Source organism: Sebastes fasciatus, chromosome 5, assembly GCF_043250625.1.
Source record: "Sebastes fasciatus isolate fSebFas1 chromosome 5, fSebFas1.pri, whole genome shotgun sequence".
NCBI lineage: Eukaryota > Metazoa > Chordata > Actinopteri > Perciformes > Sebastidae > Sebastes > Sebastes fasciatus.
In genome coordinates, this window is record NC_133799.1 from 11,297,702 (window position 1) to 11,419,597 (window position 121,896).

At 39.6% G+C, this 121,896-nt stretch overlaps 8 protein-coding genes across 18 annotated transcripts in view; 4 read left to right on the forward strand and 4 right to left on the reverse strand.

Annotated features, from left to right (window-relative positions):
* LOC141767589 (fibronectin type III domain-containing protein 7-like) overlaps nt 1-10,299 on the reverse strand; it is a 10,788-nt gene extending 489 nt beyond the window's left edge. The window contains exons 1-11 of the mRNA XM_074635058.1: nt 10,042-10,299; nt 8,227-8,487; nt 6,273-6,536; nt 4,947-5,201; nt 4,572-4,829; nt 3,683-3,937; nt 2,576-2,830; nt 1,799-2,059; nt 931-960; nt 746-783; nt 1-315 (exon numbers count right to left, since the gene is read on the reverse strand). The exon at nt 1-315 is cut by the window's left edge and continues 489 nt beyond it. Of these exons, the coding sequence (XP_074491159.1) occupies nt 752-783; nt 931-960; nt 1,799-2,059; nt 2,576-2,830; nt 3,683-3,937; nt 4,572-4,829; nt 4,947-5,201; nt 6,273-6,536; nt 8,227-8,487; nt 10,042-10,294 (2,124 nt within the window). The 5' untranslated portion in view covers nt 10,295-10,299 and the 3' untranslated portion in view covers nt 1-315; nt 746-751. The remainder of the gene's footprint in view (nt 316-745; nt 784-930; nt 961-1,798; nt 2,060-2,575; nt 2,831-3,682; nt 3,938-4,571; nt 4,830-4,946; nt 5,202-6,272; nt 6,537-8,226; nt 8,488-10,041) is intronic.
* A 3,936-nt stretch (nt 10,300-14,235) lies between these two features.
* stxbp3 (syntaxin binding protein 3) lies at nt 14,236-27,695 on the forward strand. Its single transcript, XM_074635061.1, has 19 exons — nt 14,236-14,344; nt 18,069-18,118; nt 18,280-18,361; nt 18,484-18,560; nt 18,666-18,738; nt 18,869-18,969; nt 19,371-19,516; nt 20,574-20,667; nt 20,986-21,110; nt 21,194-21,292; nt 21,379-21,436; nt 21,520-21,585; nt 21,878-21,958; nt 22,332-22,467; nt 22,898-23,004; nt 23,230-23,328; nt 25,544-25,629; nt 26,226-26,374; nt 26,743-27,695. Exons 1-19 carry the CDS (start codon nt 14,254-14,256, stop codon nt 26,844-26,846), a joined length of 1,824 nt encoding a protein of 607 aa, XP_074491162.1. The 5' UTR covers nt 14,236-14,253; the 3' UTR covers nt 26,847-27,695.
* A 4,388-nt stretch (nt 27,696-32,083) lies between these two features.
* Nucleotides 32,084-42,198, forward strand: ankmy1 (ankyrin repeat and MYND domain containing 1). 2 transcript variants are annotated; one of them, XM_074635060.1, is made up of 20 exons: nt 32,084-32,509; nt 33,537-33,683; nt 33,775-33,969; nt 35,339-35,383; nt 35,480-35,718; nt 35,807-36,023; nt 36,197-36,358; nt 36,486-36,559; nt 36,677-37,157; nt 37,245-37,429; nt 37,524-37,695; nt 37,920-38,060; nt 38,159-38,266; nt 39,217-39,324; nt 39,418-39,540; nt 40,191-40,292; nt 40,599-40,764; nt 40,860-40,893; nt 41,054-41,205; nt 41,927-42,198. In XM_074635060.1, the coding sequence occupies exons 1-20, from the start codon at nt 32,279-32,281 to the stop codon at nt 42,097-42,099; spliced, it is 3,255 nt and encodes a 1,084-aa protein (XP_074491161.1). In that variant the 5' UTR covers nt 32,084-32,278; the 3' UTR covers nt 42,100-42,198. The 2 variants fall into 2 exon arrangements, with proteins under 2 accessions (XP_074491161.1, XP_074491160.1); XM_074635059.1 differs by having other exon boundaries at nt 32,085-32,509; nt 37,242-37,429.
* A 4,551-nt stretch (nt 42,199-46,749) lies between these two features.
* LOC141767595 (SUN domain-containing protein 1-like) lies at nt 46,750-50,704 on the reverse strand. Its single transcript, XM_074635069.1, has 9 exons — nt 50,568-50,704; nt 49,715-49,808; nt 49,352-49,512; nt 49,184-49,236; nt 48,893-49,019; nt 48,661-48,788; nt 48,351-48,521; nt 48,150-48,239; nt 46,750-47,959 (listed from the first exon to the last, which is right to left on the reverse strand). The coding sequence occupies exons 2-9, from the start codon at nt 49,804-49,806 to the stop codon at nt 47,852-47,854; spliced, it is 930 nt and encodes a 309-aa protein (XP_074491170.1). The 5' UTR covers nt 49,807-49,808; nt 50,568-50,704; the 3' UTR covers nt 46,750-47,851.
* A 5,361-nt stretch (nt 50,705-56,065) lies between these two features.
* Nucleotides 56,066-73,583, forward strand: LOC141767593 (E3 ubiquitin-protein ligase RNF14-like). Of its 6 annotated transcripts, none has more exons than XM_074635063.1 (9): nt 56,066-56,084; nt 64,003-64,120; nt 64,289-64,487; nt 65,680-65,810; nt 65,964-66,743; nt 68,121-68,199; nt 68,493-68,696; nt 69,052-69,224; nt 69,359-71,378. In XM_074635063.1, the coding sequence occupies exons 3-9, from the start codon at nt 64,334-64,336 to the stop codon at nt 69,488-69,490; spliced, it is 1,653 nt and encodes a 550-aa protein (XP_074491164.1). In that variant the 5' UTR covers nt 56,066-56,084; nt 64,003-64,120; nt 64,289-64,333; the 3' UTR covers nt 69,491-71,378. The 6 variants fall into 6 exon arrangements, 4 of the variants coding, with proteins under 4 accessions (XP_074491164.1, XP_074491166.1, XP_074491165.1 ...); XM_074635065.1 differs by having other exon boundaries at nt 56,067-56,084; nt 64,292-64,487; XM_074635064.1 differs by lacking the exon at nt 56,066-56,084 and adding an exon at nt 63,146-63,164.
* LOC141767594 (SUN domain-containing protein 1-like) lies at nt 59,050-62,353 on the reverse strand. 3 transcript variants are annotated; one of them, XR_012593892.1, is made up of 11 exons: nt 62,240-62,353; nt 61,743-61,767; nt 61,434-61,517; nt 61,095-61,255; nt 60,862-60,959; nt 60,601-60,727; nt 60,358-60,485; nt 60,048-60,218; nt 59,846-59,935; nt 59,208-59,661; nt 59,050-59,161 (listed from the first exon to the last, which is right to left on the reverse strand). XR_012593892.1 is itself a non-coding variant. In XM_074635067.1 (10 exons), exons 2-10 carry the CDS (start codon nt 61,757-61,759, stop codon nt 59,554-59,556), a joined length of 984 nt encoding a protein of 327 aa, XP_074491168.1. In that variant the 5' UTR covers nt 61,760-61,767; nt 62,240-62,353; the 3' UTR covers nt 59,050-59,553. The 3 variants fall into 3 exon arrangements, 2 of the variants coding, with proteins under 2 accessions (XP_074491168.1, XP_074491169.1); XM_074635067.1 differs by having other exon boundaries at nt 59,050-59,661; XM_074635068.1 differs by having other exon boundaries at nt 59,050-59,661; nt 61,743-61,764; nt 62,240-62,275.
* A 2,108-nt stretch (nt 73,584-75,691) lies between the features above and the next one.
* Nucleotides 75,692-93,795, reverse strand: zmat3 (zinc finger, matrin-type 3). 2 transcript variants are annotated; one of them, XM_074635072.1, is made up of 6 exons: nt 93,562-93,795; nt 87,102-87,844; nt 86,877-87,017; nt 85,463-85,629; nt 85,108-85,154; nt 75,692-82,549 (listed from the first exon to the last, which is right to left on the reverse strand). In XM_074635072.1, the coding sequence occupies exons 1-6, from the start codon at nt 93,683-93,685 to the stop codon at nt 82,341-82,343; spliced, it is 1,431 nt and encodes a 476-aa protein (XP_074491173.1). In that variant the 5' UTR covers nt 93,686-93,795; the 3' UTR covers nt 75,692-82,340. The 2 variants fall into 2 exon arrangements, with proteins under 2 accessions (XP_074491173.1, XP_074491172.1); XM_074635071.1 differs by having other exon boundaries at nt 75,693-82,549; nt 85,051-85,154; nt 93,562-93,788.
* Nucleotides 93,796-97,533: 3,738 nt separating this feature from the next.
* On the forward strand, nt 97,534-121,404 carry pik3ca (phosphatidylinositol-4,5-bisphosphate 3-kinase, catalytic subunit alpha). 2 transcript variants are annotated; one of them, XM_074635073.1, is made up of 26 exons: nt 97,534-97,942; nt 99,992-100,067; nt 104,484-104,590; nt 104,892-105,060; nt 105,455-105,581; nt 106,177-106,386; nt 106,743-106,837; nt 106,931-107,086; nt 107,727-107,972; nt 108,544-108,629; nt 109,178-109,283; nt 111,352-111,504; nt 111,873-112,007; nt 115,188-115,312; nt 115,725-115,806; nt 116,193-116,357; nt 117,419-117,522; nt 117,652-117,823; nt 118,050-118,156; nt 118,238-118,359; nt 118,958-119,036; nt 119,166-119,336; nt 119,542-119,659; nt 120,159-120,310; nt 120,862-121,024; nt 121,174-121,404. In XM_074635073.1, the coding sequence occupies exons 3-26, from the start codon at nt 104,535-104,537 to the stop codon at nt 121,279-121,281; spliced, it is 3,207 nt and encodes a 1,068-aa protein (XP_074491174.1). In that variant the 5' UTR covers nt 97,534-97,942; nt 99,992-100,067; nt 104,484-104,534; the 3' UTR covers nt 121,282-121,404. The 2 variants fall into 2 exon arrangements, with proteins under 2 accessions (XP_074491174.1, XP_074491175.1); XM_074635074.1 differs by having other exon boundaries at nt 97,805-97,942; nt 99,996-100,067.
* Nucleotides 121,405-121,896: the final 492 nt, after the last annotated feature.

A 121,896-nucleotide genomic window follows, 5' to 3' on the forward strand; every position in this document is an offset into this window, starting at 1 on the left:
CAAAATGCACTCTTGTTGTTCGCTTGTTTTTGTCATATTTAAGTGCTTGATCATGAGTGTTGAGGGCACAGTGATGGTTTTTGGCCGTGATTCATTCGTTCTTCATACATGAACGTCATTCAAAGGCATTTAAAGGTTTACAACACTTGTTTCTCATTATTCATCATGCCATCACCTATGTATCATGGCCAACAGACAAGCATTTTTATTTGTGGTTAACACTTCTATTTATCTATGAGCATGGTTTTATTCCAGTGGGGCAGGAGTGAAGCAGGAGGAAGAGGAGGAGGAAGAAGATGGAGGTGTTTGTTGCATCTGTGGAGAAGAGATTCAGTCACATTCAGTTTGCAGGAATTCAATAGTTATTGTAGGAGATTTACTGAAAGTTGACATTTTCTAACAGCAAAGCCACAAGTCAGTGTTTGATGCAATCAGTTTAATCATTATACCTGAACATACAATATGTAATGACTATAATTATCATGTCTTAAGAAATGAATGCATATTGGAGTTTTTAGTGTGTCTTTTCACATGTTATGTCTTAATATCTGTTTTTTCATAAATGGTATATCTGTATATTGTCAAGTATGAATAATAAATAAAACCATGACTTCAAGGAGGGAAGTGGAGTCTCACTGGCTTCACAAAACTGTATACTTTCTGTGTTCAGTCAACCACATTTGCTGCTATATCCGGCTTCCACAGATGTAATACATTACTGTATAATTATTGTATATTTACTTACCGTATGCTAGTCCACACTTCTCTTCCCTCTGTAAACCACTGCAGAAGAACAGTTTGAAGTGACATTAGAAAAATCATACATTTAAAATGTTTTGCTCTTCTCTAGTACTCTAAATTGTTTGGCTGGTGTCAGTGATTTTTACTTCAAACAGCGTTCTGAATATTAATGCCAATTAACTTACTCACCTGTACCAACGTTGCTGCCTGAACAAGTCACTGAGGGAGCAGAGACAAACAACAAAAAGGGTCAAATTCACATAAAATGCTGCGATCCATATTATTCATAGTGTTTCAGCTGCATTGCCTTTTTTCATCCTGTAGCTGCTGATCATCTAAAATGTTTGTCTTTACTGCTGTTGTGTTATGTTCCAATATCAAATAAAGCTTATACAATTCCTTTATAGCAGTATATAAAATGACTGAAACTACCAACTGTGTGTAATGGTACCTTCAAATGAAACTCGTGAACTCGTGTTTACAACATGGGAAGTCGTGTACACGATATGCGTGGCGTTCAAGTGGTTAAGTCGTGAGAACACCGCTGCTAAGCAAAGGCAATATTAACGTTACTGTCGGCATCTAGAAGCCACAGAGGCGAACACTTTGACAAGCTGGCAAGTGGGTAACATAAGGCAGTAAATATAAAGGCATAATGACAGAGGAGAAAGATGAGTTCTTTGGGAATATCAACATTTTCCTCAGACCTATTATAAAATGACCAAGATAAACAATATACAACTCAAATTACAATATATTAACTTATTATGCACCGAAAAGTGAACTTCCATGGCCTCCGCCATTTCTCACAACGTCTACAAACACGTGATAACTCGTGAACTCTGAGTTTTCAAAAACGTTCCACTTACGAGGTCGTGAATACCACAAGAGGGGGGCGTTCATATGGACCCAACTCGTAAACACGGTAAACACGACCCCATTTGAAGGCACCATTAATACTATACATTTGCATCACAAACCATCATCAGTTGACACTTTAAAACAGTATAATCAAATCTTTTCCATCACCAGACTGGGAGATCCCACACTGTCCTACCTGAGTACAGCCTCTGGGGGCAGAATAGGACTTTGCCGATCTCTGGTGTGAGCGGAGCCACCACTACATTATAGACGTCCCCACACTGGACGTTGGCCACGTCACAGCTGCTCTCCCCGGGAACGGCAGTGCAGGTGTAGTTGTTGCTGCTGCCCACCATTTCTGTGACGTAGCTGTGGTCGCTCCCAGCGCTGCGCCAGTACACCCGCAGAGAGTTACCGGCCATCCTGTAGAGCCTGACGCCTGACGGACAGCAGGCACCTGCGAGAGAGAGAGAGACAGTGATGAAGTCATGTGTCTGATGTGGATGTATCATCTAAAAGTTCACCGGATGTTGGTGGATATTTAATGTGTGATAGTTAATTAAAAAAACAGAGAGGCCATTTCAAAGAGAGCTGGAAAAAGAAACAGTAACATGATTGTCTGTGTATTCTCAGCCAATTAGACTGTTAATAGGCGTTATTGGTCGCTATAAGCACCATAGATGTGGGTCAATAGGTGGCTACTACACCAACTAGTAGGTTTTATCATCTATTCACATGGTAGATCAACGAAAGAAGGTATAAAAGAACACAACAGCGATGTCTAGCGACTGTAGTAGTTACGCCAGGAGCAGATGTAGAAGTCAGGATGTTACAGTCTCACTTATATGGGAAGCTCTTAAGTCTCTAACATCTACATGATTGCTTCCATATTGTAAGAAGCTTACTGGATAGTTGCATGAATAAATATTACATAACTGTTTTAATATTAATGGTAGAGAACTTCATCACTCACTGGACGAAAAGCCCCGATAGGTGCAGTTGGAGCTGCGCCCGCTGTGGCTGAACGCCTCCATGGTGACGGTGTAGTTGGTCCCACAGGTGATGCATCCCATGAGGCAGTGGGAGTCCTGGGTGTGGCAGCGGGCGTGACCACGCGTTGACGTCAGAGACGTGATGAACGAATACGCTCCTTTGGCGTGAGACCATGAGACATTGGTCATTGCCTGTGTCACCTGATCCACTGTTAGATTCATCGGGCAACAGGGTTCTGGAAAGGAAGAGGATATCTGTGGATGTTAGGGGTGGAACACAAAGCCACTATCTGCATCTGTTTATGTCACAAAAATATCAGTCTTTGTATTATACAGGGCGTGGACATAGCCTCTACTGGGAAACTGGCTGATCTGCCTCCTTTTCTGCATTATATTGATTTAATTTATACTCCTCATATATATATCTTAGCTGCCAAAATAATATAGTATTTTAACCATGCACCTGCATTAATATATAATAATATAAAATATATAATATATATAGTTCATTTGGAGCTTGATTCATACTTAAAAGTGAGGATATCCGGGTCTCTGTTGCTTCTTTTTCATATCTTTGTCCCCCAACTTTATGGAAGTGCAATACTAAATCACTGCAGCACCCTTTTAATTAATTTACATTAATTATTTGCAATTTACGAATTAATTGAAATGCCAAAAATACATTATAGCCTGTACAGTGAAATCATCATTCTTGAAATCAGTCTTTACGTACTTTTGATACTTATGATACATACTTTTACTTTTTGCTTGTAACAGAGTATTTTACATTTTTGTATTGCTACTTTTACCTAAGTAAGATTTTGAATGGAAGACTTTTACTTTTACCTAACTAAAAGATCTGAATACTTCTTCTACCACTGCCTATTGGAGATTTTGGACCAACAGCACTCTCAGTAGAGTTACACAAACTTATATAATCTATGCCAAGGATCATTGAAGCAGTTCTGGAGGCTCGGGGAGGCCCAGCACATCACTAACATGCTTTTATGTTGGTTTTTCCTTTAACCTGATACCTGGGTGTATGTTTTTTATTGAATGAATCAATCCAAACCTTCGACCACACTCACCTGTTTCCAGAGAGTCAGAGAAGCTGGGTAAACTCGAGCCGATGGGGCTGGCTGCTCTGACGCTGACGTCATAAGTGGAGCCACAGGGAAGGTCAGTGATGTCACAGCTGTTTCCGCTGGTGGTGCAGGAGTGTATGCCGTCATCGCCTGACGCGCTCACAGTGTACGTAGCATGCCTGTTGTTGGCTGTCCAGCTGACGCCGAGGCAGGAGGAGTTTTTCGGATTCAGCATCAGATTCATCGGCCTGCAGGGAGCTGACAGGGACGAAGGAAAGAAGGAATAAAATGTTGACTGAGTATGTTCAGACCTTTGAGGGTCTTACCTCATAGGGGAAAATAATGACTAGTTGGTAACCTTCAGGTCAATTTTGACCATAGACAGTTATTAAAAACTAGTAATTTCTGGTAATTTAAGGAGGAAATACACTCGTTACAAATACCATCGTTTAAATAAACTATAGGCCTATAAAAAGGGCTTTTTTCCCCCCTCATACATGAAATGTGATGTGACAGGTTTTTGCCTCATGCAGGTAGAAAGTATTTTATGAATTGTTCAGTCAGTGTTTTAACTAACCCTTTAAATAAACAAAATATTTTAGCTACTAATCAAGATGAAACATAAAGCAAAAGGTTTTTGTGCTTTTGTATAAAACTACTAACTTATTTGAATATGCTATAAATAAATAAATAAATAAATAAAGTCATACCACAAAAAGTATTTGTATTGTACTCAACAAAGTTCATGTGGAGTTTCAGTCTAATAGGATACAGATTTTACTGTTGTTTCATGTGAAATCTAGGAAATCTAAGAGATTTTTAAGTGAAAAATGTATCTGGATATTTTCTGGATAGATATATAAACATATATGTGTGAACAGAAGTTTTCGACCTGTGTTTTTGGCGTGAGCTTTGCATGCACGGTTGCATCCGCTGATGTCATTGCAGGGCGTCACCACCACGCTGTAGGAACTGTCGCAGCTGAGGTCAGAAAGGGCGCACACCGGCGCCGTGTCGTTACACAGGATGACCTCTGAACTGTCTGCAGCGCGAGTCTCGTACAGCTCTGCCCCCCGCGAGGCCGTCCACATGATCTCCAGAGTGTCGGTGCTCACCGTAGAGACGGACACATTCTCTGGACAACAGGGCACTGAAAGACACAAGTGATACAGAGATACACATGTAATAATCATAACCAGGAAGAGGAAGAAAATGTGTCTCATAGTGACTCAAAATGTTAAAACATGTCCCCTCAGCAGCTACTTACAGGTGGTGTAGTTGAGAACCTGTCCGTCAGGACTGCTGCCAGCCTGGTTGAACGCGAACACAGACATCAGGTACATGTAGCCACACATGCAGTGGTAGGTGCAGTTGCTGCTAGTGGTGTTGCAGATCTCCTCGGTGCCGTCACTTCTCTTGATGAAGGCGCTGTAGCTGTCAGCGTGAGGCACTGTGTCCCATGTCAGAGTGCAGTTTCCTTCTGTCGACTCCACGAGATCCAGAGACTCTGGTGGACAGGGGACTGACAGCATAGGACAGACAGCAGAGAGTTTAGTCACACTCACATCGCTACCTCTGATGTGGTCGTGTAGAGTGTGTTTTCTCCAGTAATATAGTTTAATATAGATTATTATAATAATAGTTTAAATTAGATTATTAAGTGTGATAATAACTCTTGTAGCTTATTGTAGTGTATGTTTAAAGTATCTGTATTATTTCATTGTAGTTATTGTTAGTTTTAATCTATTAAATTGGTGAGAAAAGGAAGATGAGAAGATGAAAAAAACATTCCATTGGTACCAACTATGTCATGCTAGCATGGGGAAGGAGGCTAAATTTTGCTTGGCCATTTTCAAAGGGGTCCGTTGACCTCTGACCTCAAGATATGTGAATGAAAATGGGTTCTATGGGTACACCACGAGTTTCCCCTTTACAGACAAGCCCACTTTATGATAATCACATGCAGTTTGGGGCAAAAACCATGCAGTCTCGTGCATACAGTATAAATGTCACCTATTTTGAAAACGGTGTGTTTGAATATTTCTGCATACTGGGGTCCCGGTGCAGACTTATTACCTTACAGTTATAACACAACCTAAATATCTAGAATTGATCTTAACCAAAACAGTTCACAGACTGGTCAAAACATGAATCCATAGTGCTACTGGTGGTCAAAAGCTCCACAGGGTACCTGTAACTCTTGTGGTGTGGATTAACAGTGGCATAGTTAGTTATCTAGTCATGGTACATGTCGTTTTATTACAGTAGGAAAATATTGTGATATAATTAAATATCTTGTAATTCTTAGAGAAATTATACAGATGAGAATGTTTCTGACTAATGAAATAACAGACAAATCAAAGATCATCATCATATTGATGCATAAATACAGTAAATTATCATTAAATTTGATACTACTTCCATAAATAAGGCCTGCTCATTGCCCATAATGGCCTACTACAACCAGACAGTTACCTTGGTAGAAACAACTTTATTTCATCCCACTGTATATCTGTGTAGTATTGAAGTCAAATCATCAATCAGTATCAATATTAGCCAATATAAGTGTGTAGATCTGATCTCTACTACTCACTGGTGATGAACACCACAGCGTTGGATGGGTAGCTGGGCCCGGCCTCGTTCAGAGCGATGACCATGATATTGTGAACCTCTCCACAGCCCACGGGCGACAGGGTGCAGGAGTAGGATGTGGAGTTACAGGTGAGGTTCTGGTCACTCATCACATGGTACTCGATGGATCCATAAACCTGTTGATCCAGTTTCCAGGACACAGAGAGTCCGGCCACACCGTTCACACTCACCATGGAGACATTGGCTAAATATGGTGTTGGAGGTCCTGTTAACACACAACAAGAGAACATAAAGACACGCCCAATGATGCATCAAGCAGAAGTACACATACAAACAAACACATGAGCAGATACAGACTTACATGTTTGCTACCACTGTGAAGCTAGACACAGTATTGCAGTGATAGTTACTTTCATTTTGATGTTTGTTACTTCATTTTTAGAACTTTTTCTCCACCGCATTTCTGAGGAAAATACTGTGGTCTTAACTCCACTGTATTTATCAGATGGCTGTAGTTACAAGTTACTTTTTCAGATTAAGATTTTATAGACAAGGAGTTGATAAAATATGATATATTTCTTCCCAACAGAGACCCTCTATAGCAGCACTGAAATCATGTTTACATGTAAAACAGCAATGATATAATTCTTTGAATGGGCCCATTATCTAAATTTTGTTTTAATCCTGTGGAGCATTTTATTACTAATATTTGTTTACTTTAATGTTAAGCCCCTGTGTTTCAAAACTAATGTAAGGCAACGTACTGTTATGTTCAGAGGAATGATAATATGGTCTGGTTTGCCATCAGACATTACACATTTAACAAGTAAAACAGTTTATAAAAAGAGTTTAAAGAAATACCCGATGGCACAGAACGCCGGCCCTTCCCCAAATATGACACATTTTACTACATAATATCTGACTATATGATCATTAATGAGGAATATTCTTGGTTTATTTATATTTCAGTAACTGTATACGCTGTTATTAATGGTGCTGCTGTTGTTTTTCAGCTGTTGGGATAATTGTTTTGTTGTTATTGTTGCAGATTTTTTTTTTTTTTGTAGTTTCCTTGTCTCTCTTTTGGTTTCTTTTGTTCAGTTCTTGACTTGTTATTGTCATCAGCAGTTTTTATTGTTGTCGATTTATTGTTTCTTGTAGTTTGTTTGTTTCTCTTTTGCTTTGAATTTAATTACATATTTGTTTTTACATTGTGATGTAGTGTTTTTGTACAGACCCCAGGAAGTGTAGTTTCTTCCTTGGTAGTAACTAATGGGGATTCCGGGTACAAATAAATAACATAAATAAATATGAGTATAATGTATCTATATATATCACTATAGCATAGCATAAGTCGTAGAAAAATTAGAGAGTCCCGGCAAAAACTGGAGCCATTTATGTGTTGCTATCAGCCAATTCATGCTCAATGTCCGGATTTGTATGTTTTCCTACCACCACTAGGGTTCGCCAAAGTTTTTCAATTCAATTTTCAGCTTCTGATGATGAAATGGGGAAAATAAATGAATGCTCCTTTGCAAATATATGATTTCACTTTCAATTGGTGGATTTGATGCTTCATAATATTCACTGAGTTCAAAGTTTAGGTATCTTTCTATTTATGACAGCTAGGCTTGGGACTGTGTGGAGGTTAAATGTTTCTGAGAAGGTGTTTCTGCTGTTCTCTAGGACAGGGAACGATTTGTACAGGTACAGCTAGAACCAAACAAGTCACTTGACACACCTAACGCTATATGTTACAAAAATAGGAGTTCTCTGATACGTGGCTGTGATAGTTTGTGTAAAATTGTAGGCTTAATTATTTGTTTTTTTTATCTCTTCATGTGTAATATTTCTCACATATTATTATAAAGGCACATGGATAGGAGCCAGCATGTGATCTGATGTACACAGCAGTGTATAAAAACACACAGAGAAGTGTGTCGGGTGCTCCTTACTTGTTGTCTGGTTGACGTACAGACTGCCCTCTCCCTTTCGGCCCTCGAGGTCCCAGGCGAAACCCTTGATAGTGTAGAGGGAGCCAGCATCGAGGCCAGTGATGGTCAGATTGGTGTTGGAGGTGTTGTGCTTCATGCTGGTGTTTGAGCCGTACTTGTACAGCGACACGGTGTACTGGACAGCGTAAGCAACAGGGGGCCAGGATACAATGATGCTGTCGTTGCTGGGAGAGGAGGTGGAGAGCTGAGGAGGAGGCAGAACTGTGGAGGAGAAGAGACACGTTTTACATGTATGAGATGATTTAGGGGAACGAGACTGTACTTTAATACTTAAAGATGTTTTTATTTTAACTTTGATTGTTGCTTATTTAGTTGTTAATAATTAATGATATATTATAGAGAAACACTTAAGTTTCACTAAGTTTTCAAGTCTTAGTTAATTATGTTTCAAGTAAGTCATGTCACAGCTGTTAAGTCCAAGTCAAGTCTCAAGATCTGACCCAAGTCTCAAAGAGTTATTTCAGTAGTCACAGATACCACCAGTAATGTCACAATTTGACCTACAGCCATAGTTGCCACAAAACTATGAGTCCCCCAACAGTTCATTAGGCACCATGTATGCAGTGGTGTAGTGGAGGGCATACGCAGGTATACGGGGTATACCCACCTATTTTCCTGGATGTTTACAGTATAACCACTAGGGGTGTAAATCACAAGTTTCATCACAATTCAATATTATATCGATTCGATTGGACGATACAATATTTTCTGATATCACAAAGTCTGCCACGATACAATTTTGATTTGATTCAATTCAGGGGCCTTGGATCAATATGAGACAATATCATATGCCTACTTAACACAAGTTACATTTATATAAACTGACGAAAAGCAACTAAAATATGATTTGACAATTTTATTACTGAGCTCTTCCAGACATTTAAATGAAAAACAATCTATTCTTTTTAATAAAAACTATAAGTATGAATTTCAAAATAAAGGCGCATCTTAAAGACAATGATATGTATCGATATTGTCACTTTGCATCGATGATATTGGATCGTTGATTATTGAATCGACATATCAGTCCACATCGACGCATCGATACATCCCTAATCCAAATCCAAATTTCATCTAGGGCATCAAAAGGGCTAGAGCCAGCCCCGCATCAACGACCACTACACCACTTACTGACCTCACACGTGTGAACTTGTTACCATTTTTGTCAAGTTTTTTGTTTCCAACATGTGACTGAAAAGCCTGTTTTCAGATTTGAACATGTAAGGACTAAACATGAATAAATTGATGTACAGTATATTATAGTTAATTTGAATCTAACATATTAAGTAGCCTGTGAAACAAAATGAAATCAGAGATGAATAATGGCAAACGGTGAACAAAAAATGGTGAAACTGCTTGAAGCATGTTCTGTTGACTCATGTGGATCAGATTCTTCCCCCAGGATGGAGATGACAACCATGTTGAGGTCAACCCATTGTATTTGACATAGAGGGGTCAGGTGCAGTTACCACCGATACAGGAGGGGCCCTGAGGAACGCTGATCCATTTATTGGGTAAGACAATATATGGATTTGCACAAACACTAAAGTAGCTATGGGACAATGAGGCAGATCAAGTTACTTCTGCAGGGCACATTGTTTCTCAATGAATGTGTGACTCATTTCTACACATTAACCAGTCCTTAGGTGTGATTTTTTTACACTGAATATATCTATATGAGTTTTTTTCCCAGCTGTGGAAGTGGAAACGTGTGAATCTGACACACAAATAAAGATAACAAACAAACAACAGTACCTGTCTTTGCAGTCAGAGAAGAAGACGGTTGGCTCCGGCCTCCACTGTTGGCAGCGATGATGCTGAGTGTGTACTCAGTGTACGGTGTGAGGGACTGAATCTCAGCGGGGGAGGAGGACACCGTGTCTTCTCTGAAGAAGCCATTGGAGGTCTGGATTCGTATGATGTATTTAGTCGCCCCGGTCGTCAAGCTGAAATCCGCCATCAAGGTCGTGCTGTCCTTCGGCTTCACCGTCTGGATGGGATCCGTCATCTCAGGGGCTGGAATAGTCACAGTTCAGATCATAGATTTTGGTAGTGAGATGCGATGGATGGCCTCCACCTTCTCAATAGCTGGCTGTGGATTTGGGCTGTCCCAAATACTGTTTTTTGGGCTTCGAAGCTTCAGCCTTTTTTTCATGGGCTATTTGGGGATATAGGCATATACCTTATTATTATAAACCTATATTTTATTTTTACTTCTAATTTAAAAAAAACAAAGCATTCGAATACTGATTTAGAGCTTGATTACCCTGGCCAGGGTCGAAGCTTCGAGCATTCGGGTCAGCCCTACTGTGGGATCTACCCTTTTACTTACAAATTTAAGGGATTAAAGAAGGGGAAACAACATTTTATTTAGTCTCATCTCCCTGGGTATGTTTGAGAAAACCACACACTGAATCTAAAAATTAAAAAAAAAATGCTCTTAATTTTTTTTCCATCACAATTAAGAAGGAATAACAGTGACTCTTTTGTGGTCCTCTGCTCGGTGCATATTGTCAACTGCTCATCATCAAAATAACACTTAGGTGTTTAAATTTACATTGTAATAATAGTTATTATACTGGATTATCTTTTTCAGACTGTTTTCTATGATGACAAGTACTCAGTGTGCCTGACTATGGCAGCATAAAACTGTACAGCAGTCAAACACATGCAACACCAGAAAATGTAATAAAAAAACAGCTTGTTTTTTAAATGGAAAATTTAACAACAATGAAACACTAAATATTACAGGTATGGACACAAGTGTACCTCACCTGTGGATGACTCAACGTTTGCAGAGCTCAGTGATACTTGGAGATCATTGAGAGCTTCAACTGTGAATATATAAATGACGTTTGGGGATAGATAGCTGACAGAGCCCAGTACTGTGTTTGGACCAAACGTGGTGAAGCCAATGGGGCTGCTTGGTGAGCTTTTGGGGGCAACGGTGATCTTGTATGAGCTGGCTTCAGAGAACCTGGTCCATCTGAGAATCGCAGTCTTCGATGATACTGAGAACACAGATACTTGGATATCTGATGAGAGAGATGAGAGAAGTGGAGATCATTATAGCATTTGTTTAGCACCCTGAGACATGGATTCTTTTACACATAAATGTAATATATAATCAAAGTGGATTTATAGTAAAAGAGAACATACTGTACCTTGGGCTGCAGCCTGCAAATTTAGATGAGAAAATATTATTAACAATAGTTTTATGCAGTTATATCAAATTCAAGTTACTACTAACTAGTTTAGGTTACATTGCATTCTGCTCCTCTCTTTTCACAACAACATGTTTGTGCCTGAATTTGAAATAAGCTCTCTATTATAACAAATCCATTACTGTACCTGTGAGCATATGCTCAGCAAGACAGAAATCACCAGCAGCTTCATAGCGCCCATTCTTCACGTCTGTCTCTTAAAACACTCCTCTCACTGTTTCCTCACACTTTACAGCTTCTGTTAGATTTTTTTTTTTACAAATCTGGTGTCTGTGCTGGTTGAAATACCTGCACCTGGTCCCTCCCACTGGAGGCAAATGTCCAATCATAGCGAAGCAGAGAGATGCACCTTGGGGCAGGTGCAGGTTGGGTAGCATGAGGAAGAAGGAAACACCTTTGTAGCTGCATGATATTCTATATTCAAGGAAGTAGTCAAGATACCACAAAATGTGCATTGATAGGGGTCTGATAAAGGAATTGGATTCCCCCAGCTTGAGGCCTCAAATCACTCCCTTTTACATTGAGGTACTTTTTTCTCAATGTCTAAATAGATGAAATATTTGGAATAAAGATATTTAATGTTATGAGGATGTGTGTCAAAATGGAGATACTAAGTCACTAAATATGTTATGAGACACTAAGTCAAATTCAAAACCTCACAATTGTGAAGTATAAAATATTTCATAATTTGGATTTAGTAAATCAGAAGTTGACTTATTATCTCAATATTATGACTAAGACGACTCCGAATTTTGATTTAAGTCAAAATCCTGAATTATGATTATGACATAGTATCTCATACTATTTTTTTTTACTTTTGATGTCATATTTATGACTTACTATGTCAGAATTTTAATTGTCATCTCCTAATTTTGATTTAGAAAGTAAATATTTGGATTGTGTATCTCCTAAGTTTGACTAACTAACTAAGAATATATTAATATTCAATATCTTTTTTTTATCAGATTTCTCTTTCACTTGCAACTTTCACTTTTCTCTGGCTCCCATCTAAATTTTAAACACAAGTGCCAGAACAAGAGTAGAGTAGACAACATTAGTTACTAGTTGCTTTGCAGATTTCAATTAGCCTACAAAATATAAATTAATTAATAAATTATGACAAATTATTATAGATTAAGATACCCAGCAGTGTATAAAGTAATAAAAATCAACTCTTAACCAGCTGACGGAGCCCCGTCACTTCACAAGACACGGGAAACCTCTGTTGGTCTGGAGGAGCTGCACTATTTATTTCTGCACAAACGTCGACTGTACATTCACTAGATATTCTCAGAGCTAAACTAACTCTTCTGCAGTTTGTAGTGTGCGCGCATTTCAGGTGAGGTGGAGTGAGCTGAGTGAAGGCAGGTAGGCAGGCAGAGGGGCAGAGACTCCGGCCCTGGAGACCAAAGCTACGTCTCCACCGCGTTCTCCGACCGCGTTTTCCGACCGCGGCCAATACTGTTTAACAGACGGGCTTCACTAGATATTACTTTGCGGTTTTGGTGCTTCCGTGTAGTTTGTGTTGGAGTCTGAGTCTGAACAGCGTAGCCACACGCAAGCGTGCATGGGACACCGACCCGGTAGAGTTATACCTGTAAAAAAGTTACAAACAGTCCCTTTAAAGCGGGTCGGCACACATGCGCGTTCGCATATGCGCGCTCGCGTGTGGCCGGAGCCTCGTCTCCGCTGCCTGCTCTCCTTCACTCAGACGGCGGGCGCGTCATCGCTGTCTCGCTCCACCTCTAGACGTGAACGCGCGCTCACTACACACTGCAGAAGAGTTAGTTTAGCTCTGAGAATATCTAGTGAATGTACAGTGGACGTTTGTGCAGAAATAAATGCTGCAGCTCCTCCAGACCAACAGAGGTTTCCCGTGTCTTGTAAAGTGACGAGGCTCCACAACGAGTTACGTTATCATCTCGTTACCGACCGGGTGCCGGTGTCTTCGGCTGTCGGCTGCGGTCGGGAGGCGATAACGTAACTCGTTGAGGAGCCCCGCTGCTGAAGCCTGCGCTGAGCAGGAAAAGCCAACACTAGGATCAGCAGTGATTCATGGAGAGACCTTCGTCTGGTCAGCTAACATTACTGCCAAGCAGCTGAAATATAGAGTGATATTGTGGTTTTAGCTGACGTCTGTCGCCTCAGCTCGCTTCACTTCACCTGCAATGCGCGCACACTACAAACTGCAGAAGAGTTAGTTTAGCTCTGAGAATATCTAGTGGACGTTTGTGCAGAAATAAATAGTGCAGCTCCTCCAGACCAACAGAGGTTTCCCGTGTCTCGTGAAGTGACGGGGCTCCGCAGCGAGAAACGTCTCCGACCAAAACTCCGGTTTCTCCCCTGTTCCCTCCGGCCGCGGTCGGGAGGCTGAAGCAGGAAAAGCCAACACTAAGATCAGCATTGATTCATGGAGAGACCTTCGTCTGGTCAGCTAACATTACTGCCAAGCAGGTGAAATATAGAGTGATATTGTGGTTTTAGCCGACGTGTGTCGCCTCACTGTTTTGAGCGATGCTCGTTCATGTCTATGTAGAGCGAGCTTGACGCTGACTTTCGTTGATTTCAAGGCCACAGGTGTCGCTGTTAAGCAGCATTTCTGAATCTTACAAATAGTCCCTTTAATGTTTATAAATGAATAATCTTCAATAAAAAATAAAAAAAAATAAATAAATCTTCCACAAAAAAAACATTAAAAAACTACAACTTTGCTCCGTCGCACCCCTGATGACGTCAGAGAGGGATGACACGGGACCGGAAGAGGCGCAGAGAAATAACAGATGACAAGATGGCAGCAGGCTCAGATCACGGGCTGAAGAGAATAGTCTGGAAAAGTAAGTTCAACCTCAGCTGCAGAGGGTTTAACTGTACATGTGAAGCAGCGCTAGCTTTCATAACGTAAAGGGGCTGATAATGCTGTTATAACAGCTGTTTCTCCTCTCTTTGTGCCTCTGGGAGAGACCGCTTCATTCTGCTGGTGAACCGCAGCGGAAGTTTACTGACACTTTGGTTTAACAGCAGACTACACTTTGGTTTAACACTTTGTTTCGCAGTTGTTTATCATGACGTAACTGACAGGGACTCGTTTATCCCACTTTTTGGAGAGAGTAGGAGTCGCTTTGTGTCGCCTTGTGAGCCCCACCTCATATCATCAGCAGGCTAACTGTAGTTAACACAACAAGTTAATAAGACACAAACCTAAAGTCTGTTTCCCTCCATGTGTTTCCTGCAGTGCTGCCATCCTTGGTTGTGGTTAGGTTACCTTTACATCTCCTGTGTTTCAAGAACTTTAAACATGCATTATCTACCTTTAAACATGCACTATCTACCTTTAAACATGCACTATATACCTTTAAACATGCACTATCTACCTTTAAACATGCACTATCTACCTTTAAACATGCACTATATACCTTTAAACATGCACTATCTACCTTTAAACATGCACTATATACCTTTAAACATGCACTATATGCCTTTAAACATGCACTATATGCCTTTAAACATGCACTATCTACCTTTAAACATGCACTATATACCTTTAAACATGCACTATATACCTTTAAACATGCACTATATGCCTTTAAACATGCACTATCTACCTTTTAACATGCACTATCTACCTTTTAACATGCACTATATACCTTTAAACATGCACTATCTACATTTTAACATGCACTATCTACCTTTTAAACATGCACTATCTACCTTTAAACATGCACTATCTACATTTTAACATGCACTATCTGCAACCCTCTTGGACTCTAACCACTGGCACACTTTACATCCTATATACCACTTTATAGACTGCACATATTACATTTATTTATTGACGGACTGCACACACTATGTTCACCCATTCACTCTGTATCTTTTATATCTCTATTATTGTTTTTATAATTGTTGTAAACCTTTTTACCTCTCCTGTGTTTCACTCTGTTTGCTGATGTTGCTGCTTTGACACCTGGATTTCCCTCATAAAGGTTCATCTTATCTTATCTTATTCTGATGACACTGTCTGGTTTATGAAACATAAAGAGGCAGTTGAAGTGTCTTTGTTGAATTACACCCTATCAAAACTGCTCCAACAAATGAAAATCTGCTCAAAGATTGTTGGTCAACCCCTTGAGAAACTCTATGAATCAGCCTATCATAACAACATCTTAAGGCTGGCTAACAACATCGTCTCTAACCCCAATCATGTTTTGAACAGTGAATATCAACTGTTACCATCGAATCGGAGATACAGGGTTCCACGATTTAATAAGGTTAGACTGAAGCACTCTTTTTTACATCAGTCAATCCTTAAACTAAATATGGAGCCTAATCCCAGATCAAATGTGCGTTAAAGGGCCCTGAATATTGTCTTCTGTGATTGTAATGTTTAAATGTTTGTATCCTTGTTTATTGTCTTTGTCCTTTCTGTGATGTTGCAAACGGAGCTGCTGTTATGCAAAACAAATTTCAGACCTGTCTGACAATAAAGTATAAAGTATAAAGTAAAGTATTAGGTACACCTGACGAAAAACTGATGCAGTCTAATAAAACTACACTGCAATACATCCTACTAATGTTCAGTTTTTGTTCAATTCAATAATTCAACTTTAAGTTATTTTTGGAGACTGATTTGTAACGTTGATGTGTAAAGTTTAATCAACAAACACTGAATATTGTAACCTTCACTACAGAGCTAGGTTAGCCGTTTCCAGCTGTTAGACTTCCCTGCTTTGGTTGTGGTTAGGTTATGGGTCAGACGTTGCAGAGATGACTCACTGTGGTTAAAAGCTTACAAGGAAAATCACAACGTTACACTCCATTGTAGTGTGTACACGTGTAGTTAGCTAAAGCAGATCCAGTCTATCAGCTGGAAACAGCTCACCTAGCTCTGTAGTGAAGGTGACAATATTCAGTTTTTGTTGATTAAACTTTACACACTAACGTTACAAATCAGTCTCCAAAAATAACTTAAAGTTGAATTATTGAATTGAACAAAAACTGAACATTAGCAGGATGTATTGCAGTGTAGTTTTATTAGACTGCATCAGTTCTTCGTCAGGTGTACCTAATAGGGTGTAATTCAACAAAGACACTTCAACTGCCTTGATTTTTACACGTGTCATCAGAATAAGATAAGATAAGATGAACCTTTATTAATCCCCGGAGGGAAATTCAGGTGTCAGTGAAACACAGGAGAGGTATAAAGGTATACAAAATTGATCAAAACAATAATAGAGATATAAAAGATACAGAGTGAATGGGTGAACATAGTGTGTGCAGTTTGTCAATAAATTAATGTAGTATGTACAATAAATAAATGTAATATGTACAGTCTATAAAGTGGTATATAGGATGTATAGTGTAAAGTAAGTGTAAAGTGTGCCAGTGGTTAGAGTCCGAGATGGTTGCAGATAGTGCATGTTTAAAGTTCTTAAAGTCCTCATAGTTCTCATATGGGGGTCAGCCTTGGTTGTGGAGCCTGATGGCTACCAGCATGAAGGACTGACCCAGGCGCTTTGTGTTGTGCCAAGGGGGGATGACTTAGAATGACTTGTTTTGTCAAACTACACACAATCATATCTCTCTAATATTGTTGGCTTATCATGCAAGTCTAATAAATGGTAAATGGATTTGCATTTATACAACGCTTCACACTATATGTCAGCATTCACCCCTTCATACACTGATGGCAGAGGCTGCCATGCAAGGTGCAAACCTGCCCAACAGGATGTAATCTAAATACTCATTCACACACCGGTGGCACAGCCTTCGGGAGGAATTTGGTGTTAAGTATCTTGCTCAAGGACACTTCGACAGACTGGAGGAACCAGGGATCAACCTACCAACCATCCGATTGGTAGACGACCTGCTCTACCTCTGAGCCACTATTATAATAGAATAGCAAGTTTACTTTCATTCATGAAAACTGCTGTGGTCTGATTAATCATCATTTTTCCAGTGATTATTTAGTTGGTTAAATACCAACAATGATGACAAATGCCCATTACAAATTTGAAAGCCCTAAAATGATATGAAACACAACAGCAAACAATTCTATACAAGGCTGGAAGTAGCCTAATGTATGTTTACTTGATCAATGGCTGATGCAACTAATGGATTGTTATGCCTCCGCGCCGGCGACACCATTATGTTTTCAGGTTGTCCGTCTGGTCCATTCTTGTGAACATGATATCAGAAACGCCTGGAGGGAATCTCTTGGTCCACTTGGTATCAAGGATGAACTGATTCGATTTTGGTGGTCAAAGGTCAAGGTCACTGTGACCTCACAAAACACCTTTTTGTCCATAACTCAAGAATCCATATGCTAATTATGACCATTTTTCACAAATGTCTAATAGGTTAAAATGATAAAGTGATGACATTTTATACAGACATGGATGTAAACTGCAACTTGACTGGTTGTCGGCGTAGTCATACAACCACAAGGTTGTAATTCTTGCACTAGAACCAAGCTACAGCTCAAACAGTGTAGTCATGAACACAACAGTATGTCTTTTTTTCTGGTTTCATTTCATGAGTCATGTTCTGTGTCTCTTACAGGAATAAAAGACACAATCATTACAGACTGCAGGAAATCTGAAGTATGGAAGGTAGGACAGCCCTCCATGTACTCAATACAGTCCTAAGATTGCACAAACTCCACCAAACGGATCCAACTTATTCCACTTATGCACTGTGACTCAATATAATTCTAATTTCTATCATCATATTTCAATGTGATACATAATCTACTGACTTATTGTCTTCACAGATATTGATTCTGGACCCCTTCACCACCAAGCTCCTCTCATCATGCTGCAAAATGTCCGATCTGATGTCAGAGAAAATAACAAGTAGGTTTCCTTAACAGTGAAACACTCATTTTGTATAATACTAGTAATAGACCAAGCAAACTGCAGTCTGTGTGTGGATGTCTGTAGCTACTCTGTTAAAATAAATATTTGTTTTTCTGTAGTTGTGGAGGACCTGTACAAAAGCAGAGAGCCTGTTCCAGAAATGAAGGCCATCTACTTCATGTCACCAACCGCTAAGGTTTGCCATTATGATCCTGTAACGATCATATTCAAATTCAAGTTTTCATTTCTGCAAAATTAGTTTTCATTCTGGTGATGTGTTATCTTAAATTTCTTTTCATAGTGTGTGGATGCCTTTATTGCTGACTTCAAGCCCAAACCTAAATATAAAGCAGCATATGTTTATTTCACTGACTGTAAGTAACTTGAATCACTACTTTAATCTACTTCAATAACTTTTATCCAACATGATCATAATGTTGTTTTGATGATTTTTTTCTTTGTTAAACAGATAAGATACAAACTAAAAACTTTTTGATCTCACAGACTGTCCCGATGAACTGTTCAACAACATGAAGCTGTACTGCGCAAAGTACATACGAGTCTGTAAGGAAATAAACATGTCCTTCATGCCACAAGAGGCACAAGTGAGTGGTTGCGGAGGGTGTTCTTTTAGGTTCTTTTGTAATGCTCCATTTCCTCTTTTTATCCAGACTGTTTCTTGTTAACTGAGGGGGAAAAAAACTTAGTGTTCAGTGTCATGTCGCCACTGGGAAGAAGGGATTTGCAGCGTTTTGAGTGAATCTAATGGGTGTTGGCTGCTTTAAACTATGAGGTCATGACTTTTCAAACTTTGTATTTTTCCAGTGGCTTAGGAACTGTAACTGGTTGTTCTCTGTATTTTGAAAAAACAAAACAGTTTTCACTTGTTTTGAGATGTTTACAAAGTAAATTAGAGTTCTTATTTAGTTCAGTTAATATTAAGGCATTTAGTTCTGGAGTCAGAAAAATTATTGGAGACTAAACTTGTGTGTTGAATTCTTTTCAGGTGTTCACATGTGATAATCCGGGGGCTTTCCAAAGCATCTACAGTCCCAACAGTCAGGACAAAAAGAAGACACTGGAGACACTCGCAGACCAGCTCGTCACACTCTGTGCCACATTGGACGAGTACCCGGGCATCAGATACAAGAAGTAAGCCAGAGAAGATTTGGTTTCTCAGCCTTCAACACACCTCAGCCCCCAAGCAGAGTGAGACCTTTTATGAGAAAAGCTTGAACCGAGACCTTAGAATACGTTACCTATCTGTGGCAGAAAAGAAGTGAAGCTTAAATACAGTTGCAAACGTCGCCTTGCCGTAGCTTAGCACAACCTAAAAGTTAAGTTGTGAATCCAAATAAGAGCAGTGCACGATTTTATACACAATATACATACAACATATACACATACACTTGTGTAAAAGCAACAGTCAAACCATATAAACCAAAAAAAGGAATACAAAAACAATAAGGCAAACAAAACCACAGTCAAACGGTCACTATATCTCACAGTATTGCATGAGACAGATAATCTGTTCCTCCGCCTCCTCCTAGTGCTCCTAATGGCATTTGCAAGATTTCACAGCGCCGAAGGAAAACAGCCAAGCAAAGCCGAGGAGTCTCTACAGCAGCTGTCAATCACTGCTTGCGAAACTTGTGAACTATGATGAAACGGTCAAACTAGGCAGCGCTGATCAAATAAGAATCAATATTCTGTTGCTGTAATGTCTATTTCTCACCTCAAATGTTGTCAGAAACATCTTGTAGTGTACTGTTTAGCTGTAAGATGAGAAAGTTTGCTAACAGTACACTACAAGAGGTTTCTGAAAACATTTGAGGCTAGAAATAGACATTACAGCAATAGAATATTGATTCTTATTTGATCAGTGCTGCCTAGTTTGACCGTTTGATCGGAGTTTGCAAGCAGTGATTGACAACTGCTGTAGAGACTGCTTGGCTCTGATTGGTTGTTTTTGTTCGGGTGCGGTGGAGTAGGGGGGAACAGAGGAGCATGATTTCTTTTCTAATGCACTACTGTCAGGATGTAGTAACAGTTTTATAAAAATAAATTTTTATCTTATTTGCTCGAAAGTTTCCAACTGCAGCTTTAAAACAGTACGCTGCCTTTAAGTAATGTTGGTATCAGTACCACCTTGGTGTGTATTAACTTGACTGTGATAACTCATGGAAAAAACAATTTCTATCCTAACTAGAGACGGCAACATGGAGAACGCCAAGACCCTTGCAGAGCTGGTGGACAACAAACTGGCTAAACACTACGAGCTGGATGACAGCGGCAAGAAAAAGGTGAGACACCTGCTGAACAAAGAAAGTTGACATAATAAACAGTTTCTTAGCCCAGGGAGTAAATGTGAACCTGAAAATACTGTGTTATTTTCCACTGATGGCTTGTAACCGAAAACAGATTCCCTCCGTTGCCTTAAGCAGATTAGTATAATGTTGCTCTTCACCAGAAATTTGAAATGGGAAAAGCTTGCGGTGGTTGCTCAGTAGCAGCTTAAGCAGTGTCATAGAAAGTGAGGAAAAAGGCCAAATGTCACGGTAAAAAAAAAATGCAGTGTTATATTTCAACTTGTATCTGTGTATTTTCCCCCCTAACACAAGGCAAAGACCCAGGCCCAGCTGCTGATAGTGGAGAGAGGTTTTGACCCCGTCACCCCCATCCTGCATGAGCTGACCTACCAGGCCATGGCTTACGACCTCATTGATGTCGAGAACGACACCTACAAGTACTACAACCATATCGCAGACAAATTAAAAAAATTTTAGACCATATAGCTAAAACCAATGATCTGGTTGTTCTTGTTTCCAGGTACAAGGCTAAAGATGGCTCCGAGAAGCAGGCCTTGCTGAATGAGGACGACATGCTCTGGGTGCAGCTGAGGCACAAGCACATTGCTGAGGTCTCAGAGTAAGTGTGCAAGATCTGAAGAATGGGGATGTCCTGTTTCTGTCTTCCTCACCTCAACTCTAACCCCATTGTTTTTCTCACAACAGACAAATCCGCAAGTTGGTGAAGGAAATGTCTGCTAACAAGAAACAGCCAGATGGGAAGGTACAGTAGTGTGGTCTCTTCTCATGTGCTGAATTTTAATATTTAAAATGCATCTCTTGAGCAAACATTTCATTTTTTTCCAGATCTCAATTAGCAATTTGGCCCAGATGATGAAGAAGATGCCCTCATTCCGTAAACATGTGACTGAGGTATGTGTTCGCAGTATTAGTTAAATAGCTTTAGGAGTGGTGTCTTTAATTATAGAGTTAAGTGATCATTATGGTGTGGTTGGGTGTGGTGCCTCCAACGCCTGCTATCATGTGGGGCTGACGTCATCTTTTTAGCAGCAAAACAGAACAGAAAGACGTAATTTCTGGCCTCTATGATAAATATCTTTGTGTTTCATTAAAGGAAATCATTTTTGAAACTACAGGTACAATATTTGCACATTGCATTGCACGTTCATATTGTTCTTAACTTTTCCCTTTGTCTCAATTTTAGAAAACGATTCATCTGCAGTTGGCCGAGGACTGCATGCAACTTTTCTCAAACAACGTGGAGAAACTCTGCAAAGCTGAACAGGTCTGTCTCCGCCTCCTCCCAGCTGTTTTGGTGCAACAAGGGCCAAACATTTATACCCCTTGGCCTTGCTTGAACAAGTCAGCTGGGTGGGCGTGGTTTAGTGAGGAGGGATTAACCATTTCCAGGTAGAAAGCCTCATGAGCGCAGTCATCTGCCCTTGAGCATGACACTGACTCCCTATGAGCGCCAGAGTACTCTTCTGTAGCTGAATCCTCTGACCACCTCCTAAAGAGAAAGTAGAAGTGTGTTAGTTGTACTGGCCAGTTTCCAATATGTGGAGCTTTATGAATAAATATTTAAAAAGTGCAAACATTCACAATATCCCCAGCCTAGACAAAAGATTTTTTTTTAAAAAAGGTCTGTCTCTGTGTAGGACCTTGCCGTGGGGTCAGACGTGGAGGGGGTGAAGGTGAAAGATCCTATGAGGACCCTGCTGCCTGTCCTGCTTCACCAATACAGCACCTACGACAAGATCAGAGCTGTGCTGCTCTACATCTTCAGCCTCAGCGGTACACCAAACTTGGTCTCCTTTCACTGTCCGTTCATTAGCATTCAGTAAAGTGGTATTTAGCTTTGTAGCTATTCAGTTCCAGGAACCTTTCAGAGTTACCAAGCAACAACGCAATGAGAATCAGTCAGTCAGGATATAAACTGTTTTTCCCGAAATACATTCTCAGGTGACTATTCATCCTAAGATTTCATAGACTATGCATTAGTTGATGCAAGGGATGTCATGGATATCATTTGCCAGTTAAGAGTAATGGATAATTCCCTCAAAAAAGACCATAAAATGTGCGTAAAACCTGATTTTTTTTTCCTTTTTGACCGAGACCCTCACAACAAATAAAGACTAAGATGATGCAGCCCTAATAAACTATAACCAGATTCTCACACTGGTTTGTTTGTTTGTTTGTATGTTTGTTTGGTGTCTGTAAACAGGAACAACTGACGAGAACTTGAGCAAACTCATCCAGCATGTAAAGATCGAGGAAGAGCGAGAGTTCATCCTGAACTGGAAAGAACTGGGGGTCCCTATCATCACATCGGTATGTGCAGAAGAGGAAAAGATTGATTGATTTGATGCTTTTGATTGTAGACGAGTGTACCAATGGGTTAAAACTATCAACAATCATAAATTGCAGCTAGAATTTTCACTGTGGGTTTCTGTTTTTGTGTGTGTGTCATCTTCTTCTTGTCTTGTTCATCTATTCAGTTCTTTCATTCAGTCTCAACTGAATCCTGCTTACTGTTTCTTGTACTTTTGTGTCCAGCCTAGTTTCTTCTCTCGAAAACCAACCAGACGGGATCGTTCCCAGGATCAGACATACAACCTTTCCAGATGGACTCCTGTCATAAAGGATGTGATGGAGGTCAGTGAGAGCAGATTATTACCATATTGTATAATGTATTGTAATGGCAGCTATCATTTCTGCATTATCACATAGCATTTGCACCTTTATTTTATCCAATTTACATAAAGTTCTTACTCTTTCTGGCAGGATTTGCTTTGCTTAAGGCGAGACAGGCAAAAACATAGTTTTTCATGCACCGGTCAATTTTTAGATTTTGGGCTATTTTGCTTGCCTAACATTCTTTCAGTCTAGTGTAAAGAAAACATCCAAAATACACATTTAGATGTTTATCTTACTATACTTTGTCTATTTGCATCTGTAGATTTCTCCTAAATTCACCAAAAGTTTGCATTAGATAATGCCTGATTTGCATATTTAAACATAACGTTTCAGGAAAACGTGTAATACAAAAAATGGTCTTAATGTAAGTAATCAACTGGGGAAGTTTCATAGTGATATACAGTATATATTAGTTACATCTTTTACCCTATTTACCTGGGGTTTCTCCCCTTAACAGGAAGTTTAGCAACTATGGATACCATAATGAATTAAGTAGCATAACTCCACAGAGAAAAGGATTTGGGTGCAGCTAGGAAGCAGTGATTTAAAGTGGGTATAGATAGGATGTAGGATAGGAATGACAAAGAAAAGAAGCTCCAGCATTAACGTCAGTTATCTCTTACAAAGTTCAACACGCCGCTTGATCTAGGTCACTGCGCTCCCCCAGTCCCACTCTAAAAGGCGTTTGTGAGAAAAATGATGAACAGAACTGTGAAAGCACCACAAAAGGAGGTTATCAGATTCAGGTCATCTGATAGGCTGTGTAAGACATTATCTCAGCATCTATAAGGCACAATAATGTACCACTTGTGTGTTGATCCCTGGAGATGATCCCTCTGTTTCAGCAGCATCCCTCTGAACGGAGCCTCAAATGCTTTTACAGTATGTGAAATGCGCTCCATAAAAGAAGTTATTATGGGGAGGTGAGATGTTTTGTGTTAAAACTGAGATTGGATGTCCCTGTCACCTGCTGCCTTGTATACATTTGCACCGTAAAAAGAGACACACGGTTCTTATTAGTCTCTATTCTTGGGGCCATTTGTTGTTGGATAATATGGATAATATAGCCTGTTAAACTCTGCTGTTGAGTCCAGCTCTCAGAAATAAATGGGGAACTGAGAGGCAGAATTACTCCAGTGCCCTGTGGTCATAAAAATTAGGTTATTTCTAAAACCACATTACTGAATCTCAGTTCTGTAATTTCACAGAATTGAAATTCCACATTTTGGTAACAAGTGAAGCCTGTTGAAGAAACTGGCCACAAATAAAGATGAGATTGTCTTTTGAGAAGCAAAATCTTAAGTCTGTGTTGCATTTCTTTTGCAGATGGGGTTTTTATGTACCGTCATTTTAATTGTTAAAAACAGGTCAAATCAGATTAGAAAAATAATCCAGAAAGGCTGATATGTAACCTAATTTGTTATTTTGTGTCTTTTCCTCATCTTTTCACTTCCCTTTCCTGTAATTACCTTAAAAGCCATTTCTGAGCAGTCTTCGCCACCCACGCACCTGGTTTCCTGTAAACTGGTGAACAGTTTCCTCTTACAGCATCAGTTTCCTCTTACAGCAAAAATCTGTATTTTTTCAGTGACATGCTTTAAGTACCAAAAACGATGAGCCTTATAAGTTTAGAACCACAACTCAAATTTAAAGTCTCTGAGACTGAGAGGTGCGTGACAGCTGTGTCTCTATATTAAGCTGCATTTTGACATCCCCCCCCTCATGCATCTTGTAGATAGCAGCAGAAATTGTCATGTAGTGATGTGTTTTTCTTCCATAGTCCAAAGATTACACCTACCTGGGAGTTTAGTTCTTGGTCACAGAGGGGTCTTCTACTTCGAAGTAGTTTCACAGACTGCATGGTGTTACGTCATTAAAGTAAAAAGCCAAATTTTAAACTAAATATTTTAATCGATTGATAGCCCTAACTGTCAAACGATAACTGTTCTGACCTTCTCATAACATTAGTAAGGTGACAACTGAGCTGTTGTCTGTTAATATTGCTTAGAGGTTCTAGATTTATGTGCATATGACTGTTAGTAGGATACCTCACATAAATACAAGCAAAAGTCAATTCTCAAGTCTAAGATATTGTATTGCCCAAAAAGATTTGGTCTCTATTGGACTTAACTTTTACAAATAACAGATAACATTTCAAATCTGTTACTTTCAGGATGCTGTGGAGAACAAACTGGACACCAAAGAGTGGCCGCACCAGTCTGAGTGTCCTGCTGCCTGGAATGGCTCCGGGGCTGTCAGGTACAGTAGGTTTCAATAGTTTCTGGAAATAATTATATATGCTGCTGGAGATGCTTCAATTTGGCTTTTTTTTGGTTGATCTCATTTACCAGCTTAATGTCAAAAGCTCCTGCATCAGACTATGTGATAGCCAACACGTTTGCCTTGTTTCCATGTGTTAGTACACTACTTCAAAATATTTCTATATTTCTTTATACCTTCAGTTACTCAAAAGTGATGTCCCTCAAAGTGGACATGATTTACAAACAGAGGGTCTCAATTTTCTTTTACAGATGCAGACAGTAAGAGGGTGATAAGTTGGCGCCCTCTAGTGATGATTTGTGCTACTACTTTGAGCTCCAGCTGTTAATGTGGTGTGTTTTTAAAGGATTGTGAAGAGTCACTGGCACCGGTTTTACTAACGAGAATGATCTGGGTCTGATTTTGGAATCTAGAGTTAGTTCTGAGTATCTATCCATCGGGTATCCCTCCATGTCTTTCTTGCCAGGATGTTGATTTTGCTGTTTCCTTCCACAATTTGGACACGCAACTCGCGCATTTTTTTCTTTTAAATTTTGTCTCAGTAAATGTCTGTTGTGCCACCCTCTGCTCCACAGTGCCCGTCAGAAGCACAAAGGCAGTAATCAGGACGAACGCCGGTCCGGCTCACGCCTCATTGTTTTTGTTCTCGGAGGCATCAGCCTCTCTGAGATGCGCTGTGCCTACGAGGTCACCCAGGCAGTAAAATCCTGCGAGATCATCATAGGTGAGCATTATTTCAAGATAACACAGTATTTATGTGGGGCTTATAAAGTATTTCCATTTTTCAGCCCTTAAACGTCACTTTAAATTTCTCGTGGAGTTTGTACTCACTGACTATGCAAGGAACATTTCTGTAGTTCTGATTAAATCCAGTTGGTGACCTGTTGAGTTGTGGCCATTCAAATAAACTAAAAGTGGGTTTGATGCAAAATGATAAATCAGTTCCATTGGTCTTTTGGCCTGGAAACAACCACTGAATTGTAAGCTAGCAGTCACTGTCTGTTTCCAGCTGTTTTACACCACCTACTGGAGCCAGTGAAAGGGTCTATGCTCTTATTTGGGACGTAAGAGTTCATTATACTTTGTTTCCAGGGTCTTCTCACATTTTGACCCCGACCGGTCTCCTGAATGACATTAAGGCTCTGAGCAAAGGCCCCATGGAGACTTTTACAATAGAGGAGAGGAGCAACGCCTGAGAGGTCTCGTACTAACACCTCCCCCAACTTCCCCCTGCCACCCCACATCTCATATCACTCGGCACAGTGCACTCAACTCAACTTCTTGAATGGAAGACTGAAGGGAATTTACCTTATACTTATCTTTTTGTTTTAATACTCTTTTCATACCTGGTGCACATTCACAGTAGGCATGAGGGCAAATTCTCTTTTAACTTGGTCAATAACAAAGATTATGAGCTGCTTATGGCATTTATAGTATCCTAATTGTCATTTGATCATAAAGATCAGTTATGTTAGGGCTGCAACTAAAGATTGTTTTCATTGTCGATTATTTTCTTGATTAATCAATTATTTGTTTGGTCTATAAAATGTCAGGAACTGGCAAAACATGTCAATCAGTGTTTCCCAAAGCCCAAGATGACGTCCTCAGATATTCAAATATATTCAGTTTATTGTCATAAGAAGCCGGAATCAGAGATTTGTTTTTCTTAAAAAATTACTCAAACCAATTAAGTTATTATCAAAATAGTTGCAGCTTTAAATCATATTAAAAGTGAATTGACCTCATCCTACTATAAACCTGTAAAAAAATGTCTTATCTGCCTATCTGCGGTTGCGTTGTCCATAAACAAAGTTTCTGTTTTTGTTACATGTTGAAAGACCTCTGAGAAACTCTCAGAGACAGAATGATGGTGGAAAGTAGCGCAAAGCTAATGTATATACTGTATGTAAGCACTGAGTCCCTGCTGTGTCATTCTGACTTTTTCAGTCACACTTTATGTAATTTTTCAGAGTGTTTTTAACTTAGAGTATTTACGTTTTTGTTGAATTGAACAACTGACTAATAAATGGATGAAGTGGTTCAAATCTGGTCTAGTGATTACAGTTAATGTTGGCTTGTTGTGGCTTGAGATGGAGCTAAAATTATGAACTTAAAGGTACCTGAATTAAAAATCTGATTCTAGATATTTTAAGGTCTTATTGATAAAAATGTTATGTAGACGAATAATTGAAAAAAATAATAATACATCAACAGAGCTTTTAGAAAGGTGCTATCGCTCTAACTAAAAAAATTATGATTGTGAATTAATCATTTTTAAAATGTTTACGGTTCCAAAATTGATGTTTTGTTTATCTCTGGAAGATATCTTACAACTGGTTCCCATTTCAAGGTTTCTAACAAGGTGTGACATCTAGTGGTTGAATGTTGAATAGTTGCAGTCAACTATACATACTCAGGCAGGTTGTTGTGATATATATGCTTTCAATATGTGTGCGTAGGGTGTATAATTTGTTTAAAGAATTAAGGTAAAAGCACTTAATCATCATGGTCCATCAAAACAGCAGTAACTTAATATTCCTAACAAGAAAGCCACATGCTCAATAGACAAGTCCACAGGTGCACACATACCTGTTGAATAGACAATAATAGGTGAACTAAAGACATTATGAGGCTTCTGAATGTTAGAGATCAAATCTGCCCTACTTCTACAGGCATTATGCTTTAGTTACACGGCATTTAGATTGTTATCCCTCCATTCATTTTCTATAAATCCATTCTACCATATAGTGTTTGTTCCATTAACTTACAGTACAAAGCCTTCTCACCACTTAAAGATTCAACACCCCTCTCATGTTTTCTCCTTTCAAAAAACACAGGAAATATGTACACCTTTCTGTATTGTGCACAGTCCTGAATGTTTTACTGCAATTTGTGGTGTAACTGAATAGCAACAAAAGAAAGGTGAGGAATGAATGAAGCTAACGTTGCTATCTGGTTCGGTAAGAGTTAAATAAAATGCATGAAGGTGGCTTTGAACTAGTACTATCCTGGATTTAAAGCAGATATGTATGATATACGAATTAGAAATATAGTGGCAGTTAAATCACCAAAAATGTGATGTTTTATGTTATGTTTGTTGTGTATGCGTTCATGGTGGAGCCACAGGAAAGGACAAATACATCTGATTTCCTGTGATTCTTCAAAACGCAAACATGACACTTGTGAGTGTATCGCGTTTGTGGGAAGGAGAGCATATCAGAGCTCATCAGATGTGATTAAACTACAGACACACAGTGAGTTTTAAATCAGAATCACATTAAATTCATCATTGTGTACCCTTGTAGTAATAAAACAATTATTTTATAAGCAAAATTATTTGAATACAGACTTTATTCTGAATCCAGAATTAATTTAGAATGTGTTATGTATAAAATGGTTATTACTCACTGAAGGTTGTGTCTGAGGAGTGTGTTGTTAATTTAGTAAATAAAACTATAAATACATTAAGTCAGAGAGATAATAGTCCTGTTGTTTTAACGCCTGGTTCTGGCTGGTTTTATATTCATATACTATATAGATAAACACACACACCACTGATTATCTGACCTATTTATACATTTTTTGGTTTAGCCTAATTTATCCAAACGACAGTATATTAATAGAATTGTGCGGCTGTGAGTGTGATTATTAATTTGGTAATAAAAATGCAGTTATCCCAAACATTCAGTTGAATTCACTTCAGCTTTTTCTTGGACTTTTCTTTAGACCACTTAATAAAAAATAATTATCTGAGGTGGGACATATTGGAGAATAAATAATAGAATTAGTTTTTCAACACAGCTCTAATAATGCTGTATTAATAAATGTGATGTCAACGGATGTCATTCTCCACCACCTAACTACTGCAGCATACTGTAGGCTGAAACCAGTGTCAGTTACAGGAAAAAGTGTCAGGTGACATGTGAACAAACACACTTTACATGGTGGTCCAGCTTCATTGACCATATATAGAGGAACACTTAAACTTGACAAGGATAACCCTGCTCTACGACAATGACCTACTTTCATTTGTCACGATACTATTTATATTTAATTATCCCACTCTGCTTTCAGTCTGTTGGGAGGTGCTTCCCTTGTTTCTGTCCGGGATCTCAATTGCATATGGTTCATTTGTGTCGTCATTTTAATTTGGCTCAACAAATGTGACTATTTGTTCTCCATTTATTCATAGATTAATAAATACATTTGTAAACAAATTCATTAATGCATGTTTTTGTGGTCGGCCTGGAGCTCGACTCTCTGGTGACGGTGGCAGGGGAAAGAACACTCAACAGACTGCTGGCCATACTGGACAACGACAGCCATCCTCTGCACGCCGTCATCACCAAACATGAGGAGCTCGTTTAGCGGCAGGCTGCTGCTCCCCAAGTGCTCCACAGACAGACTCAGGAAGGAGGACGGCCTGCAGGACAAATAATAATGCATACAGTGCATTTTCATAGACTAAGCTATTGGAGATACCCTGCACTATACTCATTTTTAACGGTCTCTTCTGCACTATATTCACTTTTCCAATAGTCCGGTATCACAGCTGTTACCCTGCACTATATTCAGTTTTAACAGTTTTCTTCATCTCCTTGTATTTTTATATCTGGTATATTTTTTTGTACTTTGTACTTTGCACTACTAACTTTTTTACTGCCTTTTTACTAACATGTTTTGCACTATGGAACTGTGATGCTGGAAACTTGAATTTCCCTCGGGATCAATAAAGTTACTATCTATCTATTAGACCACTTACACACCAAAAAACTGACAATAACCTGATATTTTCAGGTGGAATTTCATTCATTCATTCATTCATTCATTCATTCATGCGTTCATTCTCACTGTGCAATATCATTTTCCACTTGTGCAATTTTGTTTATAGTCTGTTTATTGTCAATACTGTATATACAGCTCCTATACTTCCTTCTATTTAAATGGTTCATATTTTGTTACACTTTGTTTAGCTCTTTTTTTTTTTTTTTTTTACTGTGTTATAGCTGATGCATCTTGTTTTTTGCACTATCCCCTTTGCTGCTGTACACTGCAAATTTCCCCATTGCGGGACTAATAAAGGAATATCTGATCTTATCTTATTAATCAATTAAATGATTTATGCTTTATTACTATTTCCTTGACTCTTGTGGTCTTCCATACAGTCGATGGTGCTTCAATTGTTGCTTTAATTGGCGGACAAGGAGGAGTTAAAGCTTTAGTAATTGTGCTAAAAAAAATAGTATTACTGAGACTAAAAAAGTGTTTTTAGCTTTTTTTCGCTTTGTCTTGTGTCCTTGTTTCTGTCAGGGATCTCAATTGCATATGGTTAATTTGTGTCGTCATTTTAATTTGGCTCAACAAATGTGACTCTATTTGTTGTCCATTTATTCATAGATTAATAAATTGATTTGTAAAAATTTTTTATTAATGCATATTTTTGTTGTACAATTTAATATTAATCAATCTGTGGTGTGAATTTGTGGAATGGGTTAGGTGATGGTTTGAAGCGGAGCACAAATATAAATCAATTTAAGAAGCTATACAAAAAAGATATTTTTGGGAGGTATATGGTTGAGGAAGAGTTGTGATAAGGGTTGCGTTAAGGGTTGGTTTATATCTACTTTTTAACTCCAGATGGATATGTGGGTTGTAAATAAACTTGGAATGCTGTTCATATATTTAATTTGGGATGTAAATAAATCTGGGATAGTTTATATATTATATTATATTACATTATATTATATATTATCATTCTATGATGTATCAGTTAATAGAGGAGAAGTGAGAAAGGGGTAGGAAAATATAAGTTTTACTTCTACCTACTCCTTTTAGGACACTATTACTCTTGTTTTGTTTGTTATTATTTTGTATCTTTTTTTATTTATTTTTATGTTCGAAATAAAGTCATTCATTCATTCATTCATTCAAATGCTTTATGCTTTATTACGATCTCCTTGACTCTTGTGGTCTTCCATACAGTCTATGGTGCTTCAATTGTTGCTTTAATTGGCGGACAAGGAGTTTAAGCTTTTGTAATTGTGCTAAAAAAAATATTTTAATAGTTTATTAGTGTTTTTAACTTTTTTCACTTTGTCTTGCGTCCTTGTTTCTCTCAGGGATCTCAATTGCATATGGTTCATTTGTGTTGTCATTTTAATTTGGCTCAACAAATTTGACTCTATTTGTTGTCCATTTATTCATAGATTAATAAATACATTTGTAAACAAATGTATTAATGCATATTTCTGTTGTACAATTAGCTATAAATCAATTAAATGCTTTATTACTATTTCCTTGACTCTTGTGGTCTTCCATACAGTCTATGGTGCTTCAATTGTTGCTTTAATTGCTTTAATTAACTTTTTTCTCTTTCTCTTGCGTCTGCGCATGCGTGAGCACCTCCTCCACTACCACCCTCAGAGGATTCTGCTGTTGCCGTGACAACCGACGCTCACAGAAAAGTCTGCAGACTCAAATCTGACTTCTTGACTGCTAAAGTTTCCTCCTAAAAGCCTTAAAGTTTACACTCCTGTAACATCAACTCTTACCTGTTGTTGCGCTCAAATGGAATCCGGTGAATTATATTCAAAGAGGTTAATAATAACGTCAAGCACCGCCGGTTAAAATGCTGTCGACCTGCAGAGGTGTTGCTGCAGCCCCGAGAGGGCTCGGAGGAGCTCCGGAGCTAGAGCCGGGGACAGGGCGACAGAGCGGCCGCCTCAGAGGAGCTCAAAGCCGGGAAGGGAGACGAGAAGGGCTCGGTGTTCAGGAGTGGCGCGACTTGTCCAGATATGAGGGAGACTTTGTGAATGGGTTCAAACACGGCAAAGGGAGGTACACCTGGAGAAATGGAGAGGTAATGTGACATTAATATGACAAAAGCTCAGTTCATTTCATTAGCTATCATTTTACAAAAATAGTCAATAATGTCAGGGTTGTTCTGTTCTGTTTGTTCTGTTATGGTATGTTGAGTGTGATTCACACTCAACATACCATAACAAAGCAAGGTCAATAGGGGCATCACATTAAGTAAACATTTCTATTACATGTTATATTATATAATTATTACATTACATTAGTATTGTGTTACATGTGTATTATTGTATTATAGTACATGCAATGGTGAAAGTACTCAGATCTTGTACTTCAGTAAAAGCAGAAATACTACAATGTAGAAATAATCTGTTACAAGTAAGAGTCCTGCATTCAAAATCCTTCTTAATTAAAAGTGCAGTGTACTTAGAGTACCAAACATAAAAGTAGACATTATGCAGAATAATGTACATTATTGGATTATTGTTCATCACTCTGATGTTGCAGCTGGTTAAGGTGGAGCTACCTTTAATGACTTTATATACTTCTGGGTAGTTTAATCTATAATAATACATCATTTATTTGTTGATTATATTTTGTGTTAATAATCTGAATCTGTAAAGTAACTAAAGTTATTAAATCAATGTAGTGGAGTAAAAAGTACAATATTTCCCTCTGAGATGTAGTGGAGTAGAAGTAGAAAGTATCAGAACATGGAAATACTCAAGTAAAGTACCTCAAAATTGTACTTAAGTACAGTACCACCACTGAGTATATGTTATACTGTTGTATTTTTCTAAGCATTCTTTACTACTCCTTTTGGAATAAAATAATTGTTGATTATTTTACCTGCAAAGTAATAACATGTTTTTGATACCTTCACTTTTTTGTATTAAATCATACCGGGATGTTTGCTGAAATTGATTGGATGTGGCACAGCCCTAGCTAGAAAAATTTACACCAGTTGCCACAGATGTGAATGTCCGAAATCTCATTTTTTAAATGTCTCCTGCCAGTTTTTCCTGAAGTTTAAGTCACTATTTTACTTCCCTGTCTGCTCCTTTGTGTAGTTCTATGAGGGCTCTTTCTACAAAGACTACAGGCATGGGGATGGACTGTACAGCTGGCCCACAGGCCACAAGTTCACTGGCAAGTTTTACCTCAACAGAAAGGAAGGATACGGACAACAACTGTTCCCTGATGGATCCACCTTTCAGGTAAAATGGATGGATGATAGGCATTTGGATAGTTTTTTTTTAGTTTATAAATATCAGTAAATAGCATTGAACCTCTCTCCCCTCCTCTCAGGGTTTGTACCACTCTGACCAGAGGTTTGGTCCAGGTGTGGTTACTTATCCAGACGGGCGTCAGGATGTGGGTCTGTGGCTCAGGGAGCGCCTGCTAAGGCTCTGTACGTCTGTAAAAGAGGGCTTTCGCCTGAAGAACTACCCTGAATATGCTGCCTTCATGGACCCAGCTGCCATCACAGATTCCCTGACTCAGGTACATGCTGACCATTGTCTCACCCACACGTGAATAGATATGTCACGCTAAAACGTCTTCATTTTCATACATATATCTGGTTTAAAATGATCTTGTCTTATTGTTTTTAAAACATTGTTTAGATCCCAGCCTCAGCAATGTTTGAACCAGCCTAGAAGATGCGATGCGATGCGATGCGATGCGATGCGATGCGATGCGATGCGATGCGATGCGATGCGATGCGATGCGAAGCGATGCGATGCGATGCGATGCGATGCGATGCGATGCGATGCGATGCGATGCGATGCGATGCGATGCGATGCGATACGATGCAATACGATACGATACACTTCATTGTCCCCTTGGGGAAATTTGTTTTGAACTCAGTGCTGCACACCATCAGCTGCCTCCACAGCAGCATCAATAAATAGAAACAAACAACAATCCACATGTAAACAGAGAAACACAAACAATGTAAACCACAAACAACATATATTGTACATTACTCATATTGCACAAGATGTATATAAAAACAGAATAAATAAAAGATAAAAAATAAGAATACAATGACGCTATTGCACAACCCTCAGCCTCAAGAAACATTATTTTTTTTTTTTTAATTTTGATCAAACTGGGCACAAACTAGATCTTAAAACGGTTAAGTTTGCATTTGTGGTATCTGTATCGTCCGCCAAATGGTAAGAGCTCATACTCAGAGTGGAGAATGTGAGATGTGTCCGACAACACTCTCTGCGCTTGCCTAAGAACATATATTGACTGGATAGTATAACTATAACATAACCTTCATAGCAGCAGGTAAAATAAAAACATGATGCTATGATCCACCTCATATACCCTGAGACTGCGTAAAAAATACAGTCTTTGCTGTAAACAAGAACACAAATTATCAACATGGGCTTTCCAGCTAAACATGGTTATCTAGGTGTACACCAAGATACATGTAGGAGCTAACCAGGTTGATATTTTCCTTATGGAGGACTACTGGAATATGATCCCCCACTGACCTCGGGTCCAGCACCATTTCCTCAGTTTTCTTTACATTTAAAATTAGGTGGTTGGCATCACACCACTGAACAAAATTCTGTACCTCAGTGAAATATGATGAAGGATCTGATATGTAAAACTTCTCTTCTAACCAGATTGTCCCAAACCATCTCTGAATCATTGTATTTGTTGTTGTTGTTGTTGTTGTTGTTGTTTTTAGCTCTACTGATTTATTTCCAAGCCCCTCATGATGGACAACAGTGCATAAGCAAAACATTGTTGTACCAGGAAGTAGAACCTAAATTGTTAGTGACTTTCTTCATGCATAAATACATTTGCAAAACATTCTTAATTGACCTCTCTGCTCCTCTCTTCTCCTTGCCAGCCTCCCACTAATGGTCCACATACAGAAGCCAGGACAGACTCTGAGGTAAAGTACAGCTATAATGCACAAGTATCTACTGTATGTATATGAGCTTTGTGACTTAACTCTAAATAGATCAATTCATCCCCCTATCCTCCTCAGGTGGATACGGACAGAGATCTGCTGTTAGATGAGACATTTATCCTTCCCCCAGGCATAGAGAGTTACTCAACAGATGGTGACCACTTGCCGCTGCCCCCTGGCCGAAGAAGAGTGCTGGATCAACACTTCAATGGCGAGCTGTGGGAGCCAGACGCTTATCCGCACCGAGGCTATGAGCGAGACCCACTCTCCACCCTGCCCTTACAGGCCCGCATGCAGGCTCACATAAACAAACACAGGTCAGACATACATCAAAAAAGTATTGAGTATTAGTACCAAAACATGTGTACTAATATGCGTGTATTTGTCTGTGTGTGTATGTCTCAGACTACAGGCTGAAAATGTAGACTGGGACGTGGCAGCTGTTCTCTCACTGAACGGGGAAAGTTTTGGTCCTAAAGGGCCTTTGGAAGTCAGTTCAGAGTTGTTGATCCAGCATGCCTCCCGAGGGGAACTGCAGGCCGTGTCAGAGATCCTCAAGACCGGATTGGTCCACCCCGATATAGCCGATTCACAGAGAAACACTGCACTGATCGCTGCCACAGTAACACATTATTATTATTTTTTTTGCCCATTGTTTGTTGATTCAGTTATTCAGTCATTTGCTCTTTGATTGTTATCCAATCCAGGTTTTAGATAAAAAAATTCAAATGTTTAGTCTTTGGTTTTAGTCTCATGTTTGTCTCTCTGACTGTTTTATTTTGTTTCTTGTTTCAGGTAAACTGCCATAACGATGTAATCCAGCTGTTATTGGATATGGGTGCAGAAATTGACAAGTTGAACTGTGAAGGCATGTCTGCCCTGGCTGTGTGTCATGTCCTCTACTACCCTTTTCAGTCTCTGCACACCACTTTGGCTGAGACGCCCACCGAAACTCAAGTAAGATTCTACCTAATGTAGCTTTTCTGTTTCCTCTTCACCTCTAAATCTGTAGTTCACATCACATGAATCGGTGTTTTGTACAGACAATTGAATTGAAACAGCTTGCACTGCAATGTGTCATCAGGGTTTGAGGTCTCCATCTGCATCGCAAAACAGTCTCCAGATCAGCCAAGGGGACTTCACTACAGACACACCCAGGTTTAAAAACAGACCTCAGAGCAATAACAGAACCCTTTTACCACCCGTTGACCAGTTATGTCTCTAAACTAAGCTGATGTATTCATTCAAGTTCCCTATTTGTTTTGGTATTTTCAGAACGGAGCACATCTTACATCACAGCAGTTACGTGTCTAATAACAGTGAGCTCATCACTGAGCGCTGGCCTGGCGTGAATGAACGTGAGACCCCTGCAGACACTGAGCACAGCAAGGTTAGAGAGAGAGGAGAAGAAAGGAGCAGCAGGGAGGATGAGAGCAGAGGGGAGGAAAGAGAGATAGAGAGCAGATGTGATGAAACGTGGGAAAATGGAGAAAGTGAGGTAAAAGGGAAGAGAGAATCTACGAACGGAGAGGAAGATGATGAGCTTGGTGAGAGGAGAGAAATGGGGTCAAGACAAGAGGATATGGAGGAAGATTTGGAGAAGAGAGTAAGGGATAATCCTGAAGAGGATATAAAGGAGAGAGGAAGTGAGGACGTGCCTGCTGTGGAGTGTTACATTCAGGTGTTGGATGGTCACATTGCGCTGGGCAGCGTGAAGTGGAGGGAAAGTCGAGCAAAGGCGGCAGGAGGAGTTCAGGTATGAAGCACAGAGATCTCATTCTATAATTGGTTTGATAAGTTGTTTGAACCCACTGTTGTCTACTCAACTCTCTGTCTGCAGCAGGGCAAAGAAGACAAAGAGCTGACCCAAAAACCAGGCTTTGACTCCGCCCGCTCCGTCAGCAGCTATGACATCCAGGTCACAGAGGAAGCGATGCAGCGCTCAGCAGAGGCGCTGAGTCGCACCGGGATCCCTCAGCACTCTGACACACAGGAGACTGTACGCAAAATGGCTGTCATGAAAATTAAGTCAGTTCTGTTTCTCCTCTGTTCTCTCGTTTCTTGTGCTGTTTGTTCTGTTCTGATTACACTGATTATGTGTTGTGTGTGTCCGTCTGACCAGACACCGCGTTCGTTTGAACACCATAAAGCTGTTATTGGAACGGGGAGCCGACCCCAACGCATCCAGGGTCCCCATGCCTGTCCTCTTTTTAGCCATTATGGCAGCGGACACTGAGGCCGTCAGGAGGCTGCTGCTGTGTGGAGCTCGCACTGACATTCCCCTTTCACCCAAGGTAGAAAATTATAATTTTTTACTTATGGAACTTTCTTAGTAACGTCACACAATGCACGTTAGTTGAGCCACAGAGCAAACAAACTCAAACAAACAAAAATCCGTAAACACAGAAAAACAAAAAATAAGAGCCTCTATCTTGCACCCCTCCCTGCTACTCATAAACCTTCATCCATCATATCCATAAACCATCAAATTCCCCTCATCCTCTCGTCCTTTCTGTAGAGGAAAGGTCTGTATCCCCTGCATGTAGCTGCAGCACTGCCAGGTCCAGAAGGCCCCAGAATCACAGAGTTGCTGCTCCACGCTATCACTAACCCAGACGCTCAGGCATGCGACCAGGATGAGATCTATGAACCAGATAAGGTGTGTTTTTGTCCTTTAAGCCAAAATATTTAGTAGTGATTGTTAAGGTTATAGCTGAACTGGTAAGAAAAGAGTTTCAATCTGAGTTTTTTTTACAGATTTCCATGAAGGCCCAGGAACCACTGAAAACCAATGAGAACCCACATCTCAAAGAAGGAGGCCGTACGGCCCTGCACGTGGCCTGCCAGAGAGAGTGTGACTACCTGGTCAGTACATACACGCACCTATACACACCATCACTGATGACACATGATGCTATTGACTGTCAAATCTGTAGCATGTTGCAGACATGATAGCTGATCATGTTGAGTATGTTTACTCAGTGTCCCAGAATGACAAAGGATACATGTTACACACAAGAATACATGAAGAGCTCAAACAATTTGTTGTTTTGAGTATAGTAAGTTTATTTTACTTTGAACTGTATGACTTTCAGTGTTTCTGGAAAAATGCAAAACTTTGAATGGCTGTTACCTCTTGAAAAAGTTAACAACTGCAGGATATTTATTGCAAGACGTAAAATCACAAATAGCACGAGGTTTGCTCACAATAATATTTCACTACCAAAGACCACGCCAATAACAACATGGGTTTAGAATAGTTTATTACATATTGAAGATGGAGGGGAGCAATGATGATTTAGGAGGGATGGATTAACGGTCTGGAAGGAGGATGAAGGGATGAGGGGACGAAGGAATGATGGGAGAGGGATGAAGGGTTGTGGGTAGAGGGATGGAGGTATGAAGGAAAGAGGGGTGATGGATGAAGGGATGAGGAGAGGAATCAGGGTCGTGGAAGAATAGATTGAGGAGAGCAATGTTGGACCGGTGTCAGCTGGAGGCAGTGGGAAGCAGGGAGTCGAGACTCTGAGTGAGGAAGCCGTCTCTTCACGAGCACTGATTTTTACAGAGTCCCTAATGGTTCCTGTATTCAAGCGAGAGAGAAAGAAGGAGAGAGAAAAGATAAAGGGTTTGGGAGGAGGGATGTGAAACCTGAGTCAAGGGGAAGTGAACAGATCCGTTGTGCTTAAATACTTTTGTGCAGAAATGGGATGTGATTGAGGCGTGGTCTTTGTTCCTGAACTTAGTTATAAAACTTCATTATGTTCCATTAAATGGACCAATGTTTATTTTTTCATGTATTTTTTCTTTTCCAGAATGCCAGCAAGGTGGTCGCCCTCCTGCTCTCCCACGGAGCCAGCACAGACCTCCTCTGGAGTGGACACTCACCCCTCTCTCTGGCTATAGCAAGTGGAAATGACCTGGTAGACCACACACACAGACTCACACGTAGACATATACTGTACATGCCTTCAAAACCTCTCTTTGTCCTGAACCTGTTCCTTTTAACTGCCCAGGCAGTGGAGGAGCTGTTGAAGGGAGGTGCAGATCCCAGCATCCCCCTGGGCCGCAGGGTGGGCAGCGCCCTCTGTGCCCTCGCCAACATCAACTACCATTTGGGTGGCAGCAGAATTAAGCTGGTACACACACAAGCACACATTCACAGACAAATACATATGTAGATGAAAATGTTTGACAGATTGATATCCACCCTAAAGGCATACAGTAGAGAGAAATATAATTCCATGAAACCTTCTTTTAGACATGAAACATTAAAATTAGCTCTTACAGGCTTTCAGCACATAGTCAATTTATTTAGCAGCTCACTGTTGGTACTACATTTGTCAGGCATTTATAAATTGCCAAAATGAAGCTGCGTAATAAGTTCACCGGGTTGACAATGTTTATTTTTTTCTCATCTCTGCTCGTTTTTGTACACAGTTGTTTTTGTCTGGATACAGCTGTGCAAAGATGATTTTTCTCTGAGAATGGGGAAACTCCCAGATCCAAAAATCACCCAAAAGCTTTTTTTTTAATATGTTACATACCAAAACAACAGTTAGCTGTGTTCTTGATGGCTTCAAATGAGTTGCATTTAATTTAGCTCAAAAAACATTATTGAAATGGATGTATCCCTCAGTTTTACAGTTTTCGAAATAGTACACACAGAAATATGTTTTTAAGTGGTTTGTACTTGGATCTTTGAGAAAAAAACAATCTCTATGTTGAGGCATTTAAAGGTATATGGTTGAATTGTGTGTATGTGTGTGTGTGTGTGTCTTTGATGTAGTTGGACATGTTAGCTAAGGCTGGTGCCGACATCTTGATGCCAGTTACGGTGGGTGACGTTATGGGAACCGCAGTCGACTATGCACACTACTCCTTCAACCAGGTAACACACAACTACTGTACGCATTTCGGTTGAATTCAGTCAAATACAATAAATCTTATTTTTGTAACCATTATAAGGATTAGGTTTTGAGGAGACCGCGTCAGGGAGTTGTTGATTCAACTCTGCGGTTCTTTTTGAAGCTGTAGTTAGTGGTAAAGTTGTACTGGACTGTATTACATTGACAGGTGTTTCTAATATTTTGTCCCCCTCATAAATGCCTTGCATCTTTTAAAATTAAAATTCAGGAGTTCTTTTCTGCATAATTTCATCTGAAATGCTGTCTGTATGTTATATGTTGCTATCTAGGACTTGCGTATTGCCAAAACTCCCTTCCACGCTCTGAACATGCGGGAGAGGGAAATATTCAAAGCACGGTCCAAGCTGCTGAGAATGATGGAAGATCTGCTAAGACGTGATGTTTGCCAGAGAGAGAGAAAGAGAGAGAGATTAGAGAAAGAACAACACCTCACTAGTCAGTACAATGTAGTTATGTCTTTTTGAAAGTAAAAAAATATGATTTTGAGTATGGCTATAAATCATAGTGTGTGTACTGTATTTATGTAACAGGTACCGACAGCACAGGTGCCATTTCCTCAAACAGGTACATTATACACACACATTCATGCTCATATTGTCCCTTATATTTTTTTAACTTGTACTTTGTCCAACTTAGAATCAAATTTTAGTCCGAGAGTTCAGGGGCAAAATAACAAAACACAAATCTTTCAGGAGCCTGTTTCATACTCTGAATCTTTTCATAGGAAACCAGCGTTTAAGTTCTGCTATCACTGCGGTCGCTCTGTGTCCATGAACCTGACTCCGTGTAAACGCTGCAAAAAGGTCTTCTACTGCTCCAAGACCTGCAAACTGAGAGCATGGGAAAGACACAAGGAAGATTGTATCCGGGTATCAGGTGGGAATCATGGCCTCTCCGTCCAACAGTTACAACCCAGCAAATCAAACAACACCATCCCCCAAACCCTACCGAAGATCAGACTACACATATCACTAAATAAGCTTTTAATAAAACAACATGTAACTTTTGTCATAGGTTGCGTCCGAAATCCCATACTAACATGCTATTTAGTACACTAAACAGTATGTGAGATATTTTAGTATGTCCCAAACCTCAGTATGAAACCAGTAGTACACGAATTGCATACTATTTCCGGTGAAATATTACAGTATGCAACATTGGACACTACGGTGGCATAAATATCCCACAATGCACTGCGGTAGTGACAACGTTCATAATGGACGTTGACGGACAGCTCTGTAACGTCAATAACGCTTCAATTTAACTGTAAGAATAAGATTTCACTTTGTAATATTGTAATATTTTAAATTAATTCAGACTTTGATTCTCGCAAACCGTGGATTTGGTCACGTGAGGTTGGCACGGGTTACCATAGTTACACATCTCCAACCAGCAAGGAGGCTCTCAGGAAGTGACGATGTAAATTACTGCTCAGTGCGTCTGAAAAGATAGTACACTTAGAGAATATGCAGTGCATAGTATGCAATTCCAGACGAAGCCATAGTGTTGTGAATCTGTGATATCTGTAGGATAAAGTCAGGATGATGTACCATATCTGGGAAATACTAATTTGTTTTTCTCTCTTTTGGATGAACAGAGCATGTAGGATCTGCTGATGTCGTCAAGAAGGGTGTTGTGTTTAAATCCCCAAGAGGCCCCAAGCCCTCGAGTGTCAAGTTGAAATCCCACAGAGCGTCCAAGCCCTTGAGAATGGCAGAGAATGTCTTGGAGGGCAAAACCAAAATGACGGGAAACTACAGCTACATCTGATGGATACTACAATTGTACATACTTAATAACAGCGGAAGTACTTTATCTACCTAATACTGTAATGCACTTCTGTTACATAAATTCTTTCTCTGATTCTGAGTCTTGACTTTATATATTTGGCTGAATGGTGATGACAATATGTTGTGCCATAATCATTTATCTTTGTTATATGTAGGTTTGCAATCTGTTATAGTATTAGTGTAACTAGAAAATGTTCGCAAGAAATTTTGACCAGTGTGCCTGGTGCTGGGGGGGGGTCTGAGGCCCATAGTGAGGTTATAAGAAGGGGGATGATAGGACAAGGGCTTTTGGACTTATTTTTCCCTCTGGGGACAGACAGGCTGTATATATTCACTCACTCCTCTCGAAATAAGTGAACTGAACAAAGTGAACAGAGATCCTCTATCGATTTGTTTGATGAGATGAGTCACTCCTGGGGTAAAAAACTGAACTGAACTGAACAAACTGAATATCTATCTTTTGATGCTATGAATTAAGGGTTTATTTTGACCAAAACCAGAGTTTGTGATTGTTGGAACAGTGGAAAGAGAGCTTCGCTCCTCCTATAACTGTAGGCCTATTCGCTGATAAGAGTTACATAATTAAAATGCGTGTGTGTGTTAGTCAGCCTGCTCTGAATGGCTAATGTGAATCAGCTGTCTAGCAGCAATCAAACGTTGCCATGCTATGCACCCTCAATGAAGCAGTTTATAATAGGAGTTAACCAGAGATGTACATGTCATAAAAGTGCTTCTACGACAGAAACCGTGACTCCTATCGCTAAGATTGTTCATGAGACCAGTTAGGAGTCTCTGATGAACAAATGGTGCGACATTTGGGTGTGTAGTTAAAGGGCATTTCATGGTGTTTCTCACTTTTAGGTCTGGCTACGTGTGACAGGAATTAGCTGTTGCTAATTTGCCATTTGGCTGTTTGTAGCAGTGAGAGCTAGCTTATCGCCAACGCTAACCGTTAGCTTAAACATAATCTCAGACCGAGCAAAACTGAAATACAAAAAGCTAATCAAACTCAAACAGACTTAGTAATATTATCGTGTTGGTGGCAAATTATTATTTTTTCAAACAGTGATTGTTAAGAAATAAAAAGTTGTACAAACACCGCCTGTAGTTCAAACATCAAAGTCACTGCACATCCATCCAAATACTGAATGTTGGGAGCTAGTCCCGCTGATCTTAACTGCAATTTATCATGAACACATGGACAATTTCATGCAATCCAGTACAGCAACCCTTTCTTCAAAAACATTAAGATGTAATAGTACAAATAAATCATTGTGTCAAGAAGTTGTTATGAGGAATGAGGCATTATTTATTTATCAAGCCTTCTTTCTGTGAGGTGACAGTGATCACCACTGCACCTCCACCCTGTAGACATTTTGAATTCACTTCAAGTAATTTTTATTTGTAGCCCCATGTATAAAATAAAACCCCATTATTACACGGCTACGGTCTGTTATTTCTTCATAGCAGACCTTTGCTATGGACGCAGTTCTGATGTCGGACTCTGGAGGACCATTTTTGTCTCAAATTAGTGAAGTAGCCGTGTAATAAGCGGGATAATGTAGAGCGAGCGACCGGCTCGCTCTACATTATCCCGTGCACTCTCAATCCAGCTCCAGCTCTCTAAGAAAACGAGGAAAAACTCGGCAAGAAACCTCGGAAAAGGCAATTCAAAGAGAGATCCCCTCTCCACGGACAGCTGGGTGTTTGAAGCATGAACGTAGGCCTATAATCACTATGGCTTGTCGCGGTAGTCCGTTTTACCAGTGTTACACGGTGGTCGGGCACATTACATTACATACCCGCCACCCACACCTGCAGCTGCAGGTTGTCAATAGATAGTCGGACGACCGATGCATCTGCTCCATACAGATTCTCAGCACAGAGTAGCAGGAGTCAGATTTCACACACACGGGACGGGAGAGAGTTGAAAGACCGAGAGATGGCATAGGAAAGCAAACGCGGTTTAAATTTCAGATTTAAACCCAATGCTAAGAGGAGGACGGAGCGGTCGCAGCTGGTGTGCGCGGCGGAGCAGCGCCGGGTCGCCCCAGCGGCTTCGCAGCAAAAGTTCTACCGGAGAGGCTAGTCACTCAGCCACCTGAAGGTAAAGATCATAGTAAGCGGCTACACATAATGACCGTCATCTTTTCCTGTAAAATCTCCGGTGTAATCGGTAACACCCATGTTGTCACAAGAAATTTTCCTCCCCGTCACATCCCTACAAGAGATCGACGCCACCAGCCTCTCGGTCTGATTTCTACTGCTTCAAGAGAGAGTGCAATGGGAGCCACATATGGGGACTACAGCAGCGTTAACCCTGGACGAGGTCCTTCCGTGATCCTGAGGGGTCCTTCCATGGTCTTGCGGGGTCCTTCCGTGGTCTTCAGGGATCCATCCGTGGTCCGAGAGGTCCAATCTGTATCACATCAGACTGGATCCCTCAGGACCACAGATCACACGAGCCAGGGGTGGTGCTTAAGAGTCTCCAGGGTGGGTCGGGCCTCTGGGCTCTTGTCCATACAGCGCGCTAGAAAATCTTGGCAATCTGGACAGATGAACAGGAATCATGTTTAAATACAAACGCTGTACTCTTTGTGTGTTTATGTGTGTGCTTGTATTCTACTGCATGTCTTACTGTAGGAAAGAGTGTCACAGATGTCAGGGACTGCTTTGATGATCTCACGGGGTTTGCCCATCATGCAGCATCTCTGTTTTCCATCTTGATGTCCCTGTGGAAAACACCTCTGGAGTGGACCTCTTGGAGACCTTCCACCAGTTGTTTTGTTATGATCTGGGGGAGAAATAAAGAGACATGAAGACTGTGTGACACGGTTGGCGTGGACACACATACAGAAACACACATGTCATCAACTGCTTACCCGGCCCATGTCCTCCTGTATTGATAACTGTATGGACACCAAATAGTCATAGAGATCCATGCAGGGGACAGGTCTCTATAGGACGAGAATCAGCTCATTGTCCAGATTGTACCAGTCCAGCAGGCTCACCACGGCACTGGTTCCTGCTGCTGCTGGTTTGAGGTGCAGCAGCAGCGCCACCTCTATAGGGATCGCTGTAATTTCCCCTTCCAGATCCTAAAGATATGGAGTGAAAGAGAAAGCAAATAATGAAACCTTAATGTACACATGTATACAAACGTTAACAGTATTTTAACTGTTAGATTGTATGAGGTACAAGAGGAACATGTTCCCTTTGTACTCAGAATAAAAATAAAAATGTTACTCAAATGATTTAAATAATGTAGAGTGTTGGTATTAGGATGAAAAACAAATCTATTACCACTGTTGTGCAAAGAAACCGGCGGATACGCTTTATGGCCACCTACGGGACAGAAACAGACATTTGGTCAGCTTATACTACATGAGGCTGTTCTCATACACCCTTCGTAGCTATACCTACGAAAAGTAATGCACTGTAATTCGTATATATATATCCCACAAAATCAATTTGTATGTAATCCACGTAATTGTGAACCACGAAGTATAAAGAGCGACAACTGCCGCGCAGGGAGGGAACGGGGTGGATGGGTGGGTCAAAAATCACAGGAATTTCCCCAATAGGCCGGTGTTTGTACCCCACGTGAAACCTGAAGTCAACGTTGATTTGTCATGTAACTTCGCTACTTAAGTTACGCCACTTCCGGAGTTATTTTAACCCAAACCGTGTTTTCTAAACCTAACTAAGTAGTTGTGCTGCCTAAACCTAACTAAGTATTTTTTTTTGTCTAAACCTAACTAAGTAGTTGTGTTATCTAAACCTAACTACATAGTTTTGTTGCCTAAACCTAACTAAGTAGTTTTGGTGCCTAAACCTAACTAAGTCGATCTTTCCCTAAACCTAACTAAGTAGTTTTTCTCATGTAACTTTTGTACTTAAATTACGCCACTTCCGGTGTTATTTTAACCCAAACCACATGTACTACCATTATAGTACTAACTGCTGCAGATAGAAATACTGCTATAACTACAGTAGCACTTAGACAGAGGTACGGTTGGGATTCTATCAATACCATTGTTAATACAATGCTGCTTACTGACAATGATAATTAGCAACAGCGTTGTTAGATGGGAAATGTTAAACTATCGTACCAGAGGCTTAAAACTATCATATTTTGAGGAAAATTATCGTGCGCGAGTCAAAACCACGAGAACAAATAAGCATAAATGTTTAATTTTACAAAGTATTTAAACAACTTTTTGACACACCTACAAATCTACCCACATTTTTTCAAGCCAGCTGACATAGCTATGATGCGTGGAAAGCTGAATGTGTCCAAAAATCAGTCAGTAAATAAATATAAAAAATAAATAAATAAATAAATGCAAAAGTGAATAAATAAATACAAATATATAATTAAAAAATTATAATTAATAATTAATAAATAAACAAAAAATATAAATAATAAATTAAACAGAAGAGTAAATAAATAAGGGAATTAATACAAAGATAAACAAATAAATAAACAAATAAAACTGAAATATCAATTTATGTCAGATTTTACCAATTCATTAATGTCTACATTTATTTTTTATATTATTTTTTGCTACATTTAATGACATATCTATTCATATATTTATTGAGTCATTTATTTATTTATTCATTATTATTTTTACAAGTTCTGTCCTTCATACATTGCAACTTCTTCAGAATAATCTGCGTTAAAAAATGTCTGTACGCTTCTGTAAATTTATTTTACATCTGAATGTTTAAGTCTCTTCACTACCAATGAACTGAACCCCCTTATAAAACAAAGATCATGTGGACAATCATTTTTTTTTTTTTTAAATGGAGTGGAAAATATCAGTTTTTTTTATCTGTATACTGTGATGCCCCATCCTCCCTGGCACCAGCTCTCCTGTCTCTTGTTGTTGCTCCTCTCTCTCTCTCTCTCTCTCTCTCTCTCTCTTCTCTAGCATGGCACAGACACATGAAGTTCTTTTTTGTTGTTTTACACCACACAAATTCACACACACACACACACACACACACACACACGCTCCACACCACTGATTTACTGATTTCCACATTACTTTTGTGTTTTGTTAAATAAATCAAGTGTTCTTTTGCCGCCACCTCGTGTCTGTCTCCCCCTTTGTCGCAGCCTTTGAGCAGGGCTGTGATAATACATAGACCCCCAACCCTAACCCAAATTTGCATTATTCTTTACAGAAAAAAATAGAAAGATAGACTAAGACAAAGATAAATAAACAAACAGTAATAGATAAATAAACAGTAACCCCTGTAAACACCTTGTGATTGTCAAACCCCCACTTCAGCCCTGTACCTTGAGAACATCATGTCTTTATACCTTATTTTAAACTGGTTTAAGTTTGGACATTGCTTTAGCTCCACATTGAAACTGTTCTAGTTTCACTAAACAGATTGAGATAGAAAGACAGAATAGACAGAAACTTTTCATGGTTTTACGAATACTGTGAGTTTTGAAATTACCTGTTTGAATGTGTTACATACTCTGATGGTTGGAATCTAAATTCATAGAGGTTAAGTTAAATTTTTCTTATGACTGCAAATTCCACAACATAAAGTTAAATTAAGCCTTTTTATTCATAGATGGTTGGTTGTTGGAACAAATACATTCTCACCTGCCTCTGCACCCAGCCCAGAAGACAGTGTTTGCTCCAACATGGTCCCATATAGGAGCAAACACCATCTTCTATACGGTCCCATATAGGAGCAAACACCGTCTTCTATATGATCCCAAGGACCCTGAAATTGTACACGCAAGTGTAGTCAGGATTTCCCCAGTTGCTCTCGACTTTCAGCTTCACATGGCTGAAGACACCTTCTTCCTGATCCTGAGAGATAGAGAAATGAACCGACAGAGTTAGTTGAGCACAAACTGAGAGGATGGGAAATAAAGGATATAATGAGTAGCCTACAATGAGGACAGACAACTGTGATTCTTATGATATATTAGCTTGTGGGGACCAATTAAAAAAATGCATGTGCATGTGCATGTGTTTCATTGCATGATGTAATACTCACAGACAGTTTGAAAGTTTGCACTGACTCGCCATCCTGATCATAACGAAAGGTTCCTAGTAGGGTACCTTCATCCTCTTTAGTCTTCATGCCCTGCAAGAGAGAAAGATAGAATTCCAGTTGAACACCTTGATGTTCTCCGTGTATGTGACGGTGAAATATACAGGACATCTGCAGTGTAACAATTTTAAATTTGTGACTTACATAGACAGCAAACATCTTTGGGGCGCTTGAGATGTTGCCAGTTGGCGACACGGTCTTTGAAATGTGACCCAGTGTCACAAGGTTGATGTTGACTGGGTGGGACAGAGCTATGACTAAATGTCCACGCTCACCATGAAATGGCCAGCAGCGTCCGACCATGATTGGTCCTCCCTGAAGAATGAAAGAGTATAAAAAAGAGTTTAGATGGTATGATGTATAACAAAATAGACAGTAAAACAATCCAAACCATTATATGATATTGCCAAACCGCATAGCCATGTGTTTTGTGTGTGTAGTTCCTAGTTCCTACCTGAGTCACGATACTTGGGTCCGCAGTTGGTCTCCAAAAAGGTATGGAAAAATTCCAGATAGGAATGGAAAAGGTTGGTTTTGCGCTTTGGTATGTTTTTGAGGATAAGTGAGCTAAAAGACGGGCCCCTGCACACAAAAACACACACAAAGAAAGTGAGAAAAGGATCTCAAAACTAAAAATCGAATTACAATCTGACATGAAAATGATGAGGGTGATTTAAATGTCTCACCTTGCGACTCCAGAGCAAAGTTGGGCATAGAGTCCCATGGTGGCAGCTCGTTGATCCTCTTTAACCTCAGCACCTCGTTCTGCAGCATTCTCACCTGCTGCTCCAGCCCTTCAGTTCTGCTCAAGACCTGCAAGTGACAGGAGATTAATTTTAATGGTGCATGTTGACATCATTGTGTGTTTCAACATGTATACAGGTGAGAACATATTTCGGCTGTGATTTTGTTTATAGGTGCACATTAACAATAAAAATAAGTAAAAGAGAAAGCCAAGCTGCTTTTAAGGGTCATACCGTATCCAGAGAGTTGCTGTTCATGGATAGAGCCAGGGTGAAGTTTACAATTCCTGATGGATGGAGAGAAACAGGTCAGTGATGTTTTATCAAAAGACAGACACTCTACAGTATAAAACACACAAAGTGATGAACAAAATATGATTGTTTGAAGGAGAGATCGCTTACCAAGACACACGAACAGCATGTAGAACAGCCAGCGATTAATGCTGTTCCTGCTGGCCTCGTTGGCCCCTCTGACCCCGCTGGCCTCTTTGGCCTCAGGTACAAACCTGACCATTTTCTTGGTGGTGTCTTTTCGACTGTCATGAGCAAACCTCTTAGGTCTTCTGAAAGTATTTTATAATGAAAATGAGAAAAGAGTGAGAGCTTTGAAGATGTATAATGAAGAAGTTATGACTGTTAAACACATACTTTACATGGCCTGTGTGCTACAGAACATATAAAAGCATGACTGTGGCACACACACACACACACACACACACACACACACACACACACACACACACACACACACACACGTCAGCTTACCTGTAAGTAGAAGTCTCCCTGTAGGAAATGACTGGTTCTCCTTGAAGGTTGTAATATCCTGCGACGTCCAGTCGAGAGCTTCTACGTAACATGACTGTAAACCAAACAAGAGAGTTGGTCAGTCACTCACTGACATTAGTTAGGTCATACACTTTGACTTCAACACTTCTACTATTAGAAGCAACTCAGTGCATGTCAATAGTTTTGTGTTTTTGAGTGTCAGACACACAGGAGCCAAAAAAACACTCTGTGTCAGAGATGTGTTGATTAAACTAAAGCCATTTTTGAGGTTGTAGTTTGTGTTGGATGAGCCTTTTAACCATCTTCTCTTCTTTTTGTGAATATAGAATGATGTTTAATTTCAACATAGTCATACAAGTAACTCTTTCTTTAATATTTATAATATAAATAATTATATTTATCCTCTTTTATTACTTCTCTCAATGTCAGTTTTTGAGTAAGTATAAATTCAATCAGTGCTCCATTACTGCCTAACCCAGTTGAATACAGGCTTACAGGAACTACCCACCTGTGCATGAAAATCATTAAACAAAACTATTTTACCTAACATCAAGTTGAAAATGTTTTGTTTTTTTGCACAATTAGAAACTTTGCAGTTACATTAGGAAATGTACAAAAGGGAATTCTTGAAAGGTGTTTCTAACATTTTGTCAAACTGCATTGGACAAAATGATTAGAAACATCTCTCTCACACAGTCTGAATATGAATCTCCCACAGGTAGGATTAATCACGTTACATATGAATATGTTCTGACAGAAACCATACAGAGGTATTGCTGCTCTGCTTACTGAGTGTGTGTTTCACAGATCTGGGAGAGAAACAATGATTTACCTTCACTTTGTCTGTGTGATAACACTGTGACAATGAAGAAGTGGATGTTTTGCGTTGAGTTTTGGTTTCTCTGCGCTTTTGCAAGATAGCTGTGAGATAACTTGTGCTGTGAGAGAACAAGTGAAGAATAAGGCAAAGTCCTAATCTCACTGAATTCCACAACGGCTGTGATGCGTCACTGAATTCTAGAATGACATCCTAAACGTAGAACATGTAGCTAGGCAACCATCACTGCCCCCGTAGCTAGGCAACCATCACTGTCACTATGATGAATAATAACACTATGATGAAGGCACAAAACAGACAAAAAAACAACAAATGCCAGAAAATACAGTGAATTGCTCCTCAATCAAAATTATTGATGACCACATACATACATCTACCACACTTACCAAGATGTAAAACTGCAAAACTGTGATGTCTTTTCAGGTTTCACTCTGAAAAATGTCAGATGTTAATTAGACACCTTGTAGTAAAAATTAATTTAAACCAGAATGAATGACTCCATCTTTTCCCTCTGATATAAGAGGTGTACACTTTGAGTTTGTTTAGAACTTAATTTTCAATTATGTGTGACTTTCCACCGCCTTAAAAAAAATTCCCTTGTCACTATTTGACGGAACACTCACTACAATGTAAATTGCTTACCTGAAAAGGTCACGTGACGAAGGATGAAGAGCTGGGTGATGGTCTGGGTATCATCGGATAATCCGTTATTCCTTTTTTTTTTTTTACGTTTTAAACCAAAAAAAGAGAAAACGTCCGTTTTCTCGTTTTTGGATTCTGAATAAAAAAACGAAAAACGGATCCAACCCGGGCTGTTTTTTGCTTTTGCGAATTCCTTTTATCATTATTCATTTTTGATTGAAGATCGGGAGTCACGTGTTTTTTTTGTTTTAAACCAAAAAACGAAAAATGAAATCACGTGGTGCTCTACTCGTTTTTTGTTTCTAAACGAAAAACGAAAAAAAAACAACGAAAAAAACGATCTTATTTTGGTTCTTTCTGTCATTTTCTCTTTTGAATCGAAGAGCGGAGAACGGCAGTCACGTGACCCGGAAATTAAGGCAAAAATGACAAAATAAAAGCCAAGAAGATAGTTTGGTCATTCTATAAATGTGTAACATTATTTAAGCACAGGATTGAGGTAACGGTAGAAGATAAATAGGCAAAATAAATACGTTTCTATTTTTCAATTCCAAACGAATTACGGATTATCCGATGATACCCAGACCAGTGATGAAGGTGAATGAAAGGGTTGTTTGCCTAGAATAGACAGAAATCAGTGAGCATCACGGACATAACTATAATAGCTTAACACAATGTATTTTTAGTTTATCGTGTCAGTGATTCATTTATTATTCATGTTGTCATTACTGTTTGTAATAACATGTAGGCAGGGTAAGTAACACATTAATAATAGGCCTACAGACACCGTCTTTGACCAACACTCACCGGTAAAGAACTGCTCAATAGCTGTCAATCTGCGGTTGAAAGAAAGCATTAAACCTTGCAAATTAAATAGGCTACTCCATAGGTCTATATGCATTGTCATTGTATTTTATGATACAGACACTGTCTTCGACCATCACTCACCAGTATAGAACTGCTCAATAGCTGTCCATCTGTGAGCGACTGTGAGTATTAAACCTTGCAAAGAAAATGCTCAATAGTCTCACATTCTTCACAAGTGCAAACATTTAAATTAAGGTTAATCTCAAAAACACACATTAAAAAATTATCAATTTATTAAAGGCTGTGTCAGAGTTAAATCACATAAAACAATCTGTTGACACCAGCTGCTGCTGTCAGCCCTTCTACATAGAATTTGCCTTTTATAATGGCCATTTCATTTCATTATAAATTTATAATTATTTTAAACAGGAAAAAGTTAAGAAACATGTGGTAATTTGTAAATAATAGTAATAATCCACCATTAAAACTCTGTATTTTATTCATTCATGGAGTTCCCAAGCCACTCTATGTTCTGCGACACTGTCTGGCACATATTTCAAAATAAAAGCCTCGTGTTAACAAATGAAGGAATTCTGTCCACAGAAAAAAACCGTGATGGCTTTTATTTTTAAATGAAAGCATGAAGTTTTGATTTAAAGATAAATCTTTACTTTTTTCATGTCCATGACTTATTCTACAGATATAGACATTTAAACTGTATTAATGTTGCTGGTATGATGTCAATAAACAGTCAAAGGAGCACAGTCACTCTCTGTGACATATTCTATAAATCTCTAGACATTTAAACTGTAATGTATATATACTGTCAAAAGAGCACTGTCACTGTCTGTAGTTGCTGTGAACTGCGCGGCTCGCGGTAAAATGGCAAGACGTCAAATCTCTAGAACCTACACACACAGGCGCGCACGCACACGCACACGCACACGCACACAGCTCTCCCTCCTCAAAGCATAAAATAATATCGAGCACCGTCATGGCAGCCATTTTGTCGTGAACCGTGGCGCTCCTGGTAAAATGGCGAGACCTCAAATCTCTAGAAGACTCATGGTGTGTTCCAATCCGCGTACTTCTGTACTTACACTCACTATTTTGAGTGCATAAGTGCGTTCCAATTGGGAAGTACGGCAAAATGCAGTGCACTCAAAGTACCCGGATATTGTACTCAAAACGGTCACATCGTTGAGTGTGGAACGCTGGACACTTTCCACACTCATTTGCCTCCATCTTGGCTACGTAGCGGAAGGGGCGGAGCCACGACCACTATTCAAACAGACGTAGATAACAGAATAAAACAATACAATACGTAAACATACCGGCGCATTTTCTGCCAACATGAGGACACATCGTAGGCGTAGGCGACGACGTTGGAAACGTAATTTCCACTCTGCTTTTATTTTTTTTGGGAAGATATTTTGGCGGGTAGCGAGCCGCGGTCAATTGTTGCGATCGTCATTTCCGGTCAGTGCACCGCAGAGTATTCGATTTGAGACGACCCTACCCGGCTGAAATTTACGCACTACTGAAGTGAGTACAGAGTGCACCAAGTGCACTACATTAAAGTGTACTCCAGGAAGTACGTGGATTGGAACACACTCACTGTCTGGCACATATTTCAGAATAAAAGCCTTGTGTTAACAAATGAAGGAATTCTGTCCACAGAAAAAAAACGTGATGGCTTTTATTTTTAAATGAAAGCATGAAGTTTTGATTTAAAGATAAATCTTTACTTTTTTCATGTCCTTGACTTATTCTACAGATATAGACATTTAAACTGTATTAATGTTGCTGGTATGATGTCAATAAACAGTCAAAGGAGCACAGTCACTCTCTGTGACATATTCTATAAATCTCTAGACATTTAAACTGTAATGTATATATACTGTCAAAAGAGCACTGTCACTGTCTGTAGTTGCTGTGAACTGCGCGGCTCGCGGTAAAATGGCAAGACGTCAAATCTCTAGAACCTACACACACAGGCACGCACGCACACGCACACAGCTCTCCCTCCTCAAAGCATAAAATAATATCGAGCACCGTCATGGCAGCCATTTTGTCGTGAACCGTGGCGCTCCTGGTAAAATGGCGAGACCTCAAATCTCTAGAAGACTCATGGTGTGTTCCAATCCGCGTACTTCTGTACTTACACTCACTATTTTGAGTGCATAAGTGCGTTCCAATTGGGAAGTACGGCAAAATGCAGTGCACTCAAAGTACCCGGATATTGTACTCAAAACGGTCACATCGTTGAGTGTGGAACGCTGGACACTTTCCACACTCATTTGCCTCCATCTTGGCTACGTAGCGGAAGGGGCGGAGCCACGACCACTATTCAAACAGACGTAGATAACAGAATAAAACAATACAATACGTAAACATACCGGCGCATTTTCTGCCAACATGAGGACACATCGTAGGCGTAGGCAACGACGTTGGAAACGTAATTTCAACTCTGCTTTAATTTTTTTCCGGAAGATATTTTGGCGGGTAGCGAGCCGCGGTCAAATGTTGCGATCGTCATTTCCGGTCAGTGCGCCGCAGAGTATTCGATTTGAGACGACCCTACCCCGCTGAAATTTACGCACTACTCAAGTGAGTACAAAGTGCACTACATTGAAGTGTACTTCAGGAAGTACGTGGATTGGAACACACTGATGGTACGTGTCCACAGGTTCCGTGCTTTCCACGCTCCCCATTCATTGTCTATGCAAGCAGCCGCGCAATGCATTCCGGTAGCGTGGCGTCGCGATTCGAGAGACTAGGCGTGCAGGAAGCCCACTCCTCATTTGCATAAAGTTGAAGTCCTGGCTACTTTATGCAAATCACGGGCGTCCGACGCGACTCGCCGCCTCTCGAAACTCCCGAAGATCTTTTAAAATAAACGTTGTCGATCCAAAATAAAGACATATTCAGCAACTGCATGGCTTATTTCTCGCCTCAAATGTTTTCAGAAACACATTTCAGTGAACTATTTTCGTGAAATAAGAGAAGAAAGTTTCCAAACGAGCCTCCATACTGGTTCCGGTTTGAAGCAGCAGCCAACAGCGGGAAAGCGTTCATCCAATCAGGAGCCGAGTGCCTTGTTTCTAGGGACAGCCCACCAAGCGTCCAATGTTGGGAAGCGTCGCGTCCCTTCGCGATAGAAAACGCCCCTGTGGACACGTACCATCACTGTCTGGCACATATTTCAGAATAAAAGCCTTGTGTTAACAAATGAAGGAATTCTGTCCACAGAAAAAAAACGTGATGGCTTTTATTTTTAAATGAAAGCATGAAGTTTTGATTTAAAGATAAATCTTTACTTTTTTCATGTCCTTGACTTATTCTACAGATATAGACATTTAAACTGTATTAATGTTGCTGGTATGATGTCAATAAACAGTCAGAGGAGCACAGTCACTCTCTGTGACATATTCTATAAATCTCTAGACATTTAAACTGTAATGTATATATACTGTCAAAAGAGCACTGTCACTGTCTGTAGTTGCTGTGAACCGCGCGGCTCGCGGTAAAATCTCTAGAACGCGCACGCACACACACAGGCACGCACGCGCACACAGCTCTCCCTCCCTTACAGCATTAAATAATACCGAGCTGCGTCATGGCAGCCATGTTCTCCTGTCTACTGTAGCATGATGCCAACAACACTTTACACACCCACCTCTGCCTTTGTTAGACCACAGCAGTAACGTTATATACATTGAGAACTTATGGCTTTATTACATACTGTTCTAGCCTAGATATTTATATTCACAGCAACAGTAACAGGACATTTACATGTTTTCATAAAGTTCAACCTTAACATGATAATCTGTGAGGCTGAATTGTCCAGCTAGCTAGATACACAGTTAACATGAGACTCACCTCAAACAGAAGTAAGAGAGGCAGAAGGAGACATCATGGTATTTAAGTGAAGGCCACAAAACAAAGAGCCAATCAGAGTTCTTTAATTGGAGAAGTGTCATCAGATTCGTCAGGTTGGTTGCTGGGGTCCCCAACGGACCCTAGCAACAGGTTACACATTGGTTCATCTGCCCAATGACAGTGAGTTTACATATGAAATAAAAACAACTTACATTTACATTAACACTGCTCTGTGACTCAAGGAGAGACCCCACGTGGTTAGCCACCTACTGGCGGGAAACGTTGTGCAAAACTCAAGTTAGTCATGCTATAAAAACTATGCTAGGTTACTTAGAGAAGAGGAAATAAGTGAACTGAACAAACTGAATATCTATCTTTTTTTCCATGAAGTCTGGTGGCTTTGAGAGCATAATGGCTGTTTCTTTAAACATGTAATAAAGTAAATTAATAGTTTATTTCGACCAAACCAGAGTTGGTGAAATTTGGAACAGCAGAAAGACTAATCAAGACAGTTTTGGTGAATTTCATTTTGTTTCAGTCCAGTTTGATTGTTTTCAAGGAAACATTTCTGATTTACATGGAGTCTGTATGTTTAAATGCTTACAGTTAGGCATTTATATAGGTTATAGGAGGAGCTTCGCTATAGCCTATATGCTGTTATATACATAGTTAAAATGTGCCTGTGTTAGTCAGCCTGCATTGATTGGCTAATGTGATGCTGGGGATTTGTCAGCAAAGCATTAGTCCAACTGCTCCGTGGTGCTGGCGGGATGATGCAGTCAAACCTGCGGAAAGCTGTGAAGGAGCTAGGAGAGTGTAATATTTCATATAACATTTTATAGATTCATATTTATGATTAGTTCGACAAGAGAAACAAAAATCTGGTTCACGTTTGTCTTCAAAACAGTGCAGTAAGCCTTTATTTAAACATGGTAGTGCTTTTCTTGCATACATCGTTAGTGATCTGTCGCACGATAGGTTACATCCAGTATGGCCACGGATAAAACAATCCATAACATGAAACGATTCATAAAACAATTATCGCTGCCATTTTATAGCAGATAGAGCAACATTTTTACATAAATTATATCACCGTGGAAAAGAAAATATGACACTGAGTTCTTGCACTCTGATGCAGAAGCATGCACTGCAGATGTTAATATTTCTGGAATAGGTGAACAGCTGGACCCAACAACTTAATTTCCATTATTAATAAGTATTGTATTTTTTTGTTTTCTTGTATGAAGTCAAAGTTTACATGGTCATTTACAGATTGATTTTCATGACAGCTGAAGTACCGCGGTGTTGGGTAGCATTTTTTTCCATTCAGTCGTGACTCAGCACAGATATGTACACTGATTTCGGTCTGGGCCGGTACGCGGAAATGTTCCCTCAAAGTGAAATATTGCTCGCAGTCTGCCATGAGATTCAGAAGACTGGTGAATAACAATAGGAAGAAAAACAATCTGTTAAACAATAAAAAAAAATGTTTAAATTAAAATGTATAAAAACTAAAATGTAAGATCACACAGACTCAAAAAACTCACATGGATTAGAAATCAATCACACAATTAAAAATCATCCAACCATTTCTTGTGCAAAAATATTTTCCTTAAGGAATAATAACTATTATGACAAAATGTGATGGCACATTGATATTTCCTTTCTCAAAGGATAAATATTAAAATATAGACGATGATTGGAGAAAAGACATAAAAAATCCAAAAAATTCTGTGAAATTTAATATTGGCCCCTATGGAGCGTATCCTGGAGTTGCTCTCACTTTCAGGCATTTATTGCAAAATATGTAAGTCCGACTGATTCCATGGCTACATGACTGCGACCGGCACAAAATTTCCTACAATTTGATGAACAAATTATCTATGAAGAGTGACAATTGTGGGCTACAGAGCAATTTGTTCTGAGAATTTTCAAAAGATTTCAACGCTTTCCCGCACTCTAGCGAAGATGTCACGTGCTCTAGCCCTTAACGACCCACGCAATACACACCCATTATAAAATCTGAAACGGTCTGAAAATTTCACAAAATGTAAACTGCGATTTGGTGAAAACCGTGCCAGCTATCAAAAAATGTCTATTTGGACAAATAAAGTCCCAAGGCTCATGAACATAGAACGCGCCCCGGTAGCTAGGCAACCATCACTCTCACTATGATGAATAATAATAATAACTAGAAAATTTCGCAAGAAATTTTGACCAGTGTGCCTGGTGCTGGGGGGGTCTGAGGACCATAGTGAGGTTATAAGAAGGGGGATAGAGCGGCTCCGACTGAATCTATCATGATCTAACAGATAAATATCATAATTTAACATGGATAATACCCTTACACACCCAAGAATACTTATTAATTACTAAAGTTTCTTCTTAAGTAATGCTCTTTTAGTGTTTTTTTTAAAACCATATATAGTATTTTGTTGTGTAATATGATTTGGGAGTGAATTCCATTCTTGTATTGCTCTGTATAATGCTGTACTTTGACCTGATTTGGTTTTGGATCTTGGTAAAGTAAAACAACCTGCAGCAGCATGCCTTGTGGAATAATTGTGTGTATCTGTACTAAAGGATAGTTTTTTGTAAAAAATAAATGGAGTCTTTGTTGTTATAACATTCTTAATGAAAACCATCAATGAATACAGCAATCTATTTCTCACTTCAAACCAAGAGACATTTATGCATTTTATGGAATCAATTCTATTTCATATCACCTGAATCTGGCCTTTATGTTGTTTGGTAAATGTAAAATTATATGTTGGAGTTGTTACATGATCAATAATGTGATTTTGTAAGATGGAAGAATGATATTTGTATGTTATTTTTTACTTATATCAAGTTCACTGCACTTCACAATTACAATTACAATTACAATTATTATTATTATTTGTGTATGGGAGGAAACCGGTGTACCCGGGGAAAACCCATGCATGCACGGAGAGAATATGCAAACTCTACACAGACAGAGAGGCAGAGCCAGGACCGATCACCAGTCCTTCCTCTGTGCGGCTACAGTACTGATCACTGTGCCACCGTGCAGCCCTCAAACCATCTGTGAATAAGTAGGAATTGTGGAATTTGGAGTGGCAGAAAATACCAGCAAATAGCTAATTCCCTCTCACACTGCATTGTAGACATCCATGTATCTCTTCTGATCGACATGGAGCCTCAAGCAGTGTCCTTTCACCTGCCAGGGAGGAGGTTCGCTGGGAAGAAGTATGGTGAACACTCACGGTACACCACACCTCTCCCCAGCAGGTTCGTATGATGAACACTCACGGTACACCACACTTCTCCCCAGCAGGTTCCTTCACCTGGCAGGGAGGAGGTTCGCTGGGAAAAAGTATGGTGAACGCTCACGGTACACCACACCTCTCCCCAGCACCCACCCACCCACCCTTTGTCTACACCAGCACAGGTGTTCCAGCCAGCCATTTGCTAATATTTTTATGACTGCAAATTCCACAACACAAAGTTAAATTAAGCCTATCTATTCACAGATGGTTGGTTGTTGGAACAAATACATTCTCACCTGCCTTTGCACCAAGCCAAGAAGACGGTGTTTGTTCCAACATGGTCCCATATAGGAGCAAACACCATCTTCTATACGGTCCCATATAGGAGCAAACACCGTCTTCTATATGATCCCAAGGACCCTGAAATTGTACACGCAAGTGTAGTCAGGATTTCCCCAGTTGCTCTCGACTTTTAGCTTCACATGGCTGAAGACACCTTCTTCCTGATCCTGAGAGATAGAGAAATGAACCGACAGAGTTAGTTGAGCACAAACTGAGAGGATGGGAAATAAGGGATGTAATGAGTAGCCTACAATGAGGACAGACGAACTGTAATTATTATGATATATTAGCTTGTGGGTGAAATTTAAAAAATGCATGTGCATGTGTTTCATTGCATGATGTAATACTCACAGACAGTTTGAAATCCTGCACTGACTCGCCGTTCTGATCATAAAGAAAGTTTCCTAGTAGGGTACCTTCATCCTCTTTAGTCTTCATGCCCTGCAAGAGAGAAAGATAAGAGATCCAGTTGAACACCTTGTTGTTCTCCGTGTATGTGACATTGAAATACACAGGACGTCTGCAGTGTAACAATTTTAAATTTCTGACTTACATAGACAGCAAACATTTTTGGGGCGCTCGAGATGTTGCCAGTTGGCGACACGGTCTTTGAAATGTGACCCAGTGTCACATGGCTGATGGTCACTTTCTGGGACAGGGCTATGACTAAATGTCCACGCTCACCATGAAATGGCCAGCAGCGTCTGACCGTGATTGGTCCTCCCTGAAGAACGAAAGAGTATAAAAAAGAGTTTAGATGGTATGAGGTATAACAAAATAGACAGTAAAACAATCCAAACCATTAGATGATATTACCAAACCGCATAGCCATGTGTTTTGTGTGTGTAGTTCCTAGTTCCTACCTGAGTCACGATACTTGGGTCTGCAGCTGGTCTCCAAAAAGGCATCAGGAATTTCCAGATACGAATGAAAAGAGATGGTTTTGTGCGTTGGTATGTTTTCGAGGATAATTGAGCTAAAACACGGGCCCCTGCACACAAAAAATACACACAAAGAAAGTGAGAAAAGGATCTCAAAACTAAAAATAACATGTTCGAATTACAATCTGACAGATGAAAATGATGAGGGGGATTTAGATGTCTCACCGTGCGACTCCAGAGCAACGTTGGACATAGTGCCCCCTGGTGGCAGCTTTTTTATCCTCTTTAACTTCAGCAGCTCGTCCTGCAGCATTCTCACCTGCTGCACCAGCACTTCAGTTCTGCTCAAGACCTGTAAGTGACATCATTGTGTGTTTCAACATGTGTACAGGTGAGAACATATTTGGGCTGTGATTGTGTTTTATAGGTGCACATTAAGAATAAAAAGAAGAAAAGAGAAAGCCAAGCTGCTTTTAAGGGTCATACGGTCGTATCCAGCTTGGTTGGTGGGACAGGTGACGCTAAGGGTCCTGAGTCCAGAGAGGTGCCGTTCATGCAGAGAGCCAGGGAGAAGTTTACAATTCCTGATGGATTAAGAGAAACAAAGTATTGGAGAAACTGGTCAGTGATGTTTTATTCAAAAGACAGACACTCTACAGTATAAAACGCACAGGCTGATGAACAAGATATGACTGTTTGTAGAAGGAGAGATCGCTTACCAAGACACACGGGCAGCATGTAGAACAGCCAGCGAATAACGATGTTCCAGCTGGCCCTGGTGGCCCTGTTGGCCCCGCTGGCCTCGTTGGCCTCAGGTACAAACCTAACGGTTTTCTTGGTGGTGTCTCTTGGGCTGTCTGGAGCAAACTTCTTAGGTCTTCTGAATGTATTTTATAATGAAAATGAGAAAAGAGTGAGAGCTTTGAAGATGTATAATGAAGAAGTTATGACTGTTAAACACATACTGTACATAGCCTGTGTAGGCTACAGAACATATAAAAGCATGACTGTGGCGCACAAACACAAACACAAACACACACACACACACTTCAGCTTACCTGCAAGTCTCCTTGTAGGAATTGACTGGTTCTCCTCGAAGGTTGTAGTATCCTGCGACGTCCAGTCGAGAGCTTCTACGTAACATGACTGTAAACCAAACAAGAGAGGTGGTCAGTCACTCACTGACACAAGTTATGTCATACACTTTGACTTTTCTAACTACAATACTTCTACTATTAGAAGCAACTCAGTGCATGTCAAGTTTTGTGTTTTTAGGTGTCAGACACACAGGAGCCAAAAAAAAACACTCTGCGTCAGAGATGTGTGGATTCAACTAAAGCCATTTTTGAGGTTGTAGTTTGTGTTGGATGAGCCTTTTAACCATCTTCTCTTCTTTATGTGAATATAGACTGATTTTATTTTCAACACAAGTAACTTTTTCTTTAATATTTATGATATAAATAATTATATTTATCCTCTTTTATTACTTCTCTCAATGTCAGTTTTTGAATAAGTATAAATTCAATCAGTGCTCCATTACTGCCTAACCCAGTTGAATACAGGCTTATAGGAACTACCCACCTGTGCATGAAAGTCATTAAACAAAACTATTTGACCTAACATCAAGTTGAAAATATTGTTGTTGTTTTTTTGCACAATTAGAAACTTTGCAGTTACATTAGGAAATGTACAAAAGGGAATTCTTGAAAGGTGTTTCTAATATTTTGTCAAACTGCATTGGACAAAATGATTAGAAACATCTCTCTCACAGTCTGAATATTAATCTCTCAAAGGTAGGATTAATCACGTTACATACTAATATGTTCTGACAGAAACCATACAGAGGTATTGCTGCTCTACTTACTGAGTGTGTGTTTCACAGATCTGTGAGAGAAACAATGATTTACTGAGCGTCTCCAGATAACTTGCTGTGAGAGAACAAGTGAAGAATCAGGCAGTCCTAATCTCACTGAATTCCACAACGGCTGTGATACGTCAGAGAATTCTAGAATGACATCCTAAATTCTAGAATGACATCCTAAACGTAGAACGCGCCCCCGGTAGCTAGGCAACCATCACTCTCATTATGATGAATAATAATAATAACTAGAAAATTTCACAAGAAATTTTGACCAGTGTGCCTGGTGCTGGGGGGGGGGGGGGTTCTGAGGACCATAGTGAGGTTATAAGAAGGGGGATGATAGGCCCAATAAAGTCCCAAGTCTCGTGACCCGTTTAAACTTTTAATCATTTTTCTACGTTAAAGTATGGCGACTCTGTATGGCCCTAAAGACGAGTGTGTTTGAGCTCTCTTCACTCATTCCTATGGAGCAAAGAAATCGCGCTTTGCGGGAGGAGTAGCGCGGCAAAAACCGTAGCGCGGCAAAAACCGCAAGAGGAATAGTAAGACTTTGTTAGACCACAGCAGTAACGTTATATACATTGAGAAGAACTTATGGCTTTATTACATACTGTTCTAGCCTAGATATTTATATTCACAGCAACAGTAACAGGACATTTACATGTTTTAATAAAGTTCAACCTTAACATGATAATCTGTGAGGCTGAATTGTACAGCTAGCTAAATACACAGTTAACGTGAGACTCACCTCAAACAGAAGTCAGAGAGGCAGAAGGAGATGTGAAGACGGTATTTAAGTGAAGGTCACAAAACAAAGAGCCAATCAGAGTTCTTTAATTGGAGAAGTGTCATCAGATTCGTCAGGTTGGTTGCTGGGGCCCCCGACACCTAGCAACAGGTTACACATTGGTTCATCTGCCCAATGAAAGTGAGTTTACATGTGAAATCAAAACAACGTACATTAACACTGTTACTAAAGGAGACACCCCACGTGATCAGCCACACTGGCGGGAAACATTAGTGCAAAACTCAAGTTCGTCATGCTATAAAAACTGCAGCGTCAGAGACGTTTACTTGTTCAGAGATCTTCTATCGATTTGTTAGAGAAGAGGACTCACTCCTGGGGTACAAAAACTGAACTTTACTGAACAAACTGAATATCTATCTTTTGATGCTGTGAATGAAGGGTTTATTTTGACCAAAACCTGAGTTTGTGAATTTGGTGAATTTAATTTTGTTTCAGTTTAGTTTGAATGAACCGTGTTTTCAAGGAAACATGTCTGTTTGACATGGAGTCTCATAGCTTTAAGGAGAGCATAACTATGTTTTGTATATACATATATTACATATATAATATATGAACATATGTTAATATATTATAATATAAAAATAATTGTCTAAATCCCGGTTGATTTTATTCATTTTTAATAGACCACACACACACACACACACACACACAGGGAGGTTGTTGCAAAAGTGGAAGCTGATATATAATGATTATATGCCTCCAGTTATAGGAGGAGATTTGCTCCTCCTATAACTGGAAATTTCCATGTAAAATAAAGACATTTAAATTTTCTTCAAATCTACAGTGTGCCTTGGATCATTTTTTATCCACTTTTTTAAAAATGTTTTATTTTTGATTGAATGTCTCTTTGTAACAACATCATAATACAGTAGTAGGCTATATTGGTTATTTGTGTAAAGAAAGGTGTGTTTGTGTGACATGATTACCGTAAATGACCTAATGTTGTCCTCTGCTGCAGAGTCATAACAGCAGCAGTGTAGGGTGAGGTTGCTGCTGTCATCCTGCGCCTTGCATCATACAACACAGATGATGAGTCAATAGAGGGCCGGGCAACCTTGGAGCAGGAGAGCAGGCTGGTAAACACACTGTCAGAGGATTAAACAAGCAGATTTAATGTTACACTAAAGACTATCAAGTACTGTTTAAGGAGACAAAGCTGCAGAAACAACTGCAATTTCAGACGTCTACTTCCTAAAAACTCCTGCAGGAAACTTACTGATTCATTTCTTTGTTTCTTTATCCAGCAGCTTGTGAAACAGTGCGAGTAGGAAGTGAAGTTAACTGGAGCGATGAATGCGGACATGGAGGAGCAGGAAGACGAGCTGCTCGCCTTCCACAGTATCTTTGGTCCGGAGGAGTTCGTCCGGGATGAGACGAAGTCTGCCGGAGAAATCCGAGTATCCGTCGAGCTGCCTGCAGACTTCACTGTGGTTCTCAAAGAAGGTAAATAAGCTAAACTAGAGAAACACTATATGTGTTGTTATTGACATGAACAGAAGGGTGTAGAGATTATAACTGCATGTTAACTACTGTACAAAATATGTCCCTCAATCTGCTTTGCATGGGAAACTAAATGAGTCATACTGTACACACTTTAATAATAGGCTACTCTATCAAAAAGTAAGCACAACTACAAGCCAAGTATACCTTTCTGTAGGCCTATAAACATGCAGAAGCAGTTTTCAGGTTTTATGCACCATATATTTGGAACAAGCTCTCAGAAACCTGCAGGACCAGATCCAACTCTGAGTTCTTTTAAATCAAAGCTTAAAACTTTCCTGTTTGCTGCTGCTGCCTTTTATTAAACCAGATAATGATCTTGTACTGCACTAGAGCTTTTACTCTTGTGTGTTATATTCTATTTTAGCTTCTATCCTAGCTTTTATTTTTAGCTTGTTTTTATTTTATAATCTTTAATTTTTTTATAACTGTTTTAATTATGTCTTAATGTTCTTTTGCACTTTGTCACAATGTTCTTAAATGTTTATGTAAAGGACTTTGAATTGCCCTGTTGCTGAAATGTGCTATGCAAATAAAGCTGCCTTGCCTATAAGGCAAGAATACTGAATTAAGTAATAATTACTTAATTATACTTTTCTTAAGTATATCTCGATCAAAAGATTAAGTACAAGTGGGCCTAAAAGCCAAGTATACTTAGACTTTTCTGTATACGTGTCAATATGAGCCAAGTAAACTTATGTATACTTTTGTTAAGTAGTAGTTAAGTATCTCTGATAAGTAAATAAAAAGTAAACTGAAAGTATGCACTCTTATTTTAAGTTGAAACGAAGTATACTAATAGCACTTCTTTTTGGTAAGGGATTATATGGTCCTTTCTATAAACAAAATAATTTTGGAACAATTTATTACAAATTAAAATAATAATTTGAAGAAATCAAAATAAATTATAAATCAATAATTTTCAAAAACATTTCACGAATGTCCAAACAAGGAAAATGTTAACAGTCAATACTGAAATAAAGTGTAATGTCTGGATAAATTCAGTGTCCACACCAGGCTGTGTAAAAGCATGAGAAATAATGTGGAAACCAGGAATGTTTCTTTAAGTATTGAGTATTTAACATGTGTAATGTACTTTGGTCATGTTGTCTTATTGTTTTGTTTCCCCCCTGAGGTGAAACGCTGAGGCAGTATGAGATATCATTCCTTCCACCTCTGCTTCTGACCTTTGAACTCCCTGAGGACTACCCATCCTCCTCCCCTCCCTCCTTCACCCTCACCTGCAGCTGGCTCACACACACACAGGTAACAATCAGTAGAAGCCATGTGGGTCAATTAAAACATTATTGTTCACATTTACAACCTGACAGGGTCACAGAGAAAAAGAGGCAGGGATGAATGCAGATTGCAGAGGGTCAATAAAGATTACATCAGTCTATTTGTCTTCACCTCCCACAGCTCTCTGCGCTCGGTGCTCAGCTCACCGATCTCTACCAGGCCACCGGGGGTGCTGTGGTACTCTTCTCCTGGGTACAGTTTCTTAAAGAAGATGCCCTCGGGTTCCTGGACATCCATTCTCTGCTGGAGCTCCCATCTGATGAACACAGCACCCATTACGACAGGCAGGACTCATTAAATGCTGCACCAAAGAATAATCAACACACTCCAAAGTCCACAGATAACCAAAGCTGTGATGTCTCAGATCCATGTAAACCGGACGTCTCTGCACCATCATTGGAGGTTGAGCATCCGATAGTGATTGCTGCTGATGGCCAAGGTCCTTCAACGTCAGACTGGAGCAGCACAGACTCTCAGGGAGCAGAGTTCTTAAATGAAGGGGATGTTTCATCCTCATTATTACCTCCTTCTAGCTCCTCAGACCCACTGGATCTAAGCGAACAAGGAGCTGCTTCTCAGCCGGTCCACCCCAGAGAATCCCCTCAGAATGAAGACCAAACGCTCTCAGGTCTCTCCCTGACTCCGTCACAAACCCTCCTGTCACAGCTCTTGATCTATAACGAGGCTCAGAAACAGAGAGCGTTTGCCACCACGGTGTTCGACTGTGGCGTGTGTTTTGTGGGCTGGCTCGGTTCGGACAGTGTGAAGTTGCCCGAGTGTGGCCACATCTTCTGCCGGGCCTGTCTCGCCGAGTTCTGCAAGGTCCAGATAGCAGACGGGAATGTCAAGGGCGTCACCTGTCCTGAGCCAGACTGCCCTGCCACCCCTACACCTGCACAGGTACAGTCCTGACCCGTCTGTCTGTTCTCTCTGTCAACTACACTACAGTTTTGAGGCATTATGATGCTAAACCCTATGCTCGAGCTGTGCTGAAAGAAGTACTTAGATCTTTTACCTAAAGGAATATTTCACCCACAAAATGACCATTTGTATATCAGTTACTCAGCCGCCCGTGTTACATTGAATTCTTGAAGAAAAATGTGTTTTTCTCGCATGCCTCCATTGGTGAACGAAGAATCCAAAAACAGAGAAACGTCTTGATGAATTGAAGTAAACACTTTGGACTCGCACAGACTCGTAGCGTGAGACTGAGAAGTGTTTTAAATAGTTTAAATAGCAAAGATGCATGGGTTTGGGAAGTACTGAATAAGTGACGACTGGATAAATGAGTATTGGATTATACTGCACAAGTTGTGTGCAAGATTGTAAACGGATGTTTTGATATAGTTTTGCTGTTGTTAAATACTGCCTCCTTTTACTTAAATTCATCATGAATTTTCTCCGACTTTTCTCCATTCACCCCAGAGTCATGCAAATAAAACTAAGTTTTCTTCAAGAATTCAAGGTTAGACGGGGTGAATAATTGATACACAAATGATCATTTTGAGGGTAGCAATACCAAAGTAGCAATACTACAATTTGAAAATTCATTACAAGTAAAAGTCCTACTTTCAAAATTTGACTTAAGAGTACAGAAGTGTTACTTAAAAGTACTTAAAGCATCAAAAGTAAAAGTGCTCAATATGCAAAATGGAGTTTATATTATTACGTTATATTCTTACTGATGCATTAACGTGTAAGTAGTCTTTTAATGCTGCAGGTGTTTGAACTGGAGCGCATTTTAGCTACTTTTTATAAAGTGTTGGACATTTTCATCTAGAACAAATAATGCATCATATTTTTGTAAGATATGTTTCGTATAATTATTTAAAATCTGTATGTAACTAGTTAACTCTAGCTGCTCATATAAATGTAATGAGTGTAGTGAAATGTAGAGTTAAAAAATAATTTTCCTCTAGTAAAAGTATAAGGTAGCATAAAACGGAACGCTAAAGTACCACAAAATTGTACCTAAGTACAGTACTTGAATTGCGTTCCACCACTGGAGATGTGGATGTGAACTCTGGTGGACAGACTATGTAATAGCAATACTTTTCTTATATCTCTGCATCCACACCTTTGGCATTTCTGACATGTAATTTCTTGTTACTTCTGCACATATGCAGATATACACCAAGACCAATATATCTGCAATAAGCTAATATCAACCAATATATTAGTATTGCTCAACAAAACACACTACTATTTATTATCAAAATGGAATCATTTGCGTTTTGATTTAGATTAACAGACTTGTCTTTCTGCCCTGTTTGGTAGGTGAGGCGTCTGGTCGGGGAGGAGCTGTTCAGCCGCTATGATCGTCTCCTGCTACAGTCAACTCTGGACAGCATGGGTGGTGTGTTTCCCTCATATTCTTGTTAAACTATCCAAAGCCTTTATACGTCAGAATGACCAGACATAAGAATATAGCAATTTCTCTGAAGAATTTCTTTTCACTGTTCACTACATAGGAGTGTATTCAAATATGGCTTTTGAATTGTGTCATTTCAAGCATGTGATTTTATTGTGGCAAGACAGGAAAAAATACATTTTAGCTCCTTCTTGTTAATAAAAAAATAATTTAATTTCACACTGGGTTCCTTTAGGGGAGTCTCTGCTCATGTCTCTTCTTTCCTCCCCTCCTCGTAGATGTGGTGTACTGTCCTCGGCGTTCCTGCGGTACGGCCGTCATCGTGGAGAAATCCAGCAACGTTGCCCTGTGCTCGGTGTGTGCCTTTGCCTTCTGTGTTTTCTGTAAGAAGACCTACCATGGAACAAGTGACTGTCAGACAAAGAGGAGCACGAAGATACAGGAAGCACAAGAAGCCAATGCAGACCTGCCACAGTCTAAAGGTACACAAGCATATACAGTGTGTATGTGTGTGTATGTGTGTGTGTGTCTAAATATGTATTTTTGTGTATATTTAATTTGTAACAAAACTTTTTGTATGTGTTATATGCAAACTTCTTGAACGGAGGGGTACTTAATTGGTTGCAATCTGCAACCACACCACTAGATGTCGCCAAATCCTACACACTGAACCTTTAAGTGGCATGAAAAAGAAAAGACTCAAGTAAAGTACAAGTACCTCAAATTTGTACTTAAGTATAGTACTTGAGTGAATGCGCTTAGTTGCATTCCACCACTGGTTTGTGTGAATGCAGATGTTGCTGTATGTGAAGTTCTGTGATGCTGTGTGTGTTTCAGAGGGGTTGACGGCACTGTGGGACGACTATGCCGGTGGCAGCAAGGAGAGGCGGCGCCTCCTGGAGAGCAGATACGGCCGCTATATAATGCGGCGCACCGTGGAGGATTATCTGAGTTCAGACTGGGTGGACTCAAATAGCAAGCACTGTCCTCACTGCTTCTGCAGAATAGAGGTAATCAGTTATACACCACTTATTTGCATCATGAGCAAAGACAAACATGTGTTTACAGACGCACTGTAAAGTTCTGACTGGTGTAGACCACTATATCTTTGCTGATGCACATTTTGTTGTGTTCTGTGTTGCAGAAGAACGGAGGATGTAACCACATGACGTGCTCTCAGTGTGGACAGCGGTTCTGCTGGGCCTGCCTCAACAGATTCGGAATGGGTCGTACAGGCCACCACGTTGACAGTCCGTGCCCTCTCTACCCAGCCTAGTGCTGCAGCTACCTTTACTGCCTGCCATGGAGGGAATGGAGTAAACAAATGTTGCACATGGTATGCTGTGTTCAAATTGGTTTGAATATCAAGTGCACTTTTAACAAATACTTGACAATGCATATAAATGCTGACTTTAAGAAAAAAATGCAAACAAACAATAATAATGTGGAGCATGTTGCCATCATCTCATCTCAACACGGTTCAAATCTGTCAATGGTGAAAGAAGTACTCAGATCTTTTACTTAAGTAAAAGTAGCAATACCACAGTGTAAAAATACTTATTGTAAAAGTACTTATTATGCAGAATAGCTGATTTCAGAATAATATACTGTATGGATTATAATATGTGATGCATTAATGTTTAAGCATCAATAATGTTGCAGCTGGTAAAGGTGGAGCTACTGTCAACTACTTCATATATTGCTGGGTGGCTTAATTCATAATAATACATAATAATTTATTAGTCGATTTATAATTTATATTTTGTAACTGATGTTGTCAGATAAATGTAGTGGAGTAAAAAGTACCATATTGGCTTCCAAAATATAGTGAAGTAGAAGTATAAAGAAACATAAAGTTGGTAAAGTACAAGTACCTCAAAACTGTACTTTTGTAAAATGATTGAGTAAGTACTTAGTTACTTTCCACCACTGGAATGTGTACACTATAAACATCATAGGATAAATGGTGTTTTGCTGCAGATGGGCCAACAAAGTAATTCAGTCACAGTTCATACAAAAATGTCTTAAAACATACAAATGTTAACTAAATATTTAACATGTTAATATCACTGATTTCTACTGAAGCTTTACAGGCATTCACTAAAGCACACCGTGTGTCAAAACCAGTAGAGGGCGATAAATAACAAGAATGTCAAAATAGTTTGGGAACACAAGTAACTTTACAAGAGATCCCTTTTGATTAGATCAAGAAAAAATGCTTTATCATTCAGTATTTAATAATCAAACAATGCATTAGTGAAAACTGTTATGTGACATGCATGTTTGCAGCTCTGGATGCAAAGATGAATAATCTATGAAAGGAAAATCGCCCAATGTGCCTTTTTTGAACCAAGAGTTTTAATTTTTTTTTTTTTAATCAATCTACCAATTATTAATTTGATTTATTGATTAATCATTTGGCTTATAAAAATCAGAAAACAGTAAAAAAAAAATGCCCATCATGAGTTCCCAGAGCCCGTGGTGACGTCTTCAAATGTCTTATTTTGTCCGACCAACAGTCCAAAACCCAAATATATTCTGTTTACTGTCATATCACTCCAAGAAAACAAGCTGATATTCACATTTGAGAGGCTGAAACCAGTAAGATTCTGCTTGGAAAATTACTTAAACGATCAATGGAATATCAACATTGTCGCAGTTTACTTTTTTGTTAATCAACTAATTGATAAAGCAAGGAGTCACTTTCTAAACCCTTTCAACCACCTGTAATGTACCGGTAGTTGTATTCCCAAAAATAATTTTATCTTACAGCGTCTAATGAATTGTTCTACAAGAGTTTTGGTTGTGCAATAACTTTAATGCTCGAATGTTATGAAGCTATGAGACAAAAACTTTAAAATTGAAAAAGTATATTTTCAATAAAGGGTGCACGTCAAGCACAGGGTACTTGGCAACGTTTCTGCAAGTTCTTCTTGCACTTTTGCAATTTGCACACTTCACTTTTATGCACTAAAAGAGAATAGTTCATTTATTTTTTATGGTAGTATTTGTGTGTGTGTGTGTGTGTGTGTGTGTGTGTGTGTGTGTGTGTGTGTGTGTGTGTGTGTGTGTGTGTGACATTTGATTTTGGATTATTCTTTGTACCGTGTGGTTCATTCATGTTTTGCTGCTGGAATAAATAAAGTATCTATTGAAACTTTTTATATTAAGCAAATGTCTTCCAAGTATGTAGCATCACAGTAACTTTTTAGCATATAATCAAAAGATTCATTATTATACGACGCAGTCATAGATATTAATTGCAATGACTGCTGGGAAATCTTTTAGCCTCAAACTCCTGAACTTTTTGCATTTTACATATTCAGACACTATTCTTCAGAAATGCACAGTATATAGACATTTTAATGCCCTTCAAAGGGCACTCTGCAGGTTGTTATTGGGTTTTGCATCTCCTCACTGATTGACTTCCTGTTTTTTAAACATCTCCCTCCCTTCCTCCACTGTTTTGTCATAACAGTGGAACAGAGACCACTGTTGCATGTTCCCAGGCTGGAAATCTACAGCTGTCTTTCATATCAAGCCAAAAAATACTGGCCCACTCTATTGCTGTCTCTCTTTGTGTCTGTGTGTTTCTGTGTCTCTTCCAGGAAAAATCCAGTTTCCACACAGGGGTCATCACTTCCTCATAAATGTCTAAACAACTGTTTGCCTTACTGACTCACAGTCCTCTAGCAGGGCCTGGAGGACTGGAACTGGAGAAGTGGGCTTGTGTTTGTGGTAGTCAAGACTGTTACAAATGAAAAGAAAAGGCACTCAAAAAAAGAACAATATCAGGGAACAAAGCACATGCATCAATTATAACACCCTTAGAAAATACAAAGGGCTACTAAACTAAACTAAATATGACAAGTTAAAATGGGATTCAAAGCTAGAATGTGTTAATAGTACATAATACAAAGAGGGCTCCTTTTGCTTTCTGGGAATGTGTTGATAGCCAATAAGTTTGAGTTGGTAGAGACCAAAAACAGCTAAAAGGAGAGTGAATATTGGATTTGCGATCACCAGGTGGCCAGAAATACGTCTCTAAATGAATGATAACTAACTAACTATCAAGTTATTCATATCAACTTAAAGCTGCAGTGGGTAGAAATGGAGCAAATATGATTAAAACATTTCATTTTTATAAAACGGTCACTATATCCTGACAGTAGTGCACGAGACAGGTAATCTGAAAAAAATCATTTAACTGTGTACTCCGGTGCTCCTAATGGCATCTGCAAGCTTTCACAGACCGGGGGAAAACAACCAATCAGAGCCGAGCTGGAGCCTTGCCGTCTCTGAGCAGTTGTCAATCACTCGTGAACTCTGTAAACTAGGCAACACTGATCAAATATGAATCAATATTCTGTTACTGTAATGCCTATTCCTCACCTCAAATGTTTTCAGAAACATCTTGTAGTGTACTGTTTAGCTGTAAAATGAGAAAGTTTGTGACCCGGCAGCCATGTTGAGATCAGTTGAGGAAATACCAAGCACCACCCACTAACCGGAGCGCAGCCAATAGGAACGCTCTCTCTCTCTGAAATGACCTGTGATTGGTCAAAGTCTTCCTTCACAGGCTAGATTTTTTAAAGCCTGAAAACAGCCCAATGAGGAGGTGCAGAAGTCTAGTTATCTCTCAGAACACTTGAGTTACAATATGCTGATATTGTTATGTGTATATGTTATTATGGAATTTTTGCCCAATGATGCCAAAAAATGTCTGCCTACTGAAGTGTCCAAAAAACCAAACAGTTATTGCAGGTTTAAATTTGCATTATACTGGCAGCATAATTTGTTTAGAAATGTTAATGTTGCACTAGAGACTGGCCATGGTGCTTTAGGGCCTTGCAGAGATCAGAAAGGTCAAAAATATGAACTATATGGCTCAAACATACTAAAGTTTAAACCAGATGCTGTATGATGTGTTCACTGTAAGTGTGAGATAGATGCATGTTTAATGCGCGGTAGGAATGACTGTTCATCTACATCTAGCCATTGTTTTTCTTTATTTTGCATGGGTTGCTAATCTGATACTTTGATGTGTGTTATATTGATAAAGGCCAGTAGATGTCGCCATCTCACCACTAGGAGGGGCTGTCCGTCCATTCACCAGCTTCATGGTGGAGTTTCTCAGAAGAATGACAACCCAGAGCAGGCACCCTCATTAAAAAAACAATAGTTTTAACTATATTCAAGGTGAATTTGGTATAAGAAAGGCACACATTGTTGAAGGAGATTGTTACTCAAAAGCTAGGGATATACTTTGAGTCATTTGTTCAGTAGAAAACTGTTGAATATTAGCAGGTACCCCTCATTAAAAACATTTGTTTTACCTCTGTTCAAGGTGTCTGCTGCCCTTATTTGGTTCACCTGGCCAACATATCCTGACAGGGCAATTTAAGATCTGACTCAAGAAAACCGCAGTGAATCACTTCGGCCCGACCAGATAGGTGTCAGACTAATACTGTATAAATAATAATAATAAAATAAATGATGGCTCAATAACCTTGAAATTGTTTTGTTAGACAAATAGCACAATAACAATTAGAAGATATGATAAGTGATATTAGGCTAATTAAAATGTTTTAATAATTAGGGATCAAGTGAGGAGTTGCCAGTAGACGTTACTGTAGTTGTGGCCCTCCCACTCTCCATGTTATGTGTTGTTGAGTGATTTATCAATGTATTGTTAGTGTTGAATAATGTTCTTTTTCCCTATTAAAAAAAAAAAAATATATATATATATATATATAATATAATTATAGAGACTATATAGAGAGAGATTATAGACTTGTGGGTACCCATATAACCCATTTTCATTCACATATCTTGAGGTCAAAGGTCAAGGAACCCCCTCTGAAAATGGCCATGCCAGTTTGGAGCATTATTTAGCCCCCTTTCTAGCTAGTATGTCATGGTTGGTACCAATGGATTCCTTAGGTTTTTTAGCTTCATATAATGCCAGTATCTTCACTCTAGCTTTCAAACTAATCTCGATACAACCTAAAAATCGCAAGTTGCGCCTGTATAAATGCAAAGAATTATGTCTGAATTCCATTTAGCTGCTTCAGTTTTCTGGTGTATTGAATGCTGGCCATCGTTAATGCTATTAGTGACACCTGTGCTTTCCTTGCACGGACAATCAGACAGTGAGATACTTTCATTACTACTCATTACTCGATGTCTCTGCAAATTCGTCCTTACACCAGTTGCATAAACTAGATGTAAAGGTGCTTTCAGACAGCCGCCTTTCTTTCTTATAGATATACTGTAAAATAAAGTATGTTTGAGCAACTGAATGGACTATTTCTGTCCATAGATTTGTTCAGATGCTGATTTTATTGGATAGTTTAAGAAAAAAAGAGTTAACAAATCAGAACCAAAGACCGATAAAAGCTCAGAGTGGTGGTTTGTTTGTTCAATCAGCTCTATAGGAAGAGTTCATATTGATGTGTGAGTGAAGGAGAGGACTGTCAATCATCTACTTGAACTGTCTGTTAGAAGCAAATACTCACTGAGTCTTTCTGGACCACAATGACAGATGCAAAATTGTGAGCTGGTGTTGCGTAGTTAAACACTTAGTATGGATTGTATTGTGGTCTGTTTATTTGCTATAGTTTCATTCAGTGGTTAGAACTGAATAAAACATGTGCTGTAACCAGCAGCAATGCACCTGCAGCATTTGAGGTCATGAATTGTGCATAAGAGTTATTAATATCAAAGTGCAAAAATACCATGTAACATGAAGTATTAATAGCAATTCATGTGCATGAATCAATTTTAAAATATATCCCCTGATAAGAGACCCTTTATGAACAGAGGATTTTGGAGGTGAAGCTTTTATCCAGCAGCTTTGCGACTAAATATGTTGTACTTCTCACATTGCTGGTTTGAATTTGAAACAGGTCTATTTTGCCCAACACTTACAATAACTAGCATTAGATAGATAGATAGATACTTTATTGTCATTGTCATTGAAAACAACGAAAAACAGTTTAGCAGCTCTTTGCAGTGAAAAACAAACATTAAAACATTCAGTCACAAGTAGAACAATAAATAAGTGGATCATCATCATAAAGTGCAAATTATGGTTCATTACTACCTATGTACGCTCATTTCTACTGTTCTGAGTAACACGAAAGTTGGACAGACAGACAGCTAATGTGCCAGTACTCCATACTGTTGAGTACTGGCCCAATTCTAGCTGATTTTCATAGTTACAATCTGTTCATAAGGTTTGTGAGCTATCCTGCTGACAGGCAAACAAACAAACTACCAGGGGCATAACAACAACAGCTTTCTTGGCAGAAGTCATTTCAAGAATAACGAGTAAAGCTTTGTTATCAGTGCAATGGAAACTAGGCTATGGAGAGCCAATAACGGCATCAGCTAACAGAGCGGTTGTTTCCCCCCGGAGCGGTATGAGCTGAGAACACATGAGACATACTTTCACTGTAATAATCATCGACTCAAGCTTGGTTATTAATATCATCTGCACGTTTATTCATCTGTCAGAAAACACACACACACACACACAGCCTCAAAATCAGTGTATCAGTCGTCCAGGCATCCAGTCAGTCTGTCAGTCAGTCAGTCAGTGGTATATTGGCAACATTGTTCAGAGGCACTGAAAGTGTGCTGAGGTTTTCACAGAGAGTACAGGAGTATATATATACTGTCCTACTGGGGGGCACTGCTAGGAGGTTTTGGGGCCCCTGATAGTGGATGGAGCTGAGGGGTCCTGAATTCTGTCAGTGTAAAAGACTGACTCAGTCTGCAGACCAGGATACATGGGCTGTCATGTGAGGCAAGCATAACCTATTCTATATGTTGAAGAGCTGAAGTGGATATCACATTCAGTAGTATATGCAGGACAGTTTTAAAGGAATAGTGTGGCATTTTGGGAAATACTCTATTCTCTTTCTGACCGAGAGCTAGATGAGGAGATACCACTCTGTGCAAAGTATGTGAGAAATATGGAGGTAGAGCCAGGAGGTGATTAGCTTAGCTTAGCATAAAGACTGGAAGCAGGGGGAAACAGCTAGCCTAGCTCTCTCTAAAGTTAAAGAAATCTGCCTAGCAGCGTCTTTAAATCTTAACACATTGCAGCTTGTTTGTTTAGTCCAAATACAAACAGAAATGTAAAAACTACCATTTGTGGTTTGTGATAAAAAATCCTTAAATCCATGTTGACTTTATTAGTTATTCCATAAGCTTTAGGCAGTATCTCAAAGCATTCTTTTCAACGGTTTTGGCCTCTTTTCAGAGAACTTTAAGAACCCGACGTCCATCTTGGTCTAATATTTGTGCATGAGGAGGTTGAGGAGGTTTCTTCTTGACCTTGGAAGCAAATTTTCTGTGACAAAAGAAAAACTCACGGTTCACTTACTTAGCTTTTCTTAAAGCTTTTGGCTGAAAGCTTATCACAGCTAAAAATGAACCTCCACGGTCATATGTGGTTTAATGGGGAGTTACGTGCCGTAATCATTTCTCTGCGAACAAAAACTGGGATCATTTTTAAAACAATCCAAGGTCCGTCATCTCTTTGTTTTGTCAAAATCAGACCAGTGGTGTCTAATTTCATTGAAGTAACGGTTTGTATGATTTGTACCGAATTTGTACCAACGCTAGATTATAGGTTACAGATTATAGTGTTTTCTTTCCTACTTAACCTCACAGTGTTGCCTATCTGCCCTGGTCTGATCAGTCCAACAGTGCAACACATGGATAAACACAGAGAATTACAAATATGAGTTTCACATCCATAACAGCTTCAACTTCTCACCTTGTAAACATTAGGATACAAATTACTGAGAGGCAAATAATGACAATGGTAGCAAAGTCTTCACTTGAACTAAACAACATGTGGTAGCATACTTCTCTTTATAAGTGTCTTTTTATATTCAGTGCAAAGTCATGATTCTTTCCAAATGCCCTTTTGTAGATCCAGCACAGCATACAGACATTTCCAACCAACCAGTCATGTAAAACCTCAGAAAAAAACATTCTTGAAAAGCATCCTCACTGTCACATTTTTCTCTCAATAGTAGAAACAGTTTTTACAGTATGACTTTACTCATGCACAAAATAAACCAGATATAATTTATACAGTGCAACACTTCTCTGTCATTTACACTGAAGTTCAACTTATACGTTATGGTGCTGAAACACATCAGCGTTCAGATAACAGCATTGGTTAATAACAGTGAAACCAATAATTATCAGTATAATATAGTTACCAGCTGCTACAGTCTCTAACACAGCTAGAACAAAACAAACAGAAACAGTACCCCGGGTATTTCAGCGTATTACCAGAGCAAACGAAAACTAAACAGCCTTTCTAGAAGCATTAATGCCATCTAATCAATTTCAGTGAACACAGAGCAAATAAAATGCAAATTGTCAAAATATTAAACCCGTTAACAGTTAACTGCCGTACGTAGATGCCTTTGTTTACCACAGTGGTTTCTTGATTTTGTTGGCTTTCGACTGCTTAAAACGTTTGTGCAACCAATCACGATTCTTAAATGCAAAATGGTGTTTAACTGCAACAATATCCATCCAAAAATAGCCTTAAAAAAGGCAGTTTACCGGTGGTTTGGCATGTTTTAGCCCATTAACTACAAATGGATGTCATTTCATGCTATTTAAATTCTTTTCAATTAGAGCCTCCTTGTTTCGAGATTTTCTTGAACAAAGTGAAAATACCATTAGAGTCGTTTCCTTTGAAACTCTTTGGATGAAATGTTAATTGCCGTAAAATCTTGTAATTTTATTCTTGAGTAAGTCCTCTTGTGGCCTCCTTCAGTGTCCTGACTCATATAGTGGAGGGCCAGTGATTCTTTTTGCTGTGGTAATTTTAATATCGTCAGAAAAAGCAGAAGAAAATGCCTTCATAGATTAGAGCAGTGGTTCCCAACCCGGTGTCACAAGATGATTTAAGGGATAAAAAAAGAAAAATCACACACAAAATCATGTTGGTTTTTTACAACCTTTCGCAAAGTTTTTTTAAATCCTGTAATACTGAACACTGGCGGATGCATGGCTGAATTAACCTGATAACGGACCTGATGTTGGGCCCCCACTTCCCTGCCTCTGTACAGTAAATTGTGTATGTATCCTGTCACCTCCAAGTTCCCATTAAGCACAGTGCAATCAGCAGACAATACATGGTAGCTTCAGTATTGAAACCAACCACTGATATGCTGGAATGATACCACCCGGCGAGCGCCCTGGTTTCCACATGGTTATAGTTGCACGCCACCTAACCACAACATGGTTAGGATATGGCCAGGGACCTTTGTTACACATCATAGGGCTGGGCGATATGGACAAAATGTTGAATCACGATAAAGGTAATTTCTAGGACTGTCAATCGATTAAAATATTTAATCACGATTAATTGCGCATATTTTACGTGTTCAAAATGTACCTTAAAGGAAGATTTATCAAGTATTTAATACTCTTATCAACATGGGAGTGGGCAAATATGCTGCTTTATGCAAATGTATGTATATATTTATTATTGGAAATCAATTAACAACACAAAACCAAGACAAATATTGTCCAGAAACCCTCACAGGTACTGCATTTAGCATTCAAAAAATATGCTCAAATCATAACATGGCAAACTGAAGCCTAACAGGCAACAACAGCTGTCAGTGTGTCAGTGTGTTGACTTGACTATGACTTGCCCAAAACTGCATAAAGTGGGCATGTGTGTAAAGGGGAGACTCGTGGGTACCCATAGAACCCATTTTCATTCACAAATCTGGAGGTCAGAGGTCAAGGGACCCCTTTGAAAATGGCCATGACAGTTTTTCCTCACCAAAATTTAGCGCAAGTTTGGAGCGTTATTTAGCTTCCTTCTAGCTAGTATGACATTTTTATATTGTTTTGATATATATTGTCATATTGCCCAGCCCTACGTCTGACCCCTCTCCCTCCCCTTGTTTCCTGGAAAAAAGGGTTTTCAATGTCACAGCTAGGTAATTTGATTAAGCAAAAGTTTAAATAGGAATATGCAGCATGTGAACACAATAGAAACTAAAAAGTAGGTCTTAAAAGGTCTTAAAACTAGGTTTTGACACAAAACTCTACAAGACAATACAGGTCAGGATTAACTAATAATGCCAAACTTGCCTTAGTTGCTGTGCAAACTCCTCAACATCTTTTCAATTTATCAAATTACAAAATCCAATCAGCATGCAGTGAAACTGGGGCATTGGGGGCCTCGGGGGGTTTGGGGCCCCCGGGTAGTTGGCCGTCTTGTTCAAAGAAACAATCTGACAAGGAAAAATCCAGCTTTGGTTGTCCACACTAAGGCCATAACCTGTGATGAGGGGTCTCAAGTATATATTTTAAGGGGTCCCACTGAGAATCCAAATACACGACTGAACAGAAACCAAGAAGGTTTCCAGGCTACTGTCTTATCTTAAAGACTCTTTAGGCGATGCCTTTTAGTAGTTAGTTTCCTACGATCTCCTCATTTCCTCCATTCCTTTGCAGTTCATTATTTCATGCCTTTGCTGAAGGTGTTCAGTAGCTGCAGTGGAGTGTGAGCCTGTCAACATAATAAAAGGTTATGCTACCCATTCTTTCATGTAAGACAAAGCGTGTTATTTCTAGGAGGAGAAGGAGGAGGAGGAGTGCTATTAACAGACTGCAAGTCAGTCTGATGTGAAGAACTCCTCGACTAGCCCACAGCTTTCATTACAGCTCTGCTTTCATCAGCTCATCGTTGTTCCTTTTTTTATTAAACCATAAAGCACAGTGGGCTAATAAAACAGCTCAGCATTTTGTTTTCTATGTTCTGTTTGTCTCTCCCTCTCTCACATGTTTTAATCCCTAAACACCACAGTACTTTGTCCTCACAGTGCATTTCTCCTGAGTGTCCTCATGTGTGTGATCAGGTGTGTGTCTGTGCTCTAGAGACGAATGAATGAAAGATGTGAACAGCTGCCACTCATTTCACTTTATGATTACGTGACCCAATCAGGCCTTTGACTGACTGAGTTATGTGGGAGTGTGTGTGCGTGTACGGCTGTTCTGCAGGAAAAATTGGAAAAGCAAATATAAAGTGAAACAGGAAGGTTTTTTCTCCTCCTCTGAATTGTCTGTATTTACTGTATAGGTGGAAAATCCTTTTAACTGCTACATAAAATGATTTTTGAGGCATAAATAAATCATTTTTTTTCTATTTAAAGGATTAAAGAAAGTCTGTAAATAGGTATGTAAAGAACAAGAGATGTTTTTTGTCCCTGTCATTGTCCCCGTTTAGTTCAGCACCACTGAACTGGAACGGATAATCAAATAAACAGAAACAGAAATCTAATTTGATTCTGATTACATAACTGATCTTTTCAGAATAAGCTTAACAGCTGGACCTAGGTCATACGGGGTAAAAAAAACAACAACCAACAACATAAAATTAAATCTGTCTAGAAATCCAGACAAAATCCACATCACTCCTCTGCAGCCGTTTAACCCTGCAGTAAAACCTGGTTATGTCCCCTCTGGGAATCAGTAGCGATTGGGAGAATTAAATGATATGTCTTACAACCAGAAACATCCGTTGAGCTCTGCACGCATTCATTTGCAATTTGCAAACTAATTAGAAGTTTGGAGTTGAAAGCTTTCGGTTGCACGCATCCCTCTGAGTTCCCAACGTGTTTGCACATTTCTTCCCATCACAGGGCCAGTTTGGCTGTGTTGTACCTGGTCCCTGTATCCAAAGAAGCTCCAGAGACAGCCTCTCCCGGCATGTGGTCCTCCAGCACAGTCAAAATGATGAGACTAGCAGCTTTTAACTAGATGGACGGTACCAAAATTACTTTACCAGTGAACAAGGGCAAATTCACACGCAAACAAGATGGGCAGACATTCAGTCAGTGCACAATTTGTACAAGATTCCTGATAATTATTAAATAGATTAGGAGTATATACAATATATGCTAGGCTAACATTAACCAAAGAATCATTAGTATTAATGTATATTATCCTATATTTACACCTATAATGTGATTTGAGAATATTTACATAATATCTATGTGGATTTATCACAAGAAAAGAGATGACACAGAATATAGAAAACTCAATACTGTAGATTGGTTTCCACTATATGTTCAAAATGGCTAGCCAAAGTTGACTCTTTAGCCTAATTCTCACTAAAGGCACAAACAAGGCTAGCCAGGGTGTAACCCTCAGCCTGATACACACCGAAGGACCGCTAAGAGGTCGGCTAAGGCTAACAGATTCATGTAAAACTGTTTCTACCAGGTGATGTTGTTCATTGTGCTTTGTTGGTTTTAAATTAGCGAATAGTGCTTTGGATTTTAATACCTGTGTTGGGTTAGAAAGATGTTGAATTTGTGGCTCACTAAGTGACCCTGAAGTCCCTGCTCTAGGGCTGATTCACACTCTTTGAAACGAGTCTCAAACTTCGTCCTCATTGATGATTGTTTTCCCAAGGATGAGACTTCTTCTGACCTCAAGTGTTTACCCCTATGCTTCCTTTTACTTCTACCAACCAGTTCACTCTCTATTTTCCACATTTTGCATTCTTTCTTAAAACTTGAACTCTCTAGATGTCCTAGTCTTTCCTTCTCCTGTCGTGTTGACTCTCTGTGCATCACTAGTCCTCTCCCTGTAGCCTGAACAAGCTCAAGATTTACCTGCAATTCATTTGCATTTTCCCCGTATCCTGAGTCAGAATGCAAACCACTCAAAGCATTAGAGGACGGTTGACCAGAGACGGTGTAACAAAAGGTGCTGGGTCAAAAATGTGATCTGATTCAGTGCCTAATTCCTGTTCTCTGCTACATTGCAGCCTGCTTCAATATACAGGCTGAATTTCAAGAGTAATACCCAGATCAAATAAATCCATCAAATCCAATTATAGCTTCGTATGGTAGAGCATTATGTCAAATATGAGGATTTAAGTGTTTAAGCAAATGAATTGCAACAAGATCTTGAGGCCATTTGGGCTAATCCCTTCACTAAATATGCCCCTCAAACACAGGGTGGTATTTGTTTTCCTGCACTTTGGTCTCTGTCTCTCCACCTATTCTGTCCCTCTCTAATCTCTTCCCCTCCCTCCCTCCCTCCCTCCCCTCTCGTGTCTCTTAGCTGTAGCCGAGGTTCTCCATCTCGTGGCGGTATCTCAGCTCCGACACTTTTGCTTTGTGCTGCTTGCTCTCCAGGTGCTGCCTGAAGTCCGTCTCCTGCTCGGCTCCGCAGTTGCACATGGAGCAGTAGAACTGTCCGCTGGGAGTCACGCACATGGCCAAGTCTCTGGGGATGCGCTGCCTCGGTCTGGGGTTGTAGTACGGCCCTGGATGGAGGAAGAGAGCAGAGACGACAGACAGGAGAGAAGAGGTTAGTTGTAGATACACATTAAGTGGCTGATTCATGCCAGATTTATCTATCATGACAGCTGGAGGGAGGCTTCAATGTTGGACTAATGGTTGGCAAAGATTATATCAATTATCTTTTTTTTTTTCATTTAAAGGGGACCTATTATGCTTTTCCCCTTTCCTTTAGTTTATTTTACAAAACCCAATGTCCACGTCCATGCCAAAGAGAGTTACTCTCCCCCACAGAAACATTGCTCCTGAACTGCCTGAAACGCCTCGCTTGAAGTCCCGCCTTTTCTTCCGTAACTTGGTGATGTCACCAAGTAACACATTTGTGTAATACCTGCCTAGCTGCTACTTTGGTAGGCACACAAACAAACTAGTTAGAGTGGAGCTGAAGCGGAGTCCGAAAAGTTTGGTTCGGTTGACCAATCACAGCGGTGGGCCAGCTGACCAATCAGAGCAGTGTTTCAGCTGCAGCACAGCCGGTATGAGAAATATAAAGACTTTTTTGAACATTAAAGGATGTAAACATGTTCTAATAGAAACCCCAAATGCAAGTATGTACCTTAAAATAAGCACAATAGGTCCTCTTAAATCCATTAATGGTTTAGTGAATAAAATGTCAGAACATTGTGAAATGCATATATGACTTGCCAAGAGCCTACGGTCTTAAAGTTGCTGGTTTTGTCCGGTTAGCTGTCCTAAACCCAAAGATATTCAGTTTACAATCATACAAAACAGAGAAAAGCCTTTTGTCCAGACTGAAATAATCAACAACTGATTGCTGTGACATTCGGAACAGATATCCATGGTGACCATGACTGTTCCCCTGACTTCTCCTCTCGCACCGCCACGAGGTTCACACCTGTGGTTTTGAGTGAAATGTCTTCCCAACCATTAAATGGATTCACAGGAAATTTGAACCTCCCTTAACATTTCTTCTGGTGCCAACATCAGGTCCAAATTTTAATATTAAGTACTACTATTTAGTAATTTATGATCAAACTAATGGTATTCCCAACAGCCTCATCTGTGCTTTGTGTTTAGTGCTAATTAGCAAATGTTAGCATGCTAAGATAGCGAACATGCTTAACATTATACCTGCTTCACATCAGCATGTTAACATTGTGAGCATGCTGATGCATTTAGCTCAAACCACCACTGTGCCTGCATACAGCCTCACAGAGCCGCTTGGCTGTAGACTCTTTGTCACGTTGCTTGATAAAAGACTTACACAGTCCATTGATTATTAACATCGACATTTTAGCAAAAATGTTTTCCACATCAAATCTTAGACTTGGGACACATCCAGATCCACAATGTATTTTGAATGTAGACCAGCATCACACACTTACTTATAACCTGATCTATCACTGATGTGTGTGATAAAGAGACACAAGTCATCTGGGATTACAACTAAGTGGAAAGAGCATTGCTTGTTTGTGCGTGTGTTTGTTACACGGCAGAAAAACGAGAAGGCGATAGGGAGAGAGATAAAAAGACAGCGAGAAGGCCACCGCAGGAACGAGTGCAGCTATTTTGGGATTTGTCCATCAAGAAAACTGATTAAATCAGCAGAATGTCGTGGTGTGTGTGTGTGTCTGTGTGAGAGAAAGAGAGTGGATGAGAAAGAGAGTGAGAGAGGAATGGAATTGGCTCTACTTTATGATTTATCCTGCTTTATCTTGAGCTGAGGTGCTACTGTTTTTGTCTGCGGTGAGATAGAGACACAGCGAACGGCGGCAAGAAAGAGATGGTTGTTTGACGTCAGCAGAAAGTCTGACGTTATCTACTCTGTATCTGTTATCACACACACACCCACACTCCCACACAAGGGTGAAAGCAGACACTCACAGAAAACATGATAAAGTCAAAGTAAAGAAGCTTTCAGCTGAAAGTTTGTTTTTCAATGCAGAATTTCCAAGAACTACTTTTTGTCCTTCTCTCCCCCAGTTCATGGCAGCATTCACGACAACAAAATTGCCTTCCCAGTGCAAATAAAAAATAAATTCTGGGCAGCTACAGGCCAAATACTGTAGTTGTGCAGATGCTCACCATGCTGCCCAGTTTTAGCGAGGACTGTTGGATTCTGTAGATGCCAGTGCAAAGGGATTACTGGGTGTGTCCACGGGAGCTAAACTCTCTTTGAAGATAATCCAAAAGATACAACCAGAACAAAGGAATAGTTGACTGCTGATTGTTTCTCTAATCCATTATGTTATGATCGCTAAAAGTGGTGTGTCCAGCTGCTAAAGGTAGTTTAGCTCATATGGGATTGTTCGCTGTTTCACCAGTAAATGTAGCCACCGTTGAGTTAATGTGTTGCACCGACACAAATCATATTGTAGTTTATTTGTATTTGTTAACAGTTTAACATTAACAGCTAAAAATTAAGCAGAAATTTGCTTCAAGGTCTATGTCAGCGAGTGTCAATGTTTTAAAGCCTCCTATTTATTCATCTTTTAGTATTTTTTACCTGGCATGGAGGCAGGTAGCTGTGGGCTGCGGCGGTTTTTCACCAGTCTGTACTCACTGCAATCTTTCCTGTTTCTTCTTGGAGCTGCCTCGTTGCTGCCCTCCCTGAAACAGGAGGAGCCAGAGTAAACATCACTTCAGCTTGGTTCAAAAGGTGAGTAAGACACACGTTCTGTTTCCACAAGTTTAGCTTGGCTGGTTTGAATCAGCTATGTGTAAGTTTATCCTTCAGGTTTACATTAATGAACAGGACTGCAATCAAAATCTGACTTTATTATTCAAATACAGATATTTTTCTTAGCTGCTTTTAATTCAGTTGTGGCTTCCAGGAGATTTGCACCAAACCAATACAAAAAAACGAAATAAGGACGAGGCCTCCTCATAATGCAAAACCTTCCTATACTTGAACCTACATGTTATTGGAGTTCTGTTGGGCCTCAGCGAGCCGTAGTTTCTTGGCGTGGTTCTTGCCCTGATAGTGGGCCTGTGCAACTGCCAGTGAACTGAAGGAGGCGTCACACAGCTTACAATAGTCATTCTCTGTGGCCAAGATGACCCGGGTCGCCCCCTTATACTGCGCCTGCAGACACAGGACAATGCAGTGCAGTGTATGTGGTGGAAGGAGAGTAAACAGTGAGAAAGAGAAGAAATACATTTCTGGATCCGGAGGGAGGAAGAGAAGAATTTCTTGCACAACTTCTTGAGATTTTCAACTGTAAAATATACACCGATGAAAGTTGTTAAATCATGAAAGAAATCGCATGTAGTCATATTATTAGTTAATGAAGATAAGATATGAAAACATCAGACACTTGCAGGTTATGTTGCCTGTTTTTTTAAGGCTTATTAGGTCATTTTCTGTCATGCAAAATGCACTCTTGCAGGTATATATAATACAAAACTTCCTGTTTTCTACATTATATCATTTTGGCAAATTTCTTATTTGTTCATTTGATGCTTTTATCTAAAGAAAGTGAATAACAATAAAAAGGAACACAAGCATAGTAGTAGTAGTAGTGCTTCAACAACATGGTAAATCCTTAAACCTGCTATAACTGATTTTTTTGGCCACTTGGGGGCAGCGGAAACAAGTTGTAAACAAAACATTGACATATCACATTTTAAGTTGATATGGCAAACTTGTTAGCAAACAGTTGCTTATTTCCACATACAGTTACAGAGCATCATTATCATTCATTTGAAGTCGTGTTTCTGGCTGCCTGACGAATGTAAGTCTAATATTAACTTTTCTTATTTTAGCTCCGTTTGTGGTCTGCACCAACTCCTGAGGGAAATATCTGGCTCTTTAGCTGCTAAATGTTCACCAGCTAGTCTCTAACTTTTTCTGCCTGCTGTTTAATGATGAGCACAGCTGCCTGCTACGGCTGTAAACTACACTATGAGAGCGGTGAGAATAAATCAAAATTATGAAGCTGCGGGCCAGACAGCTAAACAATGAGCTGAAAGTTCTGTAAAGCCGAGGGCAGCTGCAGATTCAGATGGTAAATCTCTGTAGGTGCATCACTACGAGCGACCCCTTTCACATTGTTTTCACATTTGATAGATACAAATATTGCAGCCACGTTAAAGTCTGAGAAAATGTAGCATAAAACGTTAAATGTAAGTATTTAATTGCAGCTACAATGTGTAGATACAGTAAATTGTTCAGTGGTGAGCGGAACAAACAGAGTGACTCTGCAGTTCCTTACCGCCTCCTCAGAGGTATATTACCTCTATCAGCAAACTGGCTATTTCAGCAGCAGTACACCCACCACCTCGACTAAAACTGTAACATTTAGATAGGTTGGAGCTTAGTTTGGATCTGACCTGCCTGCCTGCGTCACTGTCGTTTGATCCTGAGCTGAGGGACGTCTGGCCAGCCGCCTCGAGGACTTCTGGGATCCTGATGGCTGGAGGCTGTTGACTGCCAGCGTAAAAATTTCGTAACTTTTTACTGTGGTTCTTCCCCTAGACAGACAGATGAGGAGAGGTTTGTGTTTATGTCTGTATCTTAATATTTTGCATGTTTTGTACATGGGTATTTCAACTGACCTGGTAGTGAGCCTGTGCCTGCTGAGCAGAGTTGAGGGTGACGTTGCAGAGTTTACAGTACAGTGGTTTACACAGTTCCCCCAACCCCAGGAAGTCTTCCTGCTCCTCCATCCCCAGCAGAGAGCCCTCATCCTGGGCCTGCTCGCTGGCTGGGGCTGCCTGACCCAGGAGAGGACCAGGGATGAGGCAGGACATCGGGGCTGGGATGAGGGCCGGTCCCGGGGGCATTGGGAGCAGATGTGAAGGGTCTGGACCCGGAGCAGGAGGGGAGGACATTGGGCAGGGAGGTAGGGCGAATCGGCCGGCTCCGGGCGCCACCACAGGTGGGGGCACCAGTGCTTGTGCAGGGTTCATAGGTCGAGGCCCCAACGGTTGTATGAGGTCCATGGTTGGAGGCACTATTGCTTGTGTGTGATCTACAGGTGGGGGACCCATGGTGTGTGCCATTGGTGGAGGCCCCAGTGGCTGAGCTGGGGCCATTGGAGGGGGGCCTAAGCTGTGTGGTGGGGTAATGGGGTGGTGTCTTAATGTGTGAGCAGCAGTCATGGGAGGGGGTCCTAGAGTCTGGGTAGGAACCATAGTTGGGGGTCCAATTGCCTGAGCAGGGGCAAGGGGTGGTGGGCCGAGAGGCTGCGTAGGCGCCATTGGTGGAGGTCCCAGCTGGTGCAGACAGTCCATGTGGTGGAAAGGCTGCTGGGGGTGGCTGAAGAGACTCAGAGGAGGCTTCATCATGGTCTCTGGGCCTGTGGACGACAGACGCACATACACATTACTTCTAGACAGGGGCAGATTACAAATATAAGAAATGTCTTACAAGGACATTCAGTAACATTGATGAGGAAGACAGTGTTGTATGGACATTACTACTACTACTGTATTCAAGGAAACTAGAAAGCATTCAGAAAGTTCATGCGATAATAGAACATATTTAGACGTTTTTAGCTATGTCGGTTGGTTGGTCTACCACTTTGGTCCAGATTGAAATATCTTAACAAATATTGGATGGATTGTCATGAGATTTAGTATTTATGGTCTACAGAGGATTAGGCCTAATGACTAATCTAGTGCCACCAGCATGGCAGCATGTTTTCACTTATCCAGTGAAGTATCTCAATAGATGGATTGCCACAGAATTTGGCACAGACATTTATATTTCCCAGATAATGTACTGTATTTGAATGTCTCTGGTGATCCCCTGGCTTTTCCTCTGGCACCACCATGAGGTTGACATTTGTGCTTTTGTGTGAAATATCTAAACAATTATTGGATGGATTGCGATGAAATTTGGTTCAGACACTCATGTTCCCCTCATGATTTGTAATAACTTTGGTTTTGCACTGACTTTTCATCTAGCAATGTGTCCGATACTTTCGTTTATGACCAAATACCTGCAAAACTAAAGACATTCTCATCAGCCTCATCTGTTCATTGTGGTTAGTGCTAATTAGCAAATGCCAGCATGCTAACAGGCTAAACTGAGATGGTAAACATTGTACCTGCTGAACATCAGCATTTTAACATTGTTATTGTGAGCATGTTAGCATGTTAATATTTAGCTCAAGGCACCGCTGTGTAGTGTTGTCTAAAATATTGAATTATCAATACACATCGATACTGAATATTTGAAACGGTTTCATTCATTTTCCACAGTATCGATACACGGGTACCAGCTGCACTTTCTTCCCTCTCGTCTCACCCCGCTATTTATCTTTTAATAAAAATGTAAAATTTGATGCCCCAAATGTTGTGTCAATTTTTCCCGAAAATGGTATCGAGTATCAATAGTTTTCGTTTCGAAGTTAGAAAATTTACGTAGCTTTTTCCCTAACTGCCATAAACCTCCTGAACTCTGACATCTCCTCTGTCTGAGTTGAACACGTGCAATGTAAATCTACTGTTACGGACATGTGCAATAACACGTTGGTCACTTTTGTGCAATGTAAATATTGTAAATCTACTGTTACGGACATGTGCAATAACATATGCTGATCACACTGTGCAATAATTATATAATTATATGACGGACACTTTGTGCAATAATCTGGCAAAACTGTCATCTCACCAAGATACATATTGTATTTTTTTATTGTATTATCTTTTCATTAGCACCTATGGGATTGTCACAATCTAATTTTGTTGTACTACACACACTATGACAATAAAGGGCTTGAATCTTGAATCTTGAATTTGTCTTGAAGCAAGGAATCCAGAAAAGTGAATTTTGAGTCAATGACGCACAGCTCAGAATTTGTATGAAAAGAAAGTGATTTATAAATGGCACCAGACACTGGGCCCACATTAATTATCTTTACACCAAATTTCATTGAAATCTGTATATATGTTTTTAGGATATCCTACTGGCTGACAGACTAAAACAAAAATAAAGAAAACATCCCTTCCTTGTCAAAGATAAATATGTGGTTTGCACTGATTCAGTATGTATGTGGATATTGTCTATTGACAGATCATCATTGAGACATTGAGAAGGATCTTGGTGAAGATCCAATGTAGATGACTACATGTAGTGACACTAAGAGAAGAAGCATTTTTTTTTTTTCTCGGAGCCCTGAGGCAGGAGAGATGTAAAGAGATGGGCGAATGGAAACACATTCTCGGACAGAGGAGCTTCACACTCCAGTGGTCATCAGAAAGATTAGGCTGAGCCTGCAGCGCCTGCAGTCATGCATACAGGACGTTACATGCCTGTGCACACACACAAACAAAGACAGTGGCAATAAAAATCCTCAAGCTTCTCTGATCGGAAGAGATCACAGCCTGAAGTGTGACTGCTCGAATAGGCTGATGTGTGTGTGTGTTTGTGTGTGTGTGTGTGTGTACATGCACAGTAGGCATGAGTGTGTATCTATAAGGAAAACAAGAAAGAAAGAGCGTTATATTAGGGAAGATAATGTACAATTTGTATGTTCGTTTGTGCCGCTCTAACGCTCCATTTTGTGTGTGTGTGTGTGTAGCCGCATATATTGTCAGGTCAGTAATAGGTCAACAGCTGTGTCAAAACTCACTGTGCTGGAAGCTTTTATCTGGAATCCAATTGGACGCCCAATGGCAGTGATTCATGGACTCAAAATAACATCCTGAGGTGTTTGTGTTTCCGACTGCTGTCCGCCGTCAGTGTGTCTATCCAGTCAGTTGGCTGACTGTCTGTCACCTGGCCTGGCTGACCTCAGCAGAAAGGTATGCTGGACAAAGCACTGACCTTACTACAGTATAGTCCTGTCAACTGCAATATGAGACGGTGGGAGATTCAGCATGGCTGGATGAGTTTCCTACTACACATTAATAAAGTAATATTATGCAGCAGTTGCACGTAAATAAATAAATATCAGTTTCACTACTCATTGGCATTGTGAGTGTTGTTTCAACATATTCTCCTTATGAAAGCTTTTACATTTGCTGTTTTTTGGAGCTCCTTCTTAGGAGACTCTCTGGCATCTGTAGGGAACGGCAACAGCAATTTATTTGTAACAAAACTCAGAAGAAGTGGGTTTGAATTGGCCATTGTGAGTGGACAGCCAAAGAAAAGTAGGACTAACAGAAACTCAAGCTTCGTTAACAGAAAAAGTAAAAGAGGACCTATTGTGGTTTTGTGCTTTTTCCAATTCTTTTACTGTGTTACATAGTTTTTTTGTGCATGTAAAAGGTATGCTAACTTACAAAGCCCAAAGTTGACTTCGAAGAGAGTTACTCTCCCCCACAGAAACACATTTCTTCTGTAACGTGGTGATGTCACCAAGTAACACATTTGCATAATACCTTCCTAGCAGCTAGTTTGGCATGCCCTCAAAAAAGGCTAGTTAGAGTGGAGCTGGAACAGAGTCCGAAGAGTTTGGTTTGGTTGACCAATCACAACAGATTGGGCTTTTCAAAGCAGAGCTCAAACAGAGCGTTTTAGACAGAAAAGAAGCGTTTTTTGAACATTAAAGCACATAAAAATGTTCTAGTAGAAACCCAAAATACACCTGAAAATGAGCATAATAGGTCCTCTTTAAAGACAAAGAAGTTTCAGACACACTTAAAGTGCATTGAAGAAACATCGATGACAGCTTTAGTACCAAAGATGGAGACAAAACTGGAATTACATGGCTTTAATGTTACAATCAACATACAACATTTAGAAAATAAATGGATATACTATAGCCATTAAAATGTTGAAAGAGTGCCCAAAAGGTATTACAGTAGGACAAGTTTTGAGCAGTATGTGCTTCAAGTATTCATATATATTCATAATATTCATTGAGTGAGACCGACATGTTGTTTAATTAGACACCTCCTCAATGCTCGACAATCACTATAGATGCCACCAGGAACCAGATCCACCAATCAAGCTCCACATACTGAACATCATCAATCTAATCAGCAGCAGCCTCAGGAGAACCCTTCAACCCTGATTGAGACCGCCTGCACAGCAGTCAGGAAACCTCACTGCAGCAGCAATTATAAGCACAAAGAGCGGCTGACCCTTTTTGCTTGATATCATCCGTTAAGCAGCTCAGAGTATACTCATTGTGCCACCACAATATAGATGACTAACATGACTTCACTGTATATCAGTTACAATGTAAGCTTGAAGATGTTGCTTTTAACTGTTTTCTCGACTTGTCCTCCCCACTTCCTCAAGTCCTGGTGATGCCATACCTCGTGTAAAATTACTTTGATTTCATGTAGCCTTTACTGTGCCTGAAAACAGAACAGGGCTGTTACCTTTCCATGTTTTTAATGTGGGCTAGATAGGCCAAGGTCAGTTTTGTCCCAGATCCAGGCCTACAAAGTACAGTCTACAGAGCTGCAGCACACAAGTGCACAGCAGTGGACCTTGCTGCAATGTTTAAAAAAAAGAAAAGAAACATAGCTGTTTTGCATTTGAATTTTTGGAGAGGACTCAATCAACTTTGCAAGTCAAAGTCAGACTTATGTAAGTCTCTGAAGCAGAAGACAGCAAGTGATCGTGGAGCGACATTGTTCTCAAAGTCTCAAAAGAATCAGCCGGAGTTGCAAAAAAAAAAGTAATCTACCTCATAAGTTATTTATTAGTTCATCACTTGTCAGATTTTTTAAGTTTGACTAAAGACTTCTTGGTTTTAGAACCACGCCTCCTGTCCTGGAGTCTCATAATATCATGGCCTCCACTGAGAATCTCTAAATAGGCCAAGTCTTAATTTTCTCTAGAGTTTCTGTCGTCGTACTGTCTTGTGTCACATCAATTATGGAGCGATGAGAATCACATGCCTCCTGCACTTATTCCATCTGCTTCACTGGGCACCACAGAAAGCAGCAAAGACCACATACGTCTTTACTGTACTTTGCAATGTACTCACTGTACCATTACAGTAAAGCCTCGCTTCCACTTTTATATTTCAGTAGCACAAAATGTTTGAATGTCTTTCATAATAATTAACATAAAGTGAGTGTTATACCCATTTAAAGACTTTGAACATCAGTCACCTGACCTATGCAATAGGCTACTATTACTATATTGATTATCCATTCCTCGTTATAGAAAATAACTAGCACTAGACATCTATAGCTAAGCCCATCAGGAGTGACCAGAGGCCAAAATTGTTTATTTTGGCTGACAAAAAGTTTGAAAAAAAAGTGGTATTGAATTAATAATGATATAAAACAGAAAAAAGCAAGTAAATCCTCAGATTTGATTTATTAAATCCAGCAAATGTTTGGTATTTTTGCTCTTATGATGACGCAAATGATTGATGATTTACCAAAATCGTGACCAAAAATGTCCACCTACTGTTTTCAGCCCTATATACAACAATTGCAAGAATTTCCATTAACTCTGATGTGAGACTTCATGCAGTCTATGTAATGAAGACGGCAGTTTAATGGCAGGACTATTACCAGGTGGATTGATCAGTCTCATGCTGTAAATCTGGATCATCTATGCAGCTATACGTGATGACACATGCTGTCCTCAAAAGTCCCTAAAAAACCAACCAGGAACGCCTGCTGTGCAGGTGCAGTAAAGAAACACTTGCTGTGTAATTGCCACATGTCACCAGCATCATCATCATCTGTGCAGCACAAGCAATGCAGTAAAGGTATAGCAGCAGTTTCTATATTTCTTCACTTGCTCTGACACAACCACCACTTGATTGACTGCCATGCAGGAGAGATGAAAGTGAACATTGCAATGAGGCTGTTTCAAATTAGACATCAAACCTGGAGTCACCCTGGAGCTCTCCTACATGTACAAGAGACCATTAGAGTCAGATTTTTGCATCGCAGCATCCATCCATGCTCTGATGGCTGGTGCACCCCTCTATACATGACATTATGATGATGATAACAGCAGCACCAACCGGTTTCAACATCCACCTTTCCTCATCTGCAAATGCCTCTGGTTAGATTTTCTCCATCCTGGTGCATATATAAGACTGCTGCTGACAGTCAGAGATGGGGAGATCCTGTATAAGCTTCTCCTTACCTGGCAATCGTGCAAGATAATGGCTGCTGTCACCATAGCTGACAGGCGGTGAAGTGTAATTTCTGCAGTAATCTGCACTCTGGTAGTAAACTGCATCCCCATTCTTCAGCTGCAGCGCCATCATCGCAGTCACATCCCTTTGCCAACTTCTTCTCTCCTAAAAAACCCAGGCGTCTAGGCAGGCAGGCAGGATGACAGTCCCTACCACCCAGCGCAGACAACCGACGCTTTCACCAGGAGGGGTGTCACAAAGAGGAGAGAGAAACACACAAAGCGTCAGTCAGCAACAAGACATGTTAAATGCACAATATGTGATGTTATGTTTGAGCTTTTGCATCAAACGTCGACAAAGATGTTGTCAGATTTTTTTAAAGACATATAGAGCCTGCCGAGGATGCTCCAGCACCCCTCTCTCTCTCTTCTTGGTACAGTCCATTTCCGATGCCACCGCTGCTGATTTGCATGGGTGGCAATCATGACACATTGTATAAATATGTTACACCTCTCTGTGGTGCATCCCTGATCACCCGTGGAGGTGTCTATTTATGAGTCTCAGGTCTGCAGGGAAAACATGCCAGGATGCTGCTGTGATGAAGATGTTATTAATACATGCATGGGCAAATAAAATAAGATGCTACAATAGTCAAAAAGGAATTTAACCTGTGGAAATAGGATAAAGTATTGAAAACTACATTTGCAATAAGTAACAAGTATTCATCTTATTATTATTATTATTATAGGCTAATAAGAAGAATAGCAATAATAACAACAACAATAATATCAGTGTTGCTGTTATTGTTATTCTTATTATTGTTAGCATTAGTACTACTATTATATTTGATAATATTAAAGTACATTTGCAATAAGTAACAAGTATTCATCTTATTATTATACTGTATAATAATAAGAATAACAACAACAATAATATTAGTGTTGCTGTTATTGTTATTGTTATTATTGTTAGCAGTAGTACTATTAACATACTTGATAATATTAAACTACATTTGCAATAAGTAAGAAGCATTCATTTTATTATTATATATTAAGAAGAATAACAACAACAACAATATTAGTGTTGCTGTTATTGTTATTCTATTGTTGGCAGTACTACTATCATATTTCATAATATTAAACTACATTTGGAATAAGTAAGAAGTATTTATCTTATTATATAATAAGAAGCATAACAATAAAAATAATATTAGTGTTGCTTTTATCATTATTCTTATTATTGTTAACAGGAGTAACATATTTGATAATTTTACGTTTACATTTACAATATTAACGCCTACTACACTACACTATTTATATTACTTGTTTTGTAATATTTGATATCACTACTATTACTGTGAAGACCATAAGATGCGGTTGAAAGCTCCACAGAAAGACAATATGTGGCGGTACTGAGTTCCCCAGACTTTAGTTGTCAGTCAGAAGACTGAAAAACAGTTCCCATCCACATAATAATATAAAATAAAATGCCTTCTTAATAATAATAATGAACAAATGCCTCTTCGCTAATGAACAAATGCCTCTATATTAACAAACAATTAAGGAAACTGAAATATTGGTTTGTGTTTTTCCTTTACCCTCCTTTAAAGTTTTCCCAAATAAAATACACTAAAAGAAATGGGTATAAAGGGTTTCATTGAAAATCAACAAATGAATAGAATACAAAAATACAGCCTGCAGGCGTTTAGGCTATTGTAAGGCAAGCCAGATCGCTGCACAAATAGTACCTAAACGTCCCAGTGCAGGTAACCCAATTGGTTGGCACTTAACTTGTTTCCCCAACTAGGAGTCAACACTCTCAACAAACAAAACACAAAGATCACAGAATCCCAAAAGGGCCCAAAACAGACCAGAGTTTCTGGTAAAGCTGATAATACATGTTGCATTGAGTGAAGGAGAGATCAGAATGACACTAGGTGTGCAATTTCCCTCCTCTTTTAAGCCCTACAGAAAGGGCGTCGTTACACCCTGATTGGCCAAGAGGGGAATGCACCAAGCTGCTCTCAACTATCATTTAAGAGCCAGTCCCCACACCCTGCGCAACAGGTGAACTGAATAACCCTCTAATCACTCAGCAACTCAACCAAAAAAACACCAGGGAAAAGGGAAACAACAGCAAACACCAGAGAATTGGCAGCTGCCACAAATAGTATGCAGGCTTTGAGTTAAGATTTTTTTCTCCCCTATATATGATATACTGTATATCATTGCTATATATTTTCATTTATTTTATGTTTATTGTATCTATTATTCATACTATTAGTTGTAGTAGTAGGCTACATACACTAAAGGTACATCAGTATGACTCTCACAAGTCACTGTACTACCTCAATTAATATTGCAGGGTTTAAAGCAGCAGTGGGTAAAATTGGAGAAAATATGATTAAAAAAAGATTGTTTTATAAAATGGTCATTATGAGACAGGTAATCTGAAAAAAAAATAATGTGACTCTGTGTCCTCCGGTGTCCTCCGGTGCTCCTAATGGCATTTGCAAGAGTTCACAGAGCAGAGGAAAACAACCAATCAGAGCCGAGCTGGAGCCTTGCCGTCTCTGAGCAGCTGTCAATCACTCGTGAACTCCGATCAAACAGTCTAACTAGGCAGCACAGATCAAATATGAATCAATATTCTGTTACTGTAATGCCTATTTCTCACCTCAAATGTTTTCAGAAACATCTTGTAGTGTACAGTTTAGCTGTAATATGAGAGAGTTTGTGACCCGGCAGTCATGTTGAGATCAGTTGAGGAAATACCAAGCACCGCCCACCAGCTGGAGCACAGCCAATAGGAACGCTCAACAGGAATACTGGCTTTCTCTGAAATGACCTGCGATTGGCCAAAGTCTCCTGTCACGGGCTAGATATTTTAAAGCCTGAAAACAGAGCCATGATGGGGTGCAGAAGTCTAGTTTTCTCTCAGGACACTTGAATTAAAACATGCTGTGAGGTTTTTATGGAATTTTTGCCAAATGATGGCAAAATATCCAGCATTTCTTAGAACCACCTAAAACCACCATTAGTTGACCCAAGTGGGCCCCAGATAAGATGCCCATTTTGGGCCCATACCCACTTGGTACCCAGGTACCCCCAGCATAACCCATGTGGGGCCCACATAACCATGTTGGCTGGGAACGGGTAGTACTATTTCTTTTCTTTTCTTTTCTCTTCTTTTTCTTATGTTTCTTTTTTTTGTTTATATATATATTGTTGCTGCTGTCTGTATGTCCCTTTACAAGTATGTGTATGTATTCCTTTAACCTTAAAGGTCCCATATTATGCTCATTTTCAGGTTCATACTTGTATTTTGTGTTTCTACTAGAACATGTTTACATGCTGTAATGTTCAAAAAACACATTATTTTCCTCATACTGTCAGCCTGAATATACCTGTATTTACCCTCTGTCTGAAACGCTCCGTTTTAGTGCATTTTGATGGAATTGCAACAGAATTGTGTTGCAAGGCAACAGTTTGGGTCCATGTGTATTTCCTGTCAGCTGATGACATTCATTAACACCGCAACAGGAAATAAACCGGGACACATTTAGAATGTTTACGTTTAAAATTGTGTCAAGGGTCTAAATATTGTATATTTGTGACATCACGAATGGGCAGAAATCCTGACGGCTTGTTTTAAATGCAGAGTTTCTGAATACAGGCTGTGTTTATTTCTCCGTATATTGAGTGTTTCGATACTTTCACAGTATTTATATAGGACTTAAGCCTGCTTAATAATAAAAAAAAACATGAAAATCAAACCTTTTCATAATATGGGACCTTTAAATAAAAAATAAATAACATTTGAATGAAAAAAATGTTTTTTGTGGTTTGAAGCATAATTGAGGTGACATGTTTCACCACTAATATAATACATCACAGAGGGGATAAATCACACCCAGTTTCACTCTGTGTGTGCGTGTGTCTTAGTGTGTGTGTAGAGGAAGGGAGGAGGAGGGCCCGTTCAGACAGCAGCGTGGCTGCACCAGCAGCAGCAGTACCGCAGCAAAGACACAACTTGTCCAGCAGTCGAACCAGCAGTTCAGCTGCTCCTCATATCATCATCCTCAGCTTGAGCTCTTCTGACTGGACAGATTGGGTACATCTTTTTTTATATAACTGTGCGCTTTTACAACCCCACAACACGAGAGGATTTATATATTGTCGGTGTGGAGTAAAGGCTGCTGTCACGGAGGCTGACAGACAGACAGACGGAGGATAACAGCCTGCTTTACCGGAGCAGAGAGCCACTAACCGGCCGGCCGTTGGGAGACTGGTGGTGGTTGCCTAGCAGGCTAGCATTAGCCGTTGGAGAGAGAGAAGAGCCTCTCAGAGCAGCATCCTCCAACACTTCACTGCGTCTGAACTCAGCTGGGTGAGCTACCACGCTACATTACTCACATTCCTACATGTTTAATAGACCAAATGTTTAATGTTTATGGATTATAGTAATCAACAAGAGGGATGACAGGTTCAGTGTTAGCCTTTTAGCTAACACACAGTTAGTGAACAAGAGAGCTAAGGCTAACCAGACTGGTGGGCAGAAAGAGATGTGGGAAGCCTACAATCTGCTAGGAAGACATCTAAGAAAGTACACCATCTGCTAATTAATTACTTAAGGGCAACAGGAATAATGGAGAAAATTTAATTATTTATTATTATTATTAATAATAATAATAATAATAATAATAATAATTATTAATGTTTAATTTTTTTTTTTTTTTTAAATTAATTAATTTTATTATTATTATTATTTTTTCCTGCCAATCTCCTGCTCCACTTCTATTGGCGGTGGAGTACACAATCTTCTAATTAATTACTTAAGGGCAACAGGAATAATGGAGATAATTTAATTTTATTATTATTAGTATTATTATTAATAATAATAATACTACTACTACTAATAATAATAATAATTTATTTATTTTTTATTATTATTATTATTTTTTTGTTATTTTTTTTTTCCTGCCAATCTACTGCTCCACTGCTATTGGCTATGGAGTACACAATCTTCTAATTAATTACTTAAGGGCAACAGGAATAATGGAGATAATTTAATTATTATTAGTATTATTGTTATTATTGTTATTATTATCAATAATTATTACTTTTTATTTTTTTTTAATTTATTTATTTATTATTATTATTATTTTTATTTTATTATTATTATTATTATTTATTTATTTTCATGCCAATCTACTGCTCCACTGCTATTGGCGTTTTGAGTACACAATCTTCTAATTAATTACTGAAGGGCAACAGGAATAATGTAGAGAATTTAATTATTATTAGAATTATTGTTATTATTATTAATAATTATTAATTTTTATTTTATTGCTTTTTATTTATATATGATTTATTTTTATTTTTATTTTTTTATTATTATTAATTATTTATTTTTCCTGCCAATCTACTACTCCACTGCTATTGGCGGTAGAGTACACAATCTTCTAATTAATTACTTAAGGGCAACAGGAATAATGGAGAAAATTTAATTATTATTATTATTATTATTATTATTATTGTTATTATATTAATAATAATAATAATAATAATTATTAATGTTTTTATTTTTAATTTTTTTTTGTAATTTATTTTATTATTATTATTTCTTTTTTTTCCTGCCAATCTACTGCTCCACTTCTATTGGCGGTGGAGTACACAATCTTCTAATTAATTACTTAAGGGCAACAGGAATAATGGAGAGAATTTTATTATTAGTAGTATTATTGTTATTATTATTGATAATTATTACTTTTTATTTTATTGTTTTTTTAATTAATTAATTTATTATTATTATTATTATTTTTCTTTTATTATTATTACTATTTTTTTTTCTTGCCAATCTACTGCTCCACTGCTATTGCAGTGGAGTACACAATCTTCTAATTAATTACTTAAGGGTAACAGGAATAATGGAGAGAATTTTATTATTAATAGAATTATTGTTATTATTAATAATTATTAATTTTTATTTTATTTTATTTATTTTATTTTGTATTATTATTATTTATTTTTTTCCCTGCCAATCTACTACTCCACACCTATAAGCTGGTTTGACAACCGCCAATAAACACCAAAGAAGAAGAAGAAGTGGGAAGCCGTCATGGATAGGAACTGTTATTTTTATACTACATATATATATATATATATATATATATATATATATATATATATATATATATATATATATATATAACGATATATATATATATATATATATAACGATATATATATATATATATATATTTTCATATCATTATGCTACATGCAGAGCTCACAGTGCTGTCATCTCTGAGCTGTCATCCCCAAACAACCACCCAATGTTAGCCATCCTGCTGCTAGCCAGTGTGAATCTGCAGTGTGATGTTTGTATTTTTAATTTCCTCTCTTCTCCTCCTCACAACACATATTTCTGTGACAGACAGCGTGAAGATGGATTGAAACATGAAGGGTGGAACTGTCCCATCAGCAACATAGAGGAGGGCGTCTCTCTTTAGGTATGCTTCACAAATTCCTCTCTTTTGTGTTGACAGTCTAGCAATTTACATTTTTATATCTAAGGCTTTCTTCTTTCTTGTAACCAGGGAACAAAATTATTTATTTTTTTATTTAACCAGGTTAGTCCCATTGAGATTAAGAACCTCTTTTCCAAGGGAGACCTGGCCAAGATGGTCAGCAGCAAGAACACAAAGTTGCAGACACAGACACAAATAGAGATAAAATACAATTCACAAACACTAAAAGCACTAAAATCTGCATTAAAAGAGAACTATCTAAAGACAAATGGGGGGACAAAAAGGAACTTTTCTGGGAGTCAGCTGTACAACAAGGGGGCTAAAAACATTGGCATGCCCCAGAGTCTGCTTCTAAAGCCTTCATTTTAGATTTAAAAATATTTAATGATACCAGCTCCTTGATTTTTAGGTCATTTTGGAGCAAATTCCAGGCTGAGAGTGCAGAATATGCAAAAGCCCTTTCCCCAATTTTTGTCCAAGCTTTTGGGACAGAGAGCACAAGGAGGTCCTGTGAACGCAGTGAAATTAGCACCTGCCACCTGCCAAATACAGGGTAAATGTGGGCTGTGGCAGGTAAAACTTTCAGGTCACCTGCCACCATGGCAGATAGGTTTTAAAAAGCAATTCCTAAATTAAAAATAGTCAGGGATTAAGGTTACATGATCCATATTTCTACTGTTTACTAGGGGTTGATGAAAATATTGAGTATTGCAATATTGTGTTTTGTGATATATTTGATCTTGCCAACCTGCCACTGCTAGCCTACTACACAACTACTTGTGCAGTTGTGTGTCAGTATTCAAAGCAAGCTTGTGTCTAGGCCAATGTTTCCCCATTCCCCACATCCTGTGTTGTGAGGAAGCTTCCTCTTTTGTCCTAAAGTGCTTAGCTGCATCCTGATCAGGGTCACAGATCGCAGAACTGCTCACTGGGTGGTTTGTTTTAACTCAGGGTTTTCCGTTTTAGCTTGTTTTTCTTACATATTCAATGCTACCCTTCTTTGACAAGGAAGTTTGCTGTTTTCCTTTCTGGTTAAGGAGGATCAATGTCTAAAGTTCAGAGGGTGCTACTATTAACTTTTTCTTTAATCTCCGTTGCATATATTGTATATCATGTAGCCAACCATCCATTCACCCCCTGGATGCTTCACCTGGTCAATTTTGTACTTGCAATAGAGTAAGCAGAGCAGCCTCCACCACCTAATACTCAAACTAAGTTACCATCTCATTTTGGAGCAGTTTTTTAAGTCGATCAAGGGAATATGCATAATTACGAGTTTTAATTTCTGTATGTCAACTTAAAGACAGTCCGCTGTTAAGCTTGTTGCTTTTTTTTATGGCCATTCTTCTGGCACTGGCACAGGAAGGTGATCTTAACCATGCCTACAAAGCACTGGAAGACTTGGTAGCTTTTCCAACCAGGGAAACAGCTGTCAGTGAGCACAACACCAGACCTATTTAAATTACTGGAAAAAGTAATTCTGGTGATTCAGAGGCTAAAGTGGTCCACAGCCAGCAAGGAGATTTTAAGCCTACCAGCATGTCATGGATAGGCCTTATGGTGTCCTCACAGTTAGTAAAACCCCCCAAAACATTTCCAGAGTCTAGTGCAGGGGGGCATCTTGCCAGGTGCCTTTACCACTGCATCTGATCTGAGATCCAGGGGCAATGTTGTTGGGTGCCTACACTCCTGGTAAATAGAGCTGGGGGATATGAAAGTGATATGGGTTTTGTAAAATGAGACAAGATTATTGTATTGATAGGTCTTAAGTGTTGTTCTTAGGCGATACTATGAACTCATTTGAGTGCTTTAGCTGTGTGAAATGAAAAGTAAAGGCTTCTATCTGTTGGCCACTATATCCTTATGCCATTTGATAATGATTCTTTTCTCACAGAAAGTACCCACCACCCTTTGTTGAAAAGATTAGATAAAATATTTTTCAAATGCACCAGTAGTTCCTTGATCAGTATTAGTGTAGTTTAGTAGTAGTAGTAGTAGTAGTAGTAGTTGTTATCTTCAGTATAGTTTGCCTTTTTGCAGTCCTACATAAATGCTGGCCTTTTTCTCATAATGTTGTAATACAGTACAGACCTACACCGATCAGCGATAACATTATGACCACCTGCCTAATATTGAGAAAGTCCCCCTTTTGCCGCCAAAACAGCCCTGACCCGTCGAGGCATGGACTCCACTAGACCTCTGAAGCCGTCTGTAGCAGATCCTTTAAGTCCTGTAAGTTGCGAGGTGGGGCCTCCACAGATCGGACTTGTTTGTCCAGCACATCCCACAGATGCTCGATTGGATTGAGATCTGGAGAGTTTGGAGGCCAAGTCAACACCTCAAACTCGTTGCCATCCACTTGATGTAAAAGAAAATGTGATTCATCAGATCAGGCCACCTTCTTCCACTGCTCCGTGATCCAGTTCTGTTGCTCACGTGCCCATTGTAGGCGCTTTTGGCGGTGGACACGGGTCAGCATGGGCACCCTGACCGGTCTGCGGCTACGCGTCCCCATACTCAACAAACTCCGATGCACTATGTTCTGACATCTTTCTATCAGAACCAGCATTTACTTTTTCAGCAATTTGAGCTACAGTAACTCTTCTATTGGATCGGACAACACAGGCCAGCCTTCGCTCCCCACGTGCATCAATGAGCCTTAGCCGCCCATGACCCTGTCGCCGGTTCACCGGTTCACCGGTTTTCCTTCCTTGGACACCTTTTGGCAGATCCTGACCACTGCAGACCGGGAACATCCCACAAGAGCTGCAGTTTTGGAGATGTTCTGACCCAGTCGTCTAGCCAGCACTATTTGGCCCTTGTCAAAGTCGCTCACATCCTTGCGCTTGCCCATTTTTTCTGCTTTCAACACATCAACTTCAAGGACAAAAGGTTCACTTGCTGTCTAATATATCCCACCCACTGCCAGGTGCCATTGTAACAAGATAATCCATGTTATTCACTTCACCTGTCAGTGGTCATAATGTTATAGCTGATCAGTGTAGACAAAGTGAGGAAACACCAAGAACGTACATGCTAGTACAGTCCTGTTTTGAGGGTGTGTGTTTTGTCTTCTACATTATTAGTATTGGCAATTTTTGCCCAAAATATCTTGTTGTATTTAAGATGTAAAGTTTATATCTAGACTGCTAAAACTTATCCGGACAGAGTAGGTGTATATTAATGAAGAAGAAGGGCAACGAAACACTGTTGTAATGAATGAAAGATGGCTATTTGCTTGATGAATGATGATAATAACAACTCTTGGTTTTCTTCTCATCCCAATGCATTTCTGAGAGTTGTTTGTGGCCGTAAATGAGCTGAAGGTTAAATTAAGCCATGTTGTAATTTTCAAAAAGCCCACACAAACACATACTTTCCCATCGCTGTGTCACAATGTGTTGCAGTTGAGTCACAGGGTTGTTTTTGTGTTTGTGAGTGTTGGACATGAGCAATCTGTCTAAAATGCTTGTGTCAATGACGTCCCACAAGACCCTGCTGTTTCCCAGAACTCAGTGACAGAGAATTGATTGAGCAAATGTTGACTGGTGGAAATGCAACTACAGTTAGTAAGCACTTATCTTGGCTAATCTTTCTTTGTGAGAAATTGTGTTCACAAATGAAATTAATGTATCTTTGATAAGCACTGCAGGTTTAGGGGAAATGCCAATATCAAGTACAGATACTTAACTCTACTCATGATGTACACATGTCTCATGATGACATTTCGTAAAGTAAATTAATTACAGAATAAAAGATTAATGTTTCAAAAAAACCTAATTGCCATAAAGTAGGCATATCATATTTGACCAAATCATTTTAAGATAAGAGCACATAGCTAGGGTGATAAGATGTGAATGTTTAGAGAGACTGCACTAACTTCCATTCCATCTCCCTTTTCCCATCACTACAAAAGTCATCCTCCATAAATTAAACTTTTATGCTTTATTGTAAAAGACCTGTTTTGATTACCTGAAGACCCTTCTGTCCTCAGGTTTACATATCTTTTTTAGGCATTTATTTTACAATATACTGGTGCCCTGCTCAGTATATATAAAACTCATGCTACTCTTTATGTGCTTAAATGCTATTCTGATATGATAGCCATTTAAAAAAAATTACAAAAAGATTGTTTCTGCAAAATCAGGAAGACCTTTTGTAAAAAGTTGCCTCAAACATGGTTGGGGCATGGCACTTTTGGAAAAACAGTATGTTTTTGGTTGATCAAAATACGTCTGAATGGGTCAGTGTCTGATATATAACCCGCCTTTCCTTAGCTGATAAAAAAGACTGAATTGCCATTTAGTTCACCACTGAGTCTTACGTTGAACAGGGCTTTCTGCCTGTGCTTTACACTATGAGGGTCAGAACTTGCTTGAAAGTGTTGTTATCTTTCAGGTTGTGCTCTTCAGCTTAACTGTGTGACTGAGCTCAGAGACAGAGAGGAAGATGCCTCCCAGGCCATCCTCAGGGGAGCTATGGGGCATCCACTTGATGCCTCCCAGGTATGACTCACTGGATTATATTGTGGATACAAATGCATTTTGTATTTTCTATTGTGTACACATGTCTTGACAATTATTAGCCTGTTAATTTTATGTTATAGCAAATAAAAAAAATTAAAAAAATTCACATGCATATGTGTTTATTTTCAATTTTCAATTGAAAATAAACACATATAAACACATATGTTTAGCTTTAATTATCTTTAAAGTGAAATTCCCAGAGAGGGGAAATTAAGTAAATTAAAAGTAAATTCTTAATTTAGTCATCAAACTATTATAGTAATGCTGGGTGTGTGTGCAGGATCCTGGTGGACTGCCTGCTGCCCAATGGGATGATTCTGACCCTGGAGTGTCTCCGTGAGGCCACGCTCATCACCATCAAACATGAACTATTCAAGGAGGCCAGGAAATATCCCCTCCACCACCTCCTACAGGAGGAGACATCCTACATCTTCGTCAGTGTTACACAGGTAAGAACTCTCAATCTCAATTTGAATATCTGGTGGGCAGAGGTGTTTGATGGAACGACCCTAGAAAAGCTTTTTATAAAGGAGAATGGTCATTTGTCTGGAGCTACCACAGGTGCTAGTAAAAACAAATACTGTACTGTTCCTGCTCCCTGAAAATGTTTAGGGAAACCCTGTCCCCAATTTTGTTGTGACTAGAAGGCTCACAAAAATAAGTAGTTCACATCTTGCTTGCCTCTCTGTGCTTAAAAACACACCATTGCACTTTTCCAAAACATCCATTCTACACCTGCAGGAAGGCAGTCAGCTCTTACAGAAATTCACCATCGGTTTTTCATGAAAAAAAGAAAGTGTAATAGTTTGAACACCGGCTCTGTTGTTTTTTTCCTGCCTGCAGGAAGCAGAGCGGGAGGAGTTCTATGATGAGACTCGGAGGCTGTGTGACCTTCGACTCTTCCAGCCCTTCCTCAAGGTCATTGAACCAGTTGGCAACAGAGAGGAAAAGATCCTCAACAGAGAGATTGGTGAGGTTTTTCTTCTCTGATAACGCAGGTTCTGTTGTAGCCACGATTCTTTTTTGTTATTTCTTTTGCTAGTTCAAAACGTCAACTACCAGTAATGTATAGTTTGGAACATGTGACAAATTCAAAAGACGTTTTCATGTTCAATTAAAACAAACTATTTTGCCTCAGAGTAGCAAAATAGTTGGTGGATTTTAGTATTTTTTTAAATTTGAAAAATACTTAATTAGTTAATATATTAGTTAATATAAATAGTTGCTGTTTTTTATTAAATGGAAAAGACAAAAGATGCAAAAAAGTTTCTGTAAATTATTAGCTGTTTAGCTGAAGCAAACTAAGTAGAATATTTGGTGACTTTAACTACAAATTATGTTGAGAAAGAACCTACCTGAGCTATGTTATTAGGCTACTTATGAGCAGGATTGATGTACTAAAGCTACTTACATTTGTTTTGGATTATTGTTTTGTATGTTTTAGGAAACTACAGTAGATAGAGGAGGCAAACGTGATTTTACTGTATGTCTAAATAGACCGAGCTAGCCAAAATTTCCTTGAAAAGACTGAAAATAAACGCTGTTTCTGCTTTCTGTTCTGTCAGGTTTTGCCATCGGTATGCCTGTGTGTGAGTTTGACCTCGTGAAGGATCCCGAGGTTCAGGACTTCAGGAGAAACATCCTGAATGTTTGTAAAGACTCAGTGGAGCTGAGAGACGCCAGTGGGCCCCACAGTAGAGCACTGTATGTTTACCCACCGAATATAGAATCCACACCGGAACTTCCCAAACACATCTATAGCAAACTGGACAAAGGTAGGCAACAGCTTTAGAAAAAGAGAAAAATAAGAAATTGAAAATGATTATTAATACACAACAAAAGCACTTAAATACAACAGGAGGACAACAAGGAGTAAGAAGTGAACATTTTAGCTCCCATCAATACTTAATCACTACTAGCCAGCCGTAACAATGGATAGGAAGTACAGTAATGAGCAGGGCATTCAATTAATTGATTGAGGTGCTACTATGGTAAAGGTCAATACAATAAACTCAGACCTCAGAATCATTAACAGGTGGGTGGTTATTGTTTCTAGGTTGCTGCTCGAGTAAAATTGGATTTATTGATTCTTTTTTCTCAGTTTTCTTTTGTTCTGTGTCTCTTTTTGTAGGTCAGATTATTGTTGTGATTTGGGTGATTGTTTCTCCAAACAATGACAAACAAAAGTACACATTGAAGATCAACCACGACTGTGTGCCTGAACAGGTGGGATGAATATTTACTCAAATGAAAAAGACTACGAATCAGTCATAAGCCACCCAAATTTTGACGGCTGTCTGCATGTATCTTGTCCTAAAGGTGATTGCAGAGGCCATTCGTAAGAAAACACGCAGCATGCTGCTGTCCCCAGAGCAGCTGAAGATGTGTGTTCAGGAATATCAGGGTAAATACATCCTCAAGGTTTGTGGCTGTGATGAGTACCTGCTGGAAAAGTACCCCATCAGCCAGTATAAGGTAAGAGACTTATGGGCAAACATTCAATTTGTGAAAATTTAAATGACATTAAAAAGCATGACAAATAATTTATACAGGTAGTAAATAGTTTCTTTTATAATGTAAGTGATTTATGCCAAACATTTGCTCAAGAAAAAAAGTTTTTAACATTGCTAGCTTAGATGAATGAAGAGTTGGAACAACTTAGTTTAATGACTCAAAGAGAAAAAATAGCAGGGCATTTTAGGGGGCTGTCTGCCCAAACTACCATCAAACTATACTCTAAGATGGATCAGGCTGATCCGGGACTTTTTGATAACTCCGTATCAGGATATATCCAAAGCCTGATCCATTTCAGATCCTTTATTTACTGTGACCATTGTGGATGTGTCAAAACAACATTGCCTTTCATTAGAACACTGGAACCGTTTCCTCATGCACAGTGAAGTGAGCTCATGCTTAGAGTCCATGTGAGCCAAATCAAAGTAGAAGATGCACAAAGTCTCACTGTTTCCTCTAAAGTCACTCGGCAGCTGCTGGAAAATAACCAATTGATATCAGTGGTTACACTTACGCACGCTGTAACTCTAGCTTCTCTGTGTACTTTGGTTCTAACCGTCCTCATCTGCGTCATTCCCTCTCTGTGTCTCTCTCCCTCTAGTATATCCGTAGTTGCATCATGCTGGGCAGGATGCCTAACCTGATGTTAATGGCTAAGGACAGCCTATACACTCAGTTGCCTACAGACAACTTTGTCATGCCGTCATACTCTCGACGCATCTCCACGGCAACATCCTATATGAATGGCGAGGCAGCTACCAAGTCGCTGTGGACCATCAACGGAACCCTGCGGATACGAATCCTCTGTGCCACCTATGTTAACGTCAATATACGGGACATAGACAAGGTGGGGACGCATATACTAGTGTCTGTTGATAAGTCAAATTAAACAACACATCCTTGACTCTAATGCTCTATTCTTACATGGATGGTAGGCGAAGACTAGAATTAGCCAAAGTAAGAGGAATGGTCTTTTAGTAATAATAATAATAATAATAATAAAAAAATGAATGGTAGTTATTGTATTTTTTGAAGATTTGTTTTTGAGCAATATCAGTGGACTGTTATTTCAGTTGTGCAGTGTCCCATCCTCCAACTCTCTCACTTCCTGTGGAAACAAACAGTCTTTGTCCAGGTCTCGTGTTAACAGAGAGCTTTAGGAAAGTAGTTCTGGTAGCGTGTTGGTGTGCTGTCATGAATCATTTGTGTAAATGTAATGTCTTCACAAAACTGCCAGACTGCATGCCACTTCCGTATAATGATCATTTAACATGACAGCTGTTACACACTATTAATGTTGTACTTCTGAGATGAGTTGTCCAACAGGCATATCTCTTAGAAATGTTGTAGTGTGAAGATATATCACATCTTTTATTAATGTTTTCTTGTTGCATTTTGCTTCTCTTGTATATGTATAGATATATGTGAGAACAGGCATTTACCATGGAGGTGAACAGATGTGTGACAATGTCAACACACAGAGAGTACCCTGCTCTAACCCCAGGTAACTGCCAACCCTTCATCACAATACCTGTTATTTTACTACAGCGGCCCTTTAATGCAGGGCTCTTTAATTATAACAATAACTTTATTTGTGAAGAGCTTTTCTTAATAAACTGAAATAGTGCTTTAGACAATTTACACTGCTAATTTACTTTAAGCAGTCTAAGGCAAGAGGGTAACTTTAACAGTTTAGTGCTGGCTAGTAACACTAAACTCCTGGATTAAATTACTGTTAAACCCAAGTCTGGTCCACTCTTATACCTCTGGAGAGGTATAATATACTATACTGGCCTGGTAGAACAGGCCTATTTAAATATTTTTGACATTAAGGTATCTTTTGCTGTGTGTCAATATTGTTGCTGAAAGTATAGGCTCAACTCAGCTTTTTTTTTTCAGTCCAAAAATGGCGGCAGCGCGGTTATTAAAAAAGCACCAGAGTTTCATCTTTACTATTCTCTCCCTGTAGGCTTATATTTGAGAATGTTTCTGTTTTTTTTGTTGGCCCCAATCTCATAAATGATCTCTGTCTCTTTCATTCTTTGTCTACAGGTGGAATGAGTGGCTCACCTATGATATGTACATCCCAGACATACCCCGCGCTGCTAGACTCTGCCTCTCCATCTGCTCTGTCAAGGGCAGGAAGGGAGCCAAGGAGGTAGGACAGAAAGCAGTGAAGGAAATGACTCCACAATGCAACTTCAATTGACAGGAAGTGTTGACATGCAAAAACAGGAAGTGTCTTACTAGACCACTTGGATCCAACTGTTCCATGTTTAACAGTTAGGAATTATTATGGAAAAGTAAAATACTTTCCTCTACAGTATTATTGAGGGAAAATGCAACAGTATAACTAAAAAACTACAACAGGGTACAACAAACCAAATATGAGCTCATGTTAGCAACTAATACCTGATCATACCAATAGCAGTATATGCTGTATTACAAATAGACAGTGCTGCAGTTGTCACAGCCTAAAGATAGCAGCGAGCAGATGAACCTCTTTGTGTCACTGGCATGCTAAGCCATCCTAGAAGGCCTTATATGTATAGGTACCGTTTGTGTGTGTGTGTGTGTTTAGCATGTGCTGGTATTGGTATATGAACCTACCCTACTCTAATGTGTCAGTCTATCTGAGTATAAGTGTCCAAGGTGAATGGGAGCTGTGGTATCGTCTTTGGCTCTGTTTAATTACTAATCAGCCATGGGCACTGTGGTGGCAGAAGACATCAACAGAAACACAATCAGTAGACGTGACTTTTCCATTCAGAATATGCTTCTCTGTTGCAAGCCACGTCAACGGTGTACTGTGAAATGTCGGGTTAACTGTTCTCGCTCAAACTCATTTCAAAGTATTAGAACTAAACACTGTGACAACAGAAAAAAATTGGATTACCCAGATATTGCAAAATCAAAATTGGGGTTTAGAAGTTATCATAATACATGTAGCATAATACAATCATAGTAACATCCATCCATCCATCTGCAACCGCTTATCCCGTTAGGGGTCGCGGGGGGGCTGGAGCCGATCCCAGCCGACATTGGGCGAAGGCAGGGTACACCCTGGACAGGTCGCCAGTCCATCGCAGGGCTGACACATAGAGACAGACAACCATTCACGCTCACATTCACACCTACGGGCAATTTAGAGTCCACAATTAACCTAACCTGCATGTCTTTGGACTGTGGGAGGAAACCGGAGTACCCGGAGAAAACCCACGCTAACACGGGGAGAACATGCAAACTCCACACAGAAGGGTCCCAAGCCGGATTCGAACCTGCAACCCTCTAGCTGTGAGGCGCCAGTGCTAACCACTGCACCACCGTGCAGCCCATCATAGTAACATATTTTAGATTACATCAAATTTACAATAAAAAGAATGAATGTCTGTACATTTTACTCTACGTTTAGAAACCATGTGGTGTAACAGTTCGAGTGTGTCATTGTTTTTGTGCATTGGCTCTAATACTCGAAACAGACACCCACACAGATTGATTTTTCTTGCATCTCTCTGAAAAGCTGGAAGAAAGAGAGGCGTGTGTGTGTGTGTGTGTGTGTGTGTCAGAGTGTATCAATGAATGCCAGACATGGATATTGTAACAGACACCTGGGGTGAGCCCTATCCCGTACCGCGCAGAGCGAGACTGAGGTCAGGTTAGCGGATGCTCTTTCAAGCTCCACCTGAATGAAAGATAAACACTTCTCTACAGCCGCCTTTTGTTCCAGCACTTACTATAAATAGGTGCGTTTTGACTGGCTGTCTGCATGTAACTCTGTCTGTCTGCCTCACCATGCTGTCCTTTTGTCACCTGCCCCTTAGTGAAGACTCACTCTGGAGATTAAGATGTTATCTTAAACATTTCCTCAGCCAAACTCAGCCTTTGTGCAGGCTTACTTGGTAGCTTTGGTAGAAGGAGTACTGCAGTTTAAAGATTGTTTGATAACCTTTATAACTAAAGATGAAACAGTGGTACGTATTGCCAAGACCTTATGATTTCACTCTGCCTTATGCCATAATCAATTATCTCATAATCAAGCACTCAGAAAGGTCCAATTCATGCCAATACTAAAGCAAGTAGTAGACTGTGCTGTCATATACAACACCAGAAGACAAGTGGACGCATTACTTAAAGTGATAGTTTGGGTGTTTTGAAGTGGGGTTGTATGAGTTACTTATCCATAGTAGGTGTTTTACTTACAGTAGATTCTCTCTTTCTCCCTTTAGGAGCACTGTCCACTAGCTTGGGGTAATATCAACTTGTTTGACTACACTCACACTCTGGTGGCCAACAAGATGGCTCTGAACCTCTGGCCTGTCCCTCATGGCCTTGAAGACCTCCTCAACCCCATAGGAGTCACAGGATCCAACCCTAATAAGGTATTCAAATTCAGCACCTTGCCTTCAAAACATTTTTTTTTCATATACTTTTGCACTGTGCATGCTTCATTTCATATTGGGACTGTGCCAGGAATTAGAAAATAACAGGTTTCCGTGTTTAATTTCAACTGTTTCGCTTTGTCTGTAGATGTTTAACAGAATAAATTGATCTCTTCAGATAATCTGTTAAACATCTACAGACAAAGCAAAACAGTTGAATTGTTGAATCTCAACTAATAAGCTGTTGAAATGTTACAAATACTTTTGAAACTATTTGTAGTCGGACTATCCAAATAAAATGTTACCGAGAGTTTTGTGAGAAAAGTTAATTCACACGTTATGATATTCTTTTAATCTCTGTTGTCCAGGAAACCCCATGTCTGGAGCTGGAGTTTGACCACTTCAGTAGTTCAGTCAAATACCCAGATATGAATGCAGTGGAGGATCATGCAAACTGGACCATCTCAAGGGAACTGGGGTTTAACTACAACCTCTCTGGACAGGTAATATCCTGCTTACCAGCCAGAACAACAAAACAGTGGGTTCATGAGTAAAGTTTTTTATGAAAATGTATTTACTTGTGTTTGCCTACACACCTCGATTGCATTATAGAAGAAATAAAGAATTGTCTGTTAAAGTGACATCTCAAAGAGGAGTAGGGAGCTTGCAGGTGTGATGTTACAGAAGCGTAAGAGGCCTGGGCCATATAAAGGACCTGGAGAAGCACAAAGGAGTGGGAGGGGTGCACCTTTTGACAAGCAAATTAATTAAACACTATTGTACTGATGTCAGGCATGTGAGTGTAAAACCGTGCGATAAAGACAAAAGCATTACATGCAGCATTAAGAATCATAATAAATCTTTACCTTCATATCCTCACTCACTAACAGAGCTCAAACTCAAATACACACTTTTTAAAAATATAACGTGTACAGAGTAACATAAAAAAAAGGATGAGGTAAATTATTAATGAAGGTGTTTAAATTTCACCACTCATTAGACCCCTTTGTAGCCTGACATTGATTAATGAGGCCCTAATGTGAGGTGTGGTTGTGTCCTTGTTGAAGGCATCACACGTGTAGTGCGTTAGTAATGTGTAACAGATATGTGTGTTATGTAAGACAACACATGTAATTATAGTTGGGTGATATTGAATCTTTTGTGTATTATACGTGCGTGTTCCCTTTAATGAAAGAGTGGTTGCATTAACATTATTGGCATTATTGGTATAGTTAGATGTCAATGAATGTTATAGCTCTTCATGCATTTTATTTATTAAAAAATGTAATACAAGTAAATTTAGGTCAATAAGTGATTTGATAAATGTGGTTAGTTTTCAGTCAGTCAATGAACTATAAAGACTCGTTAAGTTAAGTTATACTTTAACTGAGTTGTTCCCAACACTTGTGTGACTCAGTAGTGCCACTGTAAGCTGTTGTGTTCAGTTATTCATGATGGTGTTGCTGATGCCAGCTTATCCGATTTCTACTGTAGATGATGTGTGGCATGAGAACCATGACTTGTGTTTGATTGGAGTTACTCTGCCATGTGAGAGGATGTGAACAGTGTGAGACTGTGTTAAATTATTCATGATGTGTGTGACAAATGTTAGGAGTGCCCATCTCAATACGTGGTGTGATGATGATATCATGCAGCAGAAAATAGATTCATGCTGACTCATATTTAGACAGTTAGAAATCAGACTTGGTTTTGTTAAGGAGTATGATTGGACAAGAGACAATAGAACATTTTCCACAGATTCTGTGCTCTTGGCAAAGTTATGGCCAAAAGGGAGAAGCTCAAATTCAGGATTTGAGGGCATTGTCATGGTTGTTAACAGCTTTGAGTCTTGTGCTGAATGTACACAGCATTTGGCTGCATTGCTTTCCAATTGCGCTCCGTCTCCGTTACAGTGTCCACTGGAAACGTTTCAGAAGTGGAGCGTCTGTTATTCTGCATCCACATTTATAGCACCTTAGCTTGTTCCACCAACATTTTTCATGTTTTACAAGCATAAATACACGTTTACAGCTGCTTTATGGCTGTATTGAATAGCTTTTGTTCCTTCTAAACCTTCTCTGCCATCACTCATTTTAAATGTCAATATAGCCGATCTCACAGCACTGCTACTGTCATTAGTCTCTATTTTTGTTTATCTTGTCTGACGATGTTGTGATCGTAAAATAATGATTCTAGTATCTGCAGCTCACCAGCTTGGTAATGACTGCTGGTCAACATAGTATTTATAAGCTGTGATCAGATTTCGCACTCGTTCCGTTGAATGACAACAGAAACAGAAAAATAAGTAAATGAAGCCTTCTGCTCACCTATAAAGCCCTCCACAACCTTGCCCCCACCTATCTCTCTGACCTCCTTCAGGAGTATACCACCTCCCGTTCCCTGTGCTCATCCTCAGCTGGTCTTCTGACAACCCCCACCTCACGCATCAGCACCATGGGTGCTAGGGCGTTCAGCTGCACTGCTCCCAGGCTCTGGAACTCCCTCCCTCCTCACATCCGACAGTCTGACACAATTACAAGATTTGATCCCACCTCAAAACTCACCTGTTCAAACTGGCCTATTCACTGTAGTGTTCATCATTCTGTGTCCTTTCCTCAACATTGTTACTGTTTTATCCCCTCTCATACGTGTCTGCCTAAATGTCTCTTGTTATGTTCGCTCTGCTGGTGTTTTCGTTGTGTTTAGCTGTTTTTATCTGTTTAAGTATTTATTATTTTATCATGGTGTCCTGAAAGGCTCCACCAAATAAAATGTATTATTATTATTAAATGAGCACAACTAAATCGTGAATTTGGCTGCATTAAAACACAGTGGCAGTGATCACAGAGAGCAGGAGGGGAGAGAACGATGGTTTAATGAGCTGTCTTCTTCCCTCCCTCCCTCGCTTTTCTCCTTTCCTTCTCTCATTAACTACAGGTTGTGCTGTGTATCTGTGAAGATAAAGTCTGAAACAAAGGAAATACATCATTAGAATTCATTAATTTCAAGTCAGTTGCCAGAAAAATACAGGCATTTGAATACATTCACAAATGAATTTCACGCTTCAGAGACGCTCTGGCAAAAACAGACCTGGATGATGATTTGAACACAGCTTCCATCTTTGCTGACTATTAACCTAAGACCTATTATGCTAATTTTCAGGTGCAGCTCCGCTCTAACTAGCTTTGTTTGAGGGAATGCCAAACTAGCCGCTAGGCATGTATTATGCAAATTGCTTACTTGGTGACATCACCACGTCACGGAAGAAAAGGCAGGACTTAATGCAGGGCGTTTCTGGCAGTTCAGGAGTAGTGTTTCTGTTTCTGTCCTTTTACATACACAAAAAACTATATAAAGGTAAAAGCATAATAGGTCTTCTTTAATGTGGCATGTTGTTACAGGGCCATCAGATACTGTGCGATGCAAAGAGAGCTGGACCATTCATAGTTGATTTATTTATGATGATAGCATAATGTGGTGTATTAAATAATTCCTTTATCCGTAACTTGAGTTGTTTGAGAAGCTTCCTTAACAGTAATGGGTCTTAATGGATTACAATTGTTAATGTTCCAAGCTATTTTTGTTTCTCATAATGACTGCATGGCTGAATATTCAGACAGGCAAATATTTGTTAGATTACCGGTACAAAGATAGAAGAAGATTTTCTTTCTGATGTGTTTCAGAGCAACCGGTCGGCCAGAGATCACGCCCTGACAGAGAGCGACACGGAGCAGTTGAGACAGCTGAGTAACAGAGACCCTCTTTCAGAAATCACTGAGCAGGAGAAAGACTTCCTCTGGAGACACAGGTAACCTCCCAGCCAGCAAATATAACTCGATACTAATAGAAATGTGATAGGGTAGCACATCCCAGATTTCAAAATCAAGGAGGACAATCACTACCCCATCACATTTTTATGCTTATTGGACTTTGGGTCTAGCACTCCACCGTGAATCCCATTGTTGGGTTAGGGTTACTAACACTATACTACTTTACCATGTACTGTAGCACTTAACGTACTACTTTGTGTAGAACCATAGATTGCATAGAATGGCAACACAGGTCAGACTCGAATGTAGCGGCATGCAAAACCAGAGTCAATACAGGCTTATTCTTGAAGGTTAATGGCTGAAACATTTTGAGGATGTAGTTATGTAAAAATCACTGATTAAGACTTAAACTGCAGCACAGTAGTTATTCGGTTTCTATTTCTCTACCAGGCACTACTGCATGAACATCCCTGAGGTCCTTCCCAAGATCCTTCTCGCTGTCAAATGGAACTCCAGAGATGAAGTAGCACAGGTAACGCCAAGCCAATTCATACCTGCTTGTTATATAGAAACACTCTTACATACTTGATCTGTGTCTGATAAACGAGAAGGAACAGAGAGTTAAGGAAGGATTTACTCAGCTCAGCCATTCCACAAAGGACTTTAACTGGATTTTGAAAAATGGAAATGGAAACATTTTGGCTTGTAAGCACCAAATGAATAACATGTCACAGTAAAGATTTATTCTATCTACTCCATGTTTGACCACTCATGTCAACTTGTTAGGAAAAGAATCCTTTTTTTGTTTGTAAGTTTGAATGTATACTTCCGTAAAAATACTCACCCTAACGCACATACACGCTGTGAATAGTGTATAATGAGTATTAATTCATATTTCTTGGTTTGTATGTTTCCCAGATGTACTGCCTGTTAAAAGAATGGCCGTTTACCCGTCCTGAGCAGGCCATGGAGCTGTTGGACTGTAACTATCCAGACCCCATGGTCCGGCACTTTGCTGTACGCTGCCTTGACAAATACCTGACTGATGATAAACTGTCCCAGTACCTCATCCAGCTTGTACAGGTAGGTCTGACCGAGAGTCTGGGTTATTGAAATCAAGGAACTGATAGATGAAAAATGGAATAAAAAGGAAGACATTGAGGAACTAAGAGTGTTTTCATATTAGGTATGATTGATCCATACCATGCCCGAGTACGATTGCTCCCCCTCTCCACTCTCCCGTCGCTCAGCTTTCTCATTAGTAAAGTTGATCGGTACCCACGTACACGTGCATCATCATCCACGTGTATTTATTTATGTCAAGATCAGCTGTTCTAGTGGCGGAGCATCGTAAAACACACACACGTCAAACTTCACAGAAACAGACAACAATCACCAACTCTGGTTTGGTCGAAATAAATGAGTTTGATGTTAAAATATGCCAGCTCTGCACTCTGTTTCCTCTGCTGTCTCTCTCTTTCTGCCCGCTGAGCAGCTGAGTGGCTCTCGTTCTTCGAAGGCAGACCGTTAAATTAGCTAAATAAAATAACAAACATCGCCCAACCCCATCGCCTACTATTGTTTATGTTTTATGGAGCCTGCCCTTTCAAAACTACTCGCTGACTGCTAACGTTACTCGTGTTAAATAGCAGTCCACTTCTGTGTTTTGGTACAGTCGGCTTTCACACCTGATGCGAACCGTACCCGAGTACACATGAACCATACTCGAGACCACTTTTTCGAGTGGACTCGAGTACGGATTGACGAACTGTGCTCGACTACGGTACGGAGCCCTCACACTAATCAAACAAACTGGACTTTGGGGTCAAGTGTACTCAAATCCAGGCCCAGGTCCCTGATGTGAAAGCACCCGAACTAAGAGTACTATGAATCAAGTGGATTTTGGAGTACCTTCCTCCAGCCTGAGTGTCCTTGGCAGTCAGAGTTATATCTGTCGGAAAGCAGCTGTTCTTATGTGTTGAAGACTTTCCGGTTTGCCTGAGGTTGTATTTGATGCTTTGTGTACGGAGACTCCATGTGGAGAGACATTATATAGTCTGAAATTACTAATCTGAACCTCATCTCTACATCTCCTCTTGCTCTTTCCCTCCAATCTTCCTCCTTCCTCTCACCTCCTGTTCTAGGTATTAAAATACGAGCAGTATCTTGACAATCCCCTGGCCCGCTTCCTCCTCAAAAAGGCCCTGACCAATCAAAAGATAGGTCATTTCTTCTTCTGGCATCTCAAGTGAGTCACCTTTCAGATTGCTTTTTCTTCGTGTTTATGTACCTTCCTTTCTCTGTGTCTTTCTAGAAAGCTAAAAACTCATCTTGCCTACCTGCTTCTGACCTTCTTCTCTTTGTGGCTTCCTCACAGGTCAGAAATGCACAATAAAACAGTGAGCCAGAGGTTTGGGCTGCTGTTAGAGGCTTACTGCAGGGCATGTGGCATGTACCTCAAACACCTGAGCAGGCAGGTAGAGGCCATGGAGAAGCTCATTAACCTCACTGACATCCTTAAACAGGAGAAGAAGGATGAGACGCAAAAGGTAAGGAGAGCGGCAGCACACACACATACACACACTTATACACTCACACACAGGAACGTAGTCATTACATTATAATGCAGAGTTTTAACACCACATGAATGCAGTCATTTTTAGGAGATTTCTTTGTGGATGCATGTGTTTATGTGGATGCATGCATACATGCATTTATGTGCAAATGCACGTGTGTGCTGTTGTGGTTGTGTGTGCATGTGTGTGTCTTGTGAAGGTCCAGATGCGGTTTCTTGTGGACCAGATGAAGAGACCGGACTACATGGATGCTCTGCAGAACTACACCTCTCCTCTCAACCCTGCACACCAACTGGGAAACCTGAGGTTAGAAGCAAATGCATAAGTGGGCTTGTAAAAAATAAAAAGCTTGACATTGTTTAATAACTTGAATTAATTTGTGCACAGGTTAGATGAATGCAGGATCATGTCATCAGCAAAGAGACCGTTGTGGCTGAACTGGGAGAATCCAGACATCATGTCAGAGCTGCTCTTTCAGAACAATGAGATCATCTTCAAAAATGGAGATGGTAACACATGCACACACACACACACACACACACACTCACTCAAATGTCATGGCATTAACATAAATGTGTCATTGCCAAATAAGCTCTCATACTTGCCTTTAATGATATGCTTCTACGTTTAAGAGACAGTTCACCCCAAAATCAAAAATACCAGTTTTTCCTGTAGTGCAATCTAGATTGAATCTACATCAATCTAGATTGTTTTGGTGATTTGCAGAGTGTTGGAGATATCGGGTGTAGAGGTGTCTGCCTTCTCTGGAATATAATGGAACTACATGGCACTCGGTTAGCTTCCTTCTGTGTAGTGATACGGTTGGCGGGTGTAGCGTATTGATAGTTTTTTTCTGTCTCACACTCCTACCCCCATATGCCATTAAAAGAAACCCTGTAAACTTTAGTTTGGGTTGCACGGGCAGACCAGTTCACTTCATCTGATTGTGTCATAAAGCGATGCAGCATATTTCCCAGTCTCAATCCTAAATGTTGACACAAACTGTACTATAATCACACTAACTCGTCTTTATGTTGTGTATGATCTGTCAGTATCCCAGCATGCTATTAACTGTTACTGCCTTCATTGTTTGTGTTTGTGTTGTAGACTTGCGGCAGGATATGCTGACGTTGCAGATTATAAAAATCATGGAGAATATTTGGCAGAATCAGGGACTGGACCTTCGGTACTGCTCTCTCTCCTTTTATCTATATGTCTCTTTCTCTCCGTATCTCTCTGCTTCACTTTCTTTATTCTCTCACTCTTTCCTGCTTCAGTGCATGGAGCTATGAACATCTATTTTGTGTGTTTCCAGGATGCTTCCCTACGGCTGTCTGTCATTAGGAGACTGCGTGGGTCTCATCGAGGTGGTTCGCAGCTCCCACACAATCATGCAGATTCAGTGTAAAGGAGGCTTGAAAGGAGCCCTGCAGTTCAACTCAAACACTCTGCATCAGTGGCTCAAGGACAAGAACAAGGGCGAGATGTGAGTTCTTCTCTCCTGATATGATTTTTTAACAGCGTCTTCGCATCATTAGACAGTATAGAACATTAGTATACAGCATGTGTGGGACCCTAAAAGAAATGCCTCAGGGAAAATCGAGTTACAGCCTATTTACTTTTAAACATTTTCTCATTTCTAATTTGTTTTTAAAATACTGTGTTACTATTGTGTGTGTGTGTTTGTGCAGGTATGACATGGCTGTGGATCTGTTTACGAGGTCCTGTGCTGGCTACTGTGTAGCTACATTCATCCTTGGGATAGGAGACAGACACAACAGCAACATTATGGTCAAAGATGATGGACAGGTAACTTGTATATGCCTACATACACAGCGCACAATTTTGGTCAAGGGTGGACAGGTTACAGTTTTTTTCACTTATGCACACTTACACAATTTGAGATACGATTCACATTTTACCTCATACATGCAGAGTTCACACACAATGACCAACCTGCACAATGTTTCAATCCTAGTCTGATTTTAGTGACGTTAAATTAAGATTTGATAACAAATGTAGTAAGATGCTTTAGGTAGGTTATTTTTCTTTTTTTCTTTATTTAGATTAATTTATTAGGGGTTTGTTATTGTCTAGTACATATTTAATGAAATGAATATGTTTAAGCCAATACTCAGCAGACTGAATGGCTACACTCATCTCTACAATGACTTGATATTGGGGTCGATGCCTTGTGTTTTGCTGTGGGTATACAGAATGTAGATTATACTTTAGAGGAAGTTTACTTGTTAGAGAGAGTTACTAAACTTTGACTTCCTGTTTTCTTCTTTGTTCTGCTCTCGTCCAGTTGTTCCATATAGATTTTGGCCATTTCCTGGATCATAAGAAGAAGAAATTTGGCTACAAGAGAGAGCGAGTGCCCTTTGTACTGACACAAGACTTCCTCATCGTCATCAGCAAGGGATCCCAGGAGTGCGCAAAGACCAAAGAGTTTGAGAGGTACTGCAGGATCGCATATCTTCTTTTCTCTCATCTTCTTTTTTACCTGCAACTAGTATCAGTCATTTTGTTGACTGGTCGACCCCCAAAAACGTGGCTCCTCTTGTCCAATTGTGAGATACTGCCACAACAAAGGTTTGCTATCGGTGTGTTTAAGGTTTAACTGGGTTTAAGGATGACAAAGCCCTTAGATCTTCATCAAGATTCAAGATTCAAGCCCTTTATTGTCATTGTGTAGTACAACGAAATTAGATTGTGACAATCCCATAGGTGCTCATGAAAAGATAATACAATTTAAAAAAGAGATAATACAATATTAATATAAATATATAATGCTTAGATCTTCTTCAGATGGCATCAGACTGGAATTCAAACAGATGTGCTCACCTGGCTTTGGGTGGCTGTCATTGCCCAGCACTGAGCTTTGTTTATTCTTTTTTCTGTTGTTGATGTTGCTGTGACTTGGCTGCACTGCAGCCACTAAACAAACTGTATTTACATTTTCACATTTTGTTTGTCTTTCTCACATTCCCTTTTCCATCTTCCTCCAGGTTCCAGGAGATGTGTTATAAAGCCTACCTGGCCATCCGGCAGCATGCTAACCTCTTCATTAACCTGTTCTCCATGATGCTGGGCTCTGGCATGCCTGAACTGCAGTCATTTGATGACATTGCGTACATCAGGAAGACGCTGGCCCTGGAGAAAAGCGAACAGGTAATAAGACTTTTATCTGTGCTCTGACTCATTCTGTTCTGATCTTATTTTGGTGTCTTTAAATAGTCTCACATTTGGCTTTCTGAAGCCTCTGCAAGATTATTGCATCTGCTTATGAATCTCTTTTATTTTTGTTCTGCTTTGTGCAGGAGGCGTTGGACTACTTCATGAAACAGATGAACGATGCTCACCATGGAGGATGGACCACCAAGATGGACTGGATATTCCACACAATTAGACAGCATGCACTAAACTGATCTCCCGCACACAAACAAAAAAACACCAGTCCCACCATGGAGTAACAGCTCACGGATGATGGAAGTTTGCAGCTTGATTTTTTTTTCAAAACGATGTTCCTGTTTTTTCTTTTTATTGCCTTTTTTTTGTGGTCTTGATGCCCTCACTCTACCCTCTACTTGTTCTGGGGTCTACAAGAGAGCGTTATCCTCATGTCCTGGTGAAGATGTGCCCTATCTGGCTGATGCTTGCATCCTTGGCTACTATGTTTCCTCTGTTTTTTCCCCCAACAGGGAAACAATAACAAACTGGGCAACAAAAAAAAGTTTACCCCCTTACCCTGCTGCTCTTGCTGGAAAAATACAAATTAGACAAAACAGCGTAAAGAAGAAGAATCTGCTGATCTATGTAGCCACAAAGTAAGTTCAACTTGCTGCCCTTATGCTGTATTACTTCTGCACTGTGGCTCCACCTCAGAAAGGAGGTGCTTGGGAACCTTTTTTTTTTTCATCTTATCACTGGTGAGAACATAGCGGGCACAAGGAACGTATCTGACATAATAAGTGTTACTCAAATTTGTTGCACAGTGCAGGATTACTGGAGTATGGGGGCTTCTATGATGGCTACCACTGCAC

Excerpts from the sequence above, each read along its gene's own strand:
- ankmy1 (XM_074635059.1), top strand. The coding sequence starts at position 32,279 with ATGCTGTCGACCTGCAGAGGTGTTGCTGCAGCCCCGAGAGGGCTCGGA. Across the intron at positions 33,970-35,338 it reads TCACAGATTCCCTGACTCAG|CCTCCCACTAATGGTCCACA; the intron begins GTACATGCTGAC and ends TCTCCTTGCCAG. Across the intron at positions 40,765-40,859 it reads GAAAGAACAACACCTCACTA|GTACCGACAGCACAGGTGCC; the intron begins GTCAGTACAATG and ends TTTATGTAACAG.
- zmat3 (XM_074635071.1), bottom strand. The coding sequence starts at position 93,685 with ATGATGGCGCTGCAGCTGAAGAATGGGGATGCAGTTTACTACCAGAGT. Across the intron at positions 87,845-93,561 it reads TTATCTTGCACGATTGCCAG|GCCCAGAGACCATGATGAAG; the intron begins GTAAGGAGAAGC and ends TGTCGTCCACAG. Across the intron at positions 85,630-86,876 it reads ACAGTGACGCAGGCAGGCAG|GCGCAGTATAAGGGGGCGAC; the intron begins GTCAGATCCAAA and ends CTGTGTCTGCAG.
- stxbp3 (XM_074635061.1), top strand. The coding sequence starts at position 14,254 with ATGACACGGGACCGGAAGAGGCGCAGAGAAATAACAGATGACAAGATG. Across the intron at positions 18,362-18,483 it reads GATGTCAGAGAAAATAACAA|TTGTGGAGGACCTGTACAAA; the intron begins GTAGGTTTCCTT and ends GTTTTTCTGTAG. Across the intron at positions 23,005-23,229 it reads GGGTCCCTATCATCACATCG|CCTAGTTTCTTCTCTCGAAA; the intron begins GTATGTGCAGAA and ends TTTTGTGTCCAG.
- pik3ca (XM_074635073.1), top strand. The coding sequence starts at position 104,535 with ATGCCTCCCAGGCCATCCTCAGGGGAGCTATGGGGCATCCACTTGATG. Across the intron at positions 111,505-111,872 it reads CAGGATCCAACCCTAATAAG|GAAACCCCATGTCTGGAGCT; the intron begins GTATTCAAATTC and ends TCTGTTGTCCAG. Across the intron at positions 119,337-119,541 it reads GACAAGAACAAGGGCGAGAT|GTATGACATGGCTGTGGATC; the intron begins GTGAGTTCTTCT and ends GTGTTTGTGCAG.
- LOC141767595 (XM_074635069.1), bottom strand. The coding sequence starts at position 49,806 with ATGTTACGTAGAAGCTCTCGACTGGACGTCGCAGGATATTACAACCTT. Across the intron at positions 48,789-48,892 it reads CTTTGCTCTGGAGTCGCAAG|GGGCCCGTCTTTTAGCTCAC; the intron begins GTGAGACATTTA and ends TTTTGTGTGCAG. Across the intron at positions 47,960-48,149 it reads TGCAAACTTTCAAACTGTCT|GATCAGGAAGAAGGTGTCTT; the intron begins GTGAGTATTACA and ends TCTATCTCTCAG.
- LOC141767594 (XM_074635067.1), bottom strand. Across the intron at positions 60,486-60,600 it reads CGTTGCTCTGGAGTCGCACG|GGGCCCGTGTTTTAGCTCAA; the intron begins GTGAGACATCTA and ends TTTTGTGTGCAG. Across the intron at positions 59,662-59,845 it reads TGCAGGATTTCAAACTGTCT|GATCAGGAAGAAGGTGTCTT; the intron begins GTGAGTATTACA and ends TCTATCTCTCAG.
- LOC141767593 (XM_074635063.1), top strand. The coding sequence starts at position 64,334 with ATGAATGCGGACATGGAGGAGCAGGAAGACGAGCTGCTCGCCTTCCAC. Across the intron at positions 66,744-68,120 it reads CCACCCCTACACCTGCACAG|GTGAGGCGTCTGGTCGGGGA; the intron begins GTACAGTCCTGA and ends CCTGTTTGGTAG. Across the intron at positions 69,225-69,358 it reads ACTGCTTCTGCAGAATAGAG|AAGAACGGAGGATGTAACCA; the intron begins GTAATCAGTTAT and ends TCTGTGTTGCAG.